The sequence below is a fragment of the Centropristis striata genome, chromosome 15, assembly GCF_030273125.1.
Source record: "Centropristis striata isolate RG_2023a ecotype Rhode Island chromosome 15, C.striata_1.0, whole genome shotgun sequence".
In the NCBI taxonomy this organism is placed as follows: domain Eukaryota; kingdom Metazoa; phylum Chordata; class Actinopteri; order Perciformes; family Serranidae; genus Centropristis; species Centropristis striata.
The window spans coordinates 14,207,599-14,321,370 of record NC_081531.1 but is presented as its reverse complement, the minus strand read 5'-3'; the positions used below and the strand labels follow the sequence as shown (position 1 = coordinate 14,321,370).

Genomic DNA, 113,772 nt, shown 5'->3' with positions numbered 1-113,772 from the left:
GTTCAGTCTTGTCATTGTGTTGCAAATCATGGTGCTTCTAGATAAAAAATAAATACATTCTGAGAGGATATGTGATGCAGAACGTGAGCAGAAAATGCTTCTTTCTTTTTTATTTGTAACTAGGACAGTTTGATTTAAATGGACATTTGTCCGCAAGAAAATACCGGATATGAACAAATCATCAGTTGTCAAATACCTTGCTACAAAAACCTACTTTATGGCAAAAACTCAACTTAAATTTCTTGAAAAGTTCTCCATATGCTCACAATAACAGTTTTTTTAAATTAAGTATCCTGTTAAATTCACCTTCAAATCTTAAAATAAAGCATAAGAAATTTAAAGTCAGTATTTTTTTTTTTAAACCTACAGATTTAAAATCAAGTTTAAGCCAAATTAAAAACACTTTCTTTCTTAAAAATGTTGTCATTGTGTTGCAAAGCATGGTACTTTTCTATCAAAAAAAAAACACACACACACACACACACACACATTATTTTCCGAGAGGATATGGGTTGCAGGAGGGTAAAAATAAAAAATCTCATGTCTAGCTTTACATTATTCATAATATTCATAATAATGAGTTATTAGAGGAGCGTACCTGATGTGTTGATGCTGTCCACACTTTATGGTTATTGTGTCAGCAGCTGCGTCTCAGAGCTTCATGTGCAGGGCGGGGTCATGCCGGACTCGTTCTACCTGTTGCTTTGCTTGAAACAGTAAAGATAAATGTGTTAATGTCTTCTTTGTAATGAAAACTGCAGATCTTTCACCGGAACATTAAGATTTGTCTTTAACTTTATGACAAAATTCCTTTTTTAGCTAAAATGCATTACAATCTGCATTTCCAAATCATCTTATTATCCAGAATAAGTTGCTGTAAATGTAAACATTATCTGTTTGATGTTAAATTAGCCTCTGATAAACCTTTGCACTAAATTAGGTCTGGCTAAAGCAAAAAAACAAACAAATCTCAGATACAATGGTAGTTCCTCACCTGATTGAGTTTATTTATTTGCATCTTTAATAGAGAGGTTTGTGTCGCAGACTTGCAGCATTTTTTATGAGGGAGTGACCTGCAGGTTGTTGACATGCCTCTTGGATTACACCCTGCATTCATTTAAACGGTTCCTTATTTTAAAAGAGATTGGCAAGAGATTAAAGTAAGGCACACAAACACTAATCAAGGCAAGTACTGCAGACTGGAGATGCACAGGTGCAGATATAGTAATTTATTTAAGGTTTCTATTGAAATTAGTAAAGCACAGAGTCTGTGTCCACTGACAGCCTCTGATATTTGTGTTTTTTGTACAGTGCAAGCATGATGGATGAGCTTGTCTGCAGCAGTACTGGTTGTTGACAGGAAACACAGAGAACAGCAGTTTGTTTTTACACTAACTCACAGCTCAACTCTCTGAACGATAAGTCGACAAATACTGCTCCTGTTCAGCCGTGTCATGTTTCAGTCACTTACATTTCACTACTTCTTTGTGCAATTTATTTGTTTAATGGATGGATTAAAGGGCTCAAACATCACTCAGAGTCCAACAGTGGTAGAAGAAGTATTCAGATCCTTTATGTAGTAAAAGTACTAATGCCACACTGTAAAATGAAGTCCTGCATTCAAAACTTACTGAAGTAAAAGAACAAAAGTGTCATTAAATGTACTTAAAGTATCAAAAGTAAAAGTACTTGGTATGCAGATAGTTTTATATGTTCCAAATATAATATTGGATTATTATTATTGATGTATTTATGTCCTCATAGGGCCCTCCCACTGCAGCACATGTCAAATTCAAATTTCTGACCAATCACACAATAGTTGTCGGACACCAAACAAGAAAAAAGTTCTGCCCAGATGATGCATCAAGACCAGCACTGGGACATTATTAAACCTAGCTCCTTGAGTTACTTTAAGGCTTCCTTGACAACCTTTTTGTTTTGTTTTATTAGAGCTATCTTCTGCTCCCTGAGGTAGTTTTTTTAAGTCAGCTGCCTGACAGTGGTGGTTTAGTTTGTCCTTCCTCCTTATCCAAGCCTTTTTTTTTTATTTAAAAGAGTAATTTATTTTCCTACTGCCTTATTTCCCCTTCTCCCATCCAATTGCTTACTATTTTTGTGGTTATCCACCTGGGATAACTTTAAGATACCCCGAGTCCGCAACTGTGTCCCATACCTCATCCTCCTGACACTTAAGTGTAGTTCTTCGGAAAAAGTACTGAGAGACATTCCATACGGGAGCTTAAGCGCTTTTTTCCGGTGGTTAGATTTTAGCTCCATTGCATAGAGCGAGGCTAGCTGTTTCCATCTTCTTCCAGTCTTTATGCTAAGCTAAGCCAAATGTCTGTAGCTTCATAGAGTTTCCAGAAACATATGAGAGAGGTATACATCTTTTCTTGTAACTCTTTTACAAAGCTTTAGAGCAGAAAAGTGACAGAACACAGCAGGCCTATTTTCAGTTGAAAACCTGGAGAAACTAAAGCACGACATGCTGCACACCAACACACTCACCTGCAGAGTCACAGGTGAGAGACCGTGGCTCTGCTGCCAGCATCGTGTTGCAGTACTCACACAGATACAGTACACCTCTTTGTACTGTCAGCTCTGACACCAATATGACACCTGATGATACACCTGGGGGCTGAGAGGACACTGAAACAGCTTAACACACAGACACAAGTGTCACAACCTTTCTGGAACGTGTGGCAGGCATCAGAGTCAGAATGATTTATTTACAATAAGAATAAATTATTACATTGCTTTTGTACAGTTTTCAATTGAATATATGTTAAAATGATTCAGCTAGTGGTGATAAAAGTATTTGGGTCCTCTAATTAAGTAAAAGTACTAATACAGTTGCCAGAAAAAGTATGTGAACCCTTCGAAATGACCTAGTTTTCTGCATTCATTTGTCATGAAATGTGATCTGAACAGCATCTAAGTCCCAAGTTTAGACAAACACAATGTGCTTGACCTAATACCACACAAACAATTATAATATTGCATATTTTTATTGAATATATCCATGAAACATTACGGAAGCCCTGAACCGCAAGTGAAGAAAAAAAATTTTGAGATGTTATCTCGTTATTTCGAGATAGTATCTCGTAATAACGAGATAAAATCTCGTTATTTCGAGATAAAATCTCGTTATTTCGAGATAACACACTTGTGTAAAAAAAAAAAAAAAAAAAAAAATTTTTAATTTTTTACTCAGATATTATCTCGTTATTTCGAGATACTAAGTCGTTATTTCGAGATACTATCTCGTTATTTCGAGATACTAAGTCGTTATTTCGAGATAACACACCTATGTAAAAAAAAAAAAAATATATATATTTATATTTTATTTTTTACTGTCAGATATAATCTCGTTATTTCGAGATACTAAGTCGTTATTTCGAGATACTATCTCGTTATTTCGAGATACTAAGTCGTTATTTCGAGATACTATCTCGTTATTTCGAGATACTAAGTCGTTATTTCGAGATGACACTTAGGCCTATGCTGTCTCAGTGAACGGACCGGGCTGTCCAGTCCCGGCTTCCTCGTGAGGAGATCCACCGCCTCGTCAAGCTCGTGTCACCACACATCCAGAGGGCAACCCGCTGCAATTTTGCCCTCAGCCCGGAGGTGCAGCTCCTGGCCGCGCTGCGTTTTTACGCAGTGGGGAGCTTCCTGGAGATGGTGGGGGGCGGCACCGGCCTCAGCAAGGCACCGGTTTCACGGAGTGTGGCAGCCGTGACATCGATCCTCCTGCGCCATGCCCGGAGACACATCAGGATGCCCACCACGCGGGACGAGGTCCGCCAGTGGGGTATATATGCGTTAATGGCTTGATTACTACTCGGATACACCTGTTAGCTGTGATCACACACACACACACACACACACACACACACACACACGTAGCCTTATTGCACAGGTGTGTGGGGTGACTTAAGCGCTGATAAAGTGGTGGGTGATCGATTTGCCTGGCATCGATTGATTTATATTTCAGCACCACGGCGGTGGACAGCTCCCACTAAGAGCTTCTTAAGAAGCTTCTTTGGCGGGATCTTAAGAAGGCAGTTAAGAACGCATCTGGGAAACACCCCTATCTTAGCGCTCCTTCTAAGCCGAACCCTTCTTAAGAGCCTTCTTAAGTCCTTAAGAACGAGCGAATCTGGGAAACGCGAATTAATTCGAGATCTTGAGAAAACAAAACAATAGTGTAGTCCAGACGCATAGCCAGTAATGTAATGTATTTGTAACCCGGCCCGTATGGGATGAGCCTCTCCACACCCTGGGACTCTGCGTTGTGTTGTTTATGATGATGGAGGGGGGAGGAGGGACCAGTCGGACACGGGTGGTCGTTATATTGCGGCTCGGACCGCGTCGTGCTTTATTTCTCACAACGGCTGGCAGCTCAACCTTAAACAGTACAAGTAAACACTGGCGTGAGGCAACAGAAAGATTAAAGGCTTGTGTTGTGTCCTTACTGATTTCCACACTAACTGGTTGCCGGAGATCTGCGCAGTTTCTGTTACGCGTGAGCTGTCCGTGGTACTGAAACAGCAATCGCCCTTAATGTGATAATTTTCTGTCTGATGCAGGTCTATGTTATGCTATACGTTAAAACTTTATCGAGCCTACTGATTGGGTTCATCTGTAGTCGGCACTTTGTGCAATAAAATGATTTATTGTGCCGTGCGATAGAGCATGTTTTGTCTTTACTGTTGTATTGTGTGCAGCCTTTATAAAGCTCTGTTGGGAGAGCTTGTGTGAAATATTATTTCTGCCTTCGCCACTGGTAGTATTCCCTCTGGGTCCAAAACGGATTGCACTACACACACAAAGTTTCTAGTGACCCGCAATCCTGCTGATCTGCATCTCTCAGTCATCATCTGGTATCCATGGAGACACCCGGTGGCGAAGGCAGAAATAATATTTCGGGTGGGCCAGTACAAAAGTAGATGGGCCATCTTTTCCCAGAAAAAGGACTCGTAAAAATGTAGAACTATAAAAATGACAAATATAGACAAACTGGAAAAATAGTGACTATTTTACTTTGCAACATTATGCATTACAAAGGAAATGACAGCAAAACACTGCCTCCAACACAAGCTCTCCCAACAGAGTTTTATAAAGGCTGTACACAATACAACAGTAAAGACAAAACATGCGTATCGGCTCTATCGCACGGCACAATAAATCATTTTATTGCACAAAGTGCCGACTACAGATGAACCCAATCAGTAGGCTCGATAAAGTGTTAACGTATAGCATAACATAGACCTGCATCAGACAGAAAATTATCACATTAAGGGTGATTGCTGTTTCAGTACCACGGACAGCTCACGCGTAACAGAAACTGCGCAGATCTCCGGCAACCAGTTAGTGTGGAAATCAGTAAGGACACAACACAAGCCTTTAATCTTTCTGTTGCCTCACGCCAGTGTTTACTGGTACTGTTTAAGGTTGAGCTGCCAGCCGTTGTGAGAAATAAAGCACGACGCGGTCCGAGCCGCAATATAACGACCACCCGTGTCCGACTGGTCCCTCCTCCCCCCTCCATCATCATAAACAACACAACGCAGAGTCCCAGGGTGTGGAGAGGCTCATCCCATACGGGCCGGGTTACAAATACATTACATTACTGGCTATGCGTCTGGACTACACTATTGTTTTGTTTTCTCAAGATCTCGAATTAATTCGCGTTTCCCAGATTCGCTCGTTCTTAAGGACTTAAGAAGGCTCTTAAGAAGGGTTCGGCTTAGAAGGAGCGCTAAGATAGGGGTGTTTCCCAGATGCGTTCTTAACTGCCTTCTTAAGATCCCGCCAAAGAAGCTTCTTAAGAAGCTCTTAGTGGGAGCTGTCCACCGCCGTGGTGCTGAAATATAAATCAATCGATACCAGGCAAATCGATCACCCACCACTTTATCAGCGCTTAAGTCACCCCACTCACCTGTGCAATAAGGCTACGTGTGTGTGTGTGTGTGTGTGTGTGTGTGTGTGTGTGTGTGTGTGTGTGTGTGATCACAGCTAACAGGTGTATCCGAGTAGTAATCAAGCCATTAACGCATATGTACCCCACTGGCGGACCTCGTCCCGCGTGGTGGGCATCCTGATGTGTCTCCGGGCATGGCGCAGGAGGATCGATGTCACGGCTGCCACACTCCGTGAAACCGGTGCCTTGCTGAGGCCGGTGCCGTCCCCCACCACCTCCAGGAAGCTCCCCACTGCGTAAAAACGCAGCGCGGCCAGGAGCTGCACCTCCGGGCTGAGGGCAAAATTGCAGCGGGTTGCCCTCTGGATGTGTGGTGACACGAGCGTGACGAGGCGGTGGATCTCCTCACGAGGAAGCCGGGACTGGACAGCCCGGTCCGTTCACTGAGACAGCATAGGCCTAAGTGTCATCTCGAAATAACGACTTAGTATCTCGAAATAACGAGATAGTATCTCGAAATAACGACTTAGTATCTCGAAATAACGAGATTATATCTGACAGTAAAAAATAAAATAAAAATATATATATATATATTTTTTTTTTACATAGGTGTGTTATCTCGAAATAACGACTTAGTATCTCGAAATAACGAGATAGTATCTCGAAATAACGACTTAGTATCTCGAAATAACGAGATAATATCTGACAGTAAAAAATTTAATTTTTTTTTTTTTTTTTTTTTTTTTACATAAGTGTGTTATCTCGAAATAACGAGATTTTATCTCGAAATAACGAGATTTTATCTCGTTATTTCGAGATACTATCTCGAAATAACGAGATTTTATCTCGTTATTACGAGATACTATCTCGAAATAACGAGATAACATCTCAAAATTTTTTTTCTTCACTTGCGGTTCAGGGCTTCCGTAAAACATTCATAATGCTGGTAGAAAAAGTAAATTAACCTTTTGGCTAATGACTCCACTAAGAGTTTATTGGAGTCAGGAATTAGCAAACTTGGAGTCCTAACAATGAAATGAGATTTGAGTGAGGTGTAGAGATACTTTGAACTGTAAAAAACACTCAAACTTTTTGAGATTGCTATTCACAAGAAGCATCTTCTCATGTGAACCATGCCTCGCAGAAAAGAGATCTTCGAAGACCTGCGATCAAGAATTGTTGATTTGCATCAGACTGTATGGGGTTACAAAGTAATCTCAAGGACTTTAGGTATTCACCAGTCCATAGTGAGACAAATTGTCCACAAATAGAGACGATTTAGTACTCTGGCTTCTCTCCCTAGAAGTGGGCGCCCTCACTAAAAATGCACTACGCAGAAAGCCCAGTGAGGTAAAAAAGATCTCCAGATTAACAAGTTAAGACTTGAAGGATTCATTGGAACTGGTTAACGTTACTCTCGTCATCCATCGTCTACCACACACAAGAGGCATTGTGTTCATGGCAGAACACAACGGAGGACACTTCTGCATGCCTGAAGTTTGCCAAAGGGCACTGTAAGAGCAGATTTGATGTAAATTGTTGTGTGTGTCATGGTCCGATTGTGGTTGGCGGGTCAGCCTATATAGTGTGGGATGTGTGTAAGAGAGAAAGTGTGATTAAAGCATGAGATGTTAAATAAACGGACTTGTTTTGCATCTCAACTGAAAAGCAACTGGACTCTCATTCATCATTCATGGCAAAGTCAAAGCGTGTCAATTAGTTTTCCTGTTGAAATACCTCAGTGGCTTAAAGCATTGGCTTAGCTTCTACAGGCACCTTGACACTCAACAACACTTCTGGGAGAATGTTTAGTGGACTGATGAAACTATGGTTGAATTGTTCACGAAGAACATGCAGCACTACGTTTGATGTAAAAAGGGCCCTGCATTCCATGAGAACATCATCCCAACAGTGAAATATAATGGAGGGAGCATCATGATTTGGGGCTGCTTTGCTGCCTCAGGGCCTGGACCACTTGCCATCATTGAAGGGAAATCAATTCCCAATTTTATCAAGGTAGAAGTAGAAGTTGGGTGATGAAGTAGAACAATGACCTTAAACATCAAAGTAAATCTACCACAAAATAACTTCAAAAAGGAAATTCACCTTTTGACCTCAATCCAACAGAGATGCTGTGGAATGGCGTCAAGAGAGCTGTTCATACCAGACATCCGAAAAATATGGCTGAACTGAAGCAGTTCTGTAAGGGAGAATGATCCAAAATTCCTCCTGAACGTTGTGCAGGTCTGATCAGAAGTGGTTATTGTGGCCAAATGAGGCTCGACCAGTTATTAAATCAAGGGTTCACTTACTTTTTCCACCATCATGAATGTTTCATGGATGTGTTCAATAAAACATGAAATATTATAACTGTTTGTGTGGTCTTAAGCACATTGTGTTTGTCTATACTCTGGACTTAGATGCAGATCAGATCCCATTTTATGACAAATTAATGTAGAAATGTAGGTAATTTAAAGGTTGCAACTGTACCACACTGTTATAAACTGAAAATAGTCCATATGTTTTCTTTGCCAAGAATACGCCGTTTATCGTAGAAAGACACAGACATTATCGTCTGAGTTTGAACTTTCTGACAGTCCTTGTATGGATGATAGGGTACATAGGTTTAAAAAATAACCAAAACAAAGCTTAACATTGTGATATTTCTGTCAAGATCACTTTATTCTACATTTAAAATGTCGCTAAAAATAAAGAGTTTGCACTAACCAGATCCTGTTAACCTGTTAACCAACCTTTTGGGACTCAACAGGTTATCTGTTATAACCTGAGGGCCTGAATGAAGTCTAATTATAACTCTGACTCTATGTGTATCATTTCCAGCAGCAGTGCCAGCGACAGGAACAGGTTTAATGGTTGTGTAACCTCTTTGACTTCTAATTTATTAGAGACAGTAGGAAAGAAAGAGGAGGAGAGCTGAAACCATACTTTATAATATTATTTATAGTAGTTAATAGTTTTGTCTTCTCCTACATCAGACTCATGACGGTGTTCTTAAACTACTGAACTGTCCGTACCTACCTGTGTTCTTATAATGATAATTTCCCATCTTCTCGTAAGTTAAAGGGTGTGTTATTTGTTCCTAATTAGCAGGTAAAAGCTCAGCCACTACATTTAGCTGACAGCTTTAGTTACTTTTTAGGTCACGTTTAACATAAAAACATGATAAATTTAAAGAGATTAGACATGTTTACAAATTAAACTACATAACACTATATTGGAAAAAAGGTGTAAAAACACTTCCCGTCATATTAAAGTAAAAACATTCTTTAAAAATTATTCTACAGATAAATATTTATTATTTTGAAATACAGATATGTACTGTCTATTATCTGTATTTTTAAATAAATTATCTACAAAATAAGTAAGTGTTTGGAAACTTTTGCTGCCAGACTTTTAAAAATATTTTACACATTTTTTTTCAGTGTACAGCACCCTACCAATCCCAACTACTGGTATAGAGAAACTGATTAATAATATTTTTAATGCTTTCTTATTGTGCTTTTATATGCAATATATTCTATGTAATGGCTTCTATTTTCTCTGGACCCTGAACCTGTGATAAAGGTGATTGAGTGGTTCCAGTTTTACATCATTTAGTATTTCTAATTAATAGAGTATGAATAATCACACATTGCTGTGCTGTAAATATTGATGTTAGACCAACAGAGATTCCATCTGAACAACAGAAGACAAAGTTTTATTTTTTCATCATTTATGTATTAATCATCTGTGTAAGAAGAAACAACCCTTTACAATTTTAAATGATCAAATAATCATGCATTACCATTTCACAACTTAATATCAGCATAAGTACTCAAAATGTGAATAAATCGTCCTTAGATTATTGATAAATGAAGTATCATGATTAAACTGACGAAAGTTTTAAATGACACCAGATAGCCTGTAATACATACAGCACATATAGTCCATGCAATAAATATTACATAGCTTTTAGTTAGTTTTACAGCAGTATTAAAGAAACACTTAAAATTAATTTAAAAAAAAGTATTTGTACATTCATTCGTCACCCATATTACATATTAACGTTTCTCACCTCTGAGCGAAAGCGTAAGATGTCCATGAGAAAATGCTATAAGAACTTAGCAAAAATTTAATTATTTTAAATTAAATGTTATTGTATATTTGACAAGGAAAATACGCTTTACGTGAGTATTTCCATTCCATGTAACTTTATACTTCTACTCCACTATATTTTAAGGCAAATATTGTTCACGACATTTAGCCGACAGCTTTAGTTCAGTTTGAGATTTAACATAGTAAACATGATGAATTTAAAGTGATTAGTAGAAACAATCTGGCCATTCTGCATTACGAGTACTTTTACTTTTGATACTTTAGGTACATTGTGATGCTGATACTTTTGTACTTTTACTTCAGTAAGTTTAAATGCAGGACTTTTACTTGTAATGGAGTAATTTCAGTGTGGTATTAGTACCTTTACTGGAGTAAAGGATCTGAATACACCCCACGATCAGCAGAACTAAATAACCATATATATTGATTTTAGGAGGGGTTAGTTACTCTTTTATCAAATATTGTTAGGCTTTTCTATGTTGGAGGTATAAAACAAAGTAATTCACAGACTTTATTGTGTGGCAATTTTAGCCAGTGTACCTAATAAACTGGCAGCTAAGTCGAACAAGAGAATAATTTTAAAATGTAAATCTTCCTCATACCGACATTTAAAATGTTAAACTGTGTCCTAAGATTGTGATGCTAAAGCAAAGGAGGAAAGACTGAACAGCTCTGGTGGACAAAGACACTACAGCTGCCACCACGGGTTGGGGGACCGTCACGGGTTGTGGGCTGGTGGTCGCAGAGACCGTTACGGGTTGTGGGCTGGTGGTCGCAGGGACCGTTACGGGTTGTGGGCTGGTGGTCGCAGGGACCGTTACGGGTTGTGGGCTGGTGGTCGCAGGGACCGTTACGGGTTGTGGGCTGGTGGTCGCAGGGACTGTTACGGGTTGTGGGCTGGTGGTCGCAGAGACCGTTACGGGTTGTGGGCTGGTGGTTGCAGGGACCGTTACGGGTTGTGGACTGGTGGTCGCAGAGACCGTCACGGGTTGTGGGCTGGTGGTCGCAGGGACTGTTACGGGTTGTGGGCTGGTGGTCGCAGAGACCGTTACTGGTTGTGGGCTGGTGGTCGCAGAGACCGTCACAGGTTGTGGGCTGGTGGTCGCAGCCCGGACGCTGAAGGAACAGGAGGCCACGTTACCCACCCGATCCACAACCAGCAGCTCCACATCAGGAGAGCAGCAGGACGCAGTGTAGGACACCAGCGTTGAGTTCTCAGTGCTCAGGCTGGTGTTCACTGTGCCGTTGCCCAGTCCAAGACTCACACGGTCCACACCTGTCCCATTAGTTCCGTCAGTCACCCGGACAGAGAGCTCCCACATCTCTGAGCTGCAGGCTGCAGAGCAGTTAGACCTGCTGAGCAGCGTACACACCGGCTCACTGAAGTCTGTCACCTGTGAAGAGAAAAAGTAAATAAAGTCAGCTAATTTTAGGGGGGAACAACTGACTGACCATTTTCAAGGAGGTCCCTTGACCTCTTACCTCAAGATATCTGAATGAAAATGTGTTCTATTGGTACCCACAAGTCTCCTCTTTACAGAGATGCCCACTGTATGCTGATAACATGCAGCTTGAGGCAGTTTTTTCATGCAGGACAAAAGTTTGGGGCAGAAACAATTTTTTCCTCAATATTGTGTTATTTTTCACCTATTGTATGTGAATATTTGTGCAATATTTGCGGGATCTCCAAACAGTCATTTGCATAAAATGAGCGTAAAAGCTGAGACTCTTGTGGATTCAATGAGCCCAATTTTATCCATGTGTGATGATATTAGGCCCCATAATAGAAATTCATTGAAGTGAGAGCATTTCTTCCTGAACTGGAGATTTACCGTTTTAAGGACAGTAAAACGCTGCACGACGTAGTTGGTGTCTCCTCCCGGAGCCTCGGCCTGGATGGTCAGGGTGACGTCGGTTCCAGACGGTGTGTTGGAAGGCGCTGTGATGATGACCGTGTTGTTGGCGCTGCCTCCTGTGTCCAGGGTTAAACTGGACGGGGCAGTGGAAGTAAAACCTTGGTCATTAATGGCCTGGATAGCAAAGGTTCCTCCTGCACCGCTCGTGGTCACAGAGAAGGGAACTGACAGCGGCGTTCCTGGCTCTACGATGGTATTTGAATCAAGCTTAAAACAAGGAAAATGGTATCAGTTGTCTATCAAAACATTTAAAACTATCTGTAAGTCAAATCATAAGTTTTTAGATGCGTACAGCAATGACAGTCACAGTAGAAGCTTTGACGCTGGTGGTTGACTGCCGTTGGAAAGTCAATGATGACACTCTGGAGGAACTGTTGTTGTTTTGACCCTTCACGAGCACCACAAACGCCTCTGCTGGTATGCTGTCAAACTGCACAAAGAATTGACCTTCGCCCAGAGCCTCCACGCTGCCGTTAACCTCTCCTGACCCTGAAGACTCAACCAAAATTACGTCCGTCAGCGTGGCCGAGTCGCTCCCAGTAACTGTGACTATCAGGCTCCCATTAACACCTGCAGAGACAAGAGGAAATCTAATGCTGTAAGGAAGTCATGTTACTTTGGAAGGTAATAACATTCTCTCTTCTTTACCTGCTCTGGGTCGATTGTCCAAAATGTCAAAACCTCCAAGAGGGCCCTGGGACACCTCCAAGAAGTCAAACAGGAAGTCAATGGGACTCTCACCTGACAAAGTTACAACAAAAGAAAATCAATCAGACAGGCTGAATGCAGAACCACAGAATGATAAGACGTAGTCAACGTCACTTCACCTATTGGTTTGACTGATGCTTTGAAGATTCAAGCCAATCATTTTGTCACGTTATCTAATTGCAGCTGATGCATGCACAGAATGGTTTGGTAGCTGGAATGATGCTACGTCATCAGCTAGCACTAGGTAGTCAGTTTGGTTTGCATCGTTTTCATCATTCTTCTAAATGAAAAAAAACAAACAAACAAAACAAAACATTTTCAAAAACATCTATTTTTCTCTAAATGGGACCATAATTTACTAAATAAAGAAGACTTCAAACTAAAGATTGAGACCATAAACTCATTATGAGAATGTTTAATGAAGTCAGAATTAAAGTCCGAAGTAGACTAATTGTCCGATTGACTTACATACAATCTGACTTCTTTTTGCAGCCAGTGGAGTCGCCCCCTACTGGACATTATAGAGAATGCAGGTTTGAGAGGTTGCTGCTTGTGCAGTAAATAGTCATTAGGGCCACGGGGCAATCGCCCCAAGCACTATTGTTATAAAACCAAATAACCAAACTGCACCGGGGAAAGCAAAAACTAAACGACCAAAAACAAGAAGACAGTACGTCGCTAATCTATGCCAGTAACAAGATCTGCACGGGCTAGCAACGCAACACAAGCTAGCACGAGCCTGGCTAACGAAAGCAGCATGATGGAAGCAGCTAAAGTCTCCGATGAAACTGCCCAACAGCACACTTTAACCAGCTCTCATCAGCTGGAGGCTGTGTGTTCAGAAGGTCACACACTCGCACCATGAGCTGTGCATGCGGCCCCTAGACCAATAGAATTTCACCAATTAGGTATGGTAATCAGAGACACAGAAGCCGGCTCTCCTCAGTTGAGTTGCTGTAGTTCCAGGGGACACTACCATTAGATCTACACTTTCATTACAGTTCATAGCTCATTATCTGGATTCCACCTCATTTCATACTTGGAGTATATTTTCTTTATTTCCTTTCATATCTGTGTGCGTCCTTAAGAGGTGAGTGCAGTGTTTCTGCAGTTTGTTTCTGTGTGTTTTGTAGCCCTATTTTAATTCATACTCTTATTCATATGTCATGTGTATATTGTTCAGTTTATTTTCATGTTCATAGTCAATATATTCATAGTTTATGTCGGACTTTTCCTCCTCGTTAGATTGTACCGCGAGCGCTCAGGCCTTTAGGGACCGTCGCCTAATTACTTGTTCAGTGTGTGTATAATAGGCCTATGCAGTGCCGCTTTTCAGTTCAAATACGTAAAATATTGACTGTCCCTTATTCATTTCATGCTCCTCTTTATAATCATTCATTGTAGTTCAGTTCTGTCATCATATGTCATTTCAAACTCATTTATATTATATCATATTGTTTATTCATTACTGTTTCACATGTTTAACTTTTATATTTGTTTACATATTTATTTTCTCTTTTCAGTTACCACACACACATCAATATCTGTAAATGCATCATATCTCATTCTAAATAAATGGATCAGAAATAATGATCAAAGAGTGTGAGAGTGTTATTGGACCGGCCAGATTACCAGCCTCATACATCTGTTCTAACAGGACAAACTGTGGAGGTGTACAGCCAAATTCATCATTTCAATTGACAAGGGTTTACATGTAGGTGATTAGTAACCAACACCTCTTTTATACTGTGCTTATGGCCATTAAATCTCTCAAGGCAGAAGGTTTAGAGCGACACCGAGAAGTCATTGAAGGCATCGCGCACATCAGAACGGATTTAGACACAATCAAAGAGCGGCTAACCACCGCCGAGAGCCGCATCAGTGACACGGAGGACGCAACAGCTCACGTCCAAGGTAACTGCACTGGAAACTAAAGTGAAATTGCTCAATGAGAAGAATGAGGACCTGGAGAATCGTTCAAGACGCTCCAACCTTCATCTCATCGGCCTGCCAGAAAACACGGAGGGGAGGGATGCTGAAGCTTTCCTGGAGAGGTGGCTCCCGGACGTCCTCGGAGCGGAGCTGTTCCCCACACCTGTGCGCATTGAGCGGGCTCACCGCATCCCGACCGGTCCCGCAAAAACCACGAGCCCAGCCTCACCTCCCAGACCACTGATTATGATGTTTTTAAACTTCAAAGACAAAGTTCGGGTGATGAAAGCCGCACAGGAAAAGGGCAAGGTTATGCACGAAAACAGGCAAGTGAAGTTTTTTTTTGACTTTTCTGTTGAAGTGCAACGCCAGAGAAAAGCATATGATGCGGTGAAGCAGAGGCTCCGCTCGGAGGGGATCCAGTACGGTCTACAGTTTCCTGCTAAACTCTGCATCACACATGGGGGGAAGAATATAACTTTTCAGACTCCTCAGGATGTTCACACGTTTCTCCAGAATAAAAACAAAGAGTGACGCCCAGATGGAGTGGACTAAATGAGCAATATCCACACGAGGTGACCATATCCCGGGAGTGATGGACACTGATCCTTTTTCTTTTCTCAACATGCGGGGCATGGTGTGACGTTCAAAGTACTCCTTGAAAACTCGATTTCAGAGGCCATATTTTGTTTACTCCTGTGAATTTATGTTTATCACCATCTGAAGTTACTCCATTAAGGATGGCAATGGGGAGATGGCTGAGTGTGGACTATTAAAAGACAAAAGGATACTATCACTGACTACTTCAGTTGTTAAGGTAACTAATCCACTCCAATTTGGATTCCTGTTTGAGTATCGACTCTAAATGCTTGTTCACCAGTGTAACACACTGATACATGTTGGTTACACCCAATTCGTACAAAATAGCAGTGATTTTTGTAAATTTAAGTTGTGAGTAATTTGAGAAGGCACCTGGGTAAATGATTGTATTTTCCAAATAATATAAACAGTTTTCCTACTTTGTGATAATGAGCAATTTAATTTTAAAATAATTTCTTCACATATAAAAGGGCCATTATACAATTAAGACTAATGGTTAGAGATAAATGGTAGCAGAGGTAAGTTAATTTCACTTATTGCAGCTCCTCTATGTAGGAGCAATAAGAGCCAAGGAAGTTGGTATATTAATCTGGTTTTGACTGTAAAATAGGAAGGCAGTCAGTAGTTGTTAAGGTTTTGTTGTTTTGCAGGTTCTGGCAAAATGTTCAGGATTTTTCTGTGTTTTTTATTTTATTTTATTATTTTACCCTGTTTCCTTGCTTTTCTTGTGGCATTGATATTACAAGCGGCGATACAGAAATACCGATACACGATTATCCCCTCTAACAAAATGCTTCCTAAAGTGCTCCATGACTAGCAACCAGCTATGTAAAATATCATCTTGGAATGTCCGAGGCCTGGGTGGACTGGTGAAACTAAAACAAGTTATGACTAGGCTTAAGCACCTGGGATCTAAAATTGTGTTTCTTCAGGAGACACACTTGACTTCAGGTGAGGCTATCAGGTTAAGAAGAAGGTGGCAAGGACAGGTATTTGCTGCTAATTACTCATCCCTTGCTAGGGGTGTGGTCATATTAATCCATAAATCCATCCCTTTTCAAATAAATACCACCACTCTAGACCCTGGGGGAAGATTTATTATTCTACAAGGTAGTCTATTTGGTCAGCATCTTAATTTAGTAAATGTCTACGGCCCTAATAAAGACGATCCACAATTTTATAATAATATTTTTCTAACTCTCTCATCACTAAGAGGGGAAATTATAATGGGTGGGGACTATAATTGTGCATTGAACCCCAATATTGATCGAAATGGTAATCGGGACTCTTCTCACAACCAATCTAGGAGGGTAATCCTTAACTTTATGGATGAGTTGGGCCTGTGCGATGTCTGGAGGGAGTTTAACCCAGATAAGAGAGAATTCTCCTGCTATTCAGCGACACATAAAACTTTTTCACGGTTGGACTTCTTTTTGATTTCTAGGACTTCACTTCCTAACGTTGAGAAATGCTATTACAGTAGAATAATAATTTCTGACCCTGCTGCAGTGTCTATAGAATACAGTACTTCTAAAGAGTTCCGCGGACCTCCCAGATGGAGATTTGATACCAAGTGGCTACAGGACCCGGAGTTTATCCGCTTCATTGACCAACACATAGAATTGTTCTTCCAGGTTAACACGTCTGAAACTTCACCCTTAATTAGATGGGACGCTTTTAAAGCTTATATCAGAGGACAAACAATTAGCTATACCAGCTTTAAATCTAAACAATTCAAAATCAAAATGTTGGAAATTGAAAAAGAAATTAAATCGTTGGAAGGTGAAATCATAATTAAAAACACTCCAGAGCTTGAGAATAAACTGACCTTACTTAGAGCCCATTATAATGAGCAGTCAACAAACAAGGCTCTAACAAATTTAAACAAATTAAAACAATCATTCTACGACCAGGGGGAAAGGGTGGGTAAACTGCTTGCTTGGAGAATCAACACTTTACGAAATGAAAAAAGTATTCATGAGATAGAAAACTTAAATGGAATTAAGACAACTGATCCAAAGGAAATAAATCAAGCATTCAAATTATTTTACGAAAAACTTTACAAATCAGATCTATCAGCCAACATGAGCATACAAAATAGTTTTCTCGATAGGTGTGAGTTCCCCACTCTTTCTCCTGAAGACCAAGAAATCCTGGACAGACCAGTGGAACTTTCATGAGTTACAGGAGTTACATGAGGCTCTTATGTGCATGAAGGGGGGGAAAGCAGCGGGCCCTGATGGGCTTCCCATCGATATCTACAAAACCTTTAAAGATAAGCTGCTGCCTCCTCTTTTAAATATGTTTGAAGAGGCATTCGGAACCAATTCCTTGCCACCTTCTCTTTCAAGAGCCCTCATTAGAAACATCCTGAAACCTGGTAAACCGCCATTTAAATGTGACTCCTACCGACCCATATCACTCTTGAACTCGGATACTAAACTCTTAGCTAAAGTCATAGCACTGAAGTTAGAGCAATACATGCCAGATCTTATACATGTAGATCAAAACGGGTTTATTAGAGGCAGGCAGGCATTTCACAATCTGAGACGGGTACTAAACATTTTACATTCTGGGGGGGGGATGTGCAGATGCGGCCATTCTATCCCTGGATGCTGAGAAGGCCTTTGACAGGGTGGAATGGCTGTATCTGTTTGAGTTACTCCCCAGATTTGGCCTTGGAGAGAATATAATTAAATGGATAAAACTACTATACAGTAACCCTAGTGCAGAAGTTCTGACCAATACCATTATCTCAAAACCTATTAGCCTATCCAGGGGAACACGCCAGGGGTGCCCACTGTCGCCCCTTCTGTTTGTGCTATCAATTGAACCCCTAGCTTTGACAATCAGATCCCATCCCCTAATCACCGGAGTAACAATTGGACCATATGAACACCGTATTGGCCTTTATGCGGATGATATTGTACTTTTCCTAAAAAATCTGTCACAGTCCTTACCAACACTTACTAATTTAATAGAGTCTTTTGGGAGTTTCTCTGGTTACAAGGTGAATAACACAAAGTCTAAGATACTGTTTCTTAGTAAGAATGAAAGGGACAGCCCACCAGCGGTAAATACATTTCAAAATTCGCCTTGCGGCTTTACCTATCTGGGAATAAAAATTACTCCAGACATAAATGACCTGGTTCCAGAGAATTATAATCCTATTTTAACATCTGTATCAGAATCCCTTAAAAGATGGTCGGATCTTCCCATTTCTTTAATTGGACGTGTCAATATTGTTAAGATGAATATCCTACCAAAATTTTTATATCTGTTCCAATCCATTCCTCTACACCCCCCATCAAATCTATTTAATAAATTGAAAGAATTAATTACTAACTTCATCTGGAATAATAAACGCCCAAGACTCAGACTCACACTGCTTTACTTGCCATATGAAAGGGGAGGACTCCAAATTCCAAACTTCCTATGGTACTCTTGGGCAGCCCAGATTAGAGCGGCCATGTACTGGTTCGTAGACAGTCCTGTTATGCCCTGGGTCACAATAGAAAGATCCACTACATCCCCATTACCTCTAAATCTCTACTTATATGCAGATACTTCGACAAATCTGCTAAAAAGTACCCATAACCCATTTGTCAAAAACACTATTAAGGTGTGGTGTAAAGTGCAAGCACACTTATGCAAGTCATGCATAAGTGTGCAAGGTCAGATATGTCAGGTTTCACACCAATATGGGGAAACTGTAGATTTTATCCAGGCAGAGGTGACCCTGGCTTTAGACTCTGGGCAGAGAGAGGGATTGGCAAAATTATGGATATGTATAACCACAACGGCATTCTTTATAGCTTTGAGGATTTGCAAAGAAATTATAATATACCTAAAAAGCACTTCTTTAAATATCTACAAATAAGGAACTACATTCTAAAAGCTTTTAAACAATCCCCTCAGAAACCCCCTCTTTCTAGTCTGGAAAAGGCTATACTAGATCATCTTCAGGGCCGTGGCCAGGTATCCCTTTTGTATAAAATGATTGTGGATGCATCTAAAGAATCCTCGGACAGTAAAAGATTGGCTTGGTCTAGTGATTTAGATGCAGAAATCTCTCAAGCTGACTGGAAGACGATTTGTCATAATGCACAATGTCAGACTATTAACACCAGATTGAAACTATTACAATTTAAATGGATTATGCGCACATATATCACTCCTGCCCTGTTACATCGCTTTGATAACAATAATCCTGATTTCTGTATTAAATGCAGCCAAGAAGAAGGAACATTATTATGGAGTTGGCCCAAAATTAAAAACTTCTGGGAAAAGGTCATACAAACTACATCTGATATTATCTCTATCAAACTGCCTGTCTGCCCTCGGGTATTTATCCTAGGACTACTTCCAGCGGAGTTAGAAGTGTCAGGTGCAAATAAAAAGATCATTTTTTGGTCATTTTGTGCTCACTTCAGGCTAAACACTGTATAGCAACTTCCTGGAAGAGCACTGAATCTCCCACAGTTAAACATTGGTTTAACAATCTTTCCAATGTTCTAGCCATGGAGAAGTTAACCTATGCCACCAAGGGAAAAATACAGAGCTTTTTTAAGTTATGGGGACAATTTATTGAATATCTTGAAAGTCACCGATCAAGATGTTGAAAACTTGAAAAGGATAATGAAGTGTATATGTGTGCATAGAGAAAATGTAATATTCAACACAGCAGCTACATAGGAAATACAGGGTTGTAATTTTTATTATTACTATTATTATTTTTGTATCGATTGGTTTTTTGTTTTACTTTGTTTTGTTCTTTGTTTTAGTGGTAATTTGTCTTGTCTGTTTTGTTTTGTTTTTATCCAAGAATGTGGGCATGTAAACCCTCATTAATGTATGTGTCATGTTCATTCTAAAAACCCAATAAATATAATTTTCAAAAAAAAAAGAAACGTAGGAAAATTTGTCTTCTCACTCACAATCCTCTGGTAAAGCTGTCAGAGTTATAGTTTGGGCGTAGGACGCACAGATGCACCACCAACACGCACCAACAGCCTCATTGGCTCCCATATTAAAAACTTTCTGTAGAAAAGCATATTTAAATATTTAAATAGCTCTTACTAAGCTATTTCTTAATTTTTCTTCACAAAAACCATATGTAGCTGTTCAGGAAGAACTCAGGAAGCTCAAAGTGAAGTCGGATCAATGATAGGTATTATGGTTTTGCCAAAAATGCTTTCTGTTCGAGGCCAGAAATTCCAGTCTGTCCACATCTGGCTGCCCTCACTGGTGGAAGATTCCACAGCTAATTTCCGTTGATTGCTCTGCTCTGATTGGTCGACCCCAAAGCCTTTCATCTTTTCTTCCATCTCTCACAGAAAGAGAGAACCACACACACACACACACACACACACACAGGTAACTTTATGTGATTACAGTTACAGATACACACACACATTTTGAGGCTAAAGGGCATAGGTTGCTGTATAAATAAATACTTGAAAAGGAATGCTTGTTGTAGGTGTGCTCCTTGTATAAAATATAGTATCATAACATTTCTAGTATTAATTGTTTGAAATCTATGAGGAATCTCATCATAGTGTACACACACTGGCAGTAGCCCCCGTGGCCCTTTCAGAATTTCCCCAGAGGACATTTTCTAGTTACTTTCACTGTTTCTTTTGAAGCATAATTATCATGATTTTATTCTTATATTGCAAAAAGTAGTTCCAGTGAAAACTGCTGTTGATTATTCTGTGTACCTGCAAAAAAACAGTCTCTGGGAAGTTGTTAAAATGATATGTTTAATGCCTGGAGCAGCAGAAACCAAATGCCATTCACCTGATGCATAAAGCATAGCATTGGGACATTGAAAAGTCTCAGAAATTAACCCATGTGAATAACAAGCTTTTCGTTCTGGATAAACCAGCCCTTCAAGGTAAGGGGTAGTTATACCTAAAATAATAAACCACATGAATCATGCAGTTCTCACCTACGACCTTCAGGATGTAGGGATTTGTTGACACCATTTTAATTTCCCAGAGTCCAGCTTCTGATTTTAGCTGCAGAGTCTTAAAGTTTCCCACCAACTGGGAGACAGTGACCAGCGGTCCTGTAGTGACGGTGCTGTCCTGAGACACACCTGAAAAAAAAGACAAGACGTGGTGAGACACGGAGCACACTGGTTAGAAAGCCAAGAGGTCAATAAACTTTTTGCATAATTTTTAGCAACTCTATGCGGATTTAGGGTACACTGTTAGGTTCAATACGACCAGAGGGTTACTTTCTCTATGACAATACAATACACTGACATACACTGTAAAAAAATAAATATATATATAGATATATATGTATATGTATTATTTTACATATATATATATATATATATATATATATTCTCCACAGATTTTTTTTCTAAATTAAGTGCAAATGCCATTGAATAAGAAAAATAAATTAAATGTAATAAAAAAGTGTCATAAGAAATTTTAAAAAATGGTGAAAAAGAAAGAAAGAAAGAAAAAAAACCCACTTACTGTCATATTAAAGTAAAAACACTTTAACTTTAAATACGGATATTTACTGTATATTATCCAGATTTTAAAAGTAAAAACGTACGTTTGTTTGCTGTTATTTGACAGTAAGTATTTGGCAACTTTTGCTGCCAGACTTTTCACATATATATTTTTTTTTTTTACATTTTTATTTTCCCATTGTATTCATGATTTGTAAATGACTCCTCTTTAACATAAGCATGAGAAGTTTGTGTACCTGAGGGGCTGATGAGAGTGAAGGTGACAGCGCTCCCCGTTATGTAAACTGTCAGGTTTCTTACTGACTCGTCAGCTGTGAAGGTGAAGTTCTCGGCCTTTCCAGGATTCCTGGCCGCTTGCAGGAGGTTCACCTGGGAGGTTCAATGAAACTGGTGACACAAATGCATTTCTTTTAAACTAGAAAAGTGATTTATAACATTCACAGTGAGAGTTAATACCAGAGAGGAGCTGGAGGACTCTGTGATGATGCTGGTGGCCTCGAGGAGCTGGCTCTTTGAGACCTCAATAGACAGACCTCCTGAAACCTGAGCGATGTCTCTGTACAGCTGGGCGTCTGTTTTCACCAAAAGGCGGTTTTGTTGTTGGCTGTCGGTGCCATCGCTCTGTCTCCGACGACGTGATCCCAGGATGCCAGTAATCATGAAGGTCACCTGAAATTCAACCAGGAATTTCATCAGAATTTGGGGTTTCACATCATAAGAAACTAAAAGCTTGAGGAATGTATTGGTACCAACCATGTCATGATACCTTGTCTGGAAGATAGACTAGGGAACAACTTGCTTGACCTCATGATATCTGAATGAAAATGGGTTCTATGGGTACCCATAAGTTTCCTCTTTACAGACATGCCCACTTTATGCAGTGTTTCTCAAAAAATGTGCTATTTTCACCTATATGTGAAGATTTGTACATGCTGGTGTCCCTAAACAGTCTCTGAGCATAAATTGCATACGACTGGAAAGCTGAGATTCAAAATGGCAAGGAAGTCCTGGAAAGAAAAGAATTGTTTCTGAAATTGATGGTTCAAAAGTTAGGAAAACAAGGAAAATCCTCTTTTTAGCACATCTGTCTAGCCAAATTGTACCACTACAAAACAAAGCACAACAAAAACATGCAGCAATTGCTCTTGAGATATGGAAGGCTGTATGTTGTCCATTATTTACTGCTTAAATATTTAATGAAATTGGATTGTCTTCCCTAATTTGAGATTTACCGTTGGAAACCGATTGGTACCCACCATGTCACGATATCTTGTCGAGAAGAAGGTAACGAGGGAACAAATGACTGACCATTTTCAAGGAGGTCCCTTGACCTCTGACCCTCAACATATCTGAATGAAAATGGGTTCTAAGGGTCCCCACGAGTCTCCTCTTTACAGACATGCCCACTTTATGCTGTGCACTTACATGCAGTTTGAGGCACTTTTTTTTCATGCACTATAAAAGTTCAGGGCAGAAACTTGCAGAAAATTGAAAATTCTTGCAGAAATGTGGGATTGTTGAAGAATTTTGCATACTTTTTCAATCTCAAGTAACAAAAAAGATAACACAAACCCAAAAAAGTTAGCACCAAAAATTGCTGTTACGAGACATAACTGAGCATCAGAATGGTCTTCATATACTGACATCATAATATTTTAAACCTGTCAACACTTTCAACTTTTTCTTCAGCTTCATAATCAGGTTAAAATGTTCAACCCTCACCACTGACTTGGTGCTCTCTATGAGAGCGATCACGGCGCCTCTCAGGTGACTGTCTTTAGCAGTTGCGTCCGTGAAGAGGAAGATCTCAGAGTTAGGGGGAGCACCGGTCAGAGCCAGCTGTGAGAGGAAGAGAGGACATAGTTTTATTTCAAACTTTTTTCTTACTGTCAAATTCTGCAGAGACAGATTCTGTAGTAACACATCACAGCACCTGAAGTCCTGAGAGACTCATCTCTGGCAAATCTCCTCCACCGCTGGCTGTTAGTGCATTAATAGCATTCTGGAAGGCGACTGGGTCTGTAGTCTTTATCAGAGGCCCGAAATCTGGAGGTCAGGTGGCCACGGGAGAAAAAGATGTACCTTGTTATTTCAGATAATTACTGTATTATTTTACAGGGTTTTATCTATCTATCTATCTATCTATCTATCTATCTATCTATCTATCTAGATAGATAGATAGATAGATAGATAGATAGATAGATAGATAGATGGATAGATAGATATTAACTGTATATTATTCATATCTTTCAAAAAAATATCTGTAAAATAATAGTTAGTTAGTTAGTAATTACAGTTAGTAATAAGTGTTTGGCAACTTTTTAAATTTTTTTCCCGTTTACAGTGTGGGTCATTCAGTTCCTACCTGGATCATTGAAAGGGACGAGAATGTAAAGAGAGGGCTCATCCTCTGTCCCCACTTTTCTGTCGATGATGGAGGCTGTGGTGGTCCTCACTGCTGCGATGTCGTCGGACATGCTTCCTGTTGTGTCGATCACGAAACAGAGAGGTTTACCTCTGGAGAGTCCCATCATCCTGAGAGGGAAGTACGGGAAAAAAAGAGAAATACGAGTTTAAACCCTTTGAAATCCACCTCCTTACAGGACATAAGTGAGACATGTAGACTGGGTCTCATACTGGAGGAACTGTTTGTCTCCAGCAGCCTTTCGGACGTCCTCCAGCAGCTGACTGGTCGCAGCGATCGCCATGTTAGCTGCCTCCATGTGCAGGTGTCCGTGGCTGGCATCAAAAGTGTCCTTGTTGATCCCTCCTGTCGGCTCGATGGTGCTGGTTTGATCAACTGCTCCTCCATGGCTGCATTTTCCTGTTCAGCATCGGAAACAGAAGGAGAACAAAATGTCTCAACATGAGAAATAATTGAGCATGGGAATGTCCTTTATATACTCATATCATAATGTTTTAGATAGGTGCCTGAACAAAAGCTGTGAGTAAAAGTCTCCATTTACAAGCTTAATCACAAAGAGGAATTTCTTGATTTTGTAAATGTTTTAGAACCCATAATATAATACACTTTATTTTGAAATGGACCATTCTGCCCATTGACTAGTTTTATTGTTGGAGTTTAAAGTTTATATTGATGCTAATACTTCTCATAAACTTTATAAAACATGGACATAGTCTCTGATATGTCACACATGGGTTTCTGAAGGGCCCAAGGCCCTGGCCTTTAAATGTAAATATAGTATAAACATTAATACAAATTACAGGTGAGTTATATAAAAATTTACCACTGTAAAGTTTTCATGAATGGGAAAATAAGCTACAGAGACCAAAACAGTTTTAATACCAGGCTGTAAAAAATACCTGCAATAACTACTTTTGGTCACTTGAGGTCAGTGCAAACAAGTTGTGAACACAGAAATAGTATCACCTTATAAGTTGAATTTGTTGGCAAACAGCATTGTAATTCATTTGGAGTCGTGTTTCTGGCCACCTGGTATATGTAAATCAAGGGAAATTTCTGGCCTGTTAGCTGCTAAATGTTCCACTGTGTTCATCTGTTAGCTGCAAACTGTCTGTTTACAGTTTGGTGCTGAGCGGGTTTTTTTTTTTTTTTTTTACAGATATTTGACGGCTGAAACTTGCTTTAAATCTCTGTATAACTGAGCTGCAGATTTGGGTCATAGTTACTCAAATTTACTATTTTGCGGCGGAAGCAAATTATACATCTTTCCATGAATTTCTCAATTTTTCAAAAAGTATTTTGTAATGTAAATGAAATACAGTTGTTTAGGAGGCAGGTAGGATCTTGATTTACCTTCTGGTTTGGAGGAGACAAGTGGCAAAACATTAAAATATCCCGAGGTCAGTATCTTTTGAGACAAGATGTCCTCCAAGATGTTGTTGGTGCAGTCGTCCCCGTTACAGCTGCGACAGGTTGCTCTGCTTTCAGCTGTGGAAAAAAACATTTAATCAGTGTTTTCTTCTGTAAAAAAAAAAAAAAAAAATAGGCTATATACTTTTTATCACATTGTCATCTTGCCTCATCTCCGAATACACACATCATCTATTTACCTGCAATGTTTCCGATGCTGGTGTCAGATCTGATCAGGTTGGAGTTTGGAACTTTGTTTCCCATTTCCACCCAGTTACTGTGACTGTAGAAGTCCTGTTATTTAAAAAGAAATACACAAGATAAATGTTTATAACAGCATATTTCACCTAACATTAATACCAAGAAAATATTTCAGAACTCCTTTAACAGGCTATTGTAGTATTTTTTGTTTGTTTTTAATCCTCAATTATACTGATAAAATATATTTTTAAAAAGTCTCGGCTTTAAACCGTACAACTGACCAGCCTCCAAGGGATGAAAAAAAATAATTAAATAAATAATTAATTTCTGGCAGCTAAGGATAGCTGAGCAAACATAATAAACAAAACAAAATATTATCATTATTTCAGACACATTTTAAAACTGTAAATCTTTAAATACATAAATCAGGACACAAATCAAAGCATTATTATTAATGGACTTATCAAATATTAGAAAGCTTTCCCATCTTTTTAAAAAAGCAGGAATTCTGGGGATATAACTAAACATTTTATATCTAATTAAATTATGTGTTCGTAGCATACTGAAGTAGTTGACAAAAATCTCGACTAACATTTCCATTAAAAAATGTATATTTTAAAACAAAATATATTTGAGTACATTTTTGCACCTATATTATCATTACTGTTCGTTTTAGATTGTAAAGACTTATCAAACACATTTTATTATTATTTCAAATTATTCCTGCCTGGTCGTTTTAAAATTTCAAAATGAATAAATAAACAATTTTGTAATAATAAAAAAAAGAATGAATAAAATAAATAAAATAAATGCATCAATAAACAAACAAACAAACAAACAAACAAATAAATAGATAAATAAATAAATAAATAAATAAATAATGAATGAATGAATGAATGAATGAATGAATGAATGAATGAATAAATAAATTAATAAATGAATAAATAAGAAAATGAAAGTGAAGTTGTGCCTCTTTCTGAACTTTGTTGTACTTTGGTTTTTACCTTGTTTAAATAAGACACAAAGACAGAATAAAGTACCTGTAAAGCATGTAAGATTTGTCCCAGTTTTTCTCTCGCGGCCTCAAAGTTTTCCAGCTTGTTGCTGGCTTTCACAGATGATAATCCTTCTGTGATGAGTTTCCTTCCGCCTGAAAATTCTTCATTGTTAAAGTGAAGTTCTGGCTGGGCGAAATGGTTCGTATCTACTCGTCTATTCCTTCTTTGGACTGATTGGATGGCACTTCGGAAGCTCTTGGATGATTTTGATGCATCACAAGCAGAAGCAACGGACTCAACATTCAAAGTCTGTGAACACACACAAAATATTAATGATAATAAATATTTGTGAACATTGTCATTTACAATAAAACGTGTTTATAGTTTAGTTGACCTCAGTTCTTACAGGGAAAGTGAAGTCTCTGCCCTCAGCCTCAGCCAGAGAGCGGCACGCCTGTGCAGTGGCGGTCAGGAGCGCTCTCTGTGTGATCTCCTCATGAGTCAGAGAGTCTCGCTTCGATGAGCCGATTGGGTTTGTATCAAACCCCGACGCTCCAGTCTGCAGGAGCAGGAAACACAAAGCAGCCAACCAAGACATCTCTGTCAGACAGGGAGAAATTGGTTATTATTCTACATTTAGTGCAAATGTAGCCTACAGTGGCCCTGAGAGGTCACAGCGCTGTAACTTAAAAAAACACAAATCATCAATTTGACAACACAAGCACAGCATTTAGAAAACACGCTGCAAAGACCACAACACAACACAATAAGAAAAAGCGCTGAAAAGACCACAACACAACACAATAAGAAAAAGCGCTGCAAAGACCACAACACAACACAATAACAAAAAGCGCTGCAAAGACCACAACACAACAGAAGTGTTTCCAGAGGACACTTAAAAGTGATGCACACGTCTGGACACACGTGATATTATCACGTTATTTCATGATAATGATATTTTCATGTTAAAGCCATAGACTGTATTAAATAGGTCATAACGTGATATATAGCGTTAGCCCGCTAGCATTAGCCCACTAGCCCGTATCAATCACATTACAGTTAAACAAATCAAATAAATGAATGATACACGTTTTAGTTGGTCTCTCTCAACGGCAGGCATAACTCGGCACAACACCGGCATCTATTCATCACAGGTCGGTCCAAAATTCAAGGAATAATTCTACTTTGAAATTTTAATCTTTTTATACTCACTTTATATTCATTTTATATTCACGTTGATGGTTCCACGTGGCTACTTAATATTCACCTAGGATGGGTGACCGTGATCATGGTGTCTGCAGGCAGCGTGAACCTACCTAATGTGTATATGATGCACCTGGATGCAAGAATAAAATAAACACTGCCTACTGTATGTCTGGGCGTGTAAAATTATGCACAGAGCTGGATACTGGCTGTGAGTGTCCACGCGTAATTGCGCATGAAGCTGCAAGCGGCTCACTTCACTACCGCTTTAATTGCTTGTAAAAAAACATTGGCGGAGTTAAGGTTCATGGCGGTGTGTGTCTGCATGGCGCCGACATGCACTCTGCTTATTTTGTTCACACAGTCAACATCAGCTCCTGTCACAAATCGAAGACAACTTGACAACTAACGTTACAATATATCCCATAAGTGCAATTAAACTTCACTACACTGCATGTAGTGAGCAGCTCACAGCCAGTTTCCAGCCCGGACATACAGTAGGCAGTGTTTATCTTATTCTCGCATGCAGGTGCATCATATACACATTAGGTAGGTTTACACTGCCTGCAGACACCATGCTCATGGTCACCCATGAATATTCAGTAGCCATGTGGAACATGCAGTCTCTTCACAATGGTTCCATCAGACCTTATATCTACACCGTTCAACCCAAGTCGGCACCTATGCACATTCCCACTATGTTTTACAGACATTTGTAATTAACTAATAAGGTAAAACATCATGTTTATGCTACATTTTATCAGGCACTTCCCTCAAAACAGCCTAATTAAGCCTCAAAATCTAAGTTTATCTAATTCGTTATCTGAAAAAAAAACTACCTTTGTTATATGGATATAACGAAATAATAAGTCGTTATCAGGAGATAATAGCGCATAAAAAAACTATGGCCCTACTTGACTTCCATAGTTTATTTTCTACAGTTTTTTTTACAGTGTGAATAAATTGCTTAATGATCTTTAATGTTAAGTTATAGTGAATTCTATGTAAAAAAACAAAACAAAAAAACAACAACAACTAATAAATAAATAAAAAATAATGAATCGTATTGCTGAATGTAAAATTAAGGCAACTTTCAGTTTTTTACAGTAAAAATATTATACATTAAATTGAATGTAAAAAAAAATGTTTTAAAAATGGTTAAAAAAACACTGTTATATTAAAGTAAAAATAAATAAGTTATTATGATTATTATTATTATTGATAATAATAATAATAATAATAATAATAATAATAATAATAATAATAATAATAATAATAATAATAATAATAATTACTTATTCTGCAGGTGTATATATTTTTTAAAAGACAAATATCTACTGTATATTATCAATTGTTGTCTTTTTGGACTTTAAAGTCATTTTATAAACATTTAAAAACATTTATCATTTAAAAACCCCACTGAAACAGAGACTAGATTACTTTAGTGCTAAATGATAAAAATTGTTTTTTGATTGATTTTACCCAAATGTCATCAGTTAAACCTAACAAATCAAACTCTGCCTGACACGTGGTGACTGATATGGTGACTAATGTACCTGAGGTCTTGATGAAATATATATCTTTTGGGAAAACTGAATATATATTGTTCCTTGTTCCTTGTACGGACCAGTTCGTCATGTCGCCCTGACCTGATAACGTCACAGTTATGAAAGAATTGTTCCACAGAAAATATCTGATTTCCCTCCAAGCGTTTCCGTCAGAACATGTACACATGAGCATGAACAAAAGCACTGAGCACTGATGACAAGGCTGAGAGGGTTAACTGAGGAGAACAGATGTTACAGGTTTTTTCTTGTTTTGTTTTTCTACATTTAGTGCAAATGCCATAACAAAAGATAACCATAAAATTAAATTGCTTAATGGTCTTGAATATTAAATTACAGTGAATTATATGAAGAAATACAAAAAAATACACACCTAAAATTAAGCTTGAACTTTAAATGTAATGGAAAAAGAAACAGTAAAAAGTCTGGCAGAAAAAGTTGCCAAACAAGAACCTAAAGTATTTCTAACAGTAATTTTTTACACCTACGTTATCAGTAGGTTTTTTTTTTTAATTTTTAAACACTTTTAACACATTATTATTATTATTTTAGATTATTTTTGTCTGGGACGAGGGTGTTTTCTGATACAACGCAAGTTTTAAAAGTAAAAAGAAAAAGAAAAAAAGAAAAAACACCAAAATATTTCATAAATAATTTGGCTGTTAAACTAAAGTAAAAAACACCAACTTTTTACCAAATACATCTGTATTTTTCTTGATTATTCTTGTGTTGCTACAGTAATAGAAAAAAAGAAACAGAAAGTTTGTTTTTTTTAAAAACTATTTTTGGTTTGATTATTCCTCTTCATGGCGAACAGGAATGTTTGCAGGCAATCAGTTTAGTTTACCTTACATTTTTTAACCAAATTTATTCTCCTTTATCAAAATACAAATTAAGGGGAAATTTTTTACTAAGTATGTGGTTCTGAATCAAAGGTCAGGGGAGGTCAGCAAATCCAAAATCACTAAAAAAAAGATCCCTGAAGGGCTGTAATGAAATCGAGTAACTGTATTGACTATTTAAAATACAAAATATGTTACAAATAAATTGCATCCTGTAAAAAAAGTTATTTTCTTGAATTTTTTTTTAAATACACTTTTTAAAAAATGGTAAAAAGTCTGGCAGCAAAGTTGCCAAAAACTTAGCCTACTTTTATATTAAAGTAAATAATAACAATAATAATTAAATAAAATAAAATAATGAAATTAATAATAATAATGATAATGATAATGATAATAATAATAATAATAATAATAATAATAATAATAATAATAATAATTAGTTATTGTACAGATGTATATTTTTTAAAACACAAATATCTACTGTAGATTATCCTTTGCTTGTTTTGTTCTTTAAAGTTATTTACATTACATAACATTTAAAAACATTTATAATTAAAACACACTAAAACAGAGACTAAATTATATTGCTGCTAAATGATAAAAAATAGTTTTCAGACTGATTTTACCCAAATGTTACTAGTTAAACCTAAAAATATCAAAATATCAAAATCTGCCTGACATTTAGTGATAATTATGAGATATGCTGACTGCACTGTACCTGGGGTCTTGATGCTGTCTTGTAAAATATTTATCTTTTGTGAAAAGTGAATATATATTGTTCCTTGTCTGGAGAGGAGTAGCCTCTGAGCAGACTGGTTCGTCCTGACTTGATAACGTCACAGTTATGAAAGAAAACAACTCTTCAAGTTGTAGGACTAGTAGCGGGACAAAATTGCATCCGGAAGAGGAAGAAGAAGAAATCCACAGTATAAAAGTAGCACTGGTCCCTACAGCTTAGGGAGGGGTACCTTTCACATTTGAACCGATACGGTACAGATACCCGGTACCTGGGAATCGGTACCGGTACTCAACGGTACCAATTTTCGGTACTTTTGCGTTTGTTTATGTGATAATAAATGTTAATTTGTTTAATAATAAAATCTAATTTTTTCAATTCAACATATTTATTTCTCAAAATATAAACCTTAAAAAATATATCAAAACAATATAAAATCCAGGATGAGCAGTGCTTTATTGTTGTGGACGTGCATTTTGTAACATGAAAGTTGCAGTGTTATCAAAGAATGCAGAGGAGCGCTCTCAGGTTGCAAGTGCACGGAGGAGAAAAAAAAAAAAAGGTTGCAAGTGCACGTGTGATTTGTTGTGATGACGTCGTAGCTGTGCGGCGCAGCACCGGTCAGACAGTATTGTGGTCATAGCATGGTTGGAATAAACAAAGTTGAGTCGGGCTGCTCTGTGTGTATCGAGGATAAGGCAGGAGTCCGAGGGATTTAATTTCAGCGAGGCAGTTTGGAGTAAATTGGCAGGTAATATTCCTGAGTTGAATAGTGGAGTATTAGCAGAGGACCAGAGATGCAGCAGCTAGTTGCTAGCTGCTAATGACTGGTCTACAGAAGAATGGAGAGAGCAAACGGAGTAAGGAAGGTCCAATCTCGAGGCAGACGAAGGCCAAGCCCGGGTAGAGACATTGGAGAGATAGCAGCTGGCGGCTAGCAGGCCGAGAGCCGGCTGTTCGTCTCTGCGCTGGGTTGGAAGACGGCAGCAGCTAGTGGCTAGTGGCCGCGGTGAGCAGACAGGACCAGAGGAGGAGGTAAATAAAAAAAGAAAAAATAGAGCGATCGTCAGCACGCTTGTTAATCAAAGACTTTAAATGAAAACAGGTTGAAATCAATGATCAGTTTAAAGTTAACGCCGTTAAGGTACCGAAACATGGTACCGTTTGATTTCACATGAATCGGTACTCGGTAGTACCAACGGAGTTTGGTCGGTACCTATAAAAGTACCGAATTCGGTACCCATCCCTACTATAGCTATTGCTAATAATAATAATGTTGTTTCAACTTGTATTGTAGAGTGTAACCAGTTCATCAGGGGTGGATATGTGGTTGGGGATCAGAATATTATCGGAACAGAGAGAAAGGGTATCCATATTTATGTCCTTGATATTCGGGAAAGAAATGAGACGGGGAGGCTTGGCAGGAGAGAGTGAGAGTTAAATCAAATAGTATACTTAGTTACTCTTTTATCAAATATTGTTAGGCTTTTCTATGTTGGACGTATAAAACAAAGTAATTCACAGACTTTATTGCATGGCAATTTTAGCCAGTGTACCTAATAAACTGGCAGCTGAGTGGACAGAAGAGAATAATTTTAAAATGTGAATCTTCCTCATACCGACATTTAAAATGTTAAACTGTGTCCTAAGATTGTGATGCTAAAGCAAAGGAGGAAAGACTGAACAGCTCTGGTGGACAAAGACACTACAGCTGCCACCACGGGTTGGGGGACCGTCACGGGTTGTGGGCTGGTGGTCGCAACCCGGACGCTGTAGGAACAGGAGGCCACGTTACCCACCCGATCCACAACCAGGAGCTCCACATCAGGAGAGCAGCAGGACGCAGTGTAGGACACCAGCGTTGAGTTCTCAGTGCTCAGGCTGGTGTTCACTGTGCCGTTGCCCAGTCCAAGACTCACACGGTCCACACCTGTCCCATTAGTTCCGTCAGTCACCCGGACAGAGAGCTCCCACATCTCTGAGCTGCAGGCTGCAGAGCAGTTAGACCTGCTGAGCAGCGTACACACCGGCTCACTGAAGTCTGTCACCTGTGAAGAGAAAAAGTAAATAAAGTCAACCAACTTTAGGAGGGAACAACTGACTGACCATTTTCAAGGAGGTCCCTTGACCTCTTACCTCAAGATATCTGAATGAAAATGTGTTCTATTGGTACCCACAAGTCTCCTCTTTACAGAGATGCCCACTGTATGCTGATAACATGCAGTTTGAGGCAGTTTTTTCATGCAGGACAAAAGTTTGGGGCAGAAACAATTTTTTCCTCAATATTGTGTTATTTTTCACCTATTGTATGTGAATATTTGTGCAATATTTGCGGGATCTCTAAACAGTCATTTGCATAAAATGAGCATAAAAGCTGAGACTCTTGTGGATTCAATGAGCCCAATTTTATCGATGTGTGATGATGTTAGACCCCATAGTAGAAATTCATTAAAGAGAGAGCATTTCTAGAAATTCACTATGCAGCTTCAACAATGATTGAAATCTGTTTTTTTTCCTGAACTGGAGATTTACCGTTTTAAGGACAGCAAAACGCTGCACGACATAGTTGGTGGTCAGGGTGACGTCGGTTCCAGACGGTGTGTTGGAAGGCGCTGTGATGATGACCGTGTTGTTGGCGCTGCCTCCAGTGTCCAGGGTTAAACTGGACGGGGCAGTGGAAGTAAAACCTTGGTCATTAATGGCCTGGATAGCAAAGGTTCCTCCTGCACCGCTCATGGTCACAGAGAAGGGTCAGTATCTTTTGCGACAAAATGTCCTCCAAAATGTTGTTGGTGCAGATGTCCCCGTTACAGCTGCGACAGGTTGCTCTGGTTTCAGCTATAGGGAAAAAAACATTTAATCAGTGTTTTCTTCTGTAAACATTGATCGATTGACACAACACACACAGTGACGTCACCTCTTCTGTTTATCTGCGATGTTTCCGATGCTGGTGTGAGATCTGATCAGGTTGGAGTTTGGAACTTGGTTTTCCATTTCCACCCAGTTACTGTGACTGTAGAAGTCCTATTATTTAAAAACAAATACACAATGTAGAAATATAACAGCATTTCCAGAGACTGAACAGTGGTTTTGCAGTTTTGCCCAGGAGTATTAGAGATAGGGATACAGAGAGCTGTGTTAGAAATTGTTATAAAAATTAGGTTTATACAGTGTTTCAGATGTTTTAACTCCTACAATGAGTATGGGAGTCCCCATTTCTTATATGTCTTGTTTAAACTTCTCTTATATGACTTTATTGCTGGGGCTGGCAGGGTGAGGTAAGGTTCAGGGTAAAGTATCAATAAAGGAAGTCTAGAACAGAGTGAGGATTAGAGGAAGGTCAGAAGACATTTAGATTGGGGATATCCTGATTACTGATTAAGGGAACAAAGGAAAACGTCTAGATGCACTGTCTGTTAACAATTTACAAGGGTAAGGACAGCCCATTATCAAAAATGGTATAAGAATCACCTGTTAGAGCTCCTCGGGGAGCCTTTTTCTCTGTAACCCCTCGTTGTGTGTTGCACTGTTAAATGCTCCTTCTTGTACAAGAATAATAAATTCTAATTCAACTTTACTACTCCGAATCCAATCTTCTTTATTGAAGGGTCACTCTAAATAATTCCTATAACAGAAATTCTGACTGAATGGATAGCAGGCTGGTTCTGATGCCTTGATGGTGCAATTGACCATTTTCAACTCCCCGAACGCTCCTCGTCCATTAGCAACCGTTACTAAGAGAAGAAGGTCCGTTTTAAGCTTTAAGCTCTGAGCAACAAGGTGAAACGAGACATTTCACTCGTTTGCTGAGAGATTTAAGCCAACAACATACATGTGTCTGCTTTTGATAGAAAGAAGACAAAAAAAAGTTGTTGGACACGATTGAAACATATGTGAGTCTCAGCATGAGCTATGGTTATAATATGACTAAAAACACCCATAAACACATTGTTTAATGGGAAATCAACATTATTTCAGTCAAGCATCTGTTTTATGTTAAGGTTGTGATAATGTCTAAAAACATTTTGAAATTATCGAAACTTTCCTGATAAACCAACTAACTACCATCCTTGTTTGCAAATATTTTGCTTACAGTAACCCTAACATTAACACAAAAATACTATAAAACCATAAGCTGATTTTAAAGATTTTGCCAAAAAGGCACATTCAAGCAAACCAGCAGTGCCGCAGATCTCTGCAGTTACAAATTAGTATTTAAAATGAGTTGTAGCCGTGCTTTGGCATTCCTTATCGACCAAATGTTGCATGCATGATGTGAAAACTCTGCTAACTGCAGGAGAACAGATACATGGAGACAACTGAGGGGTTTTTAGCTCCACAGCATGTGAACACAACTTTATATATGGAAAAAACTTCTAGATCTTAAATTTATTCCTGATAATTTTCAGGTATGTTTAGTTCTGCACCAGTCACATGTCAACATGATGGTGCCTGATATCATCTATATCTACATCTATCTATATCATCTTTCCTGCCACATGCCATCACACTGTACAATAACAAATAATAGTCTGGTTCATTACATACTGTCTATGCACTTTATGTGTTTTTTATGCACACTGTTCATTGCACCTTATTTGTTTCATAGCACCAACATTTTTATAATGTATATTCATATTTATTCTGCACTGGAATTCTATTCTACTCCTTAATACATACTCCTTCTTTAGACACTTTATTTTTTATTGTATTTTATATTTTATTGCTTAAAGTATGCCTAGGTTGTTCTTTTTATTTAATTGTGTTGTCATTGTCTCTGTGTGTAATGCTGCTGCTACACTGTAATTTCCCAGCTTGGGATAAATAAAATCTATCTATCTATCTATCTATCTATCTATCTGTCTGTCTGTCTGTCTGTCTGTCTGTCTGTCTGTCTGTCTGTCTGTCTGTCTGTCTGTCTGGTGGCTTTATCTAGCAAAAGAAAACTGCAACATGATCCAAAGAAGGCGTCTCTACCCTACAATCAAAGCACAAGATCAGAACTGACAATAGGCGTTGCCATCATCATTAAATTCTTTTCTGCATTTTCACTTTCAGCAACAGGTTGTGTGAGTTTTTGGTAATGGTACGTGACTGAAGTGCTACAGTTCAACAAAAACACTGACAGAAGACAAATCTCACTAACACTAATTATTATTATTATTATTATTATTATTATTATGGTAAACCCTTAAATAAGATCAATTGCAACAATTTAGTTAGAAACTTTTATCACTGATAATTCAAGTGATATGTATGTACATGATAAACAGATTTCAACTCGACATCAAATACTCTGGATCTCATGGTGATAAGATAAACAACGTAAAAGTACTTCAGAAGCGATCAGCAGCACCGGCGATACCCAGCGCTGTGTATAACATGTGGTCAGATAGCCTTCCCAAACGTCAGGCTCACCCGCCGGCATTAGTTATGATCATAATAAATAATCAATATAATTATGTTAATAAATGTGAACCATGCATGGTTCAGAGAACAGTAGCCTATACTAGTGTATGATGATACTTTTTTTTCTTTTTTATGCTTGATAATAAGTACTTAATAATGTGTATGTAATGTAATTATTAATGTGTCCGACGTCGTATCAATAAATGAGAAACGAAAAAAGGAAAAAAGGAATTTGCAAAAACCAAATAACGGCTGTTATTTCATTTTGGTTTTTTTGTTATTTCGTTTTTTGATGCTGATAGCAAAATCCGTTTTTCCGTTTTTGGTTTAAAACGAAAAAAGGGGGCATGCTAATTGATCATTAAAACACCTGTGCATCATGTTAGCACAGCTGAAAACTTTTTTATGCTGATTTGAGAAGCTAGCTGAGTATCTAGAGGTAAAGTTGGAGATCTGTACAGGTTAAAATGATTATTTCTACCCTTCTATTTCTATGTCTTCACTATAGTTTTGATTAATTTTTTAACTCATTTCATGAATAAAGCAGTTTGTTTTCATGGAAAACAACACAGACATTTTCTGGGTGACGCCAAAATTTAGTACAGGTGTGTGTGTGTGTGTGTGTGTGTCTGTGTGTATATATATATATATATATATATAGTCAAATGATCTGTGCCAAAAACAGTTTGAACAGTTTTTATTAAAATATATAAAAAAACAATACAATGCAAATGTGCTTCAAAATGACTGCTACAAGAAAAAGACATTTAAAACACAAACACATAAAACAGCACTTTTGTGCTAAATAAAATCATGACAAACTATAACTTGGATTCTTTACTCTTATAATCAGCTGCGTTCTCTTTGTCTTCAGCTTCCTTTTCTTTTTTTCCTCTCCTCCTGTTTTAACATTGAAAGAAGATTTAGTTACAGTGTAACAGCAGTGACATTTAATGTCATTGGTTTATTACAGGTGCCCTTGAAAACAATACAGCCTGTATTGTCTAGTGTATGTGTAAGAGCAACAAAAAAATAAATGATTAAGCCCATTTATGAAGCAGTGTCAGAAAGGCTCATTCTGAATCTGCTTCACAAAAGAGCTTAATCATTTATTTATTTTTTGCAACATGACAGGCTGTCTGTATTGTTTTGATGGGGGTTAGTTATACAAGAGATAACATTAAAATACAACATTTAGAAGGGTTAATAGCAAACAATTATTTTTTTCTCCCCTCTGTTCATTAAAGCTAACAGCAAACATTAAAACTCTGCACTGAGATATGTTTTATTTGCATTGTATTAATTTCACATAGGGACAGTGATATAAAGAGTTTCTCCTGACCTAATAATGACCAAATTTAAAATATAATAAAATAAATATTTGAATCATATATTATAGTGAAAGGACTTTAAGCATCCTAAAGCAGCTTGTTAACATACATTTTATTCTAACTGCTAGTAGTTGAAAGCCAAGTGTAAAGCTGTGCTCTGTGCATGGAGACAAATACTGTCAGCATCAGTACGCATGCAGGAGGTCCAGCATGTATACTCACCCGCATATCAGCTGCATTTGCGATACGGTCTCTGGCAAGGCCTTGCCATAAGTTTCTGGCAACAGGAAACATAAGATAGCACCACAAATTGCGAGACCTCCCATCAACATATAGGGGAGTGACTTGTAGAATTGTCCTGCAAAAAAGAGAAAAAACAGCAAAGCAAAATAGTGAGAAAGACAGAGAACTCAAGTAACTTCTACACCTGTAATGTAGCAATATTGATATAAACCATAGTTACTATATGGGGTTTAACAATATACCGATCTGTATCGATATATAGATTCAGTGATCCAAAACATCAATGAAAATATCAACAAATATCATCCTCTTTAAGATATGCATTTATTTTTAAATTCTTACTTTATATTCTTTTCATTAAAAATACAAGATTGATTTCTTGTTCTGAATAGTTCAGTAAAATTGTCAAATCATATTTTAGTTACTTTTGTAAGTTGGCATAAAAGTATCTGAATGTGTATAGGCACATAATAGCACCTCACATTATACTGTGTGATATAATCAAATATTGCCCTGGCACTGGGTAAATGGCCAAAATTGGAAACTAAATATACTTACCCAGATAAATGATAAAGGGGGAGGTGATGGTTCCAATGCGAGCAGCCATGGAACAACACCCCATTGCTGTGTTTCTGATAACAGTGGGGAAGAGCTCTGATGTGACTGAGTACACCACACAGAATGCAGAAGTCATGCCGAATTTCCCCAATATCTCAAGGATCACAGGCACACTTGGTATATCTAAAGAAATAAAACAAGAAAACGTTATGGCAAACACTTAAAAAAGTCCAATGGGGGGAGAGGGGCACTGAGACCAGAATAGCCTCAAGATCCAGTTCTCATACAACCTTGAAAAGTATGTGTATCTAAGTGTGTGGGGTGGAGGAGGAGTTAAAGAGGAGCATGACTATAGAGCACTTCAAAACGATGTACAGACACAAGATTTTTGGGAGAAATGCACTCGTGTTGTTGTTTATTTGGCTTTCATGACTTTGTGAGAGTAAAAGAGTAAAACTGAGTTTGCACTGTGTAGTGCATTTATGCCTCTTGATTTGTAATGTTCTTTCAATGCAATAATCTTCTATGCTTTGATAAGTCACAATGAAACAGCATTACACTTTTCTATTTCATAATAGCTACTCAAATTTCTGTGGTTATTTGGGTGGAAGTAACGCAAAGGTGGTGCAACGCATTACTCTACACAAGCAGTAAAGCAACAAATTCCTTTCCAATGAGTGTAACTAGTAATATGCAATACATTACATGTTGCATGAAATGTTTTACTTACAGAGAGCAAATCATTACCTATTGGAATGAGGTGAACAAAGAGGATCATGGTGCCTCCAAGGAAGAGTGTAGAAGACTGGCAGAAGTGCCTGGAGCAGTACCGGAGTAGTAACAAGGCTATTATGTAAGCAGGCACTTCCACTATGGCAGACAAGAAGCAGTTGAAGTAAGGGTCGCCGTTCAGGTTTGATGTGTTGAGGACTAAAGCAAAGTAGCCAATGGTGATGATTATCCTGCAGAGACATTCAAAACGACAAACTGAAAACATAATGGGAGACATAGAAAGGGAAACTCAAACCATTAATTATCTTGTATAACCAACACTTTTTTGTCACAAGTTCTACAATTCTACTACAATTCTACAATGTCATTTAGCAGACATGTTTATCCAAAGTGACGTACAAATGAGAGTTAATACAACACAAGAAAGGATGAAGTCAAGAAACATAGCAAGAGTAAGTAAGTAAGTAACAAAGGAGTTCAGATAAGCAGGGGCCATGCCCGTTGCAATTATGTAGGCAAGAGACAAGGCTTTAAATTTGATGCGGGCTGCGACCGGGAGCCAGTGCAGAGAGATGAGTAGCAGAGTGACATGCGCTCTCCTGGGCTGGTTGAAGACAAGATCATCTGCAGAGGCTTGGTGGTGCACGCAGGAAGGCCTGCCAGTAGAGAGTTGCAGTAGTCTTAACGCAATAACACAAGGGCCTGTACCAGGAGTTGTGTCGATTGCTCTGTCAGGTAGGGTCTGATTTTCCTGATGTTGTACAGGGCGAATCGACACGATTGGGGAATTGAGGACACATGAACGTTGAAGGTCAGTTGATCATCAGTCATGACACCCAAGTTTTGTGCAGAGCTTGTGGGCACAAGTTTTATGGATCCAAACTGAAGATTGATAGGCTGATATGAGGTGGGACGGGGTGGGATGACGAGGAACTCCCACTTTGAGAGGTTGAGCTGAAGGTGATGTTCTGTCATCCATTTAGAGATGTCCACAAGGCAAGCAGAGATACGAGCCGAGACTGTGGGGTCGTTTGGTGGGAAGGAAAAGAACAGCTGGGTATCGTTGGCGTAACAATGGTATGAGAAGGCATGATTGCAGATGATTGCGCCATATGAGATGGTGTAACTTGAGAAGAGATGGGGGCCTAGCACTGATCCCTGAGGTACCCCAGAGGTTTTGTAGTTTGGACACTTCTCCCTTCCAAGATACTTTAAAAGATCTCCCTGTAAGGTAGGACGGGAACCATCAGAGGGCAGAACCTGAAATACCAAGTTCTGTGAGTTAGGAGAGGAGGATTTGGTGGTTAATAGTGTCAAAGGCTGCAGAGAGGTCCAGCGGCAATAGAGCTGATGATTGGCCAGCTGCTCGAGCTAGACGCAGTGATTCTATTACGGACAGGAGTGCAGTCTCAGTAGAGTGATCCTGCTTGAAGCCAGACTCTTTTGGATCGTACAGATTGTTCTTGGAAAGGAACCTGGAGACTTGGTTCAAGACTGTGCGCTAAAGAAGTTTTTGAAAGGAATGGTAGGAGTGAGACAGGTCTGTAGTTTCCCACCTGGGTCGGGTCCAGTGTTTTTTGAGCAGTGGAGTCACCTGCGCTCGTTTGAAGGTGGTGGGAAGAGTTATAGTGGTCACCTACTGATCGGAAGGTCGGTGGTTCGATCCCTGACCATGACAGCCTACCTGTCGAAGTATCCTTGGGCAAGATACTGAACTCCAAATGGCTCCCGATGCTGCGTTCATCGGTGTGTGAATGAATTCCCAATGGTGGCTGGTGGCACAAGTGTGCCCTGGTAGCCTTGGCCACCAGTATGAATGTGTTTGTGAACGGGTGAATGAGCGCAGTTTGTAGTGTAAAGCGATTTGGATAAAAGCTCTATATAAATGCAATCCATTTACCATTTACCATTTACATGTGAGGAGTTGATGATGTGTGTGATTGAGGGGTTTACTGCAGAGGAAGTGGTTTGAAGGAGAATGGATGGTATCGGATCCAGTGGGCAGGTGGTTGGCGAGAATCCAGAAGAAGTTTCAAGACCTCGTTCAGAGGGTGTAGAGAGGTGAGAAAAGCCTGGTTAGGTGGTGGCAGCGCCTGTCACTGGTCAGGCTTAGAGAACTGGTTACTGATGGCGCAACTCTTTCTGTTAAAACGCAATATCCTTACAGCCACAAACCAGCATGAAACCTCGTCAAACTCGAAACGAAAATACCACAAAACCTTACTGACCTGTGTCTGTCTCTAACATACAACACAGTGCTTGTTCTAAGAAATGTTAGTCTGTTCTCTTCTTAAGAGCCGGTAGATAAACCCGCCCCTTCACGTCACTCTACTGTGTAAGCCAATCAGTGAATAGCAAGCCGATATCCTTGCTAACGCAATATCTACAATTTGCCCTTATGGCCACAAAACAGCATGAAACCTAGTCAAACTCGAATGAAAATACCACAAAACCTTACTGACCTGTCTCTGTCTCTAACATACAACACAGTGTTTGTAAATGTGACCATTATTATTGACTTTGATGCCTGAAGGATTTATGTTTTGAGGAAATCAGAGACTTACCACAAAAGTGAACACAGTAATGTAATAGAAAATAAATTGCAGCTGCTCAAGATAACAAAAATGTTTTGTTTCTCGTCTTTCCTAGCCAGAGCATCATCGACCTGGGAAAAACAAAAAGGAATTATTAAATTTAAACATAAGTCTGTGTAAATTAAACATTTGTCCTCCCACACAAACATACAACATGGAAATTGTCAGTGGTGGAAGCAGTATATATATATATATATATATATATATATACATATATATATATATATATATATATATATATATATATATATATATATATATATATATATCAGTCATGTATATATATATTCTTAACTAAAAAATAATAATACCACACTGTGAAAATGGGTAAAAGTCCTGAGTTCGAAACTACTGTTATCAGCTAAAAGTACTTAAAGGTGTAATGTGAAGAAAAATCAATGACAAAACAAAACAATGCCAAAAATTCTATTCTATGAGATCATCATATATTTGTAGTACGACTGAGACAAAACAACCACGTACCTCTAAAATCAGAAAAATAGTCCCTGTCTCTTCACAAACATCCACATTCAGATTTGAAGATACATGGTAGTCACTCAACAGAAAAGATATGAAAAACTAGCTCACCTCAGCTTGTGTAAATATGGACTGTGGCACTTCTACGTTGTTACTCTTGGCAGCGTCTCTCAGTATGGCCTCAGCCTCCTTCACTCTTCCCTGAGAGAGCAGCCAGCGAGGGGACTCTGGGACTAACCTGGAGGGTTTAAACACAGAGGTGCATTGATATCACCACATATACTGTACAAAGAGACACAAGACTAAGTGCGTCACACCAATTCAGTCTGTGGTCCTTTACCAAAACCTTAAGGGGCCTGGTCACACTAGCATTTATATATCAAATGCAAACCAACAGTGTCTACTTTTAAATAAGAATATTATGGAGGAAGCTATTACATTAGTTGTGTGCATCATTTTGTTTTATATAAGTCTGCCCTTCCAGTGTATGTATTGGATGTGCAAGAAACATGCATTTGCCAAAATAATAATATCATCTTTGTATGGCTTGTCCAATGACATTTTTTCAGAATCAGAATAAGTATATCTGCCAAATAGGTTTTTACATACAATGAATTTGCTATGGTATTGGTGCATAAGAACAAACAAAGAACTAAGATATGAGGATAGACTAAGCAAAGTTTATTAACAAAACAATGCACACCAAAATACCAAAGCAGCTATGGCACCATTATAATTTGCCCCATTGTAGTGCAGCAAGCCAGAATGTGTTCATTACCAGCAACAAGCCGAATGAAGATGGGATTTATGCTATACAAATCCTGCATGCCTGGTTAACTTTCCCATCCCTGATAAAGAGCTGTGACAGAGAACTCGAGTAACTTCTACACCTGTACTGTAGCAATATTGATATAAACCATAGTTACTATATGGGGTGTAACAACATACCGACCGGTATCGATATATAGATTCAATGATCCAAAATAATTTCAATTAAAATATCAACACACATCTCTCCTACTTTATATTCTTGTCATTAAAACAACCTGGTCTCATAGAAATCCGTGAAATAGCCACGGATTTCGCTTAACTCAAAATCCGTGGAATAGCCACGGAATCGCGCAAATTTCCGTGAAACTGACACGGATTTGGCTACAGTGCAAGTTAATGACAGTCATATCCCGTGGCTATTCCATGGATATTTGTTCCTATTGGTTTGTTCCAAGTCACGTGACTTTCAAGGTCCCGGCGGTCAGAACAAAAAACATGGCGGACAGTTCTCTCATTTTTAGTGAAAAATCAATATTTTGACTTAGTTTCTGCATAAAAATGGATTTTGATCACATTTCTAGCGAGAAATATATGTTTTATTTTCTAAGTATTCACTCAGTGAATGTACATAATCACTTTGTATGTTGGAATAGCCACGGGATATGACGGTCATTAACTTGCATTGTAGCGAAATCCGTGTCAGTTCCACGGAAATTTGAGCGAATCCGTGGCTATTCCACGGATTTTGAGTTAAGCGAAATCCGTGGCTATTTCACGCATTTCTGTGAGACCATGTTGCATTAAAAATACAAGATTGATTTTCACAAGTGTTTTTCGAAGAGTAAAATTGTCAAATTATATTTTAGTGACTTTTTGTGAATATTCTTACCACCATAGAGGGATGTATATCAGGCTACAGGCAGCCATGGGAATCAGTAGCATGCGCCAGTCACGGAGGAAGTAAGCTGCAGCTGGCATTGCCATGTATCCCAAAGCTGAGCCCATGAAAACTCCAAGGGAGCAGAAGACCACTCTGGCTTTTGGGTCTAGAATTTCTGTTCCTGTAGGTGTAAAAAAAATGATTAGTTAAATATAAACTGACACTAAGGTTTCCTGGCGTTAATCACCAGTCAGTTACGCTTATACAGATGTTGCGTGAGCTCAGGAAGCAAGTTATATAATAAATGTACTCCTTTGTGTTTTGAAAGTGAGCATAACACAGTTGATATACTCATACAGGATTTTTTTTCTACTTTCCCCACCAGGTCTGACAGGTCATTACAGTGCTTTAAAATATTTCATTTTTGTTTGAAATCCTCAAGGGAAACGTACCCAGCACAAATGCAACGACATAGTTGGAGAATCCCCCTGCACCCACAAAGAAAAAAATAAAGCTGAAGATCTCCCAGTTTGGGGAGAATATCTGCGCTGTGACTGCTATAGTCTGAAGAATCATCATCAGAAAGAGTGCTGGCCTCCTTCCATACCTGTGCAAGAAATACAGATTGTAGTTGAGCAAGTTACTTTATCCCTAACAGTAAAATGGTACTATTGAAGAAAGATTTGAACAATGCTGTGTACATTACAGACCTGTCAGACATCTGGCCCGAGACAAGTGCTCCTACTAGCACACCAATGTATTGGATAGAGGTGGCCAGGGGAAGTTTGTATCCATTGTCACAAACCAAGTCCCACTGCAAAACCAACACATTTTAGTTATAGCTACTGACATTGTCAAAATGTGTAACATCTCTAAAATAACTACTTTAACAATAGTAATATCTACAGTCTAGTAAGTACAATTGGTAGCAGCAGCAGTGATAACAATCATAGATGGTACCATTATCCCTGCTTGTAGAAACTACAGCTGTTGTTAAACCTGATTGGTTTTTTTTCGATGTCAATAAGATGTGCCACGGTGTTACTGGTCACTAAATAATGGAATAATGGATTATAGTAAAATAGCTTTTGGCTCTCTGATAACTAGAGGTTAAAATAGCTACTAAATACCATACAATGTTTAATGGATAGTTAACTGATAACTTATCACTCACCTCTGTGACAATGGTTGACTGGTAGAATTCTTTGCTGTATGTCCACCCATCCAGACAGCTCTCCCAAGGAATTTCACTCACATTCACGTCCATGTTTGGGATGATATTGTTTTGAGAGTAGTTACTGACAATGTCTAAATTAAGCCTAGAGCAAGAGCTACGCTTTTCAATTCCATCGACCGTTTCCAATGGGATTGTCACATTTCTCCAAATCTCACTGATGCTGTAGTTTTCTGGGATATAGCACTTGTGAGATGGGATAGCACCTATAAATACTATGTAGCCGCCAATGAACCCATTCGGAAGGATGCTGACGGCCAATGCTAAAAAAATCCTTCGCTGAAAAGGTCCCCAAGATCCAAGAAAAGATGTTATGCTGTCATAATCTCTAATTTTGATGCTGTCCATTATTTCTCCTAAACCCTTGGTTTTTAAAAAAGAAAAGAAGGAAAAAAGACAAGAATAATCTGAATCAAGAGGCACGAGAGATGGTGTCCTCAGCTGCTCTATGATAGCATGAAGCGGAGCTCAGGTTTTATATGCCATCTGAGCTGAGTTACACAGTCACAAGCCACCAGTTGAGCTTTTGCACTATTGCTTAAGACCAAAGTCTGTCTGTCTCCAGTCATAAAATATTTCAGTGTAAGCCATCAGACAGAACAGTTTTGACAGAAAATTATCTATTAAATCAAACAGAAATACACATTTATACAGATACCTTTATTTCATACAGTCATTTTTGTGAATTTTTAAGTATATAGCCATTTCCATAGGAATATGACATACTGTAAGATGCTATTTAACTTAAATATATGTTAATATATGTCTTGACAAAGACACTAAATGTATTGAATAAATAGGCCCAACAAAAGAGAAAACTATGTTTACTGTTTAAATTACTGTTGAATATTGAGATAGAAATAACAAGGAATGTTTATAACAGAAGAAAGACTGATTTTTAATTATCAATACAAAATAGGGAAAATATATTAAGAAGCTGCATGTTTGATTTTTGATATTTGACATCATAATGTACACATTATTTCAAAATAAATTGCAACAGTGGGGTCCCTGCTAGAGGCTAATGCTATAAGGATGCCTTGGCATGGCAAAGTTTGGAAATCACTGTTTTAAGGCACATGATTCGTCTGTAGCAATGTAACATTTTCAAAAAAAATCCTCCCACACAACTTTGATTCAGGTTGGGCGGGATACTTCTGCCGAACAGTGAATGCTCTTTGTCAGTGCATGGTCGATTCTGTCACCAACTCTTGATTACCAGCTGTAGTTTTACCTCCATTAGTTAAGGAGCTAGGAGATGGATTTTGATACTTTTATACTGAGCCATGCTAGTTGCTTTGCTAGCTGCATTCTTACATTTACAGAAACAATTGACGCGACAGTGTTACATTGATTTAAATTTTCCTAACCACATTAAAATTTAATGTGAAAAAATAGATATTTTAGAAAAGGTCCTCATCCTACAAAAACATGCCTATTTAACACACAAGGACCAAGTGAAATAAAGAATAAACAACCAACAAAACAATATGTTGGCTTATTACTAGAAAGGTAAGGTGAGTGGGGGTTGCAGGGGTTGGGTTTCTCCTAAGCAAAGTTCTGATCGATCCGAACTCCGCCCAGAAAACAAACATTTTAAAAGTTGTTTGTTTGTCGTCTTGTGGACAGACCTGACAAAACATGACGTCAGACTTTTTACACATCTGCATTATGGTATAGTTATTTTGGCATGCTTTTAACCATTTTTTTTAAATTAAGTCACTGCAAAATTTGTTTATTTTGGATACATACCAAGGTGTAGCGTCGTACTGTTTTGCAATCATTCAAACAAAGTTCCTGGAGGGGAACTTTTTTTTTAGGGGAGCTCTGCCCCATTTTGTGATAGACCTACACCTGGTCAGTAACACAATTCACTCTGGATTTCCACACCTGACTCATCTCATCTGTAAGTCTATTTAGCCTTCCTATCTTTCAGAGTTTTAAAGTGCGCTACAAGGTTCGATTTTCCAATAATATTCAAATAGTTTCCAGCGAATATCAATGTTCACTGTATATGTGCTGGATGGTGTGTGTACCTTATGAAAAGTAAGTGTTTTATGGAGTTGCAGACGTTGTAGTGTGGCATGTAATGTACGAATACATACTTCCTACAGGCACTGCACTAGTTACATAAATGGGTTTAGTAACCATGTTGGTTACACCAGCACAGCTGAAAACTGTTTTGTGCTGATTTGAGAAGCAATAAATTGATCCTTCCTTAGGCTATTTCAGTATCTAGAGTTAAAGTTGGAGGTTTGTACCAAAATTTTAATTATTATTTCAGTTGAAAGTGGTTACAAATGTTGCTACAATAAAGACATTTAAAACACAAATAGATAAAACAGCACTTCACATAAAACAAAACATCTTATAAGTAAATTGGTGAGTAAAATGCTCTAGGGAAAAATAACAAAAAAAATAAAATAAAATCATGACAAACTATAACTTGGATTCTTTACTCTTATAATCAGCGGCGCTCTCTTCGTCTTCAGTGTCCTTTTCTTTTTTTCCTCTCCTCCTGTTTGAACATTGATAGAAGATTTAGGTACAGGGTAACAATAGTGACATTTAATGTCATTGGTTTATTACAGGTGCCCTTGAAAACAATACAGCCTGTCATAGTGCATGTGTAAGAGCAACAAAAAAATAAATGATTAAGCCCATTTAAGAAGCAGTGTCAGAAAGGCCCATTCTGAATCTGCTTCATAGAAGAGCATAATTACTATTATTTTTTGCAACATGACGACGTAACGTTTTTATTGTTTTGATGAGGGTTATTTATACAAGGGATAACAAAAAATACAACATTTAGAAAGGTTGATAGCAAACAATTATTTTTTTCTCCCCTCTGTTCTTTAAAGTTAACAGCAGACATTAAAACTGTCTGCACTGAGATATGTTTTATTTACATTTTAATAATTTCACCCAGGGACGGTGACATAAAGAGTTTCTCCTGACCTAATATTAACCAAGCATGAAATATAATAAAATAAAGACATACATTTGTCTTTGTCCCCTTGAAGAATTGCCACCTTAACGCGGTGGAGGGGTTTGTGTCATTGTTGGGAGCAATATCTCCTGGTAGGGTCTCCCAAGGCAAAGTGGTCCCAGGGGAGGGGCCAGACTAAGAGCGATTTAAAGACCCTTAGGCGGGAACACGGTCATCGGAGTACCTCACCCGGCAAGAGTAAACTAAAGTTGCTCATAAGTGTATTTGGTACCAGAGCACTCTAGGCCAAAGATCGATGATCGATTTCATTATCGTATTGTCAGATCTGCGGCCGCATGTTTTGGACACTCGGGTGAAGAGAGGAGCAGAGCTGTCAACTGATCACCACCCGGTGGTGACTTGGATCAGGTGGCGGAGTCCGAATGGGTCATGTTAAAAGCCTCAATTGTTGACGCGGCTGGTAGGAGCTGTGGCCTGAAGGCTGTCGGTGCCTGTCGTGGCAGCAACCCAAGAACCTGCTGGTGGACACCAGCGGTGAGGGAGGCTGTCAATCTGAAGAAGGAGGACTTTCGGGCTCGGCTGCAACAGTCGCTGAAGCAAAAACTTGGGTATGAGAGGAATTCGGGGAGGCCATGGAGGAGGACTTTCGGTCAGCCTCAAAGAGGTTCAGGAAAATCGTCGGGCGACTCAGGAAGGAAAAGCAGGACTTGGTCCAAGCTGTGTTCACCGGGGGAGGAGACCTGCTGACCCGACCTGGGGATGTTCTCAGACTGTGGAAAGAGCACTTTGAGGAACTCCTTAATCCAGCCAAAACGTCCTCTGTGGAGGAGGCAGAGTCTGAAGACTCAGGGGACGACTCATCAGTATCCCTGGCAGAAGTCTCCCGGCGGCAAGGCACAAGGGTTGGATGAGATTTGCCCAGAGATGCTGAAGGCTCTGGACAGTGGGACAGCTGGGACAGTGCCAGTGGATTGGCAGACCAGGGTGGTGATTCCCATATTTAAAAAAGGGGGGCAGGAGGGTGTGTTCCAATTACCATGGAATCACACTTCTCAGCCTCCCCGGAAAAGTCTACTCCAGGGTGCTGGAAAGGAAGCTCCGGCCGATTGTCGAACCTCAGATTCAGGAGGAACAATGCAGCTTCCATCCTGGCAGTGGAACAACGGAGCTCTTTACCTTTGCGAGACTTCTGGAGAGGTCATTGGAGTTTGCTCATTCAGTCTACCAGTGTTTTGTGGATTTGGAGAAGGCTTGCGACCGTGTCCCTCTGGGAGTCTTGTGGGGGAATATGGGGTACTGGGCTCGTTGCTACGAGCTATCCGGTCTCTATATAACCAAAGTGAGAGCTGTGTCCGTATACTCGGCACAACATCAAACACGTTCCCGGTGGGTGTTGGCCTCCGCCAGGGTTGCCCCTAGGAAAGCTTCATCAGACCAGGACCTCCCGCACTCATTGGGGCAACCTCCAAGTCTGAGGCCATGGGTACCTGCAGAAAAACAGTGGACTGCCCCCTCTGGGTGGGGAGAGAGGTACCTCTATCTCGGGGTCTTGTTCACGAGTGAGGATAGAATGGAGCATGAGATGGACAGGCGGTTTGGTGCGGCGTCAGCAGTGATGCAGGCGTTATACCGGACCGTCGTGGTGAAGAAGGAGCTGAGCCGGAAGGCAAAACTCTCGATTTACCGGTCCGTCTATGTTCCGACTCTCACCTATGGTCATGAGCTTTGGGTAGTGACTGAAAGAACACGTTCGCGAATACAAGAGGCTGAAATGGGTTTCCTCCGTAGGGCGGCTGGGCTCAGCCTTAGAGATAGGGTGAGGAGCTCAGACATCCAGAGGGAGCTCGGAGTAGAGCCGATGCTCCTTTGCGTCGAAAGGAGTCAGCTGAGGTGGTTTGGGCAACTGGTAAGGATGCCTCCCGGGGGCCTCCCTTTAGAGGTGTTCTGGGCACGTCCAACTGGCAGGAGGCGCCGGGGAAGACCCAGAACACAGTGGAGGGATTATATCTCTCGCCTGGCCTGGGAACGCCTTGGGGTCCCCCAGTAGGAGCTGGACGTTGTGGCTGAATAGAGGGGCACCTTGATTGCCCTGCTTATCCTGCTGCCCCCTCGACCCGGCCCCGGATAAGCGGACGAGAATTGATGGATGGGTGGATGGATTTGTCTTTGTTTTAATCACATATTATAGTGAAAGGACTTTAAGCATCCTAAAGCAGCTTGTTAACATACATTTTATTCTAACTGCTGGTAGTTGAAAGCCAAGTGTAAAGCTGTGCTCTGTGTAGGGAGACAAATACTGTCAGCATCAGTACACATGCAGGAGGTCCAGCATGTATACTCACCCGCATATCAGCTGCATTTGTGATACGGTCTCTGGCAAGGCCTTGCCATAAGTTTCTGGCAACAGGAAACATAAGATAGTACCACAAATCGCGAGACCTCCCATCAACATATAGGGGAGTGACTTGTAGAATTGTCCTGCAAAAAAAAAAAAAAAAAAACAGCAAAGCAAAATAGTGAGAAAGATCAGAGAATACAAGTAACTTCTACACCTGTACTGTAGCAATATTGATATAAACCATAGTTAATATACGGGGTGTAACGATATACCGATCTGTATCGATATATAGATTCAGTGATCCAAAAATGAAAATATCAACACATAAATAACAACACAGTTGTCAAATCATATTTTAGTAACTTTTTGTGAGTCGGTATAAATGTATCTGATTGTGTATAGGCACATAATAGCACCTCACATTATACTGTGTCATATAATCAAATATTGCCCTGGCACTAGGTAAATGCCCAAAATAGGAAACTAAATATACTTACCCAGATAAATGATAAAGGGGGAGGTGATGGTTCCAATGCGAGCAGCCATGGAACAACATCCCATTGCTGTGTTTCTGACAACAGTGGGGAAGAGCTCTGATGTGACTGAGTACACCACACAGAATGCAGAAGTCATGCCGAATTTCCCCAATATCTCAAGGATCACAGGCAAACTGGGTATATCTAAAGAAATAAAACAAGAAAACGTTATGGCAAACACTTAAAAAGTCCAATGGGGTGAGAGGGGCACTGAGAACACGAACAGAACAGCCTCAAGATCCAGTTCTCATACAACTTTGAAAAGTATGTGTATTTCACTGTGTGGGGTGGATTTGTGGAATGGGTTGGAGGAGGAGTTAAAAAGGAGCATGACTATAGAGCACTTTAGAACGATGTACAGACACAAGATTTTTGGGAGGTATGCAGAAGAAGGGGTTTAGGTTGATGGGTTGGTATTTTAGCACTGGGTGTTTTTGGGTTGTAAATAGAGTTGGATTGTGGGTTTGTGCATAAATATGTGCAAGTAATTGTGGGCTGGGTTCATTCACTGTATGAAAAATAATTTTGAAATTATTGTTGTTTAGCAAGACAGGATAGGAGTATGTAAGTGTATACTACATTTGTTTTCTGTTTTTTTTATTATTTAGTTTAGCTAAAAATAAATAATTCAAATTCAGTTCTCATCACTGCACCACTGTTCACCCACACTAAAAGAGATTTTCTGCACTTGTGTTGTTGTTGTTTATTTGGCTTTCATGACTTTGTGAGAGTAAAAGAGTAAAACTGAGTTAGCACTGTGTAGTGCATTTATGCCTCTTGATTTGTAATGTTCTTTTAATGCAATAATCTTATGTGCTTTGATTACTCACAGTGAAACAGCATTACCCTTTCATAATAGCAACTCAAATTTCTGTGGTTGTTTGGGTGGAAGTAACGCAAAAGTAGAACACATTACTAACTCTCTACACAAGCAGTAAAGCAACAAATTCCTTTCCAATGAGTGTAACCAGTAATATGCAATACATTACATGTTGCGTGAAATGTTTTACTTACAGAGAGCAAATCATTACCTATTGGAATGAGGTGAACAAAGAGGATCATGGTGCCTCCAAGGAAGAGTGTAGAAGACTGGCAGAAGTGCCTGGAGCAGTACCGGAGTAGTAACAAGGCTATTATGTAAGCAGGCACTTCCACTATGGCAGACAAGAAGCAGTTGAAGTAAGGGTCGCCGTTCAGGTTTGATGTGTTTAGGAGTAAAGCATAGTAGCCGATGGTGATGATTATCCTGCAGAGACATTCAAAACAACAAACTAAAAACACATAGAATGGGAAACCCAAACTATTTTGTTAGCAACTTCAATAATTATCTTATACAACCAACACTTTTTTGTCACAAGTTGCGTAAATGTGACCATAATTATTGACTTTGATGCCTGAAGGATTTATGTTGTAAGGAAATCACAGAAACTTACCACAAAAGTGAACACAGTAATGTAACAGAAAATAAATTGCAGCTGCTCAAGATAACAAAAGTGTTTTGTTTCTCATCTTTCCTAGCCAGAGCATTATCGACCTGGGAAAAACAAAAAGGAATTATCAAAATTAAACATAAATCTGTGTAAATCCCACACAAACATACAACATGGAAATTGTCAGTGGTGGAAGCAGTATTCATATTCTTAACTAAACATACTAATACCACACTGTGAAAATAAGTAAAAGTCCTGCGTTCTAAACTACTGTTATCAGCTAAATGTAATGTGCAGAAATATCAATGAAAAAAACCCAATGTATAGACATCTATTCTATGAGATTGTCATATATTTGTAGTATGACTGAGACAATCATGTACCTCTAAAATTTTCATGGTGTCAGAAAAATAGTCCCGTCTTTTCAAAAACATTCACATTCAGATTTGAAGATACATGGTTGTCACTCAACAGAAAAGATATGAAAAACTAGCTCACCTCAGCTTGTGTAAATATGGACTGTGGCACTTCTATGTTGTTACTCTTGGCAGCGTCTCTCAGTATGGCCTCAGCCTCCTTCACTCTTCCCTGAGAGAGCAGCCAGCGAGGGGACTCTGGGACTAACCTGGAGGGTTTAAACACAGAGGTGCATTGATATCACCACATATACTGTACACAGAGACACAGGCATAGTGCACCACACCAATTCAGTCTGTGGTCCTTTACCAAAACCTTAAGAGGCCTGGTCACACTAGCATTTATATATCGAATGCAAACCAACAATGTCTACTTTTAAATGAGAATAATACGGAGGAAGCTATTAAATTATTTGTGTGCACCATCTTGTTTTATATAACTCTGCCCTTCCAGTGTAAGTATTGATTGTGGGAGAAACATGCATTTGCGAAAATAATATAATCTTTGTATGGCATGTCCAAGTAAATCTTTTCAGAATTAGCAAACCAGCTGTGGCATTATTATAATTTGCCTCATTGTAGTGCAGCAAGCCAGAATGTGTTCATTACCATTCCCCCGCAAACACCAGGAACACCAGCAGCAAGCCCAATGAAGATGGGATTTATGCTATATGGGAAGTGTTTCAAGGAGTTTTAGTTTTACAAAAGAGAAGTTTTTCAGTAATGATGATTGGTTTGGCAAATGCATGCCAGGTTAACTTTCCCACCTCTGATAAAGAGAAGCGCAAAGCTGAGCCTTTCTATCAGAAGCTTCCAGAATGAGACAGTCCTACATTGGGTTACCAAAATGTGTTCCATAAAAAATGCAGTATGGATTGCAGTTGTGAGGTAGGAGAAAAGATTAAAAATACATTTATTTTAATTAAATCTGTATATTGTCCTTTACCAAAATTAATTTTGGGGTGCTTACAGGTTCCTTTGCAGTACAAATGCTTTAATACATCATGTGAGCAATGTAAAGGTTCCTGTATAAAAAAAGAAAGCTGAAATACAACATATGAATAATCTTACCACCATAGAGGGATGTATATCAGGCCACAGGCAGCCATGGGAATTAGCAGCATGCGCCAGTCACGGAGGAAGTAAGCTGCAGCTGGCATTGCCAACAATCCCAAGGCTGAGCCCATGAAAACTCCAAGGGAGCAGAAGACCACTCTGGCTTTTGGGTCTAGAATTTCTGTACCTGTAGGTGTAAAAAATGATTAGATAAATATAACCTGACACTAAGGTTTCTGGCCATTTATTACCAGTCAGTTACATTTATACAGATTTTGTGTGAGATAAGGAAGCAAGTAATATAATATATGCATTCCATTGTGTTTTGAAAGCCAGAATTATGATAATAAAAGCAGAAAGAATAAATCTTGAACCAGAATATTTGTGGGACAGGATTATTTTTTCTGTTTTCACCACCAGGTCTGACAGGCCATTACAGTACTTTAAAATATTTAATTTTTGTTTGAAAATTCTCAAGGGAAACGTACCCAGCACAAATGCAACGATATAGTTGGAGTATCCCCCTGCACCCACAAAGAAAAAAATAAAGCTGAAGATCTCCCAGTTTGGGGAGAATATCTGTGCTGTGACTGCTACAGTCTGAAGAATCATCATCAGAAAGAGTGCTGGCCTCCTTCCATACCTGTGCAAGAAATACAGATTGTAATTGAACAAGTTACTTTATCCAATACAATAAAAAATACAAAACAATAACATTGTACTATTAAAGGTTCGAGCAATGCTGTGTACATTACAGACCTGTCAGACATCTGGCCTGAAACAAGTGCTCCTACTAGCACACCAATGTATTGGATAGAGGTGGCCAGGGGAAGTTTGTATCCATTGTCACAAACCAAGTCCCACTGCAAAACCAACACATTTTAGTTATAGCTACTGACATTGTCAAAATGTGTAACATCTCTTAAACTAGAAAATTTCCCCTGGGGAAATTCTGAAAGGGCCACGGGGGCTACTGCCGGTGTGTGTACACTATGATGAGATTCTTCAGAGATTTCAAACTATGCCCTTTAACCTCAAAGTGTGTGTGTGTGTGTGTGTGTGTGTGCGTGTGTGTGCGTGTGTGTGTGTTTGAAGCATGTGTATGCATATGTGAGGAGTGTGCGCGCTTACGCGCATGTGTGTGTGTGTGTGTGTATCTGTAACTGTAATCACATCAAAGATCAAAGGCAATCAGATCAAAGCAATCAACAGGATTAACTGACACCTGTTCAGGCTCAGTGACAGCAGAGGTGGATAGACTGGAATTTCTGGCCTCGAACAGAAAGCATTTTTGGCAAAACCATAATACCTATTATTGATCCGACTTCACTTTGAGCGTCCTGAGTTCTTCCTGAACGTCTACATGTGTTGTTGTTTTTTTTCAGAAAAATGAAAAAATAGCTTTGTTAGAAAAAAAAAAAAGTTCCATCTCCCTTTTTCAGAAATCTTCCTGCGTTTTTAATATGGGAGCCAATGAGGCTGTTGGTGCGTGTTGGTGGCGCATCTGTGCGTCCTACGCCCAAACTATAACTCTGACAGCTTTACCAGAGGATTGTGAGGGAGAAGACAAATTTTCCTACGTTTCTATAAATAAATTATTTCTGTAGGGTGGAATTTGCGGCCTGGAGCGCAGTTTTCAAATTTATTTTTTGACAATTTTTTCTCTCCCTCTACACTCTGACGATGATGTCACACACTGTGACACGAACATTCCGTGCAATACACACCCATTATAATCTCAGAATTTCTCCAAAAATGATCATGGTCATTGAACAGGGATTGATAAAAAACTATATGACCTATCGAAACGTGGATTAATACACCGATACACAAGACTTGTGTCTACTGTTTAAAGTTTAAATGGAGTCTCTAGGTGAAATTATGCCGGAGAAGTAGACGTTTAAAACTCTCTAATTATTGTTCTTTTTCGCTCATTTTTTTTCGGCCGTCCCATTCATTTCAATGCAAAATTTTGGGCAGTTTTTCGCGACTTATGTCGTGAAAAATTCGTATTCTGTAGAGAAAAGTAATAGCACACCGATCCCGATCAAACCGCACGTTTTGATATATAATTTGTCCTGCAACTCTTCAAGTTGTAGGACTAGTAGCGGGACGAAATTGCGTCCGGAAGAGGAAGAAGAAAAAATCCACAGTATAACAGTAGCACTGGTCCCTACAGCTGATGCTGTATGGGACCAGTGCTCGGTGCGATTGCCCCGTGGCCCTAATAACTACTTTAACAATAGTAATATCTACAGTCTAGTAAGTACAGTTAGTAGCAGCAGCAGTGATAACAATCATAGATGGTACCATTATCCCTGCTTGGAGAAACTACAGCGTTTAAGTATTGTTTAAAAAGCACAGGTATTGCTATTAAGTGATGGGTAATCTAAGCCTAGTTACATAATAATTAGGCTTAGTTCGAATTAAAGTGCTTTCACATTGCCATGCAATAACTCACCGCCTCTAGTCCTTCCAACAAGGAGAAGGAGTTATGACGCAATTGCTGCCCTTGTGCACAGTTTTTTGTTCTGCCATACAGAGCTACTGCGTTGAATTTGAGCCGGTAATTAGCAGGTAAGCAGGATCTCTTCTAAAAACACCCATACTTTTTAGGATAAGGTTTGCGCAGCAGTTGGCACATCAGGGTGTAAATGCAGGTTTAACAACAGCTGTTGCAACCAGAATATCAACACCATATCATCACTTAACCTGATTGTTTTTTTCTCTGTCAATAAGATGTCCCACAGTGTTACTGGTCACTAAATAACTTAATAATGGCAGAGAGTACAATAACTTTTGGCTCCCTGACAACTAGTCGTTAAAATAAATACCATTCTTTTGTGGAAACCTTGAAGGATAATGTTTAATGGATAGTTAACTGATAACTTATCACTCACCTCTGTGACAATGGTTGACTGGTAGAATTCTTTGCTGTATGTCCACCCATCCAGACAGCTCTCCCAAGGAATTTCACTCACATTCACGTCCATGTTTGGGATGATATTGTTTTGAGAGTAGTTACTGACAATGTCTAAATTAAGCCTAGAGCAAGAGCTACGCTTTTCAATTCCATCGACCGTTTCCAAAGGGATTGTCACATTTCTCCAAATCTCACTGATGCTGTAGTTTTCTGGGATATAGCACTTGTGAGATGGGATAGCACCTATAAATACTATATAGCTACCAATGAACCCATTCGGGAGGATGCTGACGGCCAATGCTAAAAAAATCCTTCGCTGAAAAGGTCCCCAAGATCCAAGAAAAGATGTTATGCTGTCATAATCTCTAATTTTGTTGCCGTCCATTATCTCTCCTAAATCTTGGTCTTTGAAAAAGAAAAGAAGGAAAAAAGACAAGAATAATCTGCATCAATACTATTAGCATGAGAGATGGTGTGCTCTGCTGCTCTATGGTGGCATGAAGCCAATTTCAGGTTTTATATGCAAGTTGAGCTGAGTTATACAGTTACAAGCCACCAGGTGAGCTTTCGCACTATCGCTTAAGACCAAAGTCTGTCCGTCTCCGAAGTCATAAAAATATGTTATATGTACATGTAAACCATCAGACAGTACTATTTTAACAAAAAAAAACATATCACACAGCCTTGAAATACATCAAATTTATACAGATACCTTCATTTCATACACAGTTATTTTTGTGAATTTTCTAGTATATAGCAATTTCCATGGGAATATGACATACTGTAAGATGCTATTTAACTTAAATATATGTTAAGGCACTGTTTTTCTAATTAGGCGTTGCCAGGGGGAACAGGGGGGTCATGGAAACTTTGATATATGTTTTTTCATATATGTCTTTTAATATATGTCTTGAAGAAGACACTGAATGTAATGAATAAATAGGCCCAACAAAAGAGAAGAATATGTTTACTGTTAGTATTATTGTTGAATATTGAGGCAGAAAAAACAAGGAATGTTTATAACAGAAGAAAGACTGATTATTATTATTATTATGATAAATGATAATAATAATAATAATAATAATAATAATAATAATAATAATAATAATAATAATAATACAAAATAAGGAAAATATATTAAGAAGCTGCATGTTTGATTTTTGATATTTGTTATCATAATATACATGTTAATTTAAAATAAATTGCAACAGGGGGGTCCCTGCTAGACGCTAATGCTATAAGGATGTTGTTGGCATGGCAAAGTTTGGGAGCCGCTGTGTAAAGGCACATGATTTGTCTGTAGCAATGAAACATTACAACCACTTTAATAAAAAAAAAATGTAAATCCTCTCTCACACAACTTTAACTCAGGATGGGCGGGATGCTTCTGCAGAACATTGCATGCTGTTTGTCAGTGCATGGTCGATTCTGTCACCAACTCTTGATTACCAGCTGTAGCTGAGTGTGCTTAGAGTTGATGACATTGCTACAGTGGGAAGGGGTAAATTTAAATAAAATAAAAAAATTGACAAAAAATGCTCTCTGTTCAAGAGGAACTTTTTGCTATTTTTCTGTCTCAGTGGCTTCAAATGTCACAGGACAGGAGCAGCTGCAGTTGATTGCTCTGCAGACAGAGATAGATAGATAGAGGGAGACACACACACCCTCACACACACAGAGAACAGACACACACACAGACAGGGCAGACGGACAGATGTTGAAAGCTTGGTCTGTCACATACCTAAGCAACGGTAGAGATAATATGCTGTAAATTATTCGGCAGTGTCAATAATGTATGGGTGGGAGTCACAGGCCAGAGTCAAGCCAGCTCAAAATTTCTTTAGACATTTTCTAGTTTTAGCTCTGTTCTTGAAGCAGCTAGAAGATGGCTTTTGCTGATTTTGCTAATTTTGGACACAGCCATGCTAGCTGTTTTGCTGGCTGAATTCTTATATTTACCATACAGACATGAGAGTGGTGTCACTTTTCTCATATGGTTTACCAAAATGTCAACTACGGCTTGCCACTTAAACCTCTTTTCACCCAGGGCAACAATACAAACACATTGAGAAACACATTCATTCAGGACCTTTTTTTAAGTTAAAAGATGAAACAACTATGTGATGGAAGGGCTCATTTGTTCACATTTTAATGAAACATGTTTTGTTTGACAAAAACAAGGGACCAATCAGACATGTATTTCAATTTCGTAACAGCCATCTAAACATCGAAAAGGGTTTCTTTACACCATCTTTACAACTAAAAAAGTCTCAAATCAGTAAGCATCAACTGAGTAGAAAAATAAATCTCTCTTTTTTTTTTTAAATGACCAAAAACAACAACAACAGTACTGTTCTTGTCAGCGTAAGTTTTAAATCCCGCTGTCCATGTTTTGGATTTTATTTCAGATTTCAGTTTTGTACTTCAAGCAACAGAAATGTTTTTTTCTTTCTTTCTTAAAATTAACCCAAGGCCATTGAGAAAAACTACAGAGTTAGAGCCTGCACATCAGATTTGGCCTCACATTGTATTGTTGAGTTCCTCATTCCTTCATCTTCTATATATTTCCTCTTTTTGGGTCCAGTGCACAACCTGAAACAGCAAAAACACACTGTTGTAAAATATGGACAACACAACTGGATTGATACGTAAAAGGCAGTTGGCATATTTATATTTGCTTTCCTTGGGCTGTGACTTTTTATTTTGGGTGATTAAAACTACACATATATTACTTTTTGAATTCCCTGTGTTCGAAAATAGCCATTACCTAGTATAAAGAAAGCCTTATCATATCAGTGACCGTACCATCAATGACCCTGTAAAGCTCTTTCTAGGAAGGGTACTAAAACCACTGTGATGTAAAGGGTTTTTCAGTGCTTATGTGACTGAGCAAGTGTTATCTAATCAAGTATGTTGTAAAACAATTTGGTGATATGTGAACTGAATAAACTAAGTGAAATGCACCTACCCCTGACATTCTTGCATCTGCTCCAATGTCTCTGGAAGATCTCTATTGAGGGTCTCCGGGAGGAAGAGGTTCACCACAGAGGAAGCAATCGTGAGACTTCCCATGAGAATATAAGGCAGAACCTTATTGTAAGTACCTATAAAAACAAAGGAGCAAAAATCACTACATGACAAAATGATGTTATTTTGGACATACAGTATGTCAATGCATTGTCTTTGTAAGATACTGAGATACTCTACAACTACACACCCAAATAGATGACATAAGGAGCTGTGATGCTGCCAATTCGTGCAGCAGAGGAGCAAATTCCCATGCCGACGTTCCTGAGGACAGTCGGGTAGATCTCAGCCGTGTAGATGTAGACGATGCTGAAGGACATCGTAAAGCCAAACTTTCCAGTCATTTCCAGTGCCAGAGCAACATACTGAAGGGCTGAAGGGGGGAAGAAAGACACTCTTTGGTCAGAGAAAATGTATCTATATTTAGTCAGGCATATTGGTTAAAGTGCTGATCTCATGAGTTCTTCATCAAGACAGAGACGCTTTTATATACCTTCCTTTTAGGTGTTGTTTTTTCTTCTGTGATTTAATCTTTTGTACTAAGAGCTGTGATTAAAGTGACTGCACTGTTTTCTTATATAACCTTCTTAAAACCCTTTGAACACAGTAGAGTATGGCTTTTTATCATCTTGACAAAGAAAAAATATTTTACAGTGCATCGCACAGGAGCATAAATGTTAAAGACCTTTAAAGCTCCTTGACCCTTATTGGTCAAGGAGCAATAAACATCACGTAACTAGTTACGTGATGTTTTCTATCATGTAACTAGTTACGTGATGTTTTAGGGGGGTAAGCGTGGGTAAGCCTTCTAGGATCTGATGAAACACTGATGTTACATATTAATTCCATACATTCCTGCAGCACACTGCATGCATGAGAAAAGTACATTACGGATCTTTCTTTGTACTGTATGTCTTGAGAGAGTAACACAGTAACTTTTTTCCTGTTAAAGTGGTGAGACATTTATTGTATTATGTGATAAGAACCACTTTCAAAGGCAGTATAGGGGCAACTTGGTTTCTCTATCCAGAGGGCTTAACTGCACCACCTAGTCTAGTGACTTAATTCAAATATTGCATTTGACTGCTATAGATGTTTAATGCTGTGCTAATTTTAATGACTATATCCACTGTTGAGTAGTTCGACTTCTTTAACTCATTGAAGGTGTCAGCTGACGTTACATCTTTCAGAGGTTGTAGTAAACTGAATTTCAATGCCATAGTAAAACAATTTCCCATACATCTTATCTTATCTCAAATGTCACACTGCCATGTCATTGACAATTATCACTGTCTGATTTGACTAAATCTTACTATCAGGGATGAACTGGATTAGAAGAAGAACTCCTCCTCCGATGATGAGGAATGATGACAGAAGTGCTCTTCTTGGACATTTCCTTAGCAGCACAGTAGAAACAACATAGGCAGGGACCTCACAAGCAGCTGATAAAAAACAGTTCATGAATGGGTCACCACTCAGGTTCGAGGTGTTCAGGGATAATCCAAAATACCCAATGTTTATTGCCATCCTGGGAAAAAAGGAAAAAAGGTATTTGTATTTTAAAGTAAATGCATGACATGCAGGTTATGCGTTTTTCTACCAGTTTTTGTTGGCATATCACCTTAGTCTCCTTATACATATTTTAATGTCAGAATGACAAAAAAGAAAAGAAAATAAGAAAAAACAACTCACCACAAAATTAGGCACATGAGTGTGATGCATCTGATGTTATTGGATTTCAGAACATCGAGCATGCTGTATGTCTTGCTCGGAGGCAATGCCTGTAGCTAAAACCATTGCAAACAAAATAATTAATGTGATTACATTTTACAGAAGTGAACACAGAATATCTCAAATATTTTAAAAAAGCACATAAAAACATTGAATAAGTTTAGGAGTTTACTGTTTTTCAAGAATTCTTAAATAATTCTACACAGGCGCCCATAAAGTTGTATGGTAAAATAAAGTTGTATAATAAAATATTTTTTTCGACCTCTTTCCATGAAATGATTGTGACAATGTGATTTATTATTGACAGATAAAGTGTATATCTTCTCAAACCTTTAGGATTCAATCTCCAAACATATCACAATGAAAATGAAACCACAATTAACAGAGGACTGTGTCTGAAAACAAAATTAGTCCAACTTTATGGGTGACCATGTAAGTACTAACAAACTGTTTCAGGGTCAAGAAATCAGTTTAAAATAAAACATCAAGAAACAGGAACAACATTGTTGTCTCTTATAGTAATTTGACATATTAGTATGTGGTAACTTGACAGAGAAATATCAATTTTTGTCCTTCTAAAACAGCTTTTACTCATGCTGGACTAAATTTTGGGCCAATGGGTTTTCATTGCAATGAAAAAGTCACAACTGTTCAATGCCCTTATTTATGACAACTAGCTCACCTCAGTTTCTTTAAAGATCACAGGTGGTGCTTCAACCTTATTCTTCTTTGCAGCTTCCCTCACAATGGCCTCAGCCTCCTCCACTCTTCCCTGAGTGATCAGCCACCGAGGAGACTCTGGGATGAACCTGCATAATCAGTACAGGTTGCAACAAATATTAAGGTTTTTCATTATTACATCTCTGTGTTAAACCTGGGATGCTGACTATGATCACATCAGAATTGAGAAATCAGTTTAGAAGAGACGTACCACCACAGTGGGATGTAGACCACAGCAGTTGCAGACAGAACGGCGAGCAGAGTCCTCCATTCTCTAATGCCGTATGCAATCCAGGGTAGTGTCATGTACCCAATGCAATAGAAAAGGAAGGCCCCGAGAGTTGTGAAGAGCACTCGCATTGTTTTACTCAACAGCTCCGTTCCTGTCCACAATCCAATCCAAGATGATTAGCAATGATCATGAGATTAAAAACAGATAAAATAAATGATCTATTCATACAGAAGACTAGAATTACTGCCTAAAAGACTAAACATAAGATGAGGTGTGTTTTACAAGTCATACCTAGTACAAATGCAGATATATAAATGGATATCTGGGAGGCTCCAACAAAGAGGAACATGATGCAGAACATCCTCCATGATTGAGAGAAGGACTGAAGCAGGACTGCGAGACACTGGGCCGCGAGAGAAATGAAAACAACTTTCTTCCTCCCAAACCTGAATGAAAAAGTATTGTAAGTCAAAGAAAGTAAGTCATAGACACAATGCATTTAGTAAATATATTGACAGTGTAATCTCTGTGATTGTTTTGTCGCTTTGAATACATAATGATCATTAATAACGTGTTTGCTTCACTTTCTAATGACTAAACTATCAGCAAAACTTTAGTTTATATTAGCTTTGTTGATCAATTTATTTTAAAACTAGTAGATTACTATAGCCTACATGTATATAAAAAAATCTGCAATACTGCAAGTACTGTAGATCACAATATGCTCAAATCCAACTGAAAATCATCACTTTTGCCTTATCTGTGTGTGGGAGTACAGGACCAAAGCAATGACATTTCCTGTGATACTTGGCTGTATGTAACCAAATTTCCGTTTCACCTCTTCTTCCTCTAAGGCACGGGGAACTGCGAGCAACTTATTTGTATTATCTTGAACAACCAAACAAAATGCTACAACATGCCACGTGACTTTTGACTTTTGACTTTTTCTGTACAACTGTGGCACACATGTACACACTTGGGTAATTTTTTTTGTCCTCAAAATCACCCAATGTGACACATCAAAAACCTCTAAAACCTAAGAGGCCTTCATCCCCTTTTTGTCAACCATTTGGGTGAACAGTTTTCACAGCTGCAAAAGAGCTAAATAGCTAAACACACTCCTGCTGCACACCGCTGTGATCAGGACCCCATGCTATTCTACAATCAAAGGGATACAACACTGATGTCTCTTACCACAAATATCATGAAAAAAGACACTTAAATCATAGAACAACGATTATCAATCGCAGAATAACAGCCTAGTGAATTCAGAAAATGCGTTCTGGTATTTGGCAGATTTACAATGATGTTTTTAACCATCACTCCTCAGTAAACTACCTCTTTGATGGAAGTCTGAGAGCATTTTAGTATCCAGTTATCACAGTTATCATTATGGATTTACCATGTTTTTTTAGGAGTCTGTTGACACTGATATGGGCCAAAAAAATAGCATGAATTTAGTAAGAAAGTAAAAATTTCCAACAATGATAGAGTAGCTAGGCATAAGTACAATATGTCTTTCTTTGAGAAAGTTTGGCCCCTACAGTGTCTGCTGAGAAAAAGTCTGGCCTTTGGACAAATGTATTTGATGACCCCTGTCGTAGAAGCATTTAAATTCTAAATTCAATGAATTAAGTTACCATAACAAAAAATGTGTGTTATATTATACTAAAACTCTTCCTGTAAATGAGGAAGTTCAGCAGACTCTTGGCAAGTTCTGTCATCAGTGATATGACATGATAACACCATCCGCTATCATTATGGCACAAATCTGTCATCCCAATAAAGACAAAGGTGTTTTGATATGTAGGAAAAAATCACTGTATGACACTCTATGATAATGAATTAAAATTGGAGACTTTATCTCTGTGAAAACATATCCTCTCTCTAACAAATTAACCAGTAGATGGGGCTGTTGTCATTATAATGACATATAATGACATCAAGTCTTCTGTCACATTCACTTTAGTGTGAAATCCTTATTCACCTAATTTACATTTCTCTATTTTTACAAGTATTAAGAACATTTTAAACATGATTCTGTTTAACCAGCTAATGTACAGTATATAACCCATCTTACTAAACATACAGTATATTTACAGTTCATATTGGACAATGATGTGAATATGGAATTTTTCTGATTAAGAAAAAGGTTGAAATACAGTACCTGTCAGAAAGATGGCCTGAGATTAGTGAGCCAAAGAGGTATCCCACAAAAAGAGTCGAGGATGCAAAGGGAACTTTCCACTGTTCGTCACAAACAAGGTCCCACTGTAAAAAGACATGTATCACATCTAGGCCTTTAAATTAAAAACTAAGCACACTCCAAATAACTCAGAAATGTATCATACTGACCTCAGTGACGATGTTGGATTGGTAGATCTCTTTACTGTAGTTCCATCCATTTAAACATCCCTCCTGCTCCAGGTTAGTGAGGTTGACATCCCTCCCAGGAATATATCCTTCAGCTGAGAGATTTCTCACAACATCCAGCTTATATCTGCTGCACTGGCTCTGCACCTCCTCACCATCCACTATCGTAAAAGGAATGATGGCATTTTTCCATTCCTCAGTTAAGTTAACGTCTGGAATAAGACAGTGATGTTGCGGAGCTGCTCCAACAAAGACAATGTAAAGTCCGTTGAATCCAGTTGAGACAAAAACTGTGTTAAGGAGGAAGAATGTGGTCCAGAAATAAGGACCAGTCTGTCCAAGGAATGCAGTGTCTTCTTCATAGTCTCCCATTCTTTAGAAAAATGTTAAAAATAAAAAAACACCTGCTCTCAAGGGAGAAAAATGCTGTGAAATTGTTCAGAGTATAAGCTGGGGGTAAAGTCTTGAGCTTAGTACCAGAGAGTTAGGTTTGAGGTCTCTGTGGAGCAGAGTGAGCTGGTCCCTGAGTGGGACGGAGTAACAACTAAAACACTTCAGTTTCTAGTCCCGAGAGAGTATTAAACCTTCTGTCAAGGAGTTTTTTTTCATGGCAGTTTGTGAGCAGAGAGAGATACTATTTATCTGAAATGAGTGAAAGGGAGTCCTTTTATTCACTGATTTGATTTGATTTGATTTGATTTGATGTACTGAAAGTAAAATGATCAAAAGCTTTAAAGTGGCCAATCTACGCACCCAACCCCCCGCACCCCTGTGGTCAAAGTGGTATTTTCTCTAAACAGCATTCCACACTTTTAAATACCCCAAAGACGTGCACGTGCCTGTACTCTAAATGTTGCTAAGTAGCATTAGAGCTCCTGTTAGACTAATTTAAAGCCACATTGCAGAGGCAAATATGCCTTCATGTAAAACTTGAGCAGAAATTGTTGCTGTCATGGATATAGGTGTTTACTTGTATAATGAATATATTAATTTAACTATATTTAGTCTAAACTGCTTAATTGACTTGTTTACAAAAACAACCCTTAGTTTTACAGCAACACATATTTAGTCTGGTGCACAAATATATCCACTGTGAAATAACTATTGACTTAGGTGGACTGTGTTGCTGTAGGCGTTCCTCATCCGGCCACAAAGTGCCACTATTAATATGTTTATTGGTGTAATTACATGAAGTGCTTTTCAGAGAAATAATAAGGGATGTTTTGACTGAGCTACATTACGTAAATGTGTTGTGTTATTTTGTCTCCTCACAAAATGGTCATTCAGGACATTAATGCATGACAAGATTAGGTCATGGTCTTTGATCACTGTGAAGACAAATAGCTTTAGTAACAGCCCACCAACAGTCTACAGATTAAATAATCTACTCATGAGAAAGTATGAAAAGAACTGGTTGATAGATGTAACCCAGTACTGAATATGTTGAGTGACTAAGTTACTGTATCCAAACCAGATTTCTCATAAGTGGATAATAAGCTTAAATGATTTATTCAAACTGAGTTATGGCAACCATGTGGCAATCCAACTGCAGTCTACCAAAAAATCAAGTTAAGAGTGGATTTTTCCAGGCACAAAATGACAAATGCTTACCAATACAAAGGCCTGACCTCAGGTCTTCAGGTGGGGATATTTATCTGACCTTTGCACTAGTTAATTACAGGAAAAATATGTGTCCATGATATACAATGATGTACTTTGCAAGCATTTTAAGATGTAAAAATGTCCCTTCTGTGCTTTTAATATCTGGAAAAACACTTTATCTGGAGTCGTTTCATGGTAAAGCAGTCCCAAAACTGTAAACCACTTAATTCACTGCAGGACTTTTTCTTGTTTATTCTAGTTGTTGTTTACATCCAGCCTCGGCCTGTGGTAGTGAGGCCATACAACTGGCTGAACAGATTGCAAAAATGGAGCAAAAACATCCAGAATCCCTACTAAGTGTTCTTGGGTATATTAACAGAGCAAACCTTAGCCGTCATGTCAGCATGTTAAGTGTCTCACCAGGGGTAAAAACACACTGGACCATTGCTATACAATATTAAAGGATGTCCCCGTCTCCGCATAGATCTTCAACAGATCACTGCAGCTGTGTGCAGTCCCCCCTGATTTAAACATGATCACAGTTCCCAAGGATTAAATGGTAGTCATCACTCTGATGCCTACAGTGATGAAATCCTTTCGGAGAATGGGATTGGCCCACCTGAATTACATCACAGGCACCACCTGCATATTTCCTGCTGGTCATCAAATGCAGACATATGCAAGTAACCTGTTTGCGAACTTCAGCTCAGCGTTCAACATCATCATCAGAAATCCTCCACTTAAAACCTGTCAAGCTCACTGTTCAAGCCCACACCTGACAGTGGATCAAAAACTCCTTGACAGACAAAAGGCGGCAGGTGAAGGAAACTTATATCACAGAGGCCCAGAACAGGGTAGCACGCTGTGCACTACAGATAACACAACAGTCATCAGCCTGGGGCGGTGATGAGTCTGCTTTCCAGTGGGAGGTCGAACAAGTGATCCACCGATAGATAATGGAAGCCAAACACAGTGTGTACATAATGCACAACTAATACATATGTCCTTGAGGTCTCAAGAGCTCACACCAGTAACAGCACTTTACTTGGTCTCCAGCAATAATCTGACCAAGTGTGAAGTCAACTGGATGATCAGTTGTCGGGGAAATCAACAGGCAGAGACCCTTTGCAATATTTTTAGATTTTTTTTGGCTGAACAGTTTATCTCAGGTCATTGTTGTGAATAAGGGGTGGTCACTCACATGACCAATCACTTATTGATTCAAGCTGAGGAATGAATAACTAGATATGAGAGTAATCATTAATTTGAGTCAGTGGGTAAGCATATGACACTAGACCCCTTAAGAGAAAAATTGACAGTCCACCATTAGATGTTTAACAAACTGGGACAGCCATATACATCAATATAGCCTTGACAAAGCATTCTCTCATTTGTTTACACCCTCAAGCAAAATGCCTCTTATTTTGCCAGTAGGTTAGAAGTTAAATGAGTGTTGAAAAGAACATGCCTAGTTACAACAATTCACAGGTGCACAACCAAGCGGCATGACAAAAAATATCATCATCACACACCTGACGTGTCAAGTGCCAAGGCTCCAAAAGTTGAGTGCATGCCATCATGCGAGGGACACTACAGCAACAATAAATAATTTTTGTTGTTATGTGTCAGATTTATTCCTAGGTGCATGTTCACCCTTTGGCTAGGAAAAGGGAACCAGGGTTGCACTGATGAAACAAGCATCTAATGATATAATGATCAATTAGTAGGCTGGTGGTGGGTGGATTTTGTTCCTGTTGGACAGAGCTTGTTTCTAGTCTCTATGACTATAGCCCCAACTTATATCCACCAGACAGAGTGGAAGTATTCACTAGTATTCACATTCCATCTAGGTTAACTCTCTTATTGTATCATATAATCAGCTCTTTAGATAATGATTTATTTCCTGTCAAACCCATGTGTGAGATTCTGGGATAGACCAACAAAGTGTTTGCTATTCTGGGAAGAAAGATGGGAGTTGTGACAAGTGCTTTGTTTTTGGACCTTGGACCAAAAGATAATTTGAAATAGTTGCCATCTCAAAGATAAAAGGGTACAGAGTGCATCTCGTGCGGCAAGTAGGCAACAAAGTAGGGAATGTGAATATAATATGGCTATATTCCAGGTTTACATTATAAGGAGGGATAAAGACTCTGACTTTGAATGTGGCATTGTTGGTGGTGACAGACAGGCTGGTTTGAGTATTTCAGAAAGTGCTGATCTACTGGGAGTTTTCACACACAACCATCTCTAGCCTTTACAGAGAATAGCAGAAAAGCACAACTATCCAGTGAGCGGCAGTTCTCTGGGCAAAAAAGGCGTATAGATGGTCACATGAGAGGGGCCAGACTGGTTCAAGTTTACAAAATGGAAACTGTAACTCGTTGTTACAACAAAGGTATGCTGAGGAGCATCTCTGATGCTTGAAGGAGAAACCCTCACCAGGTGTCACTCCTGTCAGTTGAGGTCAGGAAACTGAGGCTACAATTGTAACAGGCTCTCCAAGATTGGACAATAGAAGATCAGCAAACTGTTGGCTGGTCTGTTGAGCCTTGATTTATGCTCTGACACACAGTTGGTGCAAGAAGTATCTTTAATAAAACTCAAAGTCTTTCATTTCACTGTGTTTGCTAGTAGTTCTTCTAGTTTTCTATTGCTACTTTTAAGTTTACTGTTCCCTTTTTTGGTTTGACCTAACAATCATCCATTTTGATGATACGTGATACGGAATATAGAGGAAAACTATTACTATTACTAAATGATAATTAATCTAAGGGAAACAGGCTTCAGTTTGAGCGGAAGTTTTCCGCTTGGTCCTAGTGCCTGACGATTCTCTTTTGGACGGTAAAAACTGCAGGGGACAAAAACGGCCTTTTGAAAAAGTGCAGGGGACATGTCCCCTGTGTCTACATAAAAATAAAATTACGTCCGTGCTTGTATCAACATTTCAGGCTGGTGGTGGTGTAATGCCTTTGGGCCCCCTAGTGCCAACTGAGCATTGTTTAACTGCCACAGACTACTGTTGCTGACCTCTTTTATCCAAGTATGACCTTACTGTACCATTTTCTCTTGGCTACTTTGATGAGAAGTTAATGTTTAGGCTCAAATGGCCTCCACAGTTGCCAGAACTTAGGGGTGTGGAGCCAACAACTTTGTGATGATATCATATAAAAATGGAGAGTCTTTTCTGCACCTTGTTGAATCTATGCCACAAAGAATGAATGATGAAGGCACAAGAGGGTCAAATCCCAGTACAAGCCAGGCAATGGAGGACTCAGGTAGGGGAGGAATTTTTTTTTTTTTAAAAGGCACCAGCTGCATGCAGTGGGGCACACATAACGTTTTCTAGCATGTAGAGCAGTCAATATGGCACCACGTCTTGTTTTCTCCATTTGTGGCCACACAGGTGTATATAATAAAGTGCCCTGTAAGTAAGTTCTGAACCTGACTTTTTATGTTAAAACTATAATAACAATTATATCTTATATTATACCTATAACTAATTTGATATTTTTACATAGTCAATTACTGCAAAACTGACAATGCAGGCCTTTCCCCCCTCTTTGGGCTTTATATTACAGTTCAGTAATCATTAGTCATCAAGGACAAGCGCAGCCAGAAGTGAATACAGCGGGTGGCGGGTGGGATGGTTTAATAGCTGAAACCAAATCCAACTCCAACTCCAAAGTCCACTATTCGTTTTTGCTTGTAACATTGTGCGTCCGGAGTGAGAGGCCACTACAGACAACATGACTGACTATGAAGCTGCCATAGCCTTCCTTGGGGAATGGGGACGCTTCCAGCAACAGGTGTTTTTCCTCCTCTGTCTGAGCATCATCCCTAACGGTTTTACCGGCATGTCCATCGTGTTCATCGCAGATACGCCGCGCCACCGCTGCATCATCCCCGCGCACGCCAACCTCAGCGCCGCATGGAGGAACAGCAGCATCCCGCTGGAGGAGGAGAGCCACAGCGGCGCCCTGGTGCTCAGCAAGTGCTCCAGATACAAACTTGAAGATGTCCGGAGATTTTCGGAGAGAGGCTTGCTGCCTGGCGTCGATGTTAACATGTCTAATGTGCCGACTGAAAGTTGCTTGGATGGGTGGGAGTACGACCAGAGCGTGTACATTTCTACCATCACATCTGAGGTTTGTGAACCTGCGCAGCTCCTACAGACAGAGGAGGCTGCAGATGACTCCGTGATGTGGGATCATTAATTTAAAGTGCATGTGTTGTCGTCTACTAATCAAACAACAATGTCATTCTTTTAACATAACTGGCTTAGACTTTCTGAGTACACTGTCACTAAAACGCACATCCACAATATTCTCCGACCATCAGACATTATTGGAGTGAGGTGGTTTTAATAAATGTGACTTATCCTTAACCGCAAAAACTGCACTCTATATTGGTGTCAGCAAGAGATATTTTCCAGATCTATAAAAGACATTGAAAAAAAAAGTATATTCAGGTGTCATCCATTGGGAAAAAAACAACATTTTAAGAGGTGTTTAAAATATTTTGTCCACTCTCATGCATAAACACACAATTCAGTATCCAGCAAAACCAAACCAAAAATTACCCTCAAAATCACAATATAACATATTCAACATTATGTTAAAAACAGTGTCAATATAAGATTTCTAATTCAGCAAATGTCACATTATTATTGTTACATAAAAGGTTGTATTTACATACTGTATTAACAAGAAAAACAGTATATACACGGTCGCCCATGAAGTTGGCATAATTTTGTTTTCAGACACAATCCTCTGTTAATTGTGGGTTGATTTTCATTGTGATAAGTTTGGAAGAGATTGATAAATAAAGATTTGAGAATATATACACTTTATCTGTCAATAATAAATCACATTGTCACAATCATTTCATTGAAAGAGGTAAAAACTATTTCATTCCAACTTCATGGGTGACCGTGTATTACAACAGTGGTACTGTTTTCTTGTTAAGAAATTGCAACTTTAGGATCTGACACCTCTTGTGAACTTGCTTTACTTACATGCTGCGCATGTGTATTTGCAGTGGGACCTGGTGTGTGGTGACAGGTGGAAGAACCCACTGACTTCTTCTCTGTACTTCTGTGGTGTCCTCACTGGCTCCTTCATTTCGGGACAGCTCTCTGACAGGTCATGGATAAAACATTAACTTTTTATATCAAGACAAACATTCATAGGCTAAAATGTGCATGTGCCTTCTGTCACATGTATTCATTTTCAGATCTCACTATGCCAAAAAACCCGTTCCCATTATCAATGAATAGACATTTCATTCATTTAAATGGTAGGAATTTGGGTTCAGATTTTAATCAACAAAGTCAACACTCCAGTGGTCTGTCTAAAAGAGATGAGAGAGTAATGCATGATATGTCAGTAGAATCAAAAATGCTAAATGTTTGACTTTATTGACCAGTTAGCTGCTAAATGTTTGACTTTATTGACCAGTTAGCTGCTAAATGTTTGACTTTCTTTACTCTGCCTGATGCTGGGCAGGTAGTGAACAGTGGTCTGCTGGTGGAAATGAGATTGACTGTCTAGTTGGTGTTAGGTTAGGTTGCATTCCAACTTGGTCATTTACCTTTGCTTTGTGTCATTTTCAGGTTTGGGAGGAAAATTGTGTTGTTTGTTACCATGGCAGTCCAGACAGTGTTCACATTAATCCAGGTCTTCTCCCCATCCTGGACCACGTTCTGTGCCCTGTTCTTTATCGTCGGTTTGGGGCAAATCTCCAACTACGTGGCTGCATTTGTGCTTGGTACATTTATTCGCAACTCTACTCACTTATCTCAGATATATTTGTTTATGATAATGGTAAAGCCTGTGTTTTTCACTATTTGTGCTTCCCCTTCCCTCTTGTGCTTAGGTACAGAGATACTGGGCCCACGTGTTCGAACAATTTTCTCCACTGCGGGTGTGTGTCTTTTCTTTGGTTTTGGCTACATGCTGCTGCCGATGTTTGCTTACTACATCAGAGAGTGGAGGATGCTTCTCCTCGCCCTAACTCTGCCTGGCTTCCTCTATGTGCCTCTTTGGTGGTAGGTAGGTGTGTGTTCACCTGTGTGTTAAGTCAAGTTTTTTCTGCATCAGCATCATGATGTACTTATGTCTGCATACTTTTGATATGTTTATTGCAAATAAATCATGGCAAAAATCCCAAATCTGGCCTGCAACAGACTAGGTAAGGTTTGTTTACTTTTGCTACATGTGCCACTGATGGAATAAAATGAAGTAACAATAAAATAGGGTTTGCAAAAATCGTGAATCAACCATGAGAGATGCCATAAATGTGCACAAAAAGTTGACTGATTTGTCCAGCAGTATTAGAGCTGACGGATAACATGCAGTCTTTGTGGGATCGCTTATCGATGGTATGTATTGATTGAAACAAAGTTTGTTATCTATAATGAGTCAAAGATATACGTTTTTGACCTGTTCTACTGTCTTTCCATGAATGGAGGGAGGGTTCAGTTCAACGACCAGCTCTCTTGTTTTTATCCAAGTTCAGCTGCAGGTACTTGTCAAAGCACCGTTGTTATAGGCTGTGGTGTAATCTGAAAATGGCAGTGTCATCACAGTATTTAAAGTATGTAGTGGGGGGTGAGGGGCTGGTTCAGCCGTTGGTGTGGAGAGCAGTATGAGAGATTAGCTGTGGACAGACGGACAGATGAAGACACGCACACACAAGACCAAACGCATGGTCCACTCCATGCTTATGCCTGGCAGAGATAATAAATAAACATATTCTGATATGTGATTATTTTGAGTGTTTTAAACAAAAATGCTGCAATCATAAATTATCCCAGGTTCTCAAATGTGAATATTTGCAGGTTTTCTTTGTTAGAAAAGTACAATAAAAAAAGACTCTAAACTTAAGATGTACCCTTGTAATGCACATTTTTCACCATGAATAAATCTGTAACTGTAAATCTGTTAATCTGTAAAAAAAAAAAAAAAAAAAAAAAAAAAAATGTTCATATAAAATGAAAAATATACATTGTTTGGGCCACTATGTATTGACAGTCAAATAACCACAACAGCATCAGCCTTCATCAACATTCTGAAAGTTTTACTGCTATTGTAAAGTAGGTTTTACTTTTATGGAATCACTTATTTGAGCATGTTTTCTCTGCTCCAGGGGATTGAACATCTGTGTGTCTCTCTCTCTGTCGTGTAATGAGGCAGGTTCATCCCAGAGTCTCCTCGGTGGCTGCTATCTCAGGGAAGAGTGGAAGAGGCTGAGGCCATAATGAGAGATGCTGCTAGGAGGAACAAAATAGAGCCTCCGCCAGTCATCTTTGGTCCTTTGCAGGTGAGATGTCACTGGAAAAATGGCTCATTTAAGTGGATGTATCTACATTATAAAAATCACAACATTATATTCTTTTAACATATATTTAGCAAGACAAATGTGCCTCTTGTTATCAATATTTCTTGTAAATATGAGTTACTTGCCTTCTCTTGGCTTTCAACAGCAGCTACTTGAAGATGATTTCTGGCTGTCCAGATGCTCTATGAAAATATAGACAAAGCCAAATCTATAACTGTCACTATACAAAAGGTGCAAAAATAAGTCTTAAATACAGATACTGGGAAATGTAGTGTTGATCAGGTATATCTGTATAGTTACAAGACAGAGGAAGTGTTATCATGTATGATTATTGCATAACTGAGAATAGGATATTTTAATTTAATACATTAATTTCAAGTCATCAGCAATGTACTTGAATTGTCAGACTTGAGCCACATACCATTTACATAAGCCTTTGACCAGTTTATACCCATTTTCCCTGCCAATACCAGTTTTCTTGTTTGGTACTTTTCCTGCCACACTAACTTTTATAGTAAGGGCCCTCTTGAGGCTCACTATGTAATGTAATAATTTACAGGAAAATATAAACACCCAAGTTGTAAACACAAGACAGGTTTTTTAATGACTGAAGGATTACACCCTCAATTACAATGTGAACTTTACTGCAGTGGACAAACTTATTGATGCACACAAAGCTCTTCTTTCTTGTAATGGTAGTTATATTGCTGATCTACCCTCAACTTAACCTTTGTGATAATTTGTTTATAGATATTGTGTAGGGCAATTAAATATCCAAACTATTTAAAGTGGACAAGCAAAGAAAACATTGCAAAACTCAGCTTCAGTGTAAAAGCAGGTACACTAATGCATGAATATCTTACAAATATAATATGGAGATACTGCTTATAGATGCAGAATAAATAACTGAAACAAAATGTGAAAATGAGCAGTAAGGATTACTGCCTGGCTGACAGAATTTTTGAGGTCGATAACACTATTTGAGAGTTAAAGAGAATGTAATTATGAAATTGTCCGATATCAATTTGAGCATGAACTATCTTCAAATGGATCCCTTCGATTTGTTTTCTGAAGATTCATGACCAAGCGGGGCGTTTTACAGTGTAGCCAGAGTTCCCGGTTTGCTCTACCTCTATTCCTAATTACTACTAGATTGTTTTTGCTCATTCAGTTTTTTCATTGCTTATTGAACTTTTGCCTCCATTTATCCTGAACCTGACATTAGGGTTTCACATGTGCGAACACGTGCACATGCATGTGTTCCCTCAGCAAGTGGTCATGCATTCACAAGTGTCTCTCTAATGAAATTATTTCTAGACTGTTGGCTCTGCCTGCTAAGTGTTTGTTGTTCCACGGGCTCTGCTGCCCCACAGAAAGAACTTCAATGTGAGAAGGGGAAGGCCCACAACATCTGTGACCTGCTTCGTTCCCGAAACATCCGCTGGATCTCTGTCACGCTGTGGCTGGTCTGGTGAGTCCCTGCTGTCCCGCCTGACCTTCACATTCAGTACAGTGACCCTGCATGCACAAATACACACACCTAAGCACACACACAGACATATATTGAACACACACTGTTACAAAGACACGTAAATGTGCACACAGCTTCAGCCTGTTCATGCATCACCTCGGCCACATGTCAGCCCATTTCACTAACAACAAATAATTGCCTGTCAGGTGCTGTGAAGCCTGCAACCAAGATCAAAATCAGGTTTTATGTAACTGCACAGTATGCCTGTATTCTTCCTGCACTAACTCAGTCTGGAAACAAATGCAAGTTGATTTAGAAAGTGTCATTTAGTTTCAAGAAAAAGTCATGGGCTAATCAGCAGGTAGATAATCTACAAGCAGTGTGAAGTTCTTTCTGCAATTGAAAGGCATTTATACTGTATAAAAATGATGAGGGATGCAAAAGGCAACTGCTTTTATGATTAAATGACATGTTAAGACAGTGTTTCTGGGGGGAAACCCCTTCCTCAACTGTTATTAAAGGGAGCATATGGAAACTCACTTTTCAGTGTGTGTAAATACATTTGGGTATCTGGAGTGCCTTCCAACCAACAAAGCAGCCTAGTAGTTTTTTTGTAAACTGTCTGGGTTAGAAAACATGCCATTCAGATATCTCCATCTACAGCTTAAGGACTACCTTTGCAAAGGTGCACCATATTTTTCTCGCAAGCCAATCAGAGCAGAATGGGTTTTTTCGGGAGAGGGCTTAAAGTTGAAGAGGGTGAATATAGGTGTATTCAGGTATGTTCAAACAGACAGCATTAGAGAACTTATTGGCCCGAGTTAAAAAAAATTTAGCACATGGTTAAACTGCATTTAGAGCGCACAGTGACAGTGAATGGTCTGGGCAAAGTTTATGGTGCAAGTGGCAAATTGGTCTCTTAAATGCTGTTGAGTTTTGGAGGGCAATATACATTAAACCAATCAGAGTTCCATCTCCCATTCCCTCTTCAAGCACCAACAATGCACCTGATCAAACCTAACTTTAAGACCAACATGCCTATTTGTTACTTATGCACCGTTGGGGGTGAAAATGAAAACTAGCAAAGGCAGTTGGGCTGTGATGTTGTAAGTCCGAAATTAACTCTCCACTGTCCACCAGCACCTCAGGGAAATATCGGGCTCTTTAGCTGCTCAATGCTACACTATGGTCACTATTGTCATGCCCGACTTTGTCCGTCAGCTGTTTAGTGCTAGGTAGTCAGCATTCTTTCAGTTATTTGAGCTATTTACTTGAAAACAGCTGACGTCTGCAGCTGAAAATGACTTTATGAGTGAACCATTGAGCTTTCTTTGCACACTTAGTGGAGGTAGCACTTTGTTGACAGACATTGTGATAGCATTGTCAGATCTGCTGTGAGAATCCTGTCAAGCTTAGGTGTAAAAGTCCACCTATTCCTCAAATACTTTTATTCACCTTAAATGTACACATACATTTATCATACAATAGATGACAGTTCCTAGACAAGGTACTCAGATAAGATCAGTTTATTAGGTTCCTGACTGTCATGCCATATAAGTACACACAATAATAAACATTTTCTACAGTTGAAAGATATTCATGCTTGAAATTTAATCCCACAGGAACACCTTGACCATTGCTTATTTTGCCCTTTCTCTGAATACGGCTAACCTTTACGGTAGCGCATACTTCAACTGTTTCCTGTCGGCTGTGGTTGAGATTCCAGCCTACACTTTGTCATGGGTTATGTTTCGCTGGTGTTCCAGACGACTGACTCTTTTCTCAACCCTCTTCATGGGAGGATTGTTTCTACTCTTCGTACAGCTTATACCAGCAAGTATGACACTTTAATTTGGTGAAGTTGAATTTGTAATTATACATGCAATAAATCTTGCAATGTCCTCAAAAGCCATTAGAACAGTCTCTGTATCACACATTCTCAGTTTGTATATGGGTCTTAATTGTAGTAGTCTTCTTCTCTGAGGGCAGACTGGATGTTACAGTGACTCACTATCGCCTCTCAGGGCACAAGTGATATTACAGGACGGGACGGGCTAGCTGCTTATTGACTAATTGCACCTTTAAACACTGTTATTACAGCTTTGATTTCTTGTTTGTTTGTTTAAGCTAAGATCATAATAAGTCATATGTTAAAATGCATAAGTTTGTATGTACTGTAGCACATAGACATGCATGTATATTCTTTAACATGTTTTTTGAATGGTTAACTCACATTTAACATGCAACAATTTATTGCTTTATCCCTTCTAGACCTGATTTCTCTCGCCATAACACTCGAGATGATGGGGAAGTTTGCAGTGACAACAGCATTTGCAATTGTGTATGCATATACAGCAGAACTTTATCCAACTGTGGTGAGGAATACGGCTGTGGGCACCTGCTCCATGGCCTCCCGAATAGGCAGCATCATTGCTCCATACTTCATTTACTTGAGTAAGGATGCTCTAACCTTTGTCTTAAGTGCAGTCAGTTTATGTCCTGGCACTAACTTTTTGATTGATTTATCTTTGACAGAAATGTTAAATATTCCCATGCATTTAAGTGAACAGAATTATCTGGGCCCACTGTTAAGAAAGCTTTCCCAGCATAACTGCCACGAAATAACACTATTAGAAACAAGAAGGCAAACAAGAAGCTGGTGCCTCTACAGAAACAAAACAAGAACAAAAGACTAGAGAACAAAAACATAAAAGCCGGCTTGATTAGCAACCACATTGGATAGAGCGGTCTGCAAAGATTTAGTGGATTGGATTTAAACTACTGATGCAGCCACGTCAAAGTCTTTCCATCTTTTGTCTTTTTGTTTTTAACGGCTCTGGCCAGGGCTGTTTTTCACTGTCGCCTTATTTGATGTTTCACCACAGGAAGCTATTCCGTTTCACTGCCTTACATCCTCATGGGAAGCATTACAACTCTGTCAGGGTTGCTGAGTCTCCTGCTGCCTGAGAGCTATGGAATGCCTCTGCCTGACACCATCAGTCACATGCAACACTTCCCCGGGTAAGACTACACCTCCCAGTTGAGAGGTCTCCCAGAGACCATCATTATCATAGATTCAGATTGCACATTAGTTTAAAGTTTTCAATTTTTATGTTAATTTAAGCTTAGTTTTAGAAAGTTCTGGAATTTACCAAATGTGGGCTGCACGGTGGTGTAGTGGTTAGCACTCCCGCCTCACAGCAAAAGGGGCGTGGGTTTGAATTTGTGTGGAGTTTGCATGTCAGCGTGGCTTCTCTCTGGGTCCTCCTGCTGCTCCACAAAGAGCTTAAGTTTAATTGGGGACTCGAAATTGCCCATAGGAGTGAATGAGCATGAGTGTCTCTCTGTGTCAGTGTCTGATAGTCTGGCGACCTGTCCAGGGTGTACCCCGCCTCTTGCCAGCCCCTCGCAACCCACATTTGGATAATCTAAGAGAATGAATAATGAATGCATGAATTAACTTGGTGTCACATTGCTGTTAAATGACTGGCAGTTTTATGTGTTTTTTTTATTTTTTACTTTAGATGTTGTCAGAAGACACCTTATATACTCACACACACTGAAGAAAAAGAAAACGATGCTGAAAAAAAGTCTCCAGTTGTCCCTTGACCAAGGAGCAGCACTGATATCCAGCTTGAGGCAAATAACTGGACAAACATCATGTCTCTGTCCATCTATCTGGTAAATGGTAAAAATGTGTGCCGCAACATATCTCTACAACACTGGAGCGATGTTTTCTCTGCAACAGCATCAAAATACTGTAAAATTAAAAATGTGACAATCCTCTGTGCAGTATACATGCTCAGCACTAATGTAACTGTTACCATAATTACACAATACTGCTGTTCAATGTAAAATGTGGAAACAATGAACTTCACATGATCATAAAATACACAATACACAATTTCATTCAAATAATCTGATGCCAATTTAATAAGAACCAGTCGTAGCCATATTTAGGGTTTTATGGTACAAAAGTATTTAGAGTGTTTCAGTTTCTAGTGGATATCTTTGTGATTTAAAATCTAATTAGCTTCACACATGTTTAAGTATTTTTTGTGTTTTATTCTTTTAATTTCTTGGTAATTTTATAAGTAAAAACAGTAAAAATGACACTAGGTTAGTAGTACAATACCTCACGTAAGTAATGTTTTAGACAATCAGAGTTGACTCTCACAAAGCACCACAGGTTTCGAATGTTCTTTTCTTGTGATGAATGGGAACTTCATACTGTTGGGACAAAAGACAAATAAATTAATCATCTGGTAAACTTCAAACATCATCATTCCATCCGTTCAGTCATGATGATGATGTTGATGAGGGTGACTGGATGTGGTTGTTATATTAAAAGAATAAACTGACAATTGTGTTGTTTTGTCTTCAGAACTAAAATAAAGTGGTTATTTAGGTAAAACAAATTGGTGGTTATATATATCCAGTCTTCATTTGGATATAAAAACAATGATTTAGAAGGACTTAACAAAGATGTGTGTTTCCTTATGGAACCCACCTTTCTCTCTTCTGCATCTGTTGAATTGTTTGGGGTAGAGGTCGTCCAAAACTCTCTGGCAGGAAGAGAGCAGCAAAGGCACACACAACAGCCAGAGTCCCTAGTATTATATATGGCAGGAACTTAAAGTACATCCCTGTACAAGGAGAGGGGAAATTAGGATGAGGGAGGTCCTCTGTTCTACGTATGTGCACTGTAAATGTTTACAGTATGTGAAATCATCAGTGTGTACAGATTATCTAAACTACAAACTGTTCAATCAGGTGTTTTTCTGTTCAAATTGGCATTGTGCTAGGATAAATCCATGTTGAATGCTAACCAGTTTACTCACTCAGCTGTAACAAAAAAGGTGCAATACAGCTGCCCACTCTGGAAAATGCGGAGCATGTCCCTGTCGCTGTGTTCCTGAGGACTGTTGGATAAAGCTCTGCTGTGTAGGTATACAGCAGGGCTGTACCGGCGGTGATAGCGTATTTACCCAGCATCTCCAGAGCAACAGCCACACCAGATAAACCTGAAACATAAGATATAGTTTGTCTAAGAATAGAATCAAACAAAAAAGGAAGTCTGTCCCAGTCTGATCCTCTACGCAGAACATTAAGTGTATGAAACTGAGCTTTCTCTCTCACTAGACCCCTGCTTGAGACTAGCAGCTCAAGCCTGCCTTAGTAGCTGCTAGTCCATCAACCTGAGTGAAGACTCGGCAGTAGAGTTGCAATGAGGGGAAATGTAAGTGTTGATGATAGATGACATCTGATGACATCTCTCATTCTGCTGCAGCAATTTCTATCCGCTGTTAGACTGACAATGCTATAGGAGTGCACTACTGAATCTGTGGAGTCCTCTTTAAATGCCTAAAAATATAAGCTTGGAAACAAAAGGTTAGTGTGATGGACTACATCATGACACTGCTTACTTTGAGGCACCAGCTGAATCAGGTACAGCGACATTCCTGCAAGCAGCAAGACAAACATGATGGACAGTCGTCGTGGAAGGTATCGCAGTGCCAGCCAGCTAGAAATGTATGCTGGTACTTCTACAGCTGCTGAGAGGAAGCCGCTGATGTAGGGGTTAGCATGAAGTTGGGATGTGTTCAGGGACAGGGCATAGTATCCAGTAGTTATAGTGAACCTGGGAGGACAGAGATACAGACAACAGCAATGTTTCAATAGAAATGGCAAATAGCTGAAGTAGCAAAGATATCAAACACAAGAGAAGTAGACTGAAGGAGGACAAAATGTTACTGTCATTGCTTATCATTGCTATAAAAGAGCAGATTTTATGTAACTATCATGCCTAACATGTGATTGTTTATGTTGAGGTGTTGTGTGACACAAATGCTCAGATTAGATACTCACCAGACCAGGCACACAATGACAGTTGTGTTTCTGATGTTTTTTGTCCTCAGCAGGTAGAAGACATTGTGGTGCTCCCTATGGTGTGTCTTTGTCTCAACAGCCTGAAATAATTAGCTGGTCAGTCTGTTGGTCCACCACTTTGGGCCAATATGAAATATCTCAACAAGTGCTGGAAGAATTACCGTGAAATTTGAATTGAAAATTGTACTAACAACGTGTAACCTCAAACACACTCACGTTGGTTCTTCTCAGGTCCTATATGTATTAAGTGAAAGCAGACTTACATGTTCACTGTAATCTTCAAAGATGACTTGTGGAGCCTCGACTTTGTTCTTCTTTGCGGCCTTTCTTATGATGGCTTCAGCCTCCTCCACTCTTCCCTGAGAGAGCAACCACCGAGGAGACTCTGGGATGAACCTGCCTCAGTGTTTAACAGAGAAACAGAAAGGTTCAGGATGGATCTTAAAAAACAAAGCAACAGAGAGTCTACATGTTATTGCTGGAGAAGGCTTACAACTGTGAACTGTGTCTACCAGGGCCGTTTATATGAGCCAACCAGTTATGTTCCTGGCACAAAGTAGAACATGTTTTTGCTGGGTGTTGCCCTCCACCAGGGTTATGCCATGTCACCAGTTATGTTTGTTGATTATGTTTTTCCATTGGTTTCAACAAACTGGGCCAGGAGTGAGTTACCGCCCAAAGTAAAGAAGCTCAATTATTTGCAGGTTTGGTTCTAGCCTGGCATCAGCACGCCAGTTCACAAATGGGTATGACCTTTTTTTTTGTTTTGAGTACAACTGGTTTAGATGCCAGGGAGAGGTGGTAAGAGGGACATATTCCTTCTCCAAAGAGAGGCATATCAATATCTTAATACCCTCATTATCAATGGGTTGAATGAGGAGATGTCATTTGCTAGTTTCTTATGAAGTTTATAGAATTTGTGTTGTTTTCTGGTTTCTTATGTAACCAGACCTGTGGCTTTGTATTGTGAATGTACCAGTATACACGCTGAAGAAGGGCTTCTTGCCTGAAATTTCCATGTGGCTCTATCAAAAACCCAAAATAGGGAGTGCTGTTCTAGATTTTCATATTTATGAGTACAACCCACCACCAGAGGGGGATGTAGAGCAGGCCAGGCAGAGAAAGAGTCAGCAGGAGAGACTTCCAGTCCCTTAAAAAGTAAGCAAAGAGAGGCAGCATCATGTAGCCAAAGGCAAAAAACAAAGACACGCCCAGTGATGAGAACAGGACCCGAACATTACCAGTCAAGATCTCACTGCCTGGACAAAAAGACGAGAGAGAGAAAAGTAATACAGAAGTGCAGGTAAGGGAAGCAGAATAATAACAATACAAGTAATACTAGTGATTCACAGTGACACATTGTATGTACTGTTTAACACAATATATTGTGAAACAATATATGAATATTATTCCAAACAACTGACTTACCCAGCACAAACGCAGAGACATAGTTGGAGATCTGTCCCAAACCACTGAAGAAGAGGAGGATGGAGAACACCGTCCAAGAAGGTGAAAAGATTTGGACAAAGGTAAAAATAGTTTGAAGTGCCATGGTGACAAAGAAGACTGGCTTTCTTCCAAACCTAGAGTGAGTGATCAAACAGTGAAATAGGAGCAAATGAAAACAAGGTTTAAAACATTTAATAGTTAACAGTACAAGCTGCTCAAAATTCAATAGTTTGAATCAATCATGAAAAAACAGAAAGAATCTTCCATGTTATCGTTAAAAGTAAAGCAAAAGTAGAGCAAGGAAGTCTTCCAGATGAATTAAAATATTTTAAGAATATGGTTCACAGAATTTCAATGTGAGAGGGCGTTTTCAGTACTTGTCTGAAAACTGTCCTGAGAAGAAGGATCCAATAAGAATTCCAAGGAAGTAAACTGTGGAGGTGAACGGCTGCTTCCACTGATCACTGCACACCAGGTCAAACTGGAATATCCATGAACAAAGAAAAAGAGCAGTTCTACTTATACTTAAAACACAGTCAAAGTTTTCTTCTATGAGCAAAATACTAGCATACTAGTGACTAATCATTTTTCTAGGTTGCACTGGTGCACCTGAGGCTGCCCGGGTGAAAACAAATTTATTTCGCAAGCACATCATCTCTCTGTGTTCTCCTGTGACTGAACTCAAACACTCATGGGGTGTCTCTCAGAGCTCTTATTTTGCATCCCCGCTTCCCTCACTTGCGCTGTTCACTTGCGTCTCAGTCCCGCCCACCTGGGATGCCCGGAGAGACGCAGGGAAGCGAGAGAGGAAACGTTTTAAGAGACATGAGACGTCCTTCGCTCTGAAGCGTCACATGAAGCAACGTCTGTTTCTAATGACGACAGCAGCGGATCACAGCTGTAGACATGCGTTAATAATAATAATAATAAGTGTTTTCTCTGTTTAACATACACCTGAACATGAATAACAACCTGCATAGTGTATTTATACTGTGAACTGGGTCCTAATCAGGGGCACGGGAATGCCTTTATATTATATAGTTTTTTTTATTATTATTTGTGTCTGTATATAGACGACCCTGGTGATAAATTCATTCTTTAACATCCCAGAACATGATTGTGTCCGCTGAACACCGGCAAATGTTTTATTAGGTTAGATGATTAAGGGAAAACGTAAATGATGTCACTCATATCAAACCTACACTCAGGAATGATCAGCCTCAGGTGGGACTGAATGAAAATGACAAACTAGGTAAAAGTGTTTCTTGCTGACAGACAGACTCTCTACTGTTGTTGTTTTTTTTAAACTTTAATAATATCCATAATAAATCTGATAAAACTGCTAGAATGTTTTTTTTCTTTTCAATTATTATACATGTAGAAAGATGTTTGTTGTCTTGTTGTTGTTCTTTTTTGCTCCCTGGTTTAGTTTGAAATGTTCAATTTGAGCTCAGTGAAGCACTTTAAAAACTAATATATATATATATAGTAATTGTATATAATTGTGCTTTTAGTGAGAGCAGTTCAATGAAATAGACAAGCATTTCTCTACACCTTACTCTTGTTTAAAAATGATTCACATTATATAAAAGTTATGGAGAGCGATAAAAAGGTGACCTTATGGCGTTAAAGGCGACGCAATGAAAAATTTGGGTGAACCTAATTTTGTGCTGAGGCACCGAAAAAAAAAATGTTACGTGCACCAGTGCAACCAATGCAACCAATGCAAAAAGTTGGTCTGGAGCCCAGACTAGAAAAAAAGTACATATACTTATCCATCTTGTGTACGATGTGTTCCAGCCCAGTTAATGACTAACTACAGTTCAGAAGATCATTCTATCGCAGATGTACATACTCACCTCAGAGACTAAGGTGGATTGGTAGATGTCTCTGCTGTAGCTCCAGCCGTCCACACAGCCCTCCTGCTCCAGGTCAGTGAGGTTGATGTCCCTGCCAGGAATGAATCCCTGAGCAGAGAGATTTCTGACCACATCCAGCCTGTACCTGCTGCATCTGCTCAGCTCCTCTTCCCCATTCACCACCTCACAGACACAATGACACAAACTGTATTAGTGTTATTAGGAACATTTCTTTAGGACAACAGTCCTTAGCAATAATGTAAATAGCAAAATAAAAAAATAGTAAAATAGCCACTGGAGCATCAGGGTAAGACTGGGATTTATGCCGTACTGTGTATGGAAATGTGATGCAACAATGAGACGTTTACAACTGGGTCCTTACAGTACCTTTACCTCTCTGTATACCTTCATATAAAATCCTGGACTTTAGCCAGACCGCTTTATCATATTCTTTTAAGTGCTGCTGTAAGTACAGCAGATACAGAATACATTCATTAACTCCAAAACTACAAACGTGATCATCAGAATATTCTCCAAAGTAATATCTCAAAAGAAATAGCAAACCTTGTGATTTCTGGAGTTGTTTAATTATTACCAGACTTTAGAACAGAAACAATTATTTATATTTTAGTTATCAATCAGAACATACATTATGCTTTAAGCCTCTACTCAAATATTTTAAGTCCTGAGAAATATTGTACACAAATAATTGAACATCGAAATAAGACTCAATGTGCTCCATTTTTTAATTGTTGAATAAACTTTCTTCAAAAACTATATTACCTCATGAAGTCAAGTAAATTTCAAGTCCATATCAAAATTGTACACATACTTTTCGGAACATAAGAGTAAAATTGAATTATTGTTTAGCTTGGCTCTCTTTTTGAATTGTTGAACACGTGTAACTTTTGTTACGAGAAATAAGAATGAGGCAGCACTCTTCAAAAACTTAATTACCTCTACTGGGATGATGGCATTGTGCCAGTCTCGGGTCAGATTCAACTCAGGAACCAGGCAGTGGTGACTAGGAATGTCAGTCAGAAAGACAACAGAGAAAGCACTAAATCCATTGGGAATAATGCTGACACAGAGCAGGAAGAAGACAATCTGCTGGAAGCGTCCCCACTGTCCCAAAAAAGCTGTTCTGTCCTCATAATCCATGACATTGTCAGAATCTAAAGTGTCCCATGCACAGTCCTTATAGTGCAGACTAACTCCTCCTCTAACGCAATAGAAAACAAAAATTGCTGTCATGTCATGTAGCTACAAGTTATTTATTACACAGGTAATAAAAAATATTTTTCAATCCAAAAAAGCCTGCTGACTGGTCATGAGTAATGTTTAAATAGATTAAAACATACATGGTTGTCCATAAACTTGGAATAATTTGGTTTTCAGACACAATCCTCTGTTAGTTGTTGTTTCATTTTCAGTGTGATATGTTTGGAAGAGATTGATTAATGAAGTTTTGAGAAGATATACACTTTATCTGTCAATAATAAATCACATTGTCACAATTTCATGGAAATAGGTAAAATACATTTTATTCCAACTTCATGGTTGGCCACGTATATCTATGTAATAATGTAACCAACAAAAAATGTGTTACCTGTTTATCTGAAACATGGGATGTATTTTGTATTAATCTTCACCATTTTAGGTAACACATGTAGCCTATGCAAATGTTAATTTCAAGATGAGACGCAAACAGACTAAAAACAAATCCTTGCAGCTCGTCATTTTATTTGTGAAAGTATGTGACTTCAATGGCAACAAGGAACGTGACATTTATTCAAACAATATCATGTTTACCTTAAAAATAAAAAATCCCACTTAATTTACTCCAACATAAACATATTTTCAAGTACACGCTTAAGTCAAGTTTCAAGTATTTAAATTTGATTTCTTGGTTATGTTGTTATATAAATTTGTCGGATTTTAATTTTGTGATGGAAATTTTGAATAGTAAGATGAGTTAACAGTTGGCATGATAAGTGATTTTTTTACAATGCTTATTAATAATAATCAATGTTTTAGAGAATCAAAGTCGACTTTCGAAAAGCACCACAGGTTTTGAGTGTTCCTTTCTTTTGATGAAGAGGTGCTTCATGCTGCTGGGACAAAAGACAAACAAAAACAAACCATCATTTGGTTTTCAGCATACAGGAAAACTAAAATGTTGGAACATTATCATGAATAAATACAGTCATTGCAAACTTTTGGTTGTTTCATTCAAGGAATAGTCAGTCACATTTTTCTGTTGCCATTTTCCTTAAAGCAACAGATACGTCTCAGGTCTCATGAAATTATTTATTTTTCTTTTAAATAACAATATCATGCTGTTTATTTTTATAAAATCCATTTAGGACTGAAAAGTTAATTCATAATTGTCTTTTACAAACTCGAGCATTAGGGTTGGGGCGAAGCAGTATAGTCGTAGTAAAGCAGTATAGTCGTGGTAAAGCAGTATAGTCGTAGTAAAGCAGTATAGTCGTAGTAAAGCAGTATAGTCGTGGTAAAGCAGTATAGTCGTAGTAAAGCAGTACAGTCGTGGTAAAGCAGTATAGCCTTGGTAAAGCACTATAGTCGTAGTAAAGCAGTATAGTCGTGGTAAAGCAGTATAGCCTTGGTAAAGCAGTATAGCCTTGGTAAAGCAGTATAGCCTTGGTAAAGCAGTATAGTCGTAGTAAAGCAGTATAGTCGTGGTAAAGCAGTATAGTCGTGGTAAAGCAGTATAGTCGTGGTAACATAGTATAGTCGTAGTAAAGCAGAACAGTCGTGGTAAAGCAGTATAGTCGTGGTAAAGCAGTATAGCCTTGATAAAGCAGTATAGTCGTAGTAAAGCACTATAGTCGTGGTAAAGCAGTATAGTCGTAGTAAAGCAGTATAGTCGTGGTAAAGCAGTATAGTTGTGGTAACATAGTATAGTCGTAGTAAAGCAGTATAGTCGTAGTAAAGCAGTATAGCCTTGGTAAAGCAGTATAGTCATAGTAAAGCAGTATAGTCGTGGTAAAGCAGTATAGTTGTGGTAAAGCAGTATAGCCTTGGTAAAGCAGTATAGTCATGGTAATGTAGTATAGTCGTAGTAAAGCAGTATAGTCGTAGTAAAGCAGTATAGCCTTGGTAAAGCAGTATAGTCGTGGTAAAGCAGTATAGCCTTGGTAAAGCAGTATAGTCGTAGTAAAGCAGTTTAGTAGTAGTAAAGCAGTATAGTCGTAGTAAAGCAGTATAGTCATAGTAAAGCAGTATAGTCGTGGTAAAGCAGTATAGTCGTGGTAAAGCAGTATAGTCGTGGTAACATAGTATAGTCGTAGTAAAGCAGAACAGTCGTGGTAAAGCAGTATAGTCGTGGTAAAGCAGTATAGCCTTGGTAAAGCAGTATAGTCGTAGTAAAGCACTATAGTCGTGGTAAAGCAGTATAGTCGTAGTAAAGCAGTATAGTCGTGGTAAAGCAGTATAGTTGTGGTAACATAGTATAGTCGTAGTAAAGCAGTATAGTCGTAGTAAAGCAGTATAGCCTTGGTAAAGCAGTATAGTCATAGTAAAGCAGTATAGTCGTGGTAAAGCAGTATAGTTGTGGTAAAGCAGTATAGCCTTGGTAAAGCAGTATAGTCATGGTAATGTAGTATAGTCGTAGTAAAGCAGTATAGTCGTAGTAAAGCAGTATAGCCTTGGTAAAGCAGTATAGTCGTGGTAAAGCAGTATAGCCTTGGTAAAGCAGTATAGTCGTAGTAAAGCAGTTTAGTAGTAGTAAAGCAGTATAGTCGTGGTAAAGCAGTATAGTCGTGATAAAGTAGTATAGCCGTAGTAAAGCAGTATAGCCTTGGTAAAGTAGAATAGTTGTAGTAAAGCAGTAGTAGCAGAAGTAAATTGCAAAAGTCAAATCAAAAGAAAGGAGCTTTATAAACTAATATAATATAATTGTATTCCTTTAGGACCCACCTTTCTCTCTTCTGCATCTGTTGAATTGTTTGGGGTAGAGGTCGTCCAAAACTCTCTGGCAGGAAGAGAGTCGCCAAGGCACACACAACAGCCAGAGTCCCTAGTATTATATATGGCAGGAACTTAAAGTACATCCCTGTACAAGGAGAGGGGAAATTAGGATGAGGGAAGTCCTCTGTTTTGCGTATGTGCACTGTAAATGTTTACAGTATATGAAATCATCAGTGTGTACAGATTATTTAAACTACAAATCAGATACCTAGCTACTAAAATGTATCAATGTTCTCAGATAAAAGGTTTGACAAATGTTATAAATTACTATTAAAGACCAGTTTACTCACTCAGCTGTAGCAAAAAAGGTGCAATACAGCTGCCCACTCTGGAAAATGCAGAGCATGTCCCCGTCGCTGTGTTCCTGAGGACTGTTGGATAAAGCTCTGCTGTGTAGCCATACAGCAAGCTGAAACCGGCACAGATACCAAATTTACCCAGCATCTCCAGGGCAACAGCCACACCTGATAAACCTAAAACATTAGAAATAGTTTGTCTAAGAACAGAACTGAAGGCAAATGAAAGTCATGAAATGGATGAAATGGATGATATTCCTCTAACTGTCCATGGTAAGTCTGACAATGCTATAGGAGTACAATGCTGAATCTGTAGAATATATTTTAAATATTCTAAAAAATAAGCTTGAAAACATGAGTCGTGTGATGGACTACATCATGACACTGCTTACTTTGAGGCACCAACTGAATCAGGTACAGCGACATTCCTGCAAGCAGCAAGACAAATATGACAGACAGTCGTCGTGGAAGGTATCGCAGTGCCAGCCAGCTAGAAATGTATGCTGGTACTTCTACAACTGCTGAGAGGAAGCAGCTGATATAGGGGTTAGCATGAAGTTGGGATGAGTTCAGGGAAAGGCCATAGTATCCAATACTCATAGTGAACCTGGGAGGACAAAGATACAGACAACAGAGATGTTAGAATGGAAATATGCGTAAAAAGAAATCAATATAATGACATTTAATGTGTACAGTAGCAAACCAAGAGCATTAAACTTAATACTTATTATGCTTCACTGCCATCAAGACAGAACAATTTAGCATGCAAGACTTGGGATACAGTAGTAGTGCAGGATTTAAATCTTAATCACATCAATGTAGAGAAACACTAGTAAACACTTTAAGTACATCTGTACAATCTAGTAAAATAGTCCTGGCAATTATCATCCAGAACATTAACTTAGTATCAAGACAAGTGATTACATTACTTTAATGTGTTACTTACTAATGCATTACTGTTTAGAGCCCTTTAATAATTTGTGACTTTCAATTACAAGTCAGTACAACAATCCAAACTTTTGTATTTTGCCATGCAGCCGTTTTGATTACTGCAGATTTCGGGTGTCGAACAAAAACAAGTCAACCAAAAAACTAATGACTGCTTACACCATCAAAAGATGTTCTTGGACGTCAATTCTGTTCACAGCATCACACACCACTTTGGATATTTATCAACTGATTTGGTCCCAAAATAATTTTGCCAAACAGTTACAAAGGCAACAGACATAAAGAGAGCATGTGGGGAAGTATAGCTGTTGAGAAACTCTGTGAGAAACCTACAAAGGGGGAGTACAGGTTTGCCATCTTCCAAAATCATTGATTTCCAAGTGCATTAGCTTGATGTTTTGCTATGGACATTATATGTGACAGAAATGACATGCAGTCATTGTGAAATGTATACTATACAATCTGACCATAAAGGATGAGCGACTGCTTTACATCAGTTATCACTATTATTAATAAATGAAGCATAATGAGGTTGCTGTCTTACCTAAAAAAAACACACCAAGCTCTGATGGTATTATGAGGTGACCATTAACCCTTGTATTAAAAGAAATGTAACACTAATAAACACAATCTCAACATTTACACCCGCCACAACAACATGCTTCTTTGGCACCATCCATAGGAATTGCAACTTTCCTGTTGCACGCAAGGATTTGTCTGCAGTGTGTAGAATTGAGCGCGGGTTCATTATGCACAGAACATGAATATTCCTGTCTGGTGTGGTTCAAAATGCTTGAAAGTTAAAAATAATTTACAAATATTTCAGATTTTGGTTTCATTCTTTTCCTTCGGTCTCCAGTGTGAGAAGGCCTGAACATTCCCCAATTGTTTTTTTTCACCTACAATACGGAACTCTACTTGAAAGTATTGGAGCAACTAGTTGGAGATGGCAGAGCAATGAAATGCACATTAACCCTCCATGAGTTGTGTTCACTGAATGCATAACAGAGCAGGAGGTCCCACTACCAGGAGTCAAACTCCCAGTTTCAGTGGGATTTCTCCCCCCGCCCAACTCTGTAGTTTTCTGCTGTTTGGTTTTGGGCTTGAGTGAGTGGTGGAGTTGAATTTGATTGAATTATGCCGAGGTGTTTAAAAAAAACATTTAAACAGACAGGATAAATGCACAACTGTTGTTAATAATGCTTGAGTCTAATTGTTTTCTTTGATGTGTTGTGTGACTGAAATGCTCAGATTAGATACTCACCACACCAGGCACAGAATGGCAGTCATGCTTCTGATGTTTTTAGTCCTCAGCAGGTTGAAGACATTGGGTTGCTCCTTTGCAGGTGTCTTTGTATCAACAGCCTGCAAGATCCAAAATCTTAGCCTCATCTACAATTTGTTGTGTTTTACTGCTTGAATTTGGTACATTCATGTTCCCTCAGGGTGAACATACTATGCAACAATGTGGCTGGCTCCTGTCAAGTCCTCAAAGCAAAAGCACACTTACATCTACACTGTAATCTTCAAAGATGACTTGTGGAGCCTCGACTTTGTTCTTCTTAGCAGCCTTTCTTATGATGGCTTCAGCCTCCTCCACTCTTCCCTGAGAGAGCAACCACCGAGGAGACTCTGGGATGAACCTGCCTCAGTGTTTAACAGAGAAACAGAAAGGTTCGGCATGTATCAGAGGGGCTGAAAAACGAAGCAACAAAGAAGGTCCAACTTTTCTCTTGTGAAAGAACCAAATCTTTATTTTGATTTTTAAAAATCATGATACGTGTGGTGTAGCCTGGCTAACACCAGACTATTCTCAAATGAGATCTAGTCTGGCAACCAACCATTCATTTCTCCGTAGAGGAGGCGTGGTTTACGATCCTCCGAAGCTGTTTATTGGGCGCTTAGAATATCTATCAAAAGTATCTGTATGTAGCTCTTAGCCAATCGTATCAGTTATACCAGATGACGTATGTAGAGCAACAGAAATGGATGTTTGTTGTGTGTGTGTGTGTGTGTGTGAGAGAGAGTGTTGCTTGCTGCTTTGCTTCGCCAGTTCTCGCTTTCTGCAAGATTATTTATTTTCACGCTTTATTCCCCCTCATGTCATTCATCCACACACATCCACTGATTTTATGGGCAATAAACAAGCTGCTGCGGGTCTCTCGGCGGCTCCGCAGCCGCTAGCGTCTATTAGCTATTAGCCGCTAGCTGCGCTAATAGCCGCTAGCGACGCTAATAGCCCCGATACCATAACGCCGGTGATCTCAGCGGAGCCGCCGAGAGACCTTTCGCCTTTCAACTTTCGCTCTAAACTATTTAAACAACATCTACAGCTAAAAAGAGTTTCGCGTCTGCAGCAGCCATGTTGGATCCGTAAGAAAACTACAAGCTTCCAAGTGCCGAGTAGTATGTGTCATCGTCTTGCCGTTCCTCCCCGCTCTGTGATTGGATCTCTAAAACAGGGCTAAGAAACCGGAGAAAAACAAACATCCAAGTGAGCCTCTCTCTCTCTGCCTCTCTCTCTCTCTCTCTCGGGAGGGATGTGGATGTGGAAGGGGGAGCCACGCGGGGGGCAGGTCTCTGCCTCCACTTTTCGACTACGACCTCAGATCAGACGAGACAACCCGCTGAATTTAACAGCCTTGGTTGCCAGACTGGATGGAGGTTCGAAATTAAATTCGAGCGCGCAAGGCAGTATGGGTATACCCAGGCTACGTGTGGTGCATGGTGAGACAGTAAAAACATATTTTGTTGTGAAGAGTATAACCCACCACCAGAGGGGGATGTAGAGCAGGACAGGCAGAGAGGTACCCAGCAGGAGAGACTTCCAGTCCCTTAAAAAGTAACCAAAGAGAGGCAGCATCATGTAGCCAATGGCAAAGCCCAAACATATGCCCAGTGTTGAGAACAGGACCCGAACATTACCAGTCAAGATCTCAGTGCCTGGACAGAAAGAGAAAGACAGATAATGTGTGACAGAAGTGCAGGTTATAAGTGAGGACATTAGTAATAATCTATTTATATTTTCATGTATAATATCACAATGTGTATATATATATATATAATTCTAAATCAATCACTAATGTATAAAAGGGTCCTTAATTGTTAGTAGCATGAAATGTTGACATTTACCCAACACAAAACCAGAGACATAGTTGGAGATCTGTCCCAAACCATTGAAGAAGATGAGGATGGAGAACACCGTCCAAGAAGGTGAGAAGATTTGGGCAAAGGTAAAAATAGTTTGAATTGCCATGGTGGCGAAGAGAATTGGCTTCCTTCCAAACCTAGAGTGATTAGTCAATTAGTCAGACAATAAAATAAGGGGGAATAAAATAAGATGTGAAGGTTTAGACGACAAAATACATGCTGCTAAAAAATACTTTGTTTGAACTATTCATTAAATATCCGGCATGATCTTTTCTCTATGCAAAAGTAGAGCAATTTGGGGAAGAAATAAGAAGATTTTAAGTTTTACCATACAGCATACAGGTTTTTATATACGTGCGGGTGTGTGCGTGTGTGCGTGTGTGCGTCTATTCTCCGCTGTCCCCTTAAAGAACAAGAATTAAAGACTGGCAGCAACTCACCACTGTTTATGTCATTTAATTGTAAGAAGGTTACAGTCAGTACCTGTCTGAGAACTGTCCTGAGAAAAAGGATCCGACAAGAATTCCCAGATAGAAAACTGTTGAAGTGAACGGCTGCTTCCACTGATCACTGCACACCAGGTCAAACTGGAATACACAATCAATTAAACAATTAAATGCATGGACCAGGAAGAACATATATATACATATATACAGTCTATGGGAAGAACCCATGCCACAGAGATAGAACTTAAGAGCTAGACTTTGGAGGAGCACTCCGGTGTTCACTATGGTTTGGAGACATTTTCTGTTTTTGTGTTAATCCCATAAAGCTAAACTCTGTTTAATATTATAGTATTAGTATAAATACACGTTTAGTTTATAACTTGGGTTACTACGTTTTTTTTACGCTGTCTGAGCATCTGCAGCCTCAGCAAGAAGCAATAGAACAAGTTGTTAACCAGAGAAAAAACTCCACAAATACCCTCACACACACTATGGACGGTGAATTAACAGTGTTATGAGTGCATGTTTAATTCAGCATATCTGATCCACAAACCAGAATACAATTTAATGAGAAATCGTACTTTTTAAAACAGATCGCCTCTTGTTCCCAGTCTACTGCCACAAACAGCGCATCAGACAGAGGCTGGGAGCAAGTTGAGCAACAAAATCATCAATCATGTTTCTGTACTTCTGTGTGTAATATCATGTCACAGTTTGTCATTATTTATTATCTATTTTTTTGTACAATGTGTTCCAGCCCAGTTAATGACTAACTACAGTTCAGAAGATCATTCTATCGCAGATGTACATACTCACCTCAGAGACTAAGGTGGATTGGTAGATGTCTCTGCTGTAGCTCCAGCCGTCCACACAGCCCTCCTGCTCCAGGTCAGTGAGGTTGATGTCCCTGCCAGGAATGAATCCCTGAGCAGAGAGATTTCTGACCACATCCAGCCTGTACCTGCTGCATCTGCTCAGCTCCTCTTCCCCATTCACCACCTCACAGACACAACGACACAAACTGTATTAGTGTTATTAGGAACATTTCTTTAGGACAACAGTCCTTAGCAATAATGTAAATAGCAAAATAAAAAAATAGTAAAATAGCCACTGGAGCATCAGGGTAAGACTGGGATTTATGCCGTACTGTGTATGGAAATGTGATGCAACAATGAGACGTTTACAACTGGGTCCTTACAGTACCTTTCCCTTTCTTTAAACCTTCATATAAAATCCTGGACTTTAGCCAGACCGCTTTATCATATTCTCATACAGTAGCACAGACGTAGAAAACATCTCCAAAACTACAAGTGTGATCATCAGAATATTGGGAAAGATATTTAAAATAACCCATATCTTCCAAAACTACAGTAATTTCACAAAAAAACTTTGCAAACATTGATATTTTTTCAGTTATTAGTTTATTTCTATTTGACTTATTATGCTTTAACCCTGAACTCACAAATATTTCAAGTTCTGAGCAATATTGTACACAAAATAATTGATCAATTTCTTTATTTATTCTGATTTCTTTTTCACGGTTGTTCCATTGTTGAATTGTTGAATAAACTTTCTTTTAAAAACTCTACATTACCTCAGGAAGCCAAGTCAAGTTCAAGTCCTTAGCAAAATTGTACAGGAACAGGGACATAAGAATAAGATGTAATAATGTAATATATATATATATATATATATATATATATATATATATATATATAATATTACCTCTACTGGGATGGTAGCATTGTGCCAGTCTTGAGTCAGATTGACCTCAGGAACCAGGCAGTGGTGACTAGGAGTGTCAGTCAGAAAGACAACGATGAAACCACTAAATCCATTGGGAATAACACTGGCACAGAGCAGGAAGAAGACAATCTGCTGGAAGCGTCCCCACTGTCCCAAAAAAGCTGCTGCGTCCTCATAATCCGTCATATCGTCAGAATCTAAACTGTCCCATCCAAAGTCCTTATAGTGCAGACTAACTCCTCCTCTCCCAAACACACAATGCTACAAGTTATTCATTACAAAGATAATAAAACAATTTTTGATAGAAAAATACTTGCTGATTGGTCATGTGGTGTGATGTTCGGCACAACATGGGTTTTGCAATACCATAATCACTGTGATAATACATGTTGCACACCCATGTATGCTGCACATTTGTCCTGCACATTACTAAATATACTGTTATGTGCTTGAATTTATAATAATCATTTAAAGTTGATAAATGAATGCATAATAGCCTCCCTTGTCTCTGTTTATAAGAATACCTGCAACTTAGCTACTAAGTATATTATCCAAATATTGACTTTATTTCCATAAGGGGACAGTCCAGGCCATGTTTCGATCCCAGAGGCGGAGACACGACAAGATTTGGAAATCCAGATCCGCCCACATTGACGTCACAGTGATCCACTCTGCCAATGTTTTGAAATACTCAGATAAAGTCAGCAGGATCACCTTGATCCATGACTGAGAAAAGGAGGATTTTGTTAACCGGATTATCCAGAATACAAGTTTTGAAATACCGGCCCCTGGTTATCTGAAACGTGAGATGTCCCACCTTTACGTTAATATTTTGTATTATCTTCACCATTTTAGCTAACACATGTAGCCTATGCAGATGTTAATTTCAAGATGAGATGCAAACAGAATAAAAACAAATCCTTGCAACTCATCATTTTATTTGTGAAAGTATGTGACTTCAATGGCAACAAGGAACGTGACATTTATTCAAACAATATCATGTTTACCTTAAAAATAAAAAATCCCACTTAATTTACTCCAAAATAAACATATTTTCAAGTACACGCTTAAGTCAAGTTTCAAGTATTTAAATTTGATTTCTTGGTTATGTTGTCATATCAATTTGTCGGATTTTAATTTTGTGATGGAAATTTTGAATAGTAAGATGAGTTAACAGTTGGCATGATAAGTGATTTTTTACAATGCTTATTAATAATTAAATAATCAATGTTTTAGAGAATCAAAGTCGACTTTCGAAAAGCACCACAGGTTTTGAGTATTCCTTTCTTTTGATGAAGAGGTGCTTCATGCTGCTGGGACAAAAGACAAACAAAAACAAACCATCATTTGGTTTTCAGCATACAGGAAAACTAAAATGTTGGAACATTATCATGAATAAATACAGTCATTGCAAACTTTTGGTTGTTTTATTCAAGGAATAGTCAGTCACATTTTTCTGTTGCCATATTCTTTAAAGCAACAGATATGTCTCAGGTCTCATGAAATTATTATTTTTTTTAAATAATAATATCATGCTGTTTATTTTTATTAAATTAATTTAGGACTGAAAAGTTAATTCATAATTGTCTTTTGCAAACTCGAGCATTAGGGTTGGGGCGATAGTTTCTTTTTTCAGTTTTTTCTGTTCAACTGTGGTTACCCGTGGTTGCTGATAGATGATCTGATTGACAGGGGTCTGCAGGAGAAGTTAGAGGGATTTAGATGCTTAATGATGATTAATAGTGCAGAAGGTTTTTTTTTATCCGTTTATACCTGTGGATCCTGCTCTGTATATGAACAGATAAAAAACAAAGTGCACTTCTCTATTTTAAGTATGGTTTTGAATTTCTAAATGAAAGTAGCAACTATGTGTTAACCAAACTTCATTTTTGCAAACAGTGTATGGGGAAATAAAGGTATTTATACTGTAAATTTTTTTAATCTTAATACTTAGTAAAGTAGTACAGTTGTAGTGAAGCAGTATAGTCGTGGTGAAGCAGTATAGTCGTGGTAAAGCAGTATAGTCGTGGTAAAGCAGTATAGTCGTGGTAACGTAGTATAGTCGTGGTAAAGCAGTATAGTCGTGGTAAAGCAGTATAGTCGTGGTAAAGCAGTATAGTCGTGGTAAAGCAGTATAGTCGTGGTAAAGCAGTATAGTCGTGGTAACGTAGTATAGTCGTGGTAAAGCAGTACAGTCGTGGCAAAGCAGTATAGTCGTGGTAAAGCAGTATAGTCGTGGTAAAGCAGTATAGTCGTGGTAAAGCAGTATAGTCGTGATAAAGTAGTATAGTCGTGGTAAAGCAGTATAGTCGTGGTAAAGTAGAATAGTCGTAGTAAAGCAGTAGTAGCATAAGTAAATTGCAAAAGTCAAATCCAAAGAAAGGAGCTTTATAAACTAATATAATATAATTGTATTCCTTTAGGACCCACCTTTCTCTCTTCTGCATCTGTTGAATTGTTTGGGGTAGAGGTCGTCCAAAACTCTCTGGCAAGAAGAGAGTAGCCAAGGCACACACAACAGCCAGAGTCCCTAGTATTATATATGGCAGGAACTTAAAGTACATCCCTGTACAAGGAGAGGGGAAATTAGGATGAGGGAGGTCCTCTGTTCTGCGTATGTGCACTGTAAATGTTTACAGTATGTGAAATCATCAGTGTGTACAGATTATCTAAACTACAAATCAGATACCTAGCTACTAAAATGTATCAATGTGCTCAGATAAAAGGTTTGACAAATGTTATAAATTACTATTAAAAACCAGTTTACTCACTCAGCTGTAGCAAAAAAGGTGCAATACAGCTGCCCACTCTGGAAAATGCAGAGCATGTCCCCGTCGCTGTGTTCCTGAGGACTGTTGGATAAAGCTCTGCTGTGTAGCCATACAGCAAGCTGAAACCGGCACAGATACCAAATTTACCCAGCATCTCCAGGGCAACAGCCACACCTGATAAACCTAAAACATTAGAAATAGTTTGTCTAAGAACAGAACTGAAGGCAAATGAAAGTCAGTCTCTGTATGATCCGAGTGCTCAGATTTTTACCCCTGACTTCATGTCATGCAGCCATTTTTTCCACTGCTTAATAAACTCCAAAGTTCTTCTTTTATTCTTAACAATTGTTCAACCTTAGAGGTTGTCTCAAAGGGGCTCTTACCCAATGTTACACATTAAAGTCTGCATGTGTGAATAAAAGTTGAATAACATATTTTGTGGCTCCAAGCAGAGCTGGTGTGAAATATGATAAATTGTCTCAGGTGATGTCACATGAGTTAGTAGCGACTGGGGCTGAAGATGAACAACTGGTGGCGTGGAGTTAGAGAGAAGTGAGTTTACCAGAACGTTGTAGCCCACTCCTCGCCAACAGCTCATGGCTATATTATGAGCTGCTACAAGCATGAACTGTTGCTGTAGATTAGCTTTGTGGATAATGTAGGTGGCAGGTTTTGACAAGCAAGAAGAATGTGTGAATGAAATGGATGATATTCCTCTAACTGTCCATGGTAAGTCTGACAATGCTATAGGAGTACAATGCTGAATCTGTAGAATATCTTTTAAATATTCAAAAAAATAAGCTTGAAAACACGAGTAGTGTGATGGACTACATCATGACACTGCTTACTTTGAGGCACCAGCTGAATCAGGTACAGCGACATTCCTGCAAGCAGCAAGACAAATATGACAGACAGTCGTCGTGGAAGGTATCGCAGTGCCAGCCAGCTAGAAATGTATGCTGGTACTTCTACAGCTGCTGAGAGGAAGCAGCTGAGATAGGGGTTAGCATGAAGTTGGGATGAGTTCAGGGACAGGCCATAGTATCCAATACTCATAGTGAACCTGGGAGGACAAAGATACAGACAACAGAGATATTAGAATGGAAATATGCGTAAAAAGAAATCAATATAATGCCATTTAATGTGTACAATAGCAAACCAAGAGCATTAAACTTAATACTTTTATTTATGCTTCACTGCCATCAAGACAGAACAATTTGGCATGCAAGACTTGGGATACAGTAGTAGTGCAGGATTTAAATCTTAATCACATCACTGTAGAGAAACACTAGTAAACACTTTAAGTACATCTGTACAATCTAGTACAATAGTCCTGGCAATTATCATCCAGAACATTAACTTAGTATCAAGTGATAACATTAGTTTAATGTGTTATTTACCCTTTAATAATTTGTAACTTTCAATTACAAGTCAGTACTTTAGTATTTTGTCATTCAGCTGTTTTGATGACTGCAGATTTCGGGTGTCGAACAAAACCAAGTCAACCAAAAAAACTAATGACATTTGCTTACACCAAAATCAAAGATTCAAATCAAAGAAAAAGCAAAAGATTTTCTTGGATGTCAATTCTGTTCACAGCATCACAGACCACTTTGGATATTTATCAACTGATTTGGTCCCAAAATAATTTTGCCAAACAGTTACAAAGGCAACAGGCATAAAGAGAGCATGTGGGGAAGTATAGCTGTTGAGAAACTCTGTGAGAAACCTACAAAGGGGGAGTACAGGTTTGCCATCTTCCAAAATCATTGATTTCCAAGCGCATTAGCTTGATGTTTTGCTATGGACATTATATGTGACAGAAATGACATGCAGTCATTGTGAAATGTATACTATACAATCTGACCATAAAGGATGATGTCATGAGCTCTCTCTCTGCCCTGTTAACAGCACTAATTGCTGCAGCTCCAGTCTCGGCTCTGTCTGATCAGCCACACCTGCATCTACTCCTGCACTAATTAACCTGCCAGCTGCACTGCATTCCCTGTTCATCACCCTCTGTATATAAGCCCTGGCTTTCAGTACCTCCTTGTCAGATCGTCTGCAAACCAGTACCAGTTACCCTGCCTGTCTTCATTCGCCTCTGACTCCTACCTGTGATATCGGACCTGCTCAACTACGTCTTTCATCTTCTGCCCCGTGACTCCGGACAATCAGTGAGTGTGCTCTGGAACCCACCCCGCCATCTCAGTGAGACGCCTCACAGCTCTGGACTCACACCCATACACTCCTTTTCCCCGAATCCTTCAATAAACTGTTTAACGTGACGCTCTTGTGGTCCTCGTCCTGTTTGGTGTCTGACAGTACGATCTGACCAAAACATGGACCCAGCGCACGTCCCACCCAGCATGGAACCCGACGAACCTGAACAACCCACGGCCATGCAGCGCCTGGAACACACAGAGAGAGAGGTTAACCGCATGACTGATGACATTGCCTCCCTGCTCCAGGTCGGCCATCAACAGCAACAGCAGTTCCAGCAGCAACAGCAACAGATTCAGCAGCAGCAACAACAACTTGCCATGGTTATTCAACTTCTCACCAACCTTACTCCTCCGTCAGCTTCAGCCAGTCTGCCCACCAGCCCAGCTTCCGAGTCATCTGCCCTGGTCACTGCCGCCGCTGTTGCTGTATCCCCAGAACCCAAGATTGGCAATCCAGAGCGGTTCAACGGCGACCCAACTCAGGTACGGGCATTCCTGACGAGCTGCCGTGTCCAGTTTAGCCTGCAACCCCGAACCTTTGCCACTGAAGGGGCTAAAGTAGGTTATGTGATCACTCACCTGACGGGACGGGCTCGACTGTGGGGAACAGCTGAGTTCGAGCGCCAGACCCCTGCATGTGCTACCTTCAACCTGTTCGCCGAGGAGATGCTCAAGGTCTTCGACTTGGGATCCACAACAGCTGAGGCATCACAGATCCTGATGAGTATTCGCCAAGGCAGAAGGACCGTGGCGGATTACTCCATCGATTTTCGAACAGTGGCAAGTCGGAGCTCCTGGAACGTGGAGGCGTTGGTGGATGCGTTCCTCCACAGCCTGGCGGACTACATAAAGGATGAGTTGGTTTCCCATGATCAACCCTCCACCCTCGACGAAGCCATTGCTCTGGCTGTCCGCATCGACCGCAGGATCCAGGCCCGTCGCCGAGAGAGAGGGCGCAACAGTCCATCCACCAGCACACGGAGCAGCCCGTCTGCTCTCCCGTCTTCTCCTGCCACACCATCTTACCAGCCGGACCAGCCTGAACTGATGGAAATCGGCCGCGCCTCCCTAACCCCTGCAGAACGGCAGCGACGCATCACCTCTAACCTGTGTCTGTACTGTGGCGGTGATGGGCATCGAGTCGCCACCTGTCCAGCAAAAGCCAGAGCTCACCAGATGTAGGAGGAATCCGGCTGAGCTCAATGAACATTCAGTCCTCCATCAATCGTAAAACCCTGATCCAAGTCTGTCTTTACCTGTCTGATACAACCCACACTCTGGCAGCCCTGGTGGACTCTGGCGCAGAAGCAAACATTATGGACACAGAACTTGCTCGTCAGCTGGGCTTGGAAAGCCACCGCTTGTCCGCTCCCGTTCCAGCCCGGGCCCTGGACGGTCACGTACTTGGCACAGTTACCAGAATCACTGCCCCCATCTCAATGTTGGTGTCAGGCAACCACCAAGAGACCATCTGCTTCCACCTACTCTGCTCCCCGGGCCAACCCCTAATCCTGGGCCACCCATGGCTCCGTCTCCACAATCCTCACCTCGACTGGGCCTCCGGAACTGTCAATGAGTTGGGAGATGACTGCCACCTGACCTGTTTGCGTGCTGCCTCGCTGCCCACCAGCTCAATACCCCCCAGCACTGCCCCTGACATTTCTAACGTTCCTGAATGCTACCATGGCCTCCGGCAAGTGTTCAACAAGACCAAAGCCACATCTCTGCCCCCACACCGTCCGTACGACTGCGCCATTGACCTTCTCCCTGGATCTGCTCCACCTAAAGGTCACCTCTACTCACTGTCTCCTCCAGAAAGAAAGGCCATGGAGGATTACATCAGGGACTCCTTAGCAGCTGGAATCATCCGCCCGTCTTCTTCTCCTGCTGGTGCCGGGTTCTTCTTTGTGGGAAAGAAAGACGGTTCTCTTCGGCCCTGCATTGATTACCGAGGTCTGAACGACATCACAGTGAAGAACCGGTATCCTCTGCCCTTACTCACCTCTGCTTTTGAGCTGCTCCAGGGATCCACAATTTTCACTAAACTGGACCTTCGTAATGCGTACCACCTAGTGCGCATACGAGAAGGCGACGAGTGGAAAACAGCATTCAACACCCACACCGGCCACTACGAGTACCTGGTAATGCCATTTGGCCTCACCAACGCACCAGCGGTATTCCAGGCTCTGGTGAATGATGTGCTGCGGGACATGCTGAATAAGTTCGTCTTCGTGTACCTGGACGACATCTTGATTTTCTCCAGAACTCTGTCTGAACACACTCGTCATGTCCAACTGGTCCTCCGTCGCCTCCTGGAGAACTCCCTCTATGTCAAAGCAGAGAAGTGCGAGTTCCATGTTCAGTCTGTGTCATTCCTGGGATACATCGTGGCTGAGGGAAATATCCAGATGGACCCCGCAAAGGTCTCGGCAGTTACTTCCTGGCCAGTTCCGGAGAATAGGAAGAAGTTGCAACAGTTCCTTGGCTTTGCCAATTTCTACAGGAAATTCATCCGGAACTACAGCACCGTCGCCGCTCCCCTCACCACTCTGACCAGTATCAAACACCCCTTTGTCTGGACCCCAGAGGCTAACAAAGCCTTTCAGACCCTCAAGGCCCGCTTCACCACGGCACCCATCCTCCTGATGCCGGATGCAGACCGACAGTTCGTCGTCGAGGTGGATGCCTCGGACATGGGAGTCGGGGCCATACTTTCTCAACGGGCAGTGGAGGACAACAAATTGCACCCCTGTGCATTCTTTTCCCGCCGGCCTTCGCCTGCAGAGCGCAATTATGACATTGGAAACCGTGAGCTTTTGGCCGTCAAGCTTGCCCTGGAGGAGTGGCGTCACTGGCTGGAGGGGTCCACGGTCCCGTTCCTGGTCTGGACAGATCACAAAAACCTTGAATACATCCGCACTGCCAAGCGCCTCAACTCCAGACAATCCCGCTGGGCCTTGTTTTTCACCAGATTCAACTTCACCCTGTCATACCGCCCAGGTTCACGTAATACCAAGCCGGATGCTCTCTCCCGCCAGTTCCAGAAGGATGACGCCCCTTCCCAGGAACCTGCACCCATCCTGCCTGATCCCTGTATCATTGCTGCTTTGACCTGGGATGTCGAGGAAGAGGTTCAAGAGGCTCTCCGTGACCATCCCGGCACCAGTGCATGCCCTGATGGCCGTCTCTTCGTCCCTGAGAACTTGAGATCCCGGGTCATACAGTGGGGACACAACTCCCGCCTTGCCTGCCACCCGGGTTCAGCCCGCACCTGCCATCTCCTTGCCCAGCGCTTCTGGTGGCCTTCCTTGAGAAGGGATGTCAGAGAATTTGTCCGTGCTTGCCTCACCTGCAACCAGAACAAATCCTCCAACCAGCCACCCGCTGGATTACTCCAGCCTCTGCCTGTGCCCACACGACCCTGGTCCCACGTCTCCCTGGACTTTGTAACAGGCCTGCCCCCATCGGATGGAATGACTGTCATTCTCACTGTGGTTGACCGGTTCAGCAAGATGGCGCACTTCATTCCCCTCCTGAAGCTGCCATCTGCTAGAGAGACTGCCCAGGTTGTTATAGATCATGTCTTCCGTCTACACGGTCTGCCCAAGGACGTTGTCTCAGACCGAGGCCCACAATTCACCTCTACATTCTGGAAGGAGTTCTGCCATCTTCTAGGGGCCACAGTAAGTCTCACCTCTGGATTTCATCCCCAGTCCAATGGTCAGTCAGAGCGGGCGAACCAGGAACTGGAGAAGGCGCTCCGATGCATGGCTTCCCGTAAGCCCCAGGCTTGGGCGCAACAACTGACATGGGTAGAGTACGCCCACAACTCCCTCACCTGTTCTGCCACTGGTATGTCACCTTTTCAGTGTGTATATGGCTACCAGCCCCCTCTGTTCCCCAGCCAGGAAGGAGAGGTTTCCTGTCCATCTGCCCTCGCCCATGCTCGCCGATGCCGCCGCACCTGGTCACAAGCCCGTGCCACACTACTCAAGTCAGTGACCAGCTATGCCACTGGGGCTAACCGTCGGAGGACACCAGCACCCACTTACTGTGTTGGCCAGAAGGTGTGGCTGTCAGCCAAGGACCTGCCGCTGAGGGTGGAATCACGTAAGCTAGCACCTCGGTTCATCGGCCCATTCCCTATCCAGAGGGTCATCAGTCCAACCGCGGTCCGGCTCCAGTTGCCAGCTTCCATGAAGGTGCACCCCACTTTCCATGTTTCGAAAGTCAAACCAGTGCATGTAAGCCCGCTGGTCCCAGCGGCACCTGCTCCTCCTCCTCCTCGCCTCATTGACGGTGGGCTGGTGTACACCGTTCGACGCCTGCTTCAGTCCAGACGGAGGGGTAGGGCCCTCCAGTATCTCGTCGACTGGGAGGGCTATGGGCCTGAGGAGAGAACCTGGGTGCCGACCAGTCGAATTGTGGACCGGACTCTCATCGCCGACTTCCACCGTCTGCATCCGGACCAGCCTGCCATCCGTCGGGGTCGTCCTAAGGGGTCCCGTCGCTCCTCCTGCCCAGTTTCTGACCCTGCCCTGGCCCCTGATGGCACCTCTCAGGCCCCCTCGGAGGATGAGGCCATGGAGTCTGACCGCTCAGAGGAGTTCTGACCCTCCGCCGACTCCCCCTCTGCCCGCCCAGCTTGATGTTTTTTGGGGACTTCTGGGGCCGTCCCTTAGGGGGGGGGGTTCTGTCATGAGCTCTCTCTCTGCCCTGTTAACAGCACTAATTGCTGCAGCTCCAGTCTCGGCTCTGTCTGATCAGCCACACCTGCATCTACTCCTGCACTAATTAACCTGCCAGCTGCACTGCATTCCCTGTTCATCACCCTCTGTATATAAGCCCTGGCTTTCAGTACCTCCTTGTCAGATCGTCTGCAAACCAGTACCAGTTACCCTGCCTGTCTTCATTCGCCTCTGACTCCTACCTGTGATATCGGACCTGCTCAACTACGTCTTTCATCTTCTGCCCCGTGACTCCGGACAATCAGTGAGTGTGCTCTGGAACCCACCCCGCCATCTCAGTGAGACGCCTCACAGCTCTGGACTCACACCCATACACTCCTTTTCCCCGAATCCTTCAATAAACTGTTTAACGTGACGCTCTTGTGGTCCTCGTCCTGTTTGGTGTCTGACAGATGAGCGACTGCTTTACATCAGATATTACTATTATTAATAAATGAAGCATAATGAGGTTGCTGTCTTACCTAAAAAAAACCCACCAAGCCCTGATGGTATTATGAGCTGACCATTAACCCTTGTATTAAAAGAAATGTAACACTAATAAACACAATCTCAACATTTACACCCGCCACAACAACATGCTTCTTTGGCACCATCCATAGGAAATGCAACTTTCCTGTTGCACGCAAGGATTTGTCTGCAGTGTGTAGAATTGAGCGCGGGTTCATTATGCACAGAACATGAATATTCCTGTCTGATGTGGTTCAAAATGCTTGAAAGTTAAAAATAATTTACAAATATTTCAGATTTTGGTTTCATTCTTTTTCTTCGGTCTCCAGCGTGAGAAGGCCTGAACACTCCCCAATTGTTTTTTTTCACCTACAATACGAAACTCCACTTGAAAGTATTGGAGCAACTAGTTGGAGATGGCAGAGCAATGAAATGCACATTAACCCTCCATGAGTTGTGTTCACTGAATGCATAACAGAGCAGGAGGTCCCACTACCAGGAGTCAAACTCCCAGTTTCAGTGGGATTTCTCCCCCTGCCCAACTCTGTAGTTTTCTGCTGTTTGGTTTTGGGCTTGAGTGAGTGGTGGAGTTGAATTTGATTGAATTATGCCGAGGTGTTTAAAAAAAACATTTAAACAGACAGGATAAATGCACAACTGTTGTTAATAATGCTTGAGTCTAATTGTTTGCTTTGATGTGTTGTGTGACTGAAATGCTCAGATTAGATACTCACCACACCAGGCACAGAATGGCAGTCATGCTTCTGATGTTTTTAGTCCTCAGCAGGTTGAAGACATTGGGTTGCTCCTTTGCAGGTGTCTTTGTATCAACAGCCTGCAAGATCCAAAATCTTAGCCTCATCTACAATTTGTTGTGTTTTACTGCTTGAATTTGGTACATTCATGTTCCCTCAGGGTGAACATACTACGTAACAATGTGGCTGGCTCCTGTCAAGTCCTCAAAGCAAAAGCACACTTACATCTACACTGTAATCTTCAAAGATGACTTGTGGAGCCTCAACTTTGTTCTTCTTAGCGGCCTTTCTTATGATGGCTTCAGCCTCCTCCACTCTTCCCTGAGAGAGCAACCACCGAGGAGACTCTGGGATGAACCTGCCTCAGTGTTTAACAGAGAAACAGAAAGGTTCGGCATGTATCAGAGGGGCTGAAAAATGAAGCAACAAAGAAGGTCCAACTTTTCTCTTGTGAAAGAACCAAATCTTTATTTTGATTTTTAAAAATCATGATACGTGTGGTGCATGGTGAGACAGTAAAAACATATTTTGTTGTGAAGAGTATAACCCACCACCAGAGGGGGATGTAGAGCAGGGCAGGCAGAGAGGTACCCAGCAGGAGAGACTTCCAGTCCCTTAAAAAGTAACCAAAGAGAGGCAGCATCATGTAGCCAATGGCAAAGCCCAAACATATGCCCAGTGTTGAGAACAGGACCCGAACATTACCAGTCAAGATCTCAGTGCCTGGACAGAAAGAGAAAGACAGATAATGTGTGACAGAAGTGCAGGTTATAAGTGAGGACATTAGTAATAATCTATATTTTTATCAATAATATCACAATTTATATATATAATTCTAAATCAATCACTACTTTATAAAAGGGTCCTTAATTGTTAATAGAGCATGAAATGTTGACATTTACCCAACACAAAACCAGAGACATAGTTGGAGATCTGTCCCAAACCACTGAAGAAGAAGAGGATGGAGAACACCGTCCAAGAAGGTGAGAAGATTTGGGCAAAGGTAAAAATAGTTTGAATTGCCATGGTGGCGAAGAGAATTGGCTTCCTTCCAAACCTAGAGTGATTAGTCAATTAGTCAGACAATAAAATAAGGGGGAATAAAAATAAGATGTGAAGGTTTAGACGACAAAATACATGCTGCTAAAAAATACTTTGTTTGAACTATTCATTTAATATCGGGCATGATCTTTTCTCTATGCAAAATTAGAGCAATTTGGGGAAGAAATAAGAAGATTTTAAGTTTTACCATACAGCATACAGGTTTTTATATACGTGCGGGTGTGTGCGTGTGTGCGTGTGTGCGTCTATTCTCCGCTGTCCCCTTAAAGAACAAGAATAAACAAGAAAAAACAAGACTGGCAGCAACTCACCACTGTTTATGTCATTTAATTGTAAGAAGTTTACAGTCAGTACCTGTCTGAGAACTGTCCTGAGACAGTTTTTTTAGGAGAGGTTTTATTACTGCAGTTTTCAAAGTCTGTGGAAACTGTCCTGCTTGGAGAGAAGAATTTATTATCTGCAGTACATCCGGAGCTATGCAGTTGAAAACAGTTTTTAAAAAGTTTGAAGGCAGAATATCAAGGCAGCAGGTTGTGGGCTTTAATTTTGAAACCGTTTCCGTTAGTGTTGTATAATCTAGGAGGCTTAAAATGTCCTAGCTTGACTAGAGGATGGGAAGGCACCAGTGTTATCATTCCTGAGCTGGAGCTGCACACTGCTTGTCTTATCTGTAATATTTTGTTTGTGAAGAAGGCTGCAAAGTCATTGCATGACTTGTTAGACAGCAGTTCAGGAGGGACTGATGCTGTGGGATTTGTCAGTCTGTCTACTACAGATAAAAGTGTGCGGGCATTATTACTGTTTATATTGATAATCTCTGAAAAATATGACTGCCTTGCATTCTTCAGTTGATTGATTATAGTTGCGAAGACCCTCTTTATAAATATCGTAATATACCTGGAGTTTGTTCTTTCGCCACCTGCGTTCTGTTTGTCTACATACTTTTTTCTGCGCTTTAACCAGTGTGGCGTTTCTCCAGGGTGTCTTTTTCCTCCTCGAGAGAACTTTGGTCTTAATTGGGGCGATAGAGTTGATAACAGTCAAAACATTGGAACTAAAACTGTTAACAAGGTCATCAACTAGAGCTGAGGGCGGGGTTGGTGATGTTGTAAAATCCTGGGTGAATAATGCACAAGTGTTTTCATTTATATAGCGCTTCCTGATTACCTCTGCTTCACCTTTTGTAGGATTGGCAAGGGTGGTCATTTTAAACAAAACACAGTAGTGATCAGAAAGAGCAACATTGTTCACCACAACCTCAGAGATATTAAGACCTTTGGTAATAATTAGATCTAATATGTGTCCTCTGTTATGTGTTGGATCTGTGACATGCTGAGAAAGCCCAAAGTTATCCAGAATATTTAAAAGTTCTTTAACACACCCATCTTCAGGATTATCAACATGAATGTTAAAATCACCTACTAAAACAACACGGTCAAAATCCATGCACACAACAGACAGTAGTTTGGCAAAGTCATCAAAAAACCTTGCATCATATTTGGGGGGTCTGTAGATGGTCAAATAGATTGCTCTATAGGGTGATTTTAACTGAATGGCAACATATTCAAAGGAGTCAAACTGACCATAAGACATGTTCTTACATTGGCAGCTGTCCTTGAACAGGGTGGCAACTCCACCTCCTCTCTTATGTATTCTTGCTTCACTGAAGAAACTAAAATTTGGGGGGGTTGACTCAATAAGAACTGCTGCACTATTATCCTGACTTAACCAAGTTTCAGTTAAAAACATAAAATCAAGGTTGTGCTTGTGAATAAAATCATTGATTAAGAAAGATTTGCCAAGCAGAGATCTGATATTTAAAAGAGCTAAATGTAAGTCCTTAACAGGAAACGCTGGTGAGTTTGGAGGATGACATGCTATACTCAGTAGATTGGCAGAGTTAATTGAACACTTTTTATTTCTCACCAGTTTGATTCCTTTTCTGTTACCTATTATCACAGGAATTGAGAAAGCTGACTGAACTCCATGGGGCCCTGACTGTTGCTGGAACAGAGCAATCTTGATATTGATATCAGAGCCTGGACCCGGCACATATCAGTCAGACTCACAGATAGGGTCATTCAGGGATTCCCAGGTATGGTGATTCAGAGGGGGTGGGGGAGGGCGGTGATTTTTGGTTGAGCGTTCTTTCCGAGGTGGTGGAGTGGGAGGGGCTGGATGTGGGAGGTTAAGGGGGGTAAATAAGGGATTTTGGCGAGGTGTTAGCTGGATTCCAATCTTGACAAGGCTCTTCATCCTGTCTGTGAAATCCAGAAGTGGGGAGTCCTGGCTGCATGGAGAGAGTTGGAAGCTGGGTGGGGTCTGGGGGGGGTGAGGATTGGGGGCTGGGTGGAGTCTGGGGGGGTGAGGGTTGGGTGTCTCCTGCCGTGACTCGGTGAGACTCCCCTCGTTGGGCTGTTGGGGCTGGTGGAGACTCCATTTTTTGGGGAGAGGATGATGATGACGCTGTCGGCTCTCTCAGACTCTGCTGTCCTCCATGGTCAGTCCTTATCATAGCGCCCTCACCAGAGCGACGTCTTATCCGTTGTTTTGGAACGTCTTGCCTCATGTCCTTGACACAGGCTGCTTGTGTGTGACGCAAATGATAAAAAATGTTGGAGCTTAGCAACTGCACTCCTGCCTTGTTAAGGCGAAATCCATCTGCCTTAAAGAGGTGCCTGCATCCCCAAAAGATGTTGAAATTGTCAATAAAGTTCATTGATTGAGCGGCACACATATCTTTGAGCCATCTGTTTAGCATCATCACCCTGCTGAATCTCTCATCCCCTTGTCGAACTCCTGGTAGTGGTCCACTGAAAAACACCTCAGTATTTAAACATCGAACTTTGTTAATCAGATCAGTGAAGTCTTGCTTTAATACCTCTGATTGTTGCTTCACAACATCAAGGGCTCCTGTGTGTATGATGAGAGCATTAGCTGTTGGATGCTCAGCAGCAATGTTCAGGATCTTCTTTGAGATATCAGACACCATGTCGTTGGTAAAACAGAGTACTTTGGTGTTCTTGCTGCAAGAGCATTTTATCTCATTCACAGCTCCGTCACCCACTATCAGAGTTTGGGGCCCAGTGGTTAGCTCTTTCTGTAGCCTTTTAGCATATGAATTAGCCTCATACCTTTCTCTGGAGCTGGAAGATGAGCCCACTTTCGGGGAGTCAGGATTCTGGGAGAGTGGAGCAAATCTGTTCTTCCGTAGAATTCCTGTGCCTTGGGGCAATTTGCTCTTCGTTTTTGTTGTAACCTTGGTCCATGGTTGCTTTCTCTTTGGTACTGGGGTTGAAGCGACATTCCTGTATGATGGTAGTGCAGGCCACACGGTGTCATCGTAAGTCTCCAGGTGCTGGGTTCTGCCTGATAACCGTCTTCCCAAAACTGAGGGAGGTGATTTGTAGTGCTTTGGCTTTGCACCAAGAGAGTTCCAGGGAGGAATTGTTGGTTTATTGCCATTTACACCCAGCTCCTGCTGCGTCTTGGTAGTGCTAGTTAGCTTTCCGTTAGCCGGAAAGGAGGGTGTACAATAAATGGAGGGAAGATAAAGTTAGCTAGCAGTATATACAGAGATATGGGGCTCATAAGTTTATTTTATGAGCTTTTGGTAATATACTTCGTTGTAAAGTTACTGTAGCTAGTGGTTGAACGGTGTCCTTGAGGACACTCTTAGGGGAGAGTTCCCGCTTACCCGATGATTGATGACTCTCACCTGTTTTTTTTGTTGTTGTTTTTTCAGATCTTTATTAACAATGAGGAAATACAGGCATTCACGGCATACAAAGAAAAATGTCAGTTACAGTATCTGTAGAATTAAATAGGCTATATATATATATATATATATATATATTTATCGCTTCTTACTGCATGTTGCCGGGTGCTGCCATCTTTCCACCTCTCTCTCCTATCTCCCTAAAGGTTAATTCCTCCATCATCACCTGGCGGCGCCGTGCTGAGTCAGCTCCAGATGCCGCAGCACCAAACATTTCAGATAGTTTGGCGCATTTGCAGCATCTGCCTGAAGGGCTTTGTTAGAAAAATTGCATGAGGAAACCTTGAAAATTGATAATCTGTCACCAACAGAAAAAACCTCACCATTTTTCTGCGCAGATCGTTGATGGGGAAATGAAAAGCTGGAGACGTCCAAGTTTCTCAGTTTAACAAAGTTTTATTACAATACGTCAAAAAATTTGCATTTTACAGAGATTCTCCGGGTTCAAAAACTCATGTCCCTGATACACACAGACGGGTTTCAGTTCATGAAGTCTGAACCACGACTCTCTCCCTGAACCCATTAAAATACTAACATTTGTTTACAAAACATGCTGGTCGATTTCCTCCAGGAAGTTCCGCCTTCTTGATCCGCTGATTCGCCAGTTTTAATCAATACAAAACGGCACGTCATGCCACCTTGTCATACGATCTTGCTCCCCCGAACAAGGCCATCCTGACCTGGCCTCTTCTCCAGAACATTCAACAAAAACCTCCTGCCTTGTTATGTCTTACAAAGATAGTATGTCTAACAGAGTCAAAGGATTTTCAGTGTCTCACATAGATTCTAAAAGTCTAAAAAATATGAAACAGACAATGAAATATATGTTATAACATTAACACACAAACATAATCATTGTATCAAAATCATATTGCCTGATTTAATATAAATACATAGAGAGAGATATTACACCCAGGGTTTGACCTGATAGTCACGCACAGAGACAGACACAGAGTCAGACACCAGGGAGTCAAACAACAGAGAAGCAGAAATCAAGCATAAAATCATTTACCAATATAGAAAATAATCAATTATTTTAACAGCTTGTCGTTTGTTTTTCTCGTAATTTCTCTGCTACTTCTATGCGTTTCTCTTACATTTTTATTTTCTGGCTGTGCCGTGACTGATTGATTGATTGACAGCCGAAGGGCCCAAGGAGGAGGGCTCTCGGCCCTCCCTCTACCTGATTTTTATTGACCATTGGCCAATTAGACTGCCGGCCGTGACATGACTGGCTGATTGACAGCAGAAGGGGCCAAGGAGGAGGGGGCCTTGGCCTTCGGCCCTCCCTCTACCTGTTTTATTGGCCATTGGGCAATCAGTCAACCCAAAAATATATTAAATTGAAAAAATATATTTTTTTGTTTTTCAAGTCGTTCGGCCCAAAAGTCTTGCCGGCCCACCGGGCATTTGCCCGGTATGCCAGATGGCCAGTCCAGCCCTGGTAGACAAAGTGTTACCAATATTAGTGTCAACAATAAAACACTGATAAACTAAACTGATAACTAAACAATCTCCCTCTGGCTCTTCTTTGTTGGGTTCTTATCTGATGCCTATGAATGTGGCAAATTGTCAAAGAAGTGATGATCTTAAAGGGGTAAAATCACATGATCTGATCAACTGAGGATGTAGGCGATTTTACCATAGGTGGCCGGCGTCATGAGGAGATGATTAAGGAAAAAAAAACAATTTTGACAAAAAAATGACTTAGGCAATTATTTTAACAGTGTGACAATATTATGAAATCAAGTTCAAATAAATATTCCTTCCTGTTTGCAATGTTCTTATGCATGTACAGATAACTATTACTAAATTACTTGGAAAATGAAGGCACCTTAAATAAAGAAGCATTATTTGATTTTAAGTGGATTTATGGACATTTATTTGGACTACTGCCTAATTCAGCTCTTAATGTAGGAAGTTTTTCTTTGCTCCATTATCTTTGACTTAGATTAAGATTAAGATTTGTGTTAATAACCCAATTTGTGTTTTGAATGTTGAGGAGAGGGGACACAAGCAATAAGTTAATTTGTAACCGCTTTTGTTTACATTTCTTTTTTACTTGCTGTAATATTATTTGGCTTTTATTGTGAATAAGTTATAAAATGCATTAACAAGCTATTATGTTGTTTATCTTTCATCTCTTTTGGCAAATTTCTAATGATTATGGAATTTGTGTTAGAATTTTTTTTCATAATAATTGAATATTTAAGCAGGTCTGAGCCAACTTCTTTGATGTTTGCCTGCCTAATTCTTCTACAACTCTTGATGTAGGAAGATATGACACATATCTAAGACATGAAGAATATACTTAATAAATTATTTTTGTTACAATCTTATCAGAAAGTTCCATAAAACACCTTCAGTCATGTCATAATACAAACTAAATCTAAAGTTGGGGAATCAGGGAACATTTAGAGGAGTTTTTGTGAGTAGTGTACAGCACAAACTACAAACCTGCATATATAGATTTCTGCTGGTTTCTATTTGCCCTAAATATTTTAACTATGTAACTGCTTTGACAATTGGCAAAAAAAAAAAAAAAAAAAAAAAAGACCACCAGGGGGTGCAAAACGCAAAGATATGAAACATCCAAATATGGTCTAACATTTCAGGATTAGAAAAACCCCCACTACTGTTTTAGATAATGGAGTGAATGATTTAGGTCTATCGTATTAAAAAGCATAAATCGAAGGAAGTCACAAATCTTACAGATCCTACAAGGGGAGTTCCTAGAGACTGAAAATGATCTATAGTAGATTCACATGAC

At 39.8% G+C, this 113,772-nt stretch overlaps 8 protein-coding genes across 8 annotated transcripts; 1 reads left to right on the top strand and 7 right to left on the bottom strand.

The window, feature by feature from the left end:
• Positions 1 to 9,666: 9,666 nt before the first annotated feature.
• LOC131987148 (von Willebrand factor A domain-containing protein 7-like) lies at positions 9,667 to 27,467 on the bottom strand. Its single transcript, XM_059352319.1, has 16 exons — positions 27,129 to 27,467; positions 26,765 to 27,031; positions 25,724 to 25,817; positions 25,467 to 25,601; positions 24,326 to 24,512; positions 24,054 to 24,223; positions 23,622 to 23,734; positions 23,411 to 23,527; positions 22,145 to 22,357; positions 21,925 to 22,057; positions 21,149 to 21,298; positions 12,607 to 12,699; positions 12,251 to 12,528; positions 11,875 to 12,165; positions 11,139 to 11,436; positions 9,667 to 10,736 (listed from the first exon to the last, which is right to left on the bottom strand). The coding sequence occupies exons 1-16, from the start codon at positions 27,318 to 27,320 to the stop codon at positions 10,651 to 10,653; spliced, it is 2,817 nt and encodes a 938-aa protein (XP_059208302.1). The 5' UTR covers positions 27,321 to 27,467; the 3' UTR covers positions 9,667 to 10,650.
• A 9,718-nt stretch (positions 27,468 to 37,185) lies between these two features.
• Positions 37,186 to 45,645, bottom strand: LOC131987150 (organic cation/carnitine transporter 2-like). Its single transcript, XM_059352321.1, has 10 exons — positions 45,238 to 45,645; positions 44,774 to 44,877; positions 44,516 to 44,670; positions 44,073 to 44,244; positions 42,524 to 42,650; positions 41,906 to 42,006; positions 39,357 to 39,571; positions 38,610 to 38,792; positions 38,031 to 38,166; positions 37,186 to 37,377 (listed from the first exon to the last, which is right to left on the bottom strand). Exons 1-10 carry the CDS (start codon positions 45,643 to 45,645, stop codon positions 37,299 to 37,301), a joined length of 1,680 nt encoding a protein of 559 aa, XP_059208304.1. The 3' UTR covers positions 37,186 to 37,298.
• Positions 45,646 to 51,167: 5,522 nt separating this feature from the next.
• LOC131987145 (organic cation/carnitine transporter 2-like) lies at positions 51,168 to 57,331 on the bottom strand. Its single transcript, XM_059352317.1, has 8 exons — positions 56,924 to 57,331; positions 54,783 to 54,886; positions 54,512 to 54,666; positions 54,039 to 54,210; positions 53,050 to 53,176; positions 52,555 to 52,655; positions 52,136 to 52,367; positions 51,168 to 51,265 (listed from the first exon to the last, which is right to left on the bottom strand). Exons 1-8 carry the CDS (start codon positions 57,329 to 57,331, stop codon positions 51,245 to 51,247), a joined length of 1,320 nt encoding a protein of 439 aa, XP_059208300.1. The 3' UTR covers positions 51,168 to 51,244.
• Positions 57,332 to 59,079: 1,748 nt separating this feature from the next.
• Positions 59,080 to 65,644, bottom strand: slc22a5 (solute carrier family 22 member 5). Its single transcript, XM_059351701.1, has 10 exons — positions 65,012 to 65,644; positions 64,824 to 64,927; positions 62,948 to 63,102; positions 62,636 to 62,807; positions 62,387 to 62,513; positions 61,666 to 61,760; positions 61,287 to 61,501; positions 60,164 to 60,346; positions 59,915 to 60,050; positions 59,080 to 59,538 (listed from the first exon to the last, which is right to left on the bottom strand). The coding sequence occupies exons 1-10, from the start codon at positions 65,399 to 65,401 to the stop codon at positions 59,433 to 59,435; spliced, it is 1,683 nt and encodes a 560-aa protein (XP_059207684.1). The 5' UTR covers positions 65,402 to 65,644; the 3' UTR covers positions 59,080 to 59,432.
• Positions 65,645 to 70,352: 4,708 nt separating this feature from the next.
• LOC131987093 (organic cation/carnitine transporter 2-like) lies at positions 70,353 to 79,822 on the top strand. The gene is made up of 10 exons (XM_059352252.1): positions 70,353 to 70,776; positions 71,669 to 71,772; positions 72,243 to 72,397; positions 72,506 to 72,677; positions 73,825 to 73,951; positions 75,343 to 75,440; positions 77,063 to 77,277; positions 77,712 to 77,894; positions 78,326 to 78,461; positions 78,965 to 79,822. The coding sequence occupies exons 1-10, from the start codon at positions 70,378 to 70,380 to the stop codon at positions 79,047 to 79,049; spliced, it is 1,674 nt and encodes a 557-aa protein (XP_059208235.1). The 5' UTR covers positions 70,353 to 70,377; the 3' UTR covers positions 79,050 to 79,822.
• On the bottom strand, positions 79,534 to 85,814 carry LOC131987094 (organic cation/carnitine transporter 2-like). Its single transcript, XM_059352253.1, has 11 exons — positions 85,595 to 85,814; positions 84,638 to 84,820; positions 83,156 to 83,259; positions 82,758 to 82,912; positions 82,417 to 82,588; positions 81,593 to 81,725; positions 81,309 to 81,409; positions 80,867 to 81,081; positions 80,282 to 80,464; positions 79,951 to 80,086; positions 79,534 to 79,670 (listed from the first exon to the last, which is right to left on the bottom strand). Exons 1-11 carry the CDS (start codon positions 85,796 to 85,798, stop codon positions 79,601 to 79,603), a joined length of 1,656 nt encoding a protein of 551 aa, XP_059208236.1. The 5' UTR covers positions 85,799 to 85,814; the 3' UTR covers positions 79,534 to 79,600.
• A 493-nt stretch (positions 85,815 to 86,307) lies between these two features.
• Positions 86,308 to 95,402, bottom strand: LOC131986688 (solute carrier family 22 member 4-like). Its single transcript, XM_059351758.1, has 11 exons — positions 95,196 to 95,402; positions 94,287 to 94,469; positions 93,508 to 93,611; positions 93,007 to 93,161; positions 92,646 to 92,817; positions 91,385 to 91,517; positions 91,139 to 91,239; positions 89,319 to 89,533; positions 88,921 to 89,103; positions 88,580 to 88,715; positions 86,308 to 86,751 (listed from the first exon to the last, which is right to left on the bottom strand). The coding sequence occupies exons 1-11, from the start codon at positions 95,400 to 95,402 to the stop codon at positions 86,679 to 86,681; spliced, it is 1,662 nt and encodes a 553-aa protein (XP_059207741.1). The 3' UTR covers positions 86,308 to 86,678.
• A 798-nt stretch (positions 95,403 to 96,200) lies between these two features.
• LOC131986991 (organic cation/carnitine transporter 2-like) lies at positions 96,201 to 109,739 on the bottom strand. Its single transcript, XM_059352133.1, has 10 exons — positions 109,469 to 109,739; positions 107,579 to 107,642; positions 107,065 to 107,219; positions 106,714 to 106,885; positions 106,388 to 106,520; positions 106,142 to 106,242; positions 98,836 to 99,050; positions 97,988 to 98,170; positions 97,647 to 97,782; positions 96,201 to 96,529 (listed from the first exon to the last, which is right to left on the bottom strand). The coding sequence occupies exons 1-10, from the start codon at positions 109,737 to 109,739 to the stop codon at positions 96,457 to 96,459; spliced, it is 1,503 nt and encodes a 500-aa protein (XP_059208116.1). The 3' UTR covers positions 96,201 to 96,456.
• Between the last annotated feature and the right edge of the window lie 4,033 nt (positions 109,740 to 113,772).

What these genes read in the sequence shown, in the direction of transcription:
- LOC131987093 (XM_059352252.1), top strand. Translation starts at nt 70,378, where the DNA reads ATGACTGACTATGAAGCTGCCATAGCCTTCCTTGGGGAATGGGGACGC. An exon ending in CGTGGCTGCATTTGTGCTTG is followed by an intron (nt 72,398 to 72,505) that starts GTACATTTATTC and finishes TCTTGTGCTTAG; the next exon opens with GTACAGAGATACTGGGCCCA. An exon ending in CTCTATGTGCCTCTTTGGTG is followed by an intron (nt 72,678 to 73,824) that starts GTAGGTAGGTGT and finishes GTAATGAGGCAG; the next exon opens with GTTCATCCCAGAGTCTCCTC.
- LOC131987150 (XM_059352321.1), bottom strand. Translation starts at nt 45,645, where the DNA reads ATGGACAGCATCAAAATTAGAGATTATGACAGCATAACATCTTTTCTT. An exon ending in TTACTGTGTTCACTTTTGTG is followed by an intron (nt 39,572 to 41,905) that starts GTAAGTCTCTGA and finishes ATGTCTCTGCAG; the next exon opens with GATAATCATCACCATTGGCT. An exon ending in CAAATGCAGCTGATATGCGG is followed by an intron (nt 37,378 to 38,030) that starts GTGAGTATACAT and finishes ATGTTAAAACAG; the next exon opens with GAGGAGAGGAAAAAAAGAAA.
- LOC131986991 (XM_059352133.1), bottom strand. Translation starts at nt 109,739, where the DNA reads ATGATAAGGACTGACCATGGAGGACAGCAGAGTCTGAGAGAGCCGACA. An exon ending in CAGACAGGATGAAGAGCCTT is followed by an intron (nt 107,643 to 109,468) that starts GTCAAGATTGGA and finishes CAGTTTCCACAG; the next exon opens with ACTTTGAAAACTGCAGTAAT. An exon ending in TCAGGACAGTTCTCAGACAG is followed by an intron (nt 107,220 to 107,578) that starts GTACTGACTGTA and finishes TAATCACTCTAG; the next exon opens with GTTTGGAAGGAAGCCAATTC.
- LOC131987145 (XM_059352317.1), bottom strand. Translation starts at nt 57,331, where the DNA reads ATGGACGGCAACAAAATTAGAGATTATGACAGCATAACATCTTTTCTT. An exon ending in TCAGGCCAGATGTCTGACAG is followed by an intron (nt 54,667 to 54,782) that starts GTCTGTAATGTA and finishes TTTCTTGCACAG; the next exon opens with GTATGGAAGGAGGCCAGCAC. An exon ending in TTACTGTGTTCACTTTTGTG is followed by an intron (nt 52,368 to 52,554) that starts GTAAGTTTCTGT and finishes ATGTCTCTGCAG; the next exon opens with GATAATCATCACCATCGGCT.
- slc22a5 (XM_059351701.1), bottom strand. Translation starts at nt 65,401, where the DNA reads ATGGGAGACTATGAAGAAGACACTGCATTCCTTGGACAGACTGGTCCT. An exon ending in TCAGGCCATCTTTCTGACAG is followed by an intron (nt 63,103 to 64,823) that starts GTACTGTATTTC and finishes TTTTTCATTCAG; the next exon opens with GTTTGGGAGGAAGAAAGTTG. An exon ending in TCCTTATGTCATCTATTTGG is followed by an intron (nt 60,051 to 60,163) that starts GTGTGTAGTTGT and finishes TTGTTTTTATAG; the next exon opens with GTACTTACAATAAGGTTCTG.
- LOC131986688 (XM_059351758.1), bottom strand. Translation starts at nt 95,402, where the DNA reads ATGACGGATTATGAGGACGCAGCAGCTTTTTTGGGACAGTGGGGACGC. An exon ending in TTGAAGATTACAGTGTAGAT is followed by an intron (nt 91,240 to 91,384) that starts GTAAGTGTGCTT and finishes TGGATCTTGCAG; the next exon opens with GCTGTTGATACAAAGACACC. An exon ending in GCCATTCTGTGCCTGGTGTG is followed by an intron (nt 89,534 to 91,138) that starts GTGAGTATCTAA and finishes TTGTCCTCCCAG; the next exon opens with GTTCACTATGAGTATTGGAT.
- LOC131987148 (XM_059352319.1), bottom strand. Translation starts at nt 27,320, where the DNA reads ATGTCTTGGTTGGCTGCTTTGTGTTTCCTGCTCCTGCAGACTGGAGCG. An exon ending in TAGAGAGCACCAAGTCAGTG is followed by an intron (nt 22,358 to 23,410) that starts GTGAGGGTTGAA and finishes GTTGAATTTCAG; the next exon opens with GTGACCTTCATGATTACTGG. An exon ending in AGTCCTCCAGCTCCTCTCTG is followed by an intron (nt 22,058 to 22,144) that starts GTATTAACTCTC and finishes TGAACCTCCCAG; the next exon opens with GTGAACCTCCTGCAAGCGGC.
- LOC131987094 (XM_059352253.1), bottom strand. Translation starts at nt 85,798, where the DNA reads ATGGATTATGAGGACAGAACAGCTTTTTTGGGACAGTGGGGACGCTTC. An exon ending in AATCCACCTTAGTCTCTGAG is followed by an intron (nt 83,260 to 84,637) that starts GTGAGTATGTAC and finishes TGGATATTCCAG; the next exon opens with TTTGACCTGGTGTGCAGTGA. An exon ending in CAGATGCAGAAGAGAGAAAG is followed by an intron (nt 79,671 to 79,950) that starts GTGGGTTCCATA and finishes TTGTCCCAACAG; the next exon opens with TATGAAGTTCCCATTCATCA.